This window comes from Sorex fumeus, unplaced genomic scaffold, assembly GCF_029834395.1.
Source record: "Sorex fumeus unplaced genomic scaffold, SorFum_2.1 ptg000024l, whole genome shotgun sequence".
Taxonomy (NCBI): Eukaryota; Metazoa; Chordata; class Mammalia; order Eulipotyphla; family Soricidae; genus Sorex; species Sorex fumeus.
Window position 1 is genome coordinate 23,241,142 of NW_026606081.1, and position 122,548 is coordinate 23,363,689.

The following is a 122,548-nucleotide window of genomic DNA, read 5'->3' on the forward strand; positions in this document are numbered from 1 at the left end:
GAGGCAGGAGCCGGGGCACAGACGGCAGCACGCCGATCATCACTGCACTTCACAGCCAAAGCCGAGCTTCACTTAGGACGGCCCCGTCATGAAGGTCATGACAACCCACCAGGTGATTTTCCACGTGAATACCCATATCAAGAAATGAAAACCCACGGATCGCAGTCATGAAGATAAACCGAGCCCAATGTTTTTTTGAGGGGTGGGGGCACACCTAGTGGTTCTGAGGTGCTTTGGGGACCACATGGGATGTCAGGGATCGCACCTGGGCTGGCTGCCGCCCCACTGCGCGTGCTAAAGGTTAGCATGGAACCATGGGAATGCCCTGGATTTAGTACAAAGCAACTGTATTAGCTCCATCATGGAACCCAATGACCGAGTCCTTAGGGAGGACCGAGTCTCCAGAGCTGGGTATCCGCAGACCCCGGGAGCCGGCCCCACACTTGGCAGCCCACTGTGACCCCCGTTTTCGTTCACTGAGCAGCAGCAACTGCGAGTGCTGTTTTTCCACCTCCTGGAGACAGCGAGGCCGCATGAAAACCACGATCGGTAAGCAGTACCCCTCGGGGCCACGCGCTGGGTCCAACAGACTGAGAACGTGGGGGGAGCCGCGACTCAAGTCTGTCTTGCTGGGAAGATGGAGGAAGGTCCGACCGTGATCTGGACGGGAGCGGTGGAAGCACAGGGCAGCGGCAAAACAAGCTCAGCGGCGTAGTGTGTCGCTATGTTCAGACTGAAAGGGCACTTACAGAATGTCAGGTTGGCTCCAGGTCAGTGGCTTGAGAGAGCCAAGAGTTAGTTACCCAGTGACACGGTTTAACACCAGGAGGGCAAAAAGAAAAGTCACACAGCACACACACACACACACATCTCCCATGTAAAACATTGCTTTAAGTTTTAATGTTTATTTCCCCAAGACAGCCTAGCCTGCACTCTACTTGGATAAATTTACAAGCTAGTTTTCTGCTGCTTCTAGTTTTAAACTTTAACCATGTTTTTGATGACAAGGAATGCTGCAAAAATACTCTAGTTCAACAAAGAGTTATGATCACAAAATAATCTTTATCCATTCTACAGTGTTTCAGAATTACCAGTTGATTTTTCAACACAAAGTAGATCTAGATGCTAATGGTGGCTAACCTGGGATGTTTCTGATAGCAAACTGCTGTCCATGCAACGCTTGTGCTCCAAGGGGAAGGCACAGGGTCTCCTACAGTGAGCCACCTTATAAAGAGTTCTTTTGTACAAATCCATTTATGTCACATTGAATTTAGTGTGCATGACCTCGAAACTAAGGTATTATTCCAATTTATAAAAACCACTTGCATAACTCCTATGCAAGTTTTAAAAATACAAAGTTTTCTCCCTAAAGTGGCTCAAAATAGATTGTTCATGGCTGCCTATATCTAAGGTAAAAAGAGTCTAAAACAATTGAACAGATTAGGCATATTATTGAAGGTGTTCAAACCATTACTTGATTTGTACATCTACTCAACCCTCTTCATCGGTCTTTTATTCAGCAGTACATATGCACCAAATTCCATTTTAGAAGTTTCCATATCATTTTCATAGAAAACAAAGTTTGAAAACAAGTAACATTTAAACACAGCACGGTATTCTACCACAACTGAAACTTTTCTTCTTCTTTACGGGACTCAACAGAATCTAAAAATGAACTATGCTGGAGGTTTACCTCATGCAACGGGCTGTCTGTTCTCTGTGAAAATGAAAAGGATGCTTTGTAAAGCACGTTTTACTGTTTTCTACTATTATGGCAACTTGTGTACTGCAACACAGTCTATCTGGAGGGAAATTTATGATTTTTTTCATGCAAAAATCTACACAAATTAGTTCTGATGATATGGAAAGCTTTTCATAGCATCAAACATTCATCTGGTGCAAATGCACAGGGAACCCTTCCTGAAAAGTTTTCTGACTTGAGAAGCAACTAAAAAGCCATACTAGGTAAAGTAAATAAAAACTAAAATGAAAAAAGGAAAAAAAAAAAAGAAAAAAAAAACAAAAGAAACCAAAACCACAAAGGAACTTGGAGGGCGGGAAGGGCGGCGGAGAGGAAAGCCCAGGCTGCAGAGAAACCGATGTCTGCTGCTGAAGCGGCCTTGGTACTCGTGTCCAGTGTCCAGAACACTCGCCATCTCACTCGGATGATCTAGCAGGTCTGTCGCCAGCCCCGAAGGCCAGTCAAGCTCGCACGCGCTCACATACAGCACCACACCCACACGCGCCGCCGCTCACTCCAGGGCCAGAGTCGGCTTCTCGGGGAAGCGCCCGTCGGGGCGAGCCGGCTTGGCGGCGCTGCCGGACATTCACTCAGCGTCGTCACTCACACACTGCTTCCCAGCAAGGCGCGGCCTCGCCCTGCTCGCCGTGGTGGGCCCCTGTCCTCTCATGCTCCCAAGGCTTGAAGATGACAGCACTGCATAGTGCTCAGGCACGGGAGAGCCGTGGCCTGCAGCCCTTTCTGGACTCGGAACAGCCTAAACAAGCATTCACGTAAAGGTTTCATGACATTCTGCCACTCACTCTCACTCGCACCCACTCGCCATCGTGACCTCATTTGGGCATTTTCTGTGATTCCAAATGAAATCTTCACATTTTCTTTCCCGATTTAATGCAGCAGCAGACCCCATGAGCCACGCCGGATGGATCAAACCTCTCTATTCGCGTATATATATGTGTATCTCAGTGCTGCATTGGACCTGACTCCACAACATCGCTCTAAAACTGGAACCCTTCCGTCGGTACGTTGGCAGATGAATTGAAACCGAATGTTCCACCTTGTATTGTCTCTGGAACAAGGCTAGGATCTTCATCGATCTGAGGGGAAAAACAGAGAGAGGATTAGCTTTGAGGTGAGTACCCAGTGCAGCAGGGCAACCACCCAACCCCCTAGCACAGAGCCGGAGAGGGACAAAGGGGACCAGCCCTGTTGAACAATCTCCTTAGAAAGCTGGAGAACTTTCTTTTTTATTTTTTTAAAGGAATGGCACAAAGAGAGGAACGCTAAGGGAGAATGCAAGACGCAGATAACCAAAGAATGGACCGAAGAGGACCCAGGAGAGCAGAGGGGACTCAGCCATGTCCCCGCAACTCGGCAAATACACAAAGTTGATGCCACTGAAAAATGGACACCGCCTTGGACAGCAGGGACCCACTTTCACTAATGGTTTAAACAGCAGCAGCCATTTGCAGACGAATGACACTGGGGCTTAAATAGTCACTTAAGTGCCAGGGAGATGGTATGGCACGCAGGGTGCTTGTCATGCACATGGCTGGCCCGGGTTTGATCCCTGGCCTCCCTCTGCTGTCCTGAGCCCTGACAACCGTGATCCCTGAGCACTGACAGATTTGGCCCAGAAGCAACACAAAGACGTCAAACAAGAGCCCTCCTAATGGATTTAAAGGGCGCTCTTTCTCAGAAGGCTTGTTTTGGCGCCAGAGTCCCTATGACTGCACATAGGAGCTGCGAGCTGGAGGCCAGGAGGCACAGGCTTCTGTGCGGACTAGCTGCAAATGATGAAATCCTGTACAATTGAAACTATTTTTAAGAAAATGCTTTCTGTGCTCGCTTCAGCAGCACATATACTAAACCTGGAACGATACAGAGACGATTAGCAGAGTCCCTGCACAAGGATGACATGCAAATTTGTAAAGCGGTTCATATTTTTAAAAAGAAAGAAAAAAAGAATATGCTTTCTCTGAATTTTACTTGTGTGCCTTTGACTGGCATTATACTCGAAACAGGACTAGGAGTGATAAATTTATATTAAAAAAAAAAACCCTTCTATCTCCTTTAAAGAAGAATTTTGAATCATCTTTGTTAGAGACTGTTCCAGCTATACTTGTGTGTATGACAGGCCAAGAGATGACACCAGGACGTTCCACACCCACCACATGCACTTCCCGGCCCAGCCCCAATGCCTGGAGCAAACCCTAATGTTTAATGAAGTGCTTAAAACGCTTCAATACATATACATATACATATGTATCTTGGTGGAGGCTCGGGTGAGGAATTGGGGCTGGGCTATCTCTGTGGTGCTTGGAGGGCCACCGCATGCAGTGGTCAGTAGGCAGGGAAAAGGGCCTTGCGTTTCAGCCGACTGGGCCAGCAATGCTACGCGCGCCTCCCAATGTCAGGGACATCACGGTCACTCCAGCAGTGCTCAGGGGCCCTTCGGGCCACACTCAGCGGTGCCTGGCGCCCCCTGTGATGCAATAGACAGACTGAGTGGACTGCGTGCAAGGGACTGCCTGACCCTCAACCCTCTCTCTGCTCCCAGTCCTACTATGATGCTCAGAAGCATTTGGAGATACTGAAATGCTTGTGTTTCTGAATAAAGTGAATTACTTTTATACATCTATTATAACTCAACTTCCCCAAATTAACATACAAATCTGAGCTCACTATTACTAATGAAAATATGCTAATACATAAGAAAACTAAAATTAAGTACATCATCTGAAGAGAAGAACTGATCGATGATCTCATAGGCCAATTTGTAGATGTCTTCATTTTCATGATTTTGAAGTTGTTCGATTTTCTCCAGTCCTGCAACAAATTTGATTGAACACTTAAGTAGTAGTGACAAAATACAATAATCTGTAACTACTTCATCTAACTTTGGATTGCAAATTAGTTGAGAATTTACTCTAACGTAAGAGTATATTTATCTCAAAAGATGAATTACCAGAGTGTTTTCTTTGCATATTAATCTTTAAGCAATAAGACATATATTCAGAATAACCAATGCTTCTAAGGAGTAATGAAATTATTTTGGGTTGTTAAAGGTTAAAAGCATATGCTTTCTACTTTCCAGAATCTGGCAAATTTTTTTTTAGTGAACACTTGTAAAAAAAATGTAATACTTGAAACAAGCAAATATGAATAGTAAGATATCTAAAAATGGATAATGGAAAATTGTCAAGGTCAACTACAGTATCCCAGGCTTTCACTACAAACATGGATTTGTTTCATAAACCATAGGCAGACACATTAAAAAAGGAACACAAACTGATTTGCAAAAATGAGTCTTATTTTACTGTTAAGGAGTGATAGTTTTAGTGAGATTTCAATCAAGTGAAGTATTTTTTTTCTCCATTTATTCCTTAAGTAGAGAAAATTGTTTTGTGCATATTTCTCACTGGACACATAATTCCCTTCTGTTAAAAAAGTTAATAGGGGCTGGAGCCATAGTACAGTGAGAAGGGTCTTTGCCTTGCACGTGGCCAACCCAGGTTCGATCCCTGGTATCCCATATGGTCCCTGGAGCACCACCAGGAGTAATTCCCGAGTGCAGAACCAGGAGTAACCCCTGAGCATTGCTGGGTGTGACTCCAAAAAAGCAAATTTACTTGCTACATAGACAGGGTCAAGGGCTACTTCATTTCTTATTTTTATTTTTTGGTTTTTGGGTCATACCTGCCAATGCTCAGGGGCTGGTCCTGGCTCTACGCTCAGGAATTACACCTGGTGCTCAGAGGAATGGAATCCAGTTCGGCTGTGTGCAAACACAAACATCCTACCCGTGATACTGTCACTCTGGCCCCTCACTTCATTTCTTTTCTGAGATTCAGATATATCAACTGTAAATGCCTATACAACCTGACATAATTTCTCAGTTTCCATGAAACGGTACCAAATGCTCATGTCTTTCTGTGTCTGTACTTGGTGACTATCAGTGAGTGGCTAGAGCGGAGAGAAAGTAGGTTCCTCTTCCGCCACCACAGCCGTCTCTCCCCCTCCTCACCTTGCTGCCCCCGTGCTGTCCTCCCCTCACCCTCAGTGGCCAACTCTTCTCTCAGCTCCTGACTCCGGCCTCCTGCTCTCACCGCCCGGGCCGCGAGAGCCACATTCCCTGCCCCTGGCAATCCCTTAAGGGAAAAATTCCAATGCTTGTGGAGTTCTGCCTTATTGTAGAATCCAGCAGGAAGATTGTAAGATACAAATTCTGAGTCTCAGCTCCAGTAAGAACAATGCTCAAGGTCTTAATTTAATATGTAAAAATAAGATTTCACTAAATAATGTTTGCACAGTAAAATTAAATAGTGAACAATGAAGTGCTTGCCTTGCAAGCGGCTGACCAGGTTCCACCCTACACAGTCCCCGACACCCTGCCAGGAGTGATCCCTGAGCACAGAGCTAGGAATAAGCCGAGGACTGCTGGGTGCAGACACACACACACACACACACACACACACACACACGCTGGGTGCAGACACACACACACACACACACACACACACACACACACACACACACACACACACACACACACACGCTTCACATTTTCTGCTAGTTACTTCCTCTTTTGTCCCTAACACTATTCCCCATCTCTTGTTTGCTCATTATCATGTTATTTCTGCTGCTGTGTTTGCCACTTGCAACTAGTCATCAAAACCCCGAATCTTCAAGCTTCTGAGCCTTTCCAGCAGCAGCAGGTGAAACACCTGTCCCTCGGCTCTTTGTTCCTTCTCAGTCTGTCGCCAATACCCACGACTCCCCACCCGGCTAACCGACGCCTGCTCCCCAGATCCGGGCAGCACTGACACGTGGCCTCTCTGGGCAGAGCGTGCCCTGGTCCTGGCCTCCAGGCCTGCGGACTGCAGGCACTCGTCAGTGATACTGTCTCCGGCCTCGGCTTCCGGCAGCTTCTACCCCACACTCAGTGGCTGGTTCAGCAACACTGAACTGCTGAGAGTTTGCTGAATGCTACTTTTCTTTCCTTCTTCCAGTTTTTTTTTTTAACTGGACCACAGTGAGATACAGTTATAAGGTTGTTCATGACTGGGTTTGAGCTATACAATGTTTCAATACCCTTCCAGTTCACCAGCATCCATTTCCTACCACCCACGTGGATTTCCCTCCTGCTCCTTTTCAGCCCAGATTCTGTCCATGGTGCTATCTGTGCCCGGAGCCCCCTCACCCCATTATTAATCCTTCATCTCTCAAGATCGATCCTGCTTCACCATCACATTCCGCTGCTTTCAGGTAGGAGCAGGTGTTGCATTCTGTTGCACACTTCTTTTAGGGGAATTAGCACATTCAATCAGCTAATACTTACCTCCCTTATCTTTCAGAAAAGAACCATAAGGAATTCTGAAACGTGACACCGCTTATGAAGAACTTACCTCCACACTCTTCTATAAGATTGGCTATGGTTTCCGCCTCATCTTCAGCCATTTTTAATATATTACTTAGACCATCAAGTACTACTTGGACAACTTGTGCATCTTTTACAGTAAGCAAATTGCAAAACGGTGGGATAACACTTTGTTGGATTAGGTAAGCCACCTAAGGGATGAAAACAACCAAACGTAAGTGATCTTCATTTGAGTGATATTCTCAGAGGAATGGTGAATTCTGAGTACGGGAACATATTAACGTAATATTCTATTCTTTTCTTCTGGAGTCATACTGGGGGTGCTCTGGGGACCCTGAGTCTCAGGATCAAACTTGGGGCTCCTACAGGCAAAGCATGCGCCCCATCCCTTTGCACTAAACTTCCTAAGCCCGCTTTATTTTTATTTACTTATTTTGGGTCACACCCGGCGATGTTCAGGGGTCACTCCTGGCTCTGTACTCAGGAATTACCCCTGGCAGTGCGCAGGGGACCCTATGAGATGCTGGGAATCAAACCTGGGTCAGCCGCATGCAAGGCAAGCGCCTTACCTGCTGTGCTATCGCTCCAGTCAAGCCCCCTTTATTTTTAAGGTAGTAAATTCACTTTCCTTGAAGTTACAAAAAGAGGGAAAACTAAGGCATCACTCAACCTCACAGGAAACGTTTCTTCCCCAACAAGCACTTTCCCTTCAAATCCTGAGAGGAGTTAAGAGGCCGTGTGATATGTTCAATTCTGTGCCATATCTGAAGTCATTTTCTTTTGCCAGTTGGCACAATGGTAAGCCCTGGGGCCTGCACAACTTGGGGTCGAAGTGCCTCTTTGAATTCCAAACTCCAGGGACTGTGAAGTCCCCATCTTAGTTTTTCTGTTGTTGCAATTCATTTGCAGAGAGACTCTATGAGAAGTAGACTCATTCTATCCTATTATTTTAAAAAGTCCCTTTAAAAAAATTTATATCTAGATATATCTATGGTTGAACACACACCACCCGCACCCAGTCCTGTTTGTAACCATGAATAATTAATTCTCATAGGCCAAGTTATTGGAAAAAGAACATTTTTTTTTGTCTATAGATTGAGAGATTGCATAGTCCCCAAACCAGAAACCTCTTTTGCTATTATCTTCAGTTATAACCAAGAGTGAAAATGACCTGAACTGTTGTAAAAGTTATAAAGAATAAGAGCTGAACTTACTTGATCTTTCCTTCCACTAATCGTTAGGTTACTAATGGCCCAAGCAGCTTCTTTCTGAGTGCCAAAATCCCCCTGTAAAAGTAAAGTAAGGTCACAAACCAATAAAAAGTCAACCAAAAGAATGTTTACTGAAGTAAGTTTTAACTCAGTATTTTCCAGGTTTTCTTCTAGCTTTCCCACATCCAGAACTTTTTCTAATCTATTAAAACAAGCCTTTCCACTCTGAAGTGTGTGAATTCTCCTGGCAACCATGTGACAACACATTACTGTTCAATGACACAAGATTAGATGAAATGATTGGTCAAGAGAAATATGGGAATGCACACAACGACTTTACTCAAAGTCAAGTAAAAATATTTCACAAGTTTGAAAAACTGGCAGGGGCTAGAGAGAGAGCACAGCAAGTACGACACCATTTATCTGGTCTTCTGGGTGTGATCCCCAAACCCATTAATGTTAATCAAATAATAATAATGATAATGTCTAACATTAATCGACTACAGTTGCCCTTATCTATCATCCTTTGAAGACAAAAACTATTTTAAGTCATTTAACTATGCATGATTATATGATTTAGCAATATCACTTTTGAGAATCTACTAAGAAAATAATTTCAAGCCAAGTAATACTGTGTATCTTTTAAAGGCTGTCATTCCCCCCGGTGGGAAGGCAGGGTCCCTTCTGGGGGTGCTGGCATTCATGCAGCAGCCTGGTGACTGTCCTCTCCACAAACCGTCAGCAGAGCACAGCGGTGCCAAGTCAGGCAACAGGTTGCTGTGGCCACCGGAAATAGCAGGGAGTCAGGAGCCCGGGCAGTGCTTGCAGGGGACAGACACGACAGAGCCCCCTTCACAGGTTGGGAATCGTACATCACCCGGAAAACAAATGCCAGCTCTTCTTAAAGAGCGACCGAGCACATCCAACAGCACGCAGCGACCGTGACTCCGCTGAACAAAAGAACACCTTCACAGTGCAGTGCAAAGGCCCTGGGACAGCAGCCCCGAGGGCCACAGCGAAACAAAGGCAAAACCAACCCAAGCCAGGGGGCGGTGTGCAAGACATAAGCCTTCGCCTTCATCTCTGTGCATCTCCCCCTCTGACCATTCATTGCCAGCTCACAGAATTACAGTGCTTGGGATCACTCCTGGGAGTTCTGGGGGAGCCCATACGCCATATGGGATGTTGAGCATTCCAACTGGGTCTACTACATACTAGCGCTCTGACCACAACTATAAGATCTTAATATTAAATTTGAATACTCACAACACATAGTAGGTTCAAATTAAGTAGGAAAGTATACATTCCTGGGGTGTGTTTGGTGTAAGCCCTTTCCTCTGGCACTAGGCTGAACACAGGGCGGTTTCCTTACCTTATCCAGAAGGTGTATGATCATGGGCACAAGATTGGCGTCGATCACGGCCTGGACCTGCTGCTGATTCCCGGCAGTGATGTTGGAGAGGAACCACACGGCCTCCTGCAAACAGAGTCGTGTCACAGTCTGTCAGGACAGACCCTGCATCTTGACTCACTCACTCCAGGGCCCAACACTTTATTAGGAATGGTTCCACAATATAAACACAAATCCTAAAACTATTAATAAATGAGATTCAGCACCCCCCAAAAAGTGTTTCTTTATACTGATCAAGAGTGCTGTCAAAGTAGGTAAATCTTGAACCCCCACAATAGTGGGCTGTTTTAGTATACTCTTCTGTAAAGGAAATTCTTAAAAACTAAAGCAGAATGCGCTAGCTGATTGATTTATTTTTTTAATTTTAATTTCTTTGGTTTTGAGGCCACGACTAGCTTGTACTCCTGGCTTACTCCTGGCTCTGTGCTCAGGGATCACTCCTGCTGGGCTCGAGGACCACATGGGGTGGCAGGATTGAACCCGGGTTGGCCACATGCATGGCCAACACTCCCTGTCATCCTCTCTCTCGGGCCCCTGGGCTGCTTTCCGGAACTCCTCAGGCCTTCTTGTGACAGCTGCTCTTGACAGGGCAAAGGGAGTGTTTTTCAATGGCAACGAGACAAAGTGTTTAAGATCCAGGTTTAAGTGTTTAAGTGCCAGGGGAAAGGGCTTACACCTAACAAACAAAGTGTTTAAGTGTTTAAGAGTATCTAGCACTAATAAGCGATGTAAGATAATTGTGCATCTAATCGACTTAATTGATAAAATGCATTAATATGCTACAGGAAAACACTTTCTAGAGTTAAAACAAGACAGAAAAGGACTAGAACTACTGAGTGGCAGGCTCTCTCGGATCAGATCACAGGACCATGCTGAAGGAACCTGTTAGAGATTTTAGGGTGTGAGGCTACTTAGGTGAGCTGTTTTTTGGGTTCTAATCATCGGCAGTGTTGGTTTACAACAGCCTCAGATGCACTCCAATATCAGCAGCACCGGTCAGTGCCCCCTTTCTGCAGCCTCCGCCCCCCCCCCCCGCCCCGTACACACACATACACACACTCCCTTCATACACTCTAATATTTATAAATCATTAAACTTACATACTAAAAACTTTCAATCACACAACATTCAACACCCAATCTCCATTTCATCATTTCCGAAAGAGCCAGATTAAGACTATTTACTTCTTTTGTTTTATATACGAAAAATTTACTAGTCCACATTATAGATCCCTTTACCTCTGCTGAGATCTAAAACACTCTTGAAAACATCACGGAGAGTTCCCAGGGCTGGTATTTTAAGTATAACCCAGCCACTCTCCCCCGTCCACTGGAAGCACTTACTTTGTTAATCTTCTCCTTGGGGTGCGTCAGGAGCGCCGGGAAGTGCGCGAGCGCATCACAGTTCAGCACAACTTGTGTCTGCTCATCGGTCCCCGTCACAATGTTGCCCACAGCTCGGAGAGCAGCCGTCTGGAACACAAAGGCCGCATCGAAAGCCGCCCCCCCCAAGGGGACGAGGCAGGCCCTAAAGACACATTCACCCCTCATGCCAACCGTCCTTTCCAGCAAGCTGTGCCAGACACAGGGCTTAGGAACCAAGAAGTAGCCCGACAAGACACACTCCCAGCTCTCAGGGTGCTGACACCACCGCACAGACAGCTGACAGAGTAAGAATGTCAGACAAGAGCTGTGGTATTGAAACAAAGACAATATACTTTAGGTATAGTGCTTCAATAAATTAAAAAAAAATTCTTTCTCAACAAAGAAGGGAAGCTGCTTAGCATGATATTTCAACTATGATATTTCACTATAATATGAACCCAAATCAATATTTCAGAGAGTTTCATTAGGTCCTTTTTATCACGTTAATTCTTTTGGTTGCTGTTCAATCCTGGCAGGCTCAGGGGACAGGATGGAGTGCCAGGAATTGAACTTGGGTCAGCCATATGCAAAGCAAGTGCCCTGTCCACTCTACTACTCATCTCTCTAGTTCTTGTCAAGTTAAATCTTCTGGCCAATTTCTTTTTAGGGGACAAATGGCCCAGTTTTATTTTTTCCCAAATTGATTTTTTTTTAAATAAGCATTTGCTTCAGTTTATGCCCCTGACGAGTTTTATTTATTTCTTTTCTTTTTGGGCCACACCTGGTGATATTCAGGGATTACTGCAGGCTCTGCACTCAGGAATTACTCCTGGCAGTGCTTGGGGAACCATACGGGATGCCGGGAATTGAACGAGATGCTGGGAATTGAACGTGATTCGGCTGCATGCAAAGCAAACACCCTTCCTGCTGTCTTATCATTTGGCCCCAAACTGATAAAATTTACATGTCATGAAATTCACCCTCACAAAGCACCCAATTCAGCGGCCATGACCACGAAACCACCAAGTGTCAAACAACAGACCGGCAGGCCGAGAGACTGGCAGATACCGCGGAGTGTTGCCCTGCACGCAGCTGAGCCTAGTCCGGCCCCGGCACCACGGCTGGTCCCCCAGCCTGCCAGGAGCAAGTCCTGAGCGCAGAGCCGGGTGCTGCGGGAAGCTGCCGAGAGCACAGCGGGCCGACGCTGGCCTTGCACGCAGCCAAACTGGGCTCAGTCCTGGGTGCCCCACCCCCACCCCCAGCAGTGCCAGACACCACCCGGGACCCCAAACCAGCGCTGTAGGAGTTCATCCCCACTGCACAGGCAGAAATAGTCCGAGAGCACTTTCCTTCTAAGCATCACACTAGGTTTCTCTCCTGCCACTCCTGCTTGGTCAAGGCTCACTCTCCCGTGATCGCTGCCTACCCCAACCGCCCCTCCTCTTGTCCCTCAGGACACAGATTCACACGGAAGGACCACAAATGACAATAGGCGAGCAACAGCACGGGGGGGTGGGGGGGGCGTGCTCTGATCACAGGAGACTCAGGTGTGAGCACCGGCGCCCCAAACGGACAGTCAGGCACCACTAAGAGTGATCCCCAAGTACAGAGCCAGGAGAATCCCCTAGAATTGCTGGGTATGCACCTCCCCTCCAAATACAAAAAAAAAAAAAAACTCCCTAAAAACTAAAGGGAAAAAAATTTCTTTTTTGTATGACTGTAATTAAAACCCAAGCCCCTTTAGGAAGTCTGTGAGCAGCACATTCTAGAACAAAGTGCTCTGGTGCAGGACAGTCACCAAGGACAGCAGACAGAGGGCGGTGGGACGGGGGTGGGAGGAATGGAAGAAGAAAAGGGGAAAAATGACCAGAACAGGGAACCCAAACTCACCTGGACCTTAACTTCCTGGTGGCTGAGCAGCGGAACCAGGTGCGGGACAATCCCCGAGTCGATGACCATCTGGATCTGCTCGTTGCCGGCGTCTGTGAGGTAGGACAGCGCCCAGACCGTATCTACCAGGATCTGGGGAGAAAGCACGGTTCAGAGTGGCTGGGAGCATTTTCTCACCTGCTGAAACTCAGCTCAGTCACTGCTCTAATACCGATAAATGCCACCGTCCTTTATCCTGGATGTATGTGAGACTGCCCGTACCAGTACGTGCATCTTTCTCCCACAGCCCCGTGGCAAATGCCCAGACAGCTCGGAAAGACCATCTGGTCCATACGAAACCCAGAGCACATGGCTCATCAGAGCACCTTTATTTCCATCACCAAGTCCAGGGAAGTGTGGAAAAAGAATGTAGCTTGATGTTAAAGTTAAAGCTGTTGTATTTTTTCCTTTAAAAAACTTTGTTGGTTGGGGATGGAGCAATAGCACAGCGGGTAGGGCATTTGCCTTGCACGCGGACGACCCAGGTTCGATTCCCAGCATCCCATATGGTCCCCCGAGCACTGCCAGGAGTCATTCCTGAGTGCATGAACCAGGAGTAACTCCTGTGCATCGCCGGGTGTGACCCAAAATAGCAAAAAAAAAAAAAAAATATGTTGGGCCACACCTGGCTTTTTGCTCAGGGCACCATATGAAATCAAACCCAGGTCGGCCACAGGAAGGCAAGAGCCCCACCCACTGTGCTGGCTCTGGCCCACCCCAGGTAACTCACACCAGGAAAGTCACCTACACGTATGAATGCATTTAAGAATAGCAGGTCACTGTGCTTCATCTTTCTTTGATATTCTTCATCAGAATTTATAGTCAAAATGAAATAACTATTTTACTGCTACAAAACAGTACAATTGCACAGAAAAATATACAACAGTCTGTTACTTTTATTATTTCAAGGCATTTCTAAAATACAGCCTGTCAGATAAGCCAGAGGTTTGAAACCTTTTAACTGTTACATTTTTTTCTGTGGAGTTTGGAACTGAGCCCAGGACTCTGTATATGCAAGGCAAGGGATAAGTTCTTTTCTTTTGGGTTTCCCCAGCACCACACATGGCTGGGCCTGGGAGGGAAACCTTCTGTGGAACAACTCCACGTATGTGGAGGTAGAACTGGTGCTGGCCGTGTGCAAGACAAGCACCTTCACCCTGTACCAGCTCTCTGGGCCGCAGCGGTCACACCTTTATCTAATGAATAGTATGTATCCTGTTTGTGTTTGATATAGTACATTTCCAGAGTACAAAGGCTTTGCATTAGAAACTGTAAATAAATAAAACAGCTGATCAAGCTTTGGTCTTGACATCAAATCATCTGTTAACAAACCAGAAATTTCCTACTGCTCTAAGCATTTTATCAACGCAGTTTCCTCTCCCAGTATGGAAGGTTTTCTATTTCTAATACAAGGGCGGATGGTCTGAGATACAGAAAAAAGATGTTCTCTACCTCAACCATACTTCCTCCTGAGTTGCCTTTTCCTTTGCATTTGTGTTGGCACTAGCCTATACTTCCGTTTTTGGGCCATAGACCTGGTGGTGCTCAGGTCAGGGCTTCCTCCTGGCTCTTGCGTTCAGGGGACCTTGTGGGGTGCAGGGACCTGAATCTGGGCTGGCCTTAGGCAAAGCAAGTGCTGTAATGCTCTGGGCCCTCCTGCCCCTGGTATCATCCTGTGAGACACTATGTGGCCATTCCAGGACCCTCCTGCGTAGCCAGAGAGCTCGCAGAGGAGCGGAGGCCCAGACTGATTTACTCACATTTACATCTGTGTGATGAATTAAAACACAAAGAGCTGGAAGGATCTGAAAAGAAAAACAAATTAAAAAATATAGATAAAAATCCATACCTCATGATATCATTGAGTCCAACAAACAAAACACTCATTTACCTCCTGAATCGTTTCCATAGGGGGTGGTGGGTCTTTGTGGCGACATAAGTTGACCATAACCCAAGTGACATTTCGTAAGAAAGTTATAGGAATAGATGGACTTATGAAAGAAAGTAAAGGTTTCACGACGCCAAGACTTATGACATAATCTCTACACTGTGGCCCATCACCTGTAGGAAAGATCAATTCAATAAAATAATTAGTGAAACATCAAGCACTGGATTCAACATGCTGCCTCCCGTAGCTTATAAACTGTTTCCATTTCCAAAAATTCTGCAGATAGTAATACTTAAGGGCCATGCAAGCTCTCTGAGCAAAGAGCAACAAGGTCTGATGCTATTTTTGTTCATTTACACATTCATGCATATAAGCTTGCCACCTATAAAATGCTTAGGCCATCTGAATCTGAGAAGCCTAAGGTCCCATCCAGTGATACTCAGGGGTTACTCCTGGTGGTGCTCGGGGGACCAAATGGGATGTGGGGACCGACCCCGGGTTGGTGCTGTGCAAGGCCTCCCGCTATCTGTCACTCTGGCCCCGCTAGGTTCTTCGTGAGCAGAGCATCACTGCCTTTACCTTCCCTCTCAGCAGAACTTTCACATTAACAATTTTCAAGCACTGCAAAACATCTCAGAATACTACGAGCAACCAGAATTTCTAGTGCTGATTATCAGCTCACCAAGGTACTCCTGGGCCCACTTGTACAGCCTGGTTACCTGGCTCTGCACGCTCCGAAACCATGTCCAGGAATTGGCGTGGCCCCGAAAGCATGGTGACCAGTGGGCTGGAGCCTTATCCCAGATCCACTGGGTCAGAAACCGCAGGACGGGGGTGGAGAGCTTCAGCAGTCAAAATAAGCTGCTCCTGGGTGAAGCCCTGGGTCGGACAGTCTCCCCGCAAGGGAACCACTGCCTTAGAGAACTGCCAACTGGAATTTCTGTTTCTAGAACGCCACTGTAACTCCTAGCATGAAAACCATGCTGGAATGATACATTCTATAACAAAGACACTTTCCCTTGCACTATGACCTTTTGAGAGAATGCTGCTCTTTTCGGGGTCCGCGGTGGTCCCTGGCATGGCAGTGCAAATGCATCCTCTAACACAGGACTGGCTGTGTTAGTTGGCCGAGCTGCCAACTAACTGCTGGCAGCCGCCTGGTGCCCAGAGCCCACCCAAGAGGGCCCCAACCAACCAAACAACTAAGAACTGCTCACTCTTTTAGCGTTGCTGAGTATTCTTTTTGTTGTGGTTTTAATTTTGGGTCACACCTAGTATGCTCAGGGCTCACTCCTGGCATGCTCGGGGGACCACACAGGGTCCCATACCTGAGTTGGCCATGTGAAAGGCAAATGCCCATTTCTTCAGCCCCACTGCCAGAGTATTCTAATCACTTATGTGAAAACATGTTTTTTTTTTTTAAGATATTAAAAGTTGAGTATCTGGAGTTGCGGAGACGACGGCGTCAAGCGCCAGCGTGCATGCTTTGCACACGGGAACTCAGGGCTCAATCACTGGCACTACATGGTCCCAAGAAGTGCCCCCAAACACTGCCAGATATTACCCAGAAAAGAGAAACAAAGCTGAAATATAATAGCTCTGAATCTAAAATATGGCTTAAATAAGGGGGCGGAGGCCCAGAGCGACAGTACAGCAGGTATGGTCACGCCGACTTGGACTCCATTCCTGGATGGGCCATATGTGGTCTCTTGAGCCCCGCCAAGAAAGACTCTTGAGCGGAGAGCCAGGAGTAGGCCCCGAGCACTGCTGGGGGTGGCCCCCAAACCCAAAATAAATACATGAGTTTTAAAATAGTTTCACAATTTTTTTTTTAAATGTAAACTTTTCCTTTCATATTAGCTGTCATCCTTGTTACTCAGTCTATGCTCGCAATACTCGGGCTAGTTTCCGAGTCAGATACAAACCTATGATGTTTCCCAAGGCCCACACTGCTTGCTCGCAGACGTTTTGATGGGGTGAATGGAGAAGCCTCAGGAAAAGTGGCACAGCATCTGGAGGAGGAAACCAGTCATCAGCGAAAGCTGACGATTGTGTTGCAACTTGATCTCAATGGAAAAAAGACTGAAGATACTATACTATCAAAAGCCAGCCTTGGTTTACATAGGAAAAAACCTACCAAAAGTGAATTCGCATCAAACATTTTCATCAGAATAATAGTAGTGAACATTTTTTGACTGGCAGATGACTTATTCAGCATCAAAGTTTTTAATATATAGTGTTTTAACATTTAATTTTACCAGTCAAATTAAACGAGTAAAAATTCACTCATACCAGGACTTAATTTCAATTTTTAGAATAATTTCTTATACATTATAAAAGAAAAAAAAGGGTTTTCTTCTAATGGGGGGGAGGGTTCTATTAAAAAAAAAAAACGACTTAGAAATCTAGAAACAGAAGCTTGGGCCAGGGCGTGTGCCTTGTGCGTGGCCAGCCCAGGAGAGATTCCTGAGAGCAGAGCCTAGGCTGACCGCTCCCCTGGCTGAGCTCAGCCGACACATGTGGTACGGGGATCGCACAGAGCAGGGTCAATTAGCTCTCCCGCTCAACAGCTGCCTTTCTTTAGAGGGAAGAAAATCAGTTCACTCTTCACAACTTCCTTCGGAAGGGCAACATCCATCCGTGAGTCGCGACTTACTGGACTGGACGACTGCTTGCGTTTGCTCAGAGGTCCCGGATGCGATGTTCGTCAGGGCCCAGGCGGCTTCGAACTGTAAAGAAGGACTGCAAGACACAGCCTTTAAGAATACAGGCCGACTCCATAGCCAGCCCCGCCCCCCACCCCGGGCATGTCAAAGCCTCAAACACTGTTTCACTGAGAGGACGCACCAGCACTTTAAGCATCTTTCCAGTATAAATACTATATTTTCTCCTCACACGTCCACATGTATATATATGTAAACAAAACATTTTAAACCTTCTCTGAGCCCATGGTTTCAAAGTTGTTCACAACACAACTGTTTCAGGTGTTCAGAGTCCCAACTCCACGCCTCCCTCATGTCTCCAGTCCTGCCTGCTCTCCTCCTATGTCTGCTCCAACATGGGATCTCCTGGCGTTAGGAAGCCGTGGGGGCGGGGAGGTGCCAGCTGGGCCTTCTGTGTCACTGTTTTCACTCCCTGAGCTTCATGCCACTTTCCCCTCTGACGACTGTGCCTCTGCCAGGCTCTTGGTACTGTGGAGTCTGGTGTCCATGCTTCAGTCACAGCCACTCATCCTTTGGTGCCACCCTGGCCTCCTGCTGCCTCAGGGGCTGCTTGAGGTGGCTCTCGGGGGCCAGGAGGTGCCAGAGCCAAGCCAGCTCTTTACGCTAAGAACTCTTTCACCTTACTACCTCATTTTATAATTACCCGGCAACTTAGCTTCTGAAGCTTAAAAAATTAAACTCACCACCATATAAGTTCCTCTTCGACCTATATAGCCTCACCTTTTGGTGTAAAAATACCTAATAGTGTTTTCCTAACTACTAATATTGTATTCTGCAAAATAAATATCCCATTATTTAATAAAAGTAATGTACTTACTTATCATCTCTTTCAAGACAATGGACTAAAATAGGCAATATTCCAGATTTTATTAAGTCATCAATTGGTGGATTTCGATCACTGGATAAGAGTTTCCTATGAGAGAGAGAGGAGGGGAGAGACATACCCTTTGTGATGTTTAATGATCATTAAATTCAAAATCATATTAGACACATTAACAGAAATCTGAATACTCGTCACTAGTATCTCCCTGAAAGGTGCTTCTTAAATGTAAGATGCATTTCTCTCATAAAGATTAACATTTATAGAGACTGGTAATAACCAAGGAAAACTGTACACACTAACCACTTTGGCTACCTCATTATTCTCTTCCGAAGACCTGAAAATTCCTTATAGGAAAGACAACCCAATGTTGTACATGGCGTTATCTTCGGATTTAATTTTGAGGTCAGAGAAAAAGTGGGTAGGTTCTTTCCATATGGCTTTTACTATGCTAAGGAGTGAAGATGTCAGGAAAACATCCCTGTCACATCAAAATCAAAGGTCATGAAAGTCTAACAGCATTTTCATGCCAATGAGGAAAAGGCAATGAGGGGACGCTGTAGAGGCTGACGTGGAGAGGCGGAGGTGGACAGGATGAACACCTCTTCTGACATACATGTGGCCCTGTGGAGGGGTTGTCGTGTTTGGTTTTGGATCACACTGGGCAATGCTCAGGGATTGTTCCTGGTGGTGCTCAGCGGGCCGTGTGGTGCCAGTGCATGCCCAGCCCAGAGTTCCCTCTCCGGGCCCCAGTCCTTAACCAAGCCTGAGAAAAATTTGCCTCGTGTGAATTCTCTGCACACTAGGGCAGATCAGACCCTTCTCCTGCATAAGCCGAGTGCCGAGCTCGGTCAGGGCACAGGCCTGCTCGGCTCATCAACTCTCAGATTGGTATGTGTGGTGCCAGGGGTCAATTGGGCCCTTCCCTATGCCACGAGTATCACTGGGCATCACCTCTGGCACGCTGACCAGGCTGTAGGCCAACTCGGCAAGAATCTGGCTTTGCCACCTGAACCCGCTGCACTTTCCGGCTGGTCTACTTCCATCTTCTTCCAAGACCCTTCCCTCCTATTTCCGCACTAGGAGTGGCGACCTCGGTCTACTGAAAGTCCATTTCAAGTTCTCTGTTTTCACAAAACCATCTCTGAATTCTACAACATTTATACAGTATAGATTTGCTGTATTCATTTCTAACCTTCTTTAAAAGCAGGAATTACATCACTTGCTTTTCGACAGCTCACAGTACAATGTCCAGCACAAAGTAATAACCTGGTCTTTTAAACTCAGCCTTACTTTTTGTTTTCCTTTTTGGGTCACACCCAGCAATGCTCAGGGGTTCCTCCTGGCTCTGCACTCAGGAGTTACTCCTGGCGGTGCTCGGGGGACCATATGGGATGTGGGAATCGAACCTGGGTCGGCCATGTTGGCTGCGTGCAAGGCAAACGCCCTACCCACTGTGCTATCACTCCAGTCCCAAACTCTGTCTTTCTTGAGGGTACGATTAAATAATTTTTTCCTGTACTTCATTAAATTGCCAGAGAGCTACTGTGCACCCCCCCATAACAGTGCCTTACAGTGTCTATTATCTGTTGTTGCTCGAGTGGGCAGCACTGGTAATGTCTGCACTGTGAGACTTGATGTTACTGCTTTTGGCATATTGAATACGCCATGGGGAGCTTGGCAGGCTCTGCTGTGTGGGCGGGATGCTCTCAATAGCTTGCCGGGCTCTCAGAGAGGGAGGAAGGTATCGAACTCGGGTCGGCCATGTGCAAGGCAAACGCCCTACCTGCTGTGCTATCGGGCAGTATCTACAAAAAAAGTTAGTCTGGGGGCTGGAGCGATAGCACAGGGGGTAGGTTATTTGCCTTGCACGCGGCCAACCCAGGTTCAATTCCCAGCATCCCATATGGTCTCCCAAGCACCGCCAGGAGTGATTCTTGAGTGCAAAGCCAGGAGTATCCCCCGAGCATTGCCAGGTGTGACCCGAAAAACAACGCCCCCACCCCCCCAGAAAAAACAACAAGTTAGTCTGAAGCCACTCTTTTGATCTGTGCCCAGACCAGCGATTCTACCCATCACTGCTCTGCAACATCAATGTTCACTCAAAGGGGGAAAGAAACACGTGTCTTCCAACGAGCTCTGTGCGACTGACTTCGGTCTTGTGTGCCCTCGACTCTCCACCCCTTCCTTGGGGCTGAGCCCGTCTCATGAAACCCAGCTGAAAAGAGCTACTTCTAGCCACCAGTGCTGGCCAGGGCGACCGTTCTTGGTACAGACATTAATTTGCCATTATGAGGTGAGCATCTCTATTCTCCTGCGGTTTTTCTCGAATTTCTCTCAAATCTCTAAGAGGTTTTATTTAAAAAAAAAAATCTGCAGCAGATACCACTGTAATTACAACCACTTCACTACCTGTTGCAGGTTGAAATGAATATATAAGATAGGAAAAACTAACAGAAAAATGGGATTCATGCGCCGAATAAGATGCTAGGTGGCCGACAGAGATATTCACTTTGAAATTCTGTAAGAGTGAGTTCTGGCTTATGTGTTGCTTTTTATTAAAAATCACAATAGAGGCTGTGATTCTCGAATTAATAAACAGGTAAAGCAACCAGTATGCTGTACATACAATCACAATATTGTAGATACAAATATCCCAGGAATACGTTTTTCTTGTTCTTTTCCTTAAAAATGTGTGCAGAGGCTTCACCATAGAATTAGGAAACCCCGCCTCCCCGAACCGTCCTCCTCCTCACTCCAAAAAGAGTAAGTATCTCTAGCTAGAAAGAGACTAAGAGGGCCATACCCTGTAGTGCTCAGGGATTATTCTTAGCAAGCTCATGGGGCGCTGGGTCTCAAACCCGGATACTGTGTGCAAGGCCCTACCCAGTCTACTCTCTTCAGCCTCAGGGCTAAGAGTTTTTTGCAGCAGTAAGATCTGAATGTCTACTTGCCTGTACACTGTTAAGGTAAGCCCGGAACTCACAATCTCCGTTCCAGAGAAGTGTGAGAAGTGGCTACTTGGGCGGAGTAAAGAATCTGACTGTTTATACAATTAAAACTACTCTGTAAAAATCAAAGCTCTATAAATAATGTGTTTCTATCAGCCTATGCCAGAACCCATCAAACTCTTACCTAGCATCTGAGCCTACTATGCATTCAGATTCAACATATTTGTGAATTTGGAAAACTACCACTCTCAATATGTGAAATCAGAATGTCATTTAAAAATTAACTTAGCTGTTCCTGTTTTTGGGGGGCCACACCGAGCAGTCCTCGCTGACCACTCCTGGGGGCTGAGGGGCCAGATGTTGTACCAGGGATTGATCCCGCCTCAGCCGTGTGCACGGTAAGTACCCGATCTGCTATACTATTTCTCTGGCCCTATTACTTATTTTTTTTTGCTTCTCACTGAAGTCTGAATGACAGCATTACTGTGGATTAAAAATGTAAAACAAATTAGAACACATCCTCAAATTTTAACTTACCTAGCAGCTTGAACTGCACTTAACTGAATTCCTTGGTTGTCACTTGAAGCATTCTGTATGCAAAAAAAACAATTTTTGATGTAGAGATACATTAGTTGTAAGGTCCAAGATGTACAAAGAAAGAGAGAGAGAGAAAAGAAACTCAACTTACTTGAACAATAGCTTCTAGAGAGGTATTTTGCTGGGGAAAAAGTTAAAAAGAAAATTAAGTATACAAAACACCTTAAAATTCACTACTTCAGTAAGATTTTCCACTTTTAGTGTCAAGTGATGAGAACAGCAGCAACTCACCGCTCTATAATCCCCATCTATATCGGAGTATTCGTAGATCTCATCATGTGGCACATTCCTTCTCTTTAAGAGATGCTCGTCTCTTTTATTCTTAAAAAATTAAAAGACTGTCAATTAAACCTTAAGAGGCTAAATCTTTTCATACAAAGATCTGAATTACAACATGCCTTTTACAAAGCTAAGCATTTGTGTACCCCCAACCAGAGTTTGGTCCCTGAGCACTGCCAGGTGTGGCCCCCAAATCAACCCAAACAAGTCAAATGATCACATACATTATCTCTGAGAGCTTTTCTTTATCACGTAAAACCACAGAGTACAAGCTGGGCACTTCAAACCCTGACAAAAATAACAATGCCTTAAGAAATCAGGAACCTGCTTTTACTTAAAAATAACCGAGACAAATTTTATTTATTTTTTTAATGTAGGAGTACTGCTATTTATTCAGCCACTGATAAGTTGACTGAGTTGGGCATGAACTGCACAAGACAAATTTTAAAATGTATTCCCAATTAAAATCTATGACAATAAAAAAGATAAAATTTATAGCTACAAATTCTTTCCAAGGTAAATTTTTCAAGTAGCAGAACTCAGCTATGACTGATAATATATAAAACATAAAAAATTACAGGATAAATCCATCGGGGTTAATTATTCATATTTTGGGACAGCAGACAAACTATGTATCTCACTAACTTCAACAGCTTGTCAAAGTTGGTTTTCAAACGAAGAAATGCATTTCTTAAAATTAGCATACTAGCTGAAAAGTACCTTATATTAAAACCAGACTCACCTTCCTTAATTCAACGACAACTTCATTTCGTTGTCTTCTCATAGTCTATTAGAAAATACAGAAAAAGAATTTAAAAACATTTAACAAAATTATCTCAGATTCCGTCACCCTGGAAAAGAGACACAGTAAACTTTAACTTACATATATATATGAAAAATCAGATAATTTTTTTTACATTCTCAAATATTGAAAATTTCTTTAAAAGACTAACTGTAATAATGAAAATACCGTAAGTTTAGAAATCATGAGGCTTGCATAAAAGTTAAAGTGAGGTTATAAAAAAAAAATCGAAAGAATTCATAAGGTCTTTCAAAATACAACTAGGTTTAAAAAGGAAGGGGTGGGGGCACACTGAGTGATGCTTTGGGGCTCTCCTGACTCTGCACTCAGAAATCTCCCCTGGCAATGCTCAGGGACTATGGAATACCAGGATCCAAATTAAGGCTGGCTGCGTGCAAGGCCAGCTCCATACACACTGTCCTATCCTCTGGCCCCAGCTCTTTTCTTTCAAAGGCAAAAATTGCTTTAATTGCCTGCTTCTGACATACTGAGTTTCTCTTCTCGGCAGTTCTGTCTGCTCTTCACTGGCAGAAACTTCCGAAGGGGTCTCTTCCTATCTAACGCTCACATAATGATTAGATGTCTTAGTTTTTGTGAAGACAGTTTTTTGTTGAAACTTACTTAGAAAGATGTGAGGAGAGAGGAGGCTAAGTATATTTTCAAGGGAAAACACGGGCTTCTCCAGAGCTTTTTTGAACAAGCAGAGACAAGGACACAAGCAGGTGAGACACATGTTCCAGGGAGAGCATGAGCCTGAAGAGCTCATTCGGAAGTCAGAGACTTGAAGAACGAGCTACTCTCCTCGTTCTAAAGTCACCAAAATGTGTGGCTATATGCTCACCAAAGAACATTCAAATACTTAAGAATGCAAGTTCACGGTCCATGTGTATTTTCCCGAACTGCATTTGCCAAGATATATGAGCTAGGTATATTAAGTCACAAAATTACAGAAGTCTAAGAAAAAACTCAAACATACTCAAAACTGAACTTCTGATCTTTAAAGGAACAGGTAGCTCTTCCGTCTCATATGGAGTGAGAATATGGCTTCTTTTAGTCTTTGTTCCTTTGTATCCTTATAATCTTCATGTTAATGTTTTAAATGTTTTATGACATCCAATATTATAGCTGCATTAATATTTGCAGTGAGGTTTTCAGCAAATGGCAAGTGTCCCCAGAGGCCACCCTTCCTTCTGCAACCACGATGTCAATTCATTCATCCTGTCGGCACGCCCAGTTGGTCCAACCTTCGACTTGGCTGAGCTGGACTGGAGGCGGCCCCTCCTGGCCATCACCCCTCTCTTCTGTTTCTGATCTGGGCCAGGAGCTTCCTCCTGGTGCAGGGACCACTCAGGGATCACTATGTGGTGCCGAGTATCGAGCACAGGCAAAAGCCGCACAAACTGTCGTTCTCACTCATTCTGTCCCCACAGCCTGCCTGCCTGAGGCCAGCTCTGGTCCTTCACTTGCTCTGCTGACCTCCGCCACTGGACCCCTTCCTCCGCGGCCCTGGGATCACTAGCTCTGCTCCACAGATGACCTGCTTTGGTGGTTTCCAGTCACACTGCTGACTCCATGCCTCAGTTTCCTCACTTCTCCAGCAGGAGTGGAAAGACCTGTTCTACAGGATTCCTGCAGAGCAGGCAGGTCTGTGCAGGGAAGGTGCAGGGAGGCATGTGTGTCAGCAGTGCTGAAGGCTGAGCTCTCGTCTCTCCTCCCCTATGCAGCAGGGCTCCCCCGCCCAACAAGCACACCACCTAACGCCCTCTCACCCTTGACCACTTCATGGGGTGGCACGTCCCTTACTGTTTCTCTGTCTTCTTTTCTCCATATCACTTATCATGTCCCAGTGCAACCTAATTGGCTTGCTGGTCCCTCCCAGAAGAATAAAATTTCTCTATAGAATGGGCCGGAACGATGGTACTGTGGGTAGGGTACTTGCCTTGCACATGGCTGGCCCAGGTTCAATCCCTGGCACCCCACAGGGTTCCCTGAATACTGACTGAAGTGACTCCTGAGGACAAAGCCAGGAGTTACCCCTGAGCACTGCTGGGTGTGGCCCCCAAACAAAACAAACAACCCACCAAAACTCAATATTAGAAAGTTACAAATAGCAGGCAAGCAGTACAAGAAATGTTTCAATATTCACGATCACAATCACAAAGTGGGCTGAAGTAAAAAAGAGAGCACTTCTTTTTACAAATAAGGAAACAGAGGCAAGAGAAATTAAAACTTATTCACCAAAGCCACAAGGCTAACTGCAGGACAAAGAGGATCAGGAGTTTTTGGGGGAGGGGCGGCACACCTGACAGTGATCAGGGATTATTTCTGGCTCTGAGCTCAGGGATTACTCCTGGTGGAGCTTGGGAGACCATGTAGGGTGCTGAGGCTTGAACTCACGTCTGCCAGTACAAGGCAAATGCCCTACCTCCTGTATGATCACTCCAGCTAAAGAATATTAGAATTTAAAAAGCCTCCTACAGTCTCCTACTAAGCCAATTAACCACCACTAAGCCATACACTTTCCCCAGAAGTTTCAAATGCCAGGTCAAGCTAATTTTAGATGCTATGGTTTATACTAAAGCAAACATATTATAATCAAGAAAATGACTTTGCATTATATCCCAGTACTGTCGCACTGTAGCACTCTCCTCCCATTTATCGATATGCTCAAGTGGGCCCAGTAACGTCTCCATTGTGAGACTTCTTGTTACTGTGTTTGGCATATTGAATACCTCACGGGTAGCTTGCCAGGCTTTGCCACGCAGGCCAGATACTCTCGGTTGCTTGCCGGGCTCTCCGAGCGGGGCAGAGGAATCGAACTCGGGTCGGCCAGGTTGGTCGCATGCAAGGCAAATGCTATACCTGCTCTGCTACTGCTCCAGCCCAACAACAAACACTGCCCTCCCGCTGTTCGTTGATTTGCTGGAGCAGGCCCAGTAACGTCTCCATCATGAGACTTGCTTGTTACTGTGTTTGGCATATCAAATACGTCACAGGTAGCTTGCCGGGCTCTCCGAGAGGGGCGGAGGAATCGAACTCGGGTCGGCCATGTTGGCCGCTTGTAAGGCAAACGCCCTACCGCTGTGCTATCGCTCCAGTCCAAAATAAATAATAATAATAAAATCTCAAAGAAATTGGAAAATAAAAGAAAGTGTGTACTTCTATTCCCAGCACTCCATATAGTCCCACGAGCACCCCGGGGGCAGTCCCTGAGTATACAGCCAGGGTTAAGTCCTGAGCACAGTTGAGCGTCACCCCAGACAGAAAGCTTTGCAGTACAGTGGATTGTTAAATCTGAAGTTTCTAATAATTTGCATCTGAAGAATTTGTTAAAGCAATTTAATACAATATTGTGCAAAAGAGGTGTGTAAGTCTAGGATTATTATTAGAAACTTATTTGCAAATAGATTTCAAGATCTTTATTAGAATGCAAAACTCCCTTTCTTTAGATAAAAAAAAAACCCTATTACCTTCCAAGTAAAGACCAGCTGAGTAAGTACAAAGACAGCCTGGCACTATTTGTTCTTTTTTTTTTTTATGTAAAAAATAAATGCCTTAAAATGTAGTATTAGGTAAAGAGAAGTTTTCATGCCCTAACTACACACCAAATTTGTTTCTCTGGGGTTCCATGAAGGAGTATGTGAAAAAAAAATTTTTTTTTGGCTTTTTGGATCACACCCAGCGATGTTCAGAGGTTACTGGCTCTGCATCCAGGAATTACTCCTAGCAGTGCTTGGGGGACAATATGGGACATAGGAGATCAAACCCGGGTCAGCCGTTTTCAAGGCAAATGCACTCCTGGCTGTACTATGGCTCCAGTCCCCATAAGAAATTCCTCTTTCTAAACTTTATCTTAAAGAACAGAATTTTAATATTCTAATCTAATAGTTGTGAGTTCACATGACTTACACTAATGCAGTAAGCTATGAATTAGAATTCCAAAAGATTACCAAACTCGTCAAATGCTTTGTTTAGAGGCCAAAGAGTGACCTAACAGACAAAAGCTATAAATAAATGGGTGAGGGGTGGGGAGCTGGGGGTGTCCTAAAAGACAGAAAAGGTACTGGATAGAAAGCAGAGCTCAGGAAGATCATCCAGCACTTTTATCTTTTTATTTGCAACATGGTTACAAAATCCTAAATTCAGGCAAAGTAATAAGTAATAGTCCAAGAAAATCAAACAAGTAAATCTTTTTCTCTTTATGGCTTTTTGGGTCACACCCAGCAATGCACAGGGGTTACTCCTGGCTCTGCACTCAGGAAGTACTCCTGGCAGTGCTCAGGGGACCATGTGGGATGCTGAGAATCAAACCCGGGTTGGCCACGTGCAAGGCAAACGCCTTACCCACTGTGCTATGGCTCTAGCCCCAAACAAATAAATCTTATAGAACAAAGAATGCTATATGTCTATCTAAAAGGAATGCAGTTCATGCAGGTCCTTAAATGAAAGATTAGACTTTTGTGTCCACCACTATGATAGGTTCTAAAGATTAAATGCTTTTTCTACTTCAGTGGGTAAAATATTTTAGTACTTTCTTTCCAATTAAGAGCAACTTAATTTCTTATCACTGGAAACTTAATTTCTTCAAAACTCTAAAAGCTACAAACACACACACACACACACACACACACACACACACACACACACACACGAGCTGTCTTTCCAGTTCCACAAAATCAAAAACTGATTAAGAGATAATAGTAACAGCACAGAATTAGTCCATTTCTTTTGGCATGTCTAACTTCCTGGAGTAAAATGTGTTTAGATTAGTAGGACCTCAATCTCAGGGAAAAAACCCAAAATGTTCTTCCTAAAGAATGTGGACTGGGGCTGGAGTGATAACACAGGGGGTAGGACATTTGCCATGCATGAGGTTCGACTTCCAGCATCCCATATGGTCCCCTGAGCACAGTCAGGAGTGATTCCTGAATGCAAAGCCAGGAGTAACCCCTGTGCATTGCCGGGTGTCACGCAAAAAGCAAAAAGCAAAAAAAAAAAAAAAAAAAAAAAAAAAAAAAAAAGAATGTGGACTCTGGCCAAAATCACAGAACATTTACAAAGGGTGACTGTCCAGATGATCCTACAGCAGGAGGGCACCTGTCTCGCATTGGCTGACCTGGGTTTGAACCTCAGAACTACATACTATCCCCCGAGCCCTGCCAGTAGTGACCCTGAGCACAGAGGTGGGGTTAAGCAGCGAGCCCAGTGGCCTGTCCAGGGCCAGCGGCAGGCAGCTTGCCTGGCCCGTCCCCAAGGCCCTTTCGATTACGGGCTTGTTAAACTACATCAAGACACTCCTATTCCCCAAAGAACGAATGAACATAAAGATTTGAAGCTTTCCAAATGGAAACGTCCCATATACAACAATGTAGAGAAAATACTAGGATGCCCAATATATTAATATCTGTCACTATTTCGTCCTGTTTCATGTTACTGTTTTTTTGGCAATACCCAGCCTGGTCGGCCATGTGCAGGGCAAATGCCCTACCTGCTGGACTACTGTTTCACTAAGAAAAAATAATAATTCGGGCGGGGGGGGAGGCTGTAGCAATAGTACAGTGGGCACAGTGGGCAGGGTGCTGCCTTTCATGTGCCAACCTGGGTTCCATTCCTGACACCACAAAGGGTCCCCTAAGCCCCCCCAAAGTGTGATCTCTGAGCACAGGGCCAGGAGTAGGCACTGAGCACCACTGGGCATGGACTGAACATTCCCACTTATTTTCAGTGAAGCAAAACAGTTTTTATTGAAAAAATTTAGAGATGGGGTAGGAGTGGGGTGGAGGAAGGGAGAGAAGAAGGGAGGGTGGGAGGGAAAGAAAAGTGAGCTTTTGTTTTGTTGGCCACACCTGGCAGTGCTCAGCTATCACTCATGGAGGGACTCGGTGACTGTAAGGGGTACCAGGGATCAAACCCAGGTCGTCTGTCTATGCAAGGCAAGTGTTCCCTCCTGGACTATCTTTCTGGCCTGGGACCATTCAATGAATGAACAAATGAACATGAAGCTTTTTTTTTTCTTTTTGGTTCACACCCGGCAATGCTCACGGGTTACTCCTGGCTCTGCACTCAGGAATCACTCCTGGCAGTGGTCCAGGGACCATATGGGATGCTGGAAATTGAACCCGAGTCAGCCACGTGCAAGGTAAATGCTCTACCCGCTGTGCTATTGCTCCAGCCTTGGGACCATTTACTTTTGTTTTTTTAATTTTTTGTATTTATTTGTTTGTTTTTGCTTTTTGGGTCACACCTGGCGATGCTCAGGGGACCCTATGGGATGCTGGGAATCGAACCCGGGTCGGTCGCATGCAAGGCAAACGCCCTACCCGCTGTGCTATCGCCCCAGGTCCGGATTCACTTTTTAAAGAAATAAAAAATTTAAGTATTAGGGTAGTAAAGTTCAATGGTATTTACCATTCGCCCTTTTCCTCCCTATAAATAATCACTTATCTGAATTTAGTTTTCATGCCTAGTTTTAGTGTTACAGTGTTATCAAAACAGCTTTTTTTTAAAAAACCACCACGCCTTATTTTCAGAGCAGTCTTACAGAAAGCCACGTTTCCATGCATTCCCTGCCCCTTACCACCATCAGCATCACTGCATCCGTGAGAGGTAGCGAACCAACACCCAGAATGTGAAGACCTCACTATACACTGTGTTCACTCTGGGTGATAATGTGTGGAATGCCGTGCATTGTGAGTAACATACAGAGTTGTGTTACCACCATAAAATCCTTGTGCTCTACTTAAATCCATGGAAAACACTTTTCTGCTGTGTCTGTACTTTTTGCCTTTTAGAGAATGACTCGATATGGGAATAACAAACACTTAGTTCTTCTTTTTCTTTTTCTGGCTGGGAGAGACTGGTCACACACGGCAGGCTCAGGGGTGATCCTGGGCGGGCTATACATAAGGCAAGCGCCTTCACCTTTCTTCTGCCTCTCCGGCCCCTCACGATGTCTTTTTTATGGCTTGACGTTTGGTTCATAATGAAAATAAAGCAACTAATATTTTAGTTCTGAAAAATAGACCAGTTTGAACAAACCAGTTTATTCATCTACAGAACTCCTTAATTGCTTTCAAGATTTGGTGACCGAGTCAAGTAGCTCTGTGTGTACATCAATTTTTGATTTATCTGCATAAACACCAAAGAACACTAATTATAGACTGCATGGTATGAGTATGTTCAGTTTTATAAGAAATCACCAAACTGTCTCTCAAAGTTGTCAAACAAACTCCCAGCAGAGTCCCAGCTGCTGCCCATCTTCACCTGCACTCAGGACTGTCAGTTCTCTTACTTAACCTTGATAAACCGATAGCATGCACATAAATAATAAAACTCGGCTGGAGCGAAAGCACAGCAGGGAGGGTGTTTGCCTGGTATGTGGACAAACCAGGTTTGATTCTCACATCCCATCCAGTCCCCCGAGTACCACTAGGAGTAATTCCTGAGAGCAAAGCCAGGAGTAAGCTCTGAGCATCGCTAAATGTGGCTCCCAAACAACCCTTACTATCTAAGTCTTTTTTTTTTTTTGGCTTATGGGCAACAACCCGGGGTGCTCTGGGACGGGTGCTTGAGGCTCACAAATGTACGTGTGCTCATCCCTACCAGAGCCATCTCTCAGCCTCACAGTAACCCTTTTAAAAACTGATACCCCCTGAAATGTACAATTTCTCATCTGAACCTTTTGAAGTGCAGACTCTAGTAATGGGAAGCCCTTCACATTCTGTGCTTCTCATCACTCCAATTCTTCCTCAAGCTGAGATTCTGGACCTCAGCTGCCCGTGTCCACCTTCCTCCTGCAGCCTGGTGGTGACTTTGTTTCTAGGACACTGGCTACTGGAGGACCCCAACCTAGCAGAGTCAGCAGCACTTGCTTTGCTGGGACGAAACACGCTGATCTTCAAGGTTCAAGCATGTCAAAGATGCCAGGGTACTTGGAACGCTTTTGCCTTCTGGCTACTGTGCATCAAGCTGCTGCGAGCACAGATGTCTGCACGCTATTTCGGAGTCCCTTTCAACTCTGCTGCGTAAGTTCCTGAAATGGAACTGCTGGGTCACACAGCAGTAAGTTTAAAATGTCTTGAGGGACCACTGGGCCATTTTCCATTCTTTCCAACAGGCACACAGTGTCTGATTTCTCCACATTTACCTACACTTGTTATTTTCTAGGGGTTTTGTGTGTGCTATTTTTAAGGAGTCACCCTAATGAATGGTATCTCAATATAATTTTTCGGGAGGGAGGGGAACTGGGGCTGAGCCACACCCAGTAGTGCTTTGGAGTGAGCCCTGGTGGTGCTCAAGGGACTTCCCGTGGTGCCAGGGGTTTGAACCAGGGTGGCAGCCACGCAGCCATCGCAGGGGAAGTGATCTGGCTTGGGTGCTATCTCTTCGTCCCCTCTCAAAGTGACGCTGACCTAAATTTCCCTAATGAGTAATTGTTTGGAGCAGTCTTCCTAGGTCTGCTGGTAGATCTCTGGAGAAACTCCTACTGGAAACCTGTTTTCAAATAAGGCTGCTTCCTGAAGCATGCTTTCCTTTGCAGTGCCAGGGAGCAAACTTAGGGGCTCACATGTGCTAAGTGCTCTGACACGGAGTTTTATCCCCGGCCCTCAGGGTTTTTATGTGTACTGGATGTTAATCACTATATATATATATATATGATGCTGGGAATTGAACCCAGGTCTCCCACATGCAAGGCAAACGCCCTACCTGCTGTGCTATGGCTCCAGCCCCACAAATCTTATTTTTTAAATACCTTCTTCCATTCCTTTGGTTGCCATTCACTAGGTGCACTGTGTGTGCTCTGATGCACAAAATCTTTAACCTTTAATATACTACTGTTTATCTACTACTGCTCAGATTGCAGATGTTTTTGGTGTCACGCTCCAGATAACACTGATAATCAACTCAAGCTTTTATCTTATGCTAACTACTAAGGATTTTATTGCTTTAGGTCTTATAGTTAGGGCTGATCCACTTTGGAGTTAGTATATGTACATGCTTTTAAGGTAAGCCAACGGCCTTTTTTTTGTGCATATAAAAATTACTCAGCACCACTGCTGAATGGTGAATGGTTCGCTTCCCACTGAATGGTCTCAGCACCCAGTAATCCAACTGTATATTCAAGAGTTTATTTCTGGGCTCTATGTTCTATTCCTCTGGTCTCTATATCTGACTTGATGAATATACCAGTTTTACACAAAGCAGCTTTCTAGTAAGTTTTGAAATCAGGAAGAATGAGACCTCCAACTGGACTATTTGGAGTTCCTTGCAATTTCAAGTTAATCTTCTATTTCTGCATATAATACCACTGAATTTTGATAGGTCTACAGAGAATCTATTGATCCCGTTGGGTATTGTTGGCACTTACTTAACAGAAAATCTTTTAAGCCATAAACATGGAACATCATAATTTGAGTTCTCTTTAATTTCAGCAAGATTTTACCATTTTCAATGCTAATGACTTTTCCCTTTACTAAGTTTATTCCTAAGTATTGTATCTCTCTCATTTACACCCTTAATGCCTGCTGACAGAAACAAAATTTTCACTTCACTTGCACCTGTCTCACGAGTACAACAGGGTTAAGTGGGTGGTTTGTTTTTATCCCAGTACGGGAGACTGAACCCAGGGCTTCACACTGCCATGCAAGTGTGCTAGAACTGCACACCTTTGAACAAAGGGGCTTGCTTCTTAAAGTCCTTTTCAGACTGTTAGTGGTTTCATATCCTGCAATCTGAATTATTTATTCAAATATTTTTTGGTGGGGATCCCATGCCACCTACAAAGAAAGATGATTTTGCTTCCTCCTTCCTAATGTGGCTGCTTTTCTCTTTTGCTCAGGCAAAGGCCTTCACTACTATGTGCAACTGATGTTGAGTGACTCAATTGAAAGCAGGCATCTTCGTTTTGTTCCTGATCTTACGAAAAAGCTTCTGGGCTTCCGCTGCGGATGACGTGTGCTGGGACTTTTCAGAGAGGGTGTCTACAGTGTTGAGATCATTACCTCAGAAGGTAATTTCCTTCTAAACTCCCCACCCCCCTTTTTGGGGGGATGGGAGGTAGTTTGGGCCATGGTTCTGCTCAGGTATCAGTTCTGGTAGGACTTGGAGACCATATGTGGTGCCAGATTGAACCCAGGCCAGCACAAGCGCCTTACCACTATATTCTCTCAAGGCCTCCTATTTTTGGTGTTCTTTTTCACAGGAAAGGGCATGACATTTTGTAAAACGCTTTTTTATACTGCAATGGAAATCATCATGTGGTTTGTCATTTTTCTTCTCTTTCTTTTTTCTGGTCTTGAGGCTACACCTGGCAGTGCTCTGGGCTTACTCCTGTCAGGGCTAGGGGGACCACATGTGGTGCCACATGCACGACAAGCTCCCTAACTGCTGTCCTATCACTCTGGCCCCTGGTTTTTCATTCCTGTTAATGTGATACATTGTACTGACTTTGTTTGAATTTTGGGAACAAATTCCATTCAATCATGGTCTACAATACTTTAAATGCTACTGAATTCAGTTTGCTATCATCTTGTAGATTTTTTTTTTTTTGCTTTTTGGGTCACACCTGGCGATGCTCAGGGGTCACTCCTGGCTCTGCACTCAGGAATTATTCCTGGCAGTGCTCAGGGAATCATATGAGATGCTAGGAATTGAACCCGGGTCAGCCGCGTGCAAGGCAAACACCCTACCCGCTGTGCTCTGGCTCCAGCCCCTCGTCTTGTAGATTTTTGAAACACCACTCGCTATAGATACTAAACTGTAGATTTCTTGTATTTTTTTTCTCCACCCCCCCCCCCCCCCGCCCCCCGTGATGCTCAGCGGTTACTCCTGGCTCTGCACTCAAAAATCACTCCAGGCAGTGCTTGGGTGACCACATGGGATGCTAGGGATTGACCCTAGCTCTGCCGTGTGCAAAGCAAACGCCCTCTCTGCTGGACTATTACTCCATCCCCTCTTGCAGTATTTTTGCCTGGCTTTGGTATCAGGGTAATGCTGGCCTCACAAAATGAATTTGTGGGGCTGAAGCAATAGCATAGCAGGTAGTACAGCATGCAAGGCAAGTGCCCAACCCAGGTTCGATCTCAGGCACCATATCATGGTCCTCCAAGCAGCCAGGAGCGATTCCAGAGTGCAGAGCCAGGAATAGTCCTTGAGCATTGCCTGGTGTGGCCCCAAAACCAAAAAACCATAAACAAACAAACAAACAAAAATTTAGGACGGGGAGAGATTTCTGATTACCAATTTAATCTCTACCATTTACAGATTATTTAGACTATTTCTTTGCGTTCATTCAGTCTTGGAGAAATGGTTTTGTGATTCTAGAAATGTCTCCATTTGGTCCAGATGATCTGATTTGTTGGTATATCAAGTCATGTAAGATCAGCCTGAATATTAACATATGGAAAAAGGGAAGCTAGGAGGCGTTTCCAGTGGTGGGCCTGAGAGGAGCAACACAGAAAAGCAGAAGTGCACGTTAGGGGGTGGCGGGTGCACCTGACTGGGTGCAAGTAGAGTCTGGGACAAAGTGGATGGAAATTTACTAGGGATTAAAGAGACAATAATCTGGTTAGATACTTTAGCATTCATTTTTTTCCCCACTAGCATTTATGCCACACTGAGTCTGAACTAGATAGTTCATAAGACAAAACAAACTTTCCTACAGACGAGCGGAATCACTGAAAGCATCTGTGACCAGGAGAGATGTGCTGTGACGTTAACTGCCCCCCAGCCCCCAGCCGTTCTCATCAATGACAATTTGCCACTTGGCAATTTGGCAATTTCCAGAGACAATTCTGGTTGTTTACAATTGGGGGTAAGAGTTTTCCTGGCACACAATGGACACGGGATGTCACTAAGCACCCTGTAAGACTGTTCCTGGTAACTGGTCAATGGTTGGAAGTTTGCCACCGAGTGTCTTGGGGGTGAAGGGTATTTGGGAAAGAGAAGGGACCAATATAAAAATGATAGTTGGAAATAATCATTTTGGACAGGAACTGAGAGTTGAAAGTAGGTAAAGGGATATACCTGACAACCTTTCAGTGTCTGTATTGCAAACCATAAGGCTCCGAGAGAGAGAGAGAGAGAGAGAGAGAGAGAGAGAGAGAGAGAGAGAGGTGCCTGTCAGAGGCAAGTGGAGTGGGGAGGGGTGTGGTGGGGGTGGGAAACGGGGGTTACTGGTGGTAGGAAACGCACATTGGTGAAGGAATGGTAGTTGGATTGTATGACTGAAATCCAACCATGAACAACTTTGTAACTGTGTATCTCACTGATTTGATTAAAAAAAAAAAAGGACAGTTCCTGGTAATGTCAATAATGCCAGCTGAATGGCTGTATTCTAATGATTTACTCTCATGAGAACCCAAATTAAACTACATATGAAAAATTATACACAAGAAAAAGTTCCTCATGATTAACTGTAGTCAGATTATAGAGGGTTATTTTATTTACAAAAGTTATGTGCCGTTTTGAAGAAAAAAAGTAAGTATGACTTAAAAACTTAAAGCCAACAAACTTGAATCACCGGTCTAATCAGTACAGTATTCTTTGTTTTAAAGTTCCAATAGTTTCCCTCAAGTTACTTAAGGGCACTTATCACAATAGGGTCTGTGATGAGAATAGTAGGCCCTTAGGATGGTACAGATGGGGGGAGGGGGGCCACTTGCGGTGCACACAATTGACCTGGGTTTGATCCCCGGCACCCCATTCGGTGGGTCCCCAGAAACCCACTAGGAGTGATCCTCGAGCCAGCTGGGAGTGACCCAAACCCCTGGCCACCAAAAGAAGAGAGCCGGAAGGAAGTGGATAGGCCACCCTCAAGGGAGTTCCAGTCTCTGCGGAGAAGCAGGGCGCCGCTCACTGCAGCAGGAGCACAGGAATGCTGGCAGGGAGCTTAGCCGAAGTCGGAAACTCAGGAAGCCGCCAGGCGGGTGAAGGAAGGCGAAAGTAAGTCCCCACAGCCTCTGTGCACCAGGGAGCAGCTGCCGGGAGATGTGCTCCACTCTGGACCGGGGATGGCCCTGAAGGTCTCACAAAGCGCGTGGAAGCTAAAAGCAGTGGGAAGCTGGAAACGCAAAGGAAGGGGAGAACTTTCTACAAGAACCATGCTAGCTACTGACGAACTGGAGAAGAGCAATAGCAGAAACAATGTTGTAAAGATGCTACGCCCTGGATTTTAACAAGTAGACAGCGAAGAGAAAAGCACATGAACTAAATGTCATACTTCTCTCTACCAGGGACCCTGCAGAAGCACGTGACACTCTTTCCCACACCACCACTGACTGGGGGGTGGGGAAGTGGGCAGGAGATGACAAAAACGGGATGTGACCGAGCGCAGCGGGTAAGGAGAACAACTCTGGAGAGCGAGCGCTTTCAAACTCTGGGAAGTCAGTGGACAGCGCGTCAGCTGTCGCTTGGGCAGGATTCCACAGACCTTGAACACAAAGTTACCGAGAGGCTCTGGCAGTACCAGGGAAAAGCAACACTTGGTGAGTCAGTGGAGACCCGGGGCTCCTGGTCCCCTGCCCTGCAGTCAGCCTGGAGCTCCCTCCCACCGGCCCCGCCCACCACACAGGCCTGCTCCTGACTCTCCTGGAAACAGAGCGAAAGCAAAGGCAAACGCCCACCTAAGTGGGATTCTAACCTTAACCTTACTGAGGCTGAAATGGTAAGAAGGAGCCTAGGGGCGAGGCGGCAGAACAGAGGTTCAGACAGGGCCTGGCGTGTGGCTAGCCACAATCTGCTCTCAGGCATCACAGGGTCCGAGGAGCACTGTGCCCTTAGGTCCTGGCGCTGACCCACTGTCCTCTGGAGCACTGCTTAGGTACAGCCCCACCACAATCGACCCTCAATCGCATGACGCACAGGCAAAGGGATGAAATCCGGTCTCTGCATTCTGACCATCAAGCGTTCCCACAAACCTCTCTGGTTATGAGCCACACAGAGCCGGTTCAGGGCAGGGATGTGACAGAGGCAACCTCACGCTTACAAGTCTCTCCGAATCAATCGGTCCAGACAAGGGTACACAGCAAGGGAAAAGAGGCTCTCATCGCTCGGCTGCAACCCTGACAGGGAGAAAGCTGTCCCACCCCACTTCATACGCTGCTTAACGAGACAAGTCACATCCCATACAAACACCCGCCAAAGTGCCCAGCACTGCCGAGACAGGAGTTGCACCCATACAAGCACCCAACAAAGCACCCAACGAGTGTCCAGTTCAGAAGCCAAAAGTCTAGCTTGAATAGCAAGGGCAAGCCTTGCACATGAACGGCCTAGAGGGAGATGCCCAGTTTTCAGAGTCGCCACACCCCCCAGTACTAAGGGCTGCCCCCGTGGCAACACAAGTGTACAACTTCACTGGGTTTTAGCCAGTTCACAAAACTGTATATCGAGTACCACCCCTAATTCTAAACCATTTCATTTGCGCAGAATGAAAAGCCCATCCGAACTCCTGAGCAGTCCTTCCTCCTCGTCCCCCTCCTGCCGGGCCCTGGACACCACTGACGGTGTCTCTGTGGATTGACTGTGCTGAAAATTTCACTGACACAGAACAAGAGAAAACGTGATCTTTGGGACTTGTTCTTTTCAGGAGCATGTCTTCAAGGTGGTTCCACCGAGTAGCATGTAATGGTACGTGATTCTTTTTTGGGGGCAGAATAAGTCTCACTTATACCCCAATTTATTTATCCAGCGATCAGCTCAAAGATATTTAGGCTGTTTCTAGGTTTTGGCTATTATGGAGAATGTGAATACTTGCATCCAAATTTTTGTAAAGACATTTGTTTTTAGTTCTCTTGGGCTAATACCCAGGCATGAACTGCTGTGTCACATGCTAACTGATTAACTTTTCTGAGGCACTGCTGAACTGCATTCCAAAGTGACTGCACCATTCTACATTCCCATCAACCATATATTACCATGCATGTGATAGCCACATCTTCACTCCCAGTTATTACTCAAGTCTTTTGTCTATTAACATCTGCTAAGCATGAAGTGGTATCTCACTACGGTTACTGTGGCTGGGGCTAGGTTACTGTTTTTCTGTCCTGCTTTGTTGTGTAGGGTCAGGGAACTGAACCATGTCCCTCACATATGTGGATTAGTACCTCTATCTCTAAGCGACAGCTCTAGCATCTAGTATGTTTTCATCTGTATTTTCCTACTGATATGTTTTCATTTCATTTCATCATCCTGTTAATCGTCGATTGCCTCGAGCAGGCCCCAGTAACGTCTCTTTCATCCTAGCCCTGAGATTATATTCAGGGCTCTTTAGGAGAATGAGACCCATCATTGTTACTGGTATTTGGCATATTTGGTAGGCCACGGGGAGTTTGCCAGACTCTGCCCTGTGGGCAGGCTACATTCGACAGCCTGCAAGTTTGTCCAAAGTAGGAATGAGATAGTAAGATGTCGCGCGGCCGCAAATGCGGCCGCGCGGTTCCGGGATCTGGATTTTTATACTGATATGTACTAATCGTATATATTTTTTGTCTTTTAATGAAAGTAATTTTTATGGGGGGAGGGGGGCTAGAGCGATAGTGCAGCGGGTAGGGCATTTGCCTTGCATGCGGCTGACCCAGGTTCGATTCCTCCGCCCCTCTCAGAGAGCCTGGCAAGGTGCTGTGATGTATTTGATATGCCAAAAACAGTAACAAGTCTCACAATTTGTTGTGATACGTTACTGGTGCCTGCCTGAGCAAACTGATGAACAAACAGAGGACAGTGCGACAGTGCCTTTTTTTTTTTTGGATCATTTAAAGACAATGCTGGTAATATTACAAACCTGGAGAATGAATGGAAACTAGGACAAATCATTGAAAACATTAAAAGAAAAGACAGGAACAGGGTTGGAGCGATAGTACAGATAGCAAAAGTGTGGGAGGGATAGTACATTGGGTAGGGCAATCGCTTTGCATGCAGTTGACCCGGGTTCGAGCCCTGGCATCTCATGTGGTCCCCTGAGCAGTCAGGAGTAGCTCCAGAGTGCAGAGCTAGTAGTAACCCCAGAGCTAGTAGCATCGCCCTGTATGACCCAAAAAGCAAAAAACAAAAAGAAACAAAACTCAAAAAAGGACAAGACACAAACACTATTGTAAGTTGTATGAGAACAAGTGCCCAACAATAAATTTAATTCACACATGACTGAAACACAACCAACACCCCCTAAGATGATGAGAGGGCGATAAGGAACCATTCTGCATCTGCCGGGGTTCACCTGGCCTGGTAGGCTTTCATCTTTTCTTCTGATCCTACCAGACTCCTCGTTTCATGTAAGTGCGGTACCAACACCGTTGCACCCCATGCCCTGTGCAGGGGACAACAGCACAGTCTGTCTCTGGCGTCCAGAGGAACTGGTCGGAGACCTCTGAGGCTTTTACCACAACTCTCGCAGTGAATGTCAGCCGTGCTCTTGGGCTTACCAGGCTGAGTGATACATTTCCCCATTCCCCAATTAGTTTCAGTTTACGCTTAAACTAACTTCAGCTGAGTTTCTGTTCCCTGAAACAAAACTACAGATTATAAAAATTAGTCCTTTCAGTCTAAAGCTGTCAGACCTAACGTTCCTTTATTAACATTAAGGAAAAATAAATCATGGTATCAGTACTGGCCCTGTCCCTGGGGCCCTAAGCAGGGGCTGGGAGGCTCTGCCCTACTCATTAATTTTTTTTGTCTGTTTCTGGACCACACCCAGTGGTTTTCAAGGATCATTCCTAGCAGGGATTGAGGATCAACCATCTGTGGTGCTGGGGACCAACCCTGCATCAGCATGTTCAAGACAAGCACCCTATCGCTGCACTACTGTTCCCTTCCCACCTTCACAAGGCTTTTTTTTTTTGGGTCACACGGGGCGATGCTCAGAGTTACTCCTGGCTCTGTACTAACCAATCACTCCTGGTGGTGCTCGAGGGACCATATGGGATGCCGGGAATCAACCCCCAACCCCCCCCCCCCCAAGTAAGTGTTCTAAAAAGCGCCAGAAAATCCTGGGTTTGATTTGAAGGCCAAAACTTGCAGTGCTCAGGGCTCACTCCTGGAGCTGTTAGGGAACCAAACAGGAAGTGAAAGATAGAACCTGGGTCAGTCCCAGGGCCAGCAAGTGTCTCCTCGCTTGTGCTAACTCGCGGGCTCCCTAATTTAGCACGTTATGCACTCAAACTAGCTTTTATTGCCAGCAAGTGTTTTATGACCTAAAATGATTTTTTTGCTCTGGATACTAAATAGTCTGAACGAGAGGTATTTTCTAGTTAAATTTATCATCTTGTGTACATTTGCGAACCTACTTAGAGTGCAGGATTAGAGAAACGCTGTCAGAAATCAGTCATTTCCTGACAATTTTAAACAAGAAAAAGTAGGCTTTTGCGTGAGTGCTCACTAGGTGGGAATGGAACTCTTCCACAATCTGTAAGCTGTGATTTGGATTATTGTGCACAAAAAGAACAGCAAACAAAATGTTATTCTGACAGGAGACATGAGGTTTGGATGTAATGTTTGATGAAAAAAGGTGACAGACTCATTTGTGGAATATAAAGTAACAGAATGGGAGACTAACTCCCAAGGATGGTAGAGATAAGGGCCAGGAAGATCACTCCACTGCCTGGAAGCCGGACTCACGTGCTGGGGGAAAAGGCAGCTGGGATAGAGAAGGGACCACCAAGTGGATGATGCTTGGAGGGCTCACTCGAGATGGGAGATGCGTGCTGAATGTCAACTATGGACCAAACATGTCGGCCGCTTAGTACCTGTATTGCAAACCATTAACACCCAAAAGGAGAGAGAGAGAGAGTAAAAGGGAATGTGCCTGCCACAGAGGCGGGGGTGGGGTGGGGGAAGGGGTAGGATGGCAGAAGGGATACTGGGAACATTGGTGGTGGAGAATGGGCACTGGTAGAGAGATGGGTACTCGATCACTGTATAACTGAAACGTAATCATAAAAGTTTAAGTCTGTAACTATCTCACGGTGATTCATTAAAAAATATATATATAAAAAAGAAAAAGGGTGATAGAAATAAAGAGCCTTCATTCAGTCTTCACATACATATATGGCAGGCACTGTTAAACATTTAATTTTAATAAAGTTGTTTGTGATGATTATATTTAATATTTCAACACCAATCCCACCACCATTGCATCTTCCCATCACTGCTATTTCCAATTTTCCTAACCACCACTGAATCCTGCTCCAACAGCAGGCCCTAAATAATTTATTTTATATTACTTACTATGAATAATTTGCTAAAAATGATCAAAAGAGGTTTTCTTACAAGTGTGTGAAAATTATTATATCTTACCTTGGAGTCATTAAGCTCCTGTATACTACTAACTAAACATTTACTTTAAATTAACTGATTTTGGGGGCCCCATCCAGCAGTGCTCAGGGGACCAGATGGGGTGCCAGGGATCAAACCCGGGTCAGCTGTGTGCAAGTAGGTAAGTCCCTTACCCACTGTAATACAGAGCTGGCCCAAAGCATTTAAATAGGGAAAGTAGGGTTAAAGTCCAGCTTCAAACATCACAGTCTTTAACCATGACATAAAGCCTTTATTAATGAAAAGTGAGTTAAAAGAGAAGCAATAATACAAGTCAAAGACAAGGCTTGCCTTGCACACAACCCACCTGGGTTTAATCCCTGGCATCCCATATGGTCCCGAGCACTGCCGGGAATAATTCCTGAGTGCAGAGCCAGGAGTAACCCCTTAGCACCACCAGGTGTGGCCCAAATCCACCTCCATCAAAACAAAAACAAAAACAAAAACAAAAACAAAAAACAAAAAAAAAACAACAGTGGGTTTCAAAGGGTGGTTTTCATAATGACCCTCTCAATACAGTGTTAATACTGTGTAGTAGCATGAACAAAGGCAATATATCCAAGTTATATTAATCCTCACTGTATTTCAGTAAAAGAAAAAAAAATCAGCTCACTTAAGAATGTCCTGATAAAACAGCACAAAATCATTACTTTCATTAAAAACAGGACTTTTCTTTCTCAAATGTGGTAATCAGGGATTACACACAAAGCATGTGTGAAGCAATCCATGTTTTTAGCCAGATGACTATCTCAGGGAAAAAGCCGCTTGTGTCACTCAGCCACGGACAGAATCATCCACTTTGTGTCCCCAGAACATCATTTTACCTGTAACAGTGAGTGACAGATTATGGTTATTCAGGCAGTGTCTGACAAATGTTTTCACAAAAGATGATACAAGTAAGCTATGGCTTCATGGGAAACAACTCAGAGTATTTGCTGCTAATGAATCCGAACTTTCAAGTGAAAACCAGCTCTTTGAAAAATGTGTTCTCAGATTCTCAATTCTTTAGAATTTTCCCACAAGGAATATGGTGATACTACTAATAATCTTACATATTTTCATTGTAAAATAAAATGTGTCAGCATTTTAAAATCTATGTAACTCAGTGAGCTAATACTTTCCAAATTATCAATACATAATGTTATAAAATCAAAGGCATGTAAAAATTCCAAGACAGGGACTGGAGAGATAGCACAGCGGGGAGGGAGTCTGCCTTGCACGCGGCCGACCCGGGTTCAATTCCCAGCATCCTATATGGTCCCCTGAGCACTGCCTGGGTGCAGATCCAGGAGTAACCCCTGTGCATTGCCAGGTGTGACCCAAAAACAAAAACAAAACAAAACAAAACAAATCCAGGACAGACCTAAGAACATTGAGGGCACACCCAGCGGGGCCCCCCAGCTCTGCACTCAAAGATCACACCTGGCAGGTTTGGGGCAACATATGGAGGAAGGGGCTCGAACTCGGGACAGCGGTGTGCAAGTCAAACATAAATGCCCTACTCCTACTTCCACTGTACCGCCTGTGCTATTTCTCAGCTCCCAGACCAAAGGATATTAATTTAAAAAAAATTCACCAATATGCTTCAGATTCCACATCCAACTAAGTCTTCAGAAACTTATTTGTGGAGTTATAATATAAAATGATAATTTCCACAATGGTCTAAAAAGGCTACTGAAATACCCGTTCCTTTCAATCGCCTGTGAAGTTGGCTACGGTTCACGTAGGTCAACCTAACAAGGCATATCTCTAGAGGTAATTCAGAAATAGACACGAGAAGTCAATAATGTTGAGTCAAATATTAAAGAACCTACAAAAGAAAAAAAAGAGGAAGAAACGTGGCCATTCTAAAAAGGTTACGCTTCAAAAGGTTTATATAAAATAGCTTTATTATTAGCTAATATCTTTTAAACCTTAGTTTTAATTTCTAACGTAGTAAATTTAATGTATAGAAACCCACAAAAGAAAGCTCCTGGGGACCGGATCCATAGTACAGTGGGTAGGGCGCTTGCCTTGCATGTGGCTGATCTGGGTTCAATCTCTGGCATCCCAGACGACCTCCTGAGCACTGCTACAACTCCTGAGTGCAGAGTAGTCCCCATCAATGTTTAACAATAAAAACAGGTCTTGAGCCCCAAAGCTTATAAGAAACTACAATCATTATGTATGTTGTGCTGCAGTAATAGCAGTTATTAGTGATCAAAGTTTAAAAGTGCGTGAAACAAAATAGAAAGTGTCTACACATTTCTTCTAAGGTAGTTTCCTTTTTTAAAAGCTCACTCATTCTTACAACTCTTCCCAATATGCATCGTACATTCAACTGAAATACAAGGGGCTATTAAAATAGATATCTTATCTCTCAGAAAATTATCAATGGAGTAATCTTAAGTGAATTGCCTTGTAAAGCAGGAAAGCTGGCAGGAAACACAAAAACAATTATTTAATTCCCAACAAGATTTCAATCAGATATTTTGTATGATCACATGCTCAGACTTTATATGAAAAATTAGACAGCAGTTATTTTAAGTACAGTAAATAGGTTCCAAGATTCATAATGAGAGAGGTCAGTCGCTAAAAGCTACCAATGCCTTTCACCCTACAGTTGAACAGATCACCAAGGCCGTTTCTAAACAACAAATAGTCCATTTAACTTGCCAACCCAGGAACTACTCTTTTTAAAGTTCAAGCTTATTTTCTATGTGGATAACCAGTTTCCAGCTATGAAGTATTTAAATATTCTTTTGCAGTGGTAGGGTAATTCTGTCTTAAAAATAATTTAAAAAGTAGGTGTTTGGAACACAGCTCTATTTGGGTATAGACACTCATGATCTCTAATAGTTATGCAGGTTTATCAGAAAATCTACATAACGATAATTCTTCCTACACTTTGTTAATTCTTCCTACAATTTGTTTATTCAGACAGTGTTTGATTTTGAGGCTTGATCCCTGGCGTTTCTTGTGTTGCCTGGTACAGACTCTACGATTACTCTTCTCAAACTAATAATGGTGATCCTCTAGCACGGCACCTCGGCAGCCAAGCCCTGAGTATCATCTGACAGTTTCCTGACCCACCGCTTTCCTGATGCCTTTGTTCCTCAACAAGTCAGCATGACCACATTTTGGAGGAGCCAGAATGGTAACATGAGAGAAATGTGAATATCATGTTGAAAGCCATGAATCGGTTTCAACTCCAAGTTGAAGGGCCACTAATTCACTGAGCCCACACTGCCTATCAATGAGAAACTACTTAAAAAACTTTCACCATTTAATTGTAAACGCAATACAAGTCATATCTGCACACAGAAAAAAATCAAAAAGGCGATTGCAAGTAAGGGCAAATCAGTTATAGGGAATTCTATTTAAGCCCCTCTCCTCCCCCAAACAGCTCCAAACAGTAAAGCCAACAGTACTAAAATGCTCTGGGGACTGACTGCCAGGCACTCCTAACGGTAATATATCCATCTTCACAATGCTCAAGGAGTCCAGAGGTTCGATGCCTCAGTTTTTACAGGCCTTTACGACTGATGCTCCCAAGGTCACAAAATTAAGCTCTAGAACTCTGCACTATTCATAATTCTGAATCAAAAGATGGAAGAACAGGAAAGTGCTATAAAGATCTCGCTAAATGCTATCCTGTGTTGTCCAGCAAGATAGTCACCGGCTAAAAGTGGCTATTAAGCACCTAAAATGGAGCCAGTCCAAAAGCAGTTATGCTGGAAGGGTAAAATACAAACTGCAGCTGGAAGACAAAGTAGGGAAAGAAAAATGGAAAATGTTAGAAACCAAAAAGTAGAGTTTCTTAGGATCTGCTGTAGCACACAGCTATCACCTTTAGATGGAGGAAAGGGGTGTAAGTTCTGAAGGACCCAGACATTACTGTACTCAGTAAACAAACACAACAGGCCACTCCAGTGTTGTCTGACATAACAAAAGATGCTTTGCCTCATTATAGTCATGTATGACTTTGCGTCTAGGTGAGGACAATACAGGGAACCTTTCGTTAGCATCATGATTTTTTTTCCTATTGAAAAGTGAAAAGTACTGTTAAATGCTCAGAGGGTTTTCCAAGCCAAAGGGAGTGACCCATAAGCATTATGAAGTCCAAAATATTCGCCTCAGGTGTTTTTTGTAGTTAATTTTAAAAATGATGTACCACCAGTATTGTACTGGAACAGAGGCACCACTTAAATCTATGGAAAGTGAAAAAAGAGCTCTATATGCAGAAAAGGAAAAGGTCAATCAAAAAAATAAGGACCCCTTCAGGAAAGTTTGGCAATCCCCAGAAAGGTTACACAGGAAGCTATCATATGACCTAGTAATTCCGCTCCTGAGACGTTAGAGAGAAAAAGAGAATAAACACACGTGCACACAAAGTTCCTGCGGCCCCGGGCAGTCATCAGAAAGCCACAGGGACCAACACAACGTGGTGCGGGCTAGTCCTGGGGAGGGGGGGGAGCGACCCCTTCCCATTACAATAGGGGCTCCGGGAAGCGGCCAGTCCGAGCCCAACACCGTTCAAGTGCCATCGCGACTACGAAGCCGAACCCGAGAGGGGCTGCTGCAGGGTTCGGAGTTCGCCGAAAAATGCCCCGAGGCTGATTGTGGCGAAAACACCCAAAGACACTTTTAAACAGATAAACTGCGTGACGCGTGAGTTACATCTCATGAAGCTGTTAAAAAAAAAGGCATCCAGAAATTGGGGGGTGGGGGTGGGGAGACTGCTATTTTGGAAAAAAAATGCAAATTTCTAAGCATTCCGGCTCCTGTCATTCCCATTCTTCGCCTCACATTCCTCACAGAACCCCCGCCTCTCCCGTCGGTCCGCGTGTCGGATCGGCACAACTTCCGAGCGAGCGAACGCCCGGGACGAGTTTCGGCGCGACCCCGAGGGCAGGGAAGAACCGCTCCGGCTTTGGGGCAGGGAGGCCGGTCCTCTTGGCCGGACCAGGACCAGGACCAGGACCAGGACCAGGACCAGGACCGGCCCGGCTCCGCTCCCGGCCCGGCGTAGTGAGCCGGAGGCTGCGGGTCCGCAGGAAGCCCACCCGGGTCGGTAGAGGTCAGCGCGGGGCAGCGCAACACTCACACACACAGATTCACTCGGACACACATAGGCACACACCGCGCCCTGGGCCCCTGCCCCGCAGCGCCACTTCGGGTTCCGCGGCAGCCCCGTGCGTGGGACAGCGCAGAAGGCGCCCCGACACACGCGTGCACACGCCGAGACACAGACAGGAACACACATGGACACACAGAAACACACAGACAGACACACACACAGAAACAGACACCCAGAAACGGTGACACGAACACACAGAGAAACGAACACACAGAGAAACAGACGCACACAGAAACACACAAGAAACAGACACACAGACACACAGAAACACACAAGAAACAGACACACAGACACAGAAACAGACACACACGAAACAGACACACACACAGACACACACACATAGAAGCAGACACACGCAGAAACACAGAAACACACAGACAAGAGAGACACACACTCACACAGAGACACAGACAAACAGACACACGCAGAAACACCCAAGAAACAGACACATAGAAACAGTCACACAGAAACACCCACAAGAAAGAGACCCACACTCACACCGTCGCGCGCGCACACACTCTCACTCTCTCTCTCTCGCCCGCCCGCCCGCCCGGGGCCTCCGACGCTCCGAGCCCCCCGGAGGCCGGTCGCCGCCGCGGCCCCTCGCCCCAGTGGCGGCGGCGCGGCTGCCCGGCTCCCCGCTCCGGCTCCTCGGCCCGCCCCGCCCGCGCTGACAGCCGCGCCGGGCACGCCGGCCTAGGCCGCACCGGCCGCGCCGCGGGCCCGCTCCCCGATCCCCGCCCGCCCGCCCGCCCGGGCTTCCCGCCCGCGCCCCGGCCCGCCGCCGCCGCCTACCTCCAGGTCGCGGCCTTTGTTCTTGAAATTCTTGAGCCGTTGGTTGTCCAGCTTCTCGCTGTCCGCCATGGCCGGGCCGGCGCCGCCCGCCCCGCCCGGGCCCGGGATCCGCCCCGACCGCCCCGCCGCGCCGCGCCGCGCCGACACGCCCGGAACCGGGCCGCCGCCCGCGCCCGCCGGCGCCCGCCGCCCCCGCTCGCCCGCGCCCCCCGCCCGCCTGCCCGCTGCGCCCGCCCCGCGCCCTGCCCCGGCGCGACGGCGGCTCCGGCCGAGACCCGCGGCCCGGGCGGCGGCAACGGCGGCGGAATGTGCTCCGGCCGAGGGCGGCAGCCTCGCTCTGGGCCCGGCCGCGCCACGCCCACCGCGCCAGCGCCGCCCGTCCATTGGCCGCCCGTCCGCCGGCGCCCGCGGCCAATCGGGAGGCGCGCCGGGCGGCGGGGGCGGAAGCGCGCACGGGAAGAAGGGGCGCGGGCGCTGCCGGGAGGCCGGAAGGGGCGGGCCCGGAAGCGCGGAGGGAGGGCGGGCGGGCTCGGGGGCGGCCGGCGCGGCCGCGTGCGGGCCGGGCGGGGGGCGGGGGTCCGGGCTGGCGCGGAGCACGGCCGGATGCGGAGCGGCCGCGGCCTCGAGGGCCCCCGCTGCGTGGGAGGCTCGGGAGGCGGCTGCGAGGACGGGCCGGGGTCGGGTCCCCCGACGGAGACGGGGCGAGGGTCCCGCCTCAGAGTACTGGGTCGGTGGGTCGGGTCCCCAAAACGGAGACGGGGCGAGGGTCCCACCCAGGACCCTGGGCCGGGTCCCCCGACGGAGACGGGCCGGGGTCCCACCTCAGAATACTGGGTCGGGTCCCCCGACGGAGATGTGGGGGGTCGCTCCCCTGAGGGCAGAGGGGCCGCACTCTGGGGGGCGGGGTGGGAGCCGCAGGCGGCCGCGGCAGGTGGGCGCAGGGGGGTTCCCGGCTGGCTGGGCGGGGGCGGGGGGGGGAGGGTGCGGTTTGGAAAGTGAAAGTGGCGATTGGGCCGCGCCCAGGGGGCGGGGCCGGCGGGCGCGAGTCGGAGACTGTAGCCGAGCGGAGCCGCTGCCGCCACGCTCCCGGAGGGGCGATCCTGGCTGCCCCCGGGCCGCGTTCGCGGGTTCCCGAGGGCCCTGAGCGGTTCCGGCTCTCTAGGGCGGTTCCCCGACCGCCGGCGGGTGTGGTCCCAAAGCATAAAAGGCCAAAAGGCCGGAGGAAGTGGCTTTTAATCGGGGGATAATGCCCGGAAAGTGCGGGGATGTGGAGTCGCTGGACTCGGGCGGTTTGGTGCGGACCCAGCGAGCAGGAGCCGGGTCCGGGACCGGAGCTTGCCGGGGACCTTGTCCGACTCGGCTCCCAGGGGGAGAGTCCGCGCGCGGGGAAGGGTGGAAAGAAACAAGCATTTCTAAGGAGTCGGTGCCTTGAAATACTTTGTATCACCCCCTTCCCCCCTTTCCCCCCTCCCCCCCCCCCCCCCCCCCCCACACACACACACAAGCACAGCACTTAGGCCGCCTGACAAACAAGCTGTGCCTGGGAACTGTTCACTCCGGAAAGTTAATGTAAACGTCAATTAGCGCCAGTTCGACATAAAGTTCATTAGAAATCTTTATTCTCCGGAGAATAAGTTGATCGAAGTAACAATGCACGCTGGAGCATTGGTGTTTTCTAAGAAAACTCAGGGTCTGGAGCCGTAGCAACACGGCCGACCAAGGTTCGAGCCCCAGCATTTCATATGGAGTACTGAGTCAGGACTGGGTACCGCCAGATGTGGCACTAAAAGAAAAAATTCAGTCAAGGCTCCAGAGTGAAAGTGCAGCGGTAGGGCATTTACCTAACGCGGACATCCCATATGGTCCGCCAAGCCCAGGAACGAACCCTGAGCTCAAAGCCAGGAACAAGCTCTGATCACTGCCCCGTGTGGCCCAAAATCAAAGCGAAAAAATTTTGTTTTCGTTTGAAAGGCTAGGCTATGTGTTTCCTACCATCAGATTTTTGTGTTGTCACCATGAGTCAAATGGTCCTCACCCCGTGGTTAGAAGTTATCTTGTCAAGATGCATGTGTGAACAATTTTTTAAATTTTTAGTTATGGGTTACATCCTGCTCAAGGGGTCTCCTCTGGAACTGTTCCAGGGAATAGGCTGGATAGAGTCTGGTGCCCTCCACACAAAGCCTGCCTTTCAGCCCTCAGCCATTTCCCCATACCTCAGCATTTTGCACTACTGTCTCTAAGCTACCTCTGTCTAAAACCACTTGAGGTTGTCTGTTGAGATGCAATACAAAAAGGAAAGAAATTGTGATTTAGGTGTTTTACATGTACTTAGTGTTTTTAAAGTCCTGTCACCCTCTCTATGTCAGGGCTTCTCTCTCTCTCTCTCTCTCTCTCTCTCTCTCTCTCTCTCTCTCTCACTATTTTCTTTTTTAATTGTGTATCTGCCTTTGTATCTATCTTTAAATCCAGGTACTATGATCTACAAAGTTGTTGACTAGAGTTGGAGGCATACAATGTTCCACTCATCCTATTTTTGGTCAGCATCCCTCATGAATGACCCCAGGTTTCCTCTTACACCCAATCTGTCTCCCTGACATTCCCTTTTTTTTTGGCGGGGGGGGAGACTGGGCCATACCTGGTAGTTTGTAAGACTTATAGGGATCATAATTTCAAGTGCCCAGAGAACCATGTGATGTGCCTGGAATAGAATCCATGGTGGTCATATGCACACAAGTGCCCTACCCACCGTATTATGTCTCCAGCCCCAGGCACATTTTTTTGGTTTAGTTTGTGTCCCGTGCTTACAATTGCTCTGGCTCACTCTAGTGGGTTAGATTTGTACAGGTACCTTGTCACTACCCAAGCCTGTACAGGTACCTTGTCACAGCCCAAGCCCTGGCCCTTGACCCTATTACTGAATTCCATTCCATCTTGCCTTGCTTTCCCTTCCATTTCTCTTTCCCTGGCGGTTTCATTGCAGTAGTACAGGATGAATGGTTTGCCTACCTTTGATACCTTTCATTCCCTTGGCATGTTATTCTATATACCACAGATTAGTGAGCACTCTGTAGGCTGGAGATTTTTTTTTTTTTTGGGTCACACCCGGCGATGCTCAGGGGTTACTACTGGCTCATGCACTCAGGAATCACTCCTGGCGGTGCTCGGGGGACCATATGGGATGCTGGGAATCGAACCTGTGTTGGCCATGTTGACTGCGTGCAAGGCAAACGCCCTACCCGCTGTGCTATCGCTCTAGCCCCAAGGCTGGAGATTTTTAAACATTTCTCATCTATGACCCCCTTTGCCTGAGAAATGCAACACAGGCCAATGCTTGCAGAAACACCCCGTAGTCGTTACACAGTTGATTTGATTGAATTTTTGGTTGATGCTGTTGATAGATTTTTTTACAACCCTCACCCCCACATTCAGTTATACACTCCACACTTGAAGAAGCTAATCTCTAATAAATTCTCTGAAGTCAAAAATTAAATGAAAAACTCATATTTGAGGGTAAGAAAGGGAGCTCAAGGGGCTGAAACTTTAGCATGCTTTGCAGACAGAGGCCCAGCATCCATGTCCTGCTTTGGGAACTGCTGGGAGCGACCCCTGAACACTGAGCTGGCAGAAACCCCTGAGCATGGCTAGGTGTGGCCCAATACCCCCACCCCCAAATACAGGTTTGTCCTCATTACCAGTTGGTATTTGGCACATAGCACCTGCTCAGTGACATTTGCCAAATGCAGGACTCCATCACAACTTCTCAGAGTATTTGTCGCCTAGTCAAAAAGATAACACTTTAAAATGCGAGGTGGGTGGTTAATGCTTCTAATTTATACTAGGTTTGGTCTAAAAGTTCATAATTTGGAATTATGCTCATTCTAGAGTTAAAGTTTAAGGAGTAGATCAAAGGTTTTAGGGCACCTCCCCACACAGGTTTAAAAGTAGCTATGACATACTTTGCAAGATAGTTATCCATAATTACAGTGTAAGTATTCTGTTTGTCATGCTAAATTCTTCTCTTTGAATGATCTCTATCTGTTTGTCATCTCCTTTATATGTTTATGCTTCCATTTTTTTCTTGACTGTAGAGACATAACTTTATCAAGGGGATAAAGACATTCTTCTAAGAGTTGATAATAGATCTAGATGAAGATTGGCAATCACCTGGTAAGATTTGGTAAATTCAACTGTGGATAAGAGGTTTCAGGGATTTAATTTTCTTAGCTAAGAGCCAAAGACAGCCATAAAACATGACATTCTGTTTTTGCTAATGTCCCAATTACCACTTTAGTATATGAAAAGTCTATAGCAGTATTTCCTGTGGGTCATGAAATTCTTTTCACAGAATAGATTTCTGAATTAGAACATTTCTGTTTCCCAGCAGAGATTGTAAAGCCTCGTACTGGGTTTTAGTTGATGACAATTTGAACAGGAATTATAATTTATAATTATTTCGATTAAGTATTTTGAAGTATTCTTATTAAATATATTAAATTGCAGAGTTAGTAATTTGTCATATGGTTCTTAAAGTTTCTGTTACTCTTAGGGGATTTAGAAAAATTATATATGATTTCTTTCACAAAGTCAAGTGGTGTTTGCTGAAACTAGAAGCCCTGTAAGAGGCCAGAGCAGTCGAACAGCGGGAAGGGCACTTGCTTTGCATGTGAGCCAACTGTAGTTCAATCCCAGACATCCCATTTGGCACCCTGAGCCCTGCCAGTAGTGATCCCTGAACATAGAGCTGTGAGAGTTAGCCCTGAGCATGGCTGGGTGTGACCTCAAAACAAAACAAGCATAAAAAAAAGTTTTATTTGGGGGTAAATCTTAACTAAAAATATGTTTGTTTTTTTTTGTTTTTTGTTTTGTTTTTGATTTTTTTGCTTTTTGGGTCACACCCAAAAATGCACAGGGGTTACTCCTGGTTCATGCACTCAGGAATTACCCCTGGCGGTGCCCGGGGGACCATATGGGATGCTGGGAATCAAAGCCAGGTCGGCTGCATACAAGGCAAACGCCCTACCAGCTGTGCTATCACTCCAGCCCCTAAAAATATGTTTTTTTTTTTTAAATTGAACTGTTTATTTCTAGGTCTTTAATCCATTTTTATGACTGTTGTGCATGACATTACAAAGGGTTTGAATTTATCTTTTTTTTTCTTTTGCATGTGGCCAACCAGTTTTTCCAGCACCACTTGTTGAAGAGGTTTTTCTTGCTGCATTTCATAATTTTTGTTCCTTTATCAAAGATTAACTTATCATATACCTGAGCATCTGTCTCTGGATCTTCAGTTCTGTTCCACTGATCTGAGAGTCTGTTCTTTTCCCAGCACCATGCTGTTTTAATTACTACTGCATAGTAGTATACTTTGAAGTTTGGAAAGCAATGTCTCCCATTTTCTTTTTACCAAGGATTGCTTTAGCCATTGGGGAGGGGGGAGATGTATTGTTATGTATTAATTTAGGAAGTGTTTGAATTATATCTTTGAAAAGTTGTCATAGGCCTCCTTATAGGGAATGCATTGAATTTGTATAATATTTGGGGAGTATTGCTTTTTTGATGATGTTAAACCTTTTTTTTTTTTTAATCTTCAGCCAAGATTTATTGTGCACACGTTACATTCAGCCAGTCAAGAACAGAAATAGTCCAGGATGTTAGGTCCGGGACAAAGGGCCGAAAGGGGACTAAATTGGAGCGCCCCTCAAAGGTGGTGGCGGAGATCAGATGTTTCAGATCCAGTGAGATGAATTCCGAGAGAGCACGGTGTTACTAGATTCTACCAATGTCCCAGGCCTCGTCATTCTTTGCTTCTGCTCCTGCGGCCTTTATTTGTTGGAGTATTGATATTTATTCAGCCATTGATTAGGCTGGTTGAATTGGGCATGAACTCCACCTTTACTTTTTTTTTTTTTTTTTGCTTTTTGGGTCACACCCAGCGATGCACAGGGGTTATTCCTGGTTCATGCACTCAGGAATTACTCCTGGCCATGCTTGGGGGACCATATGGGATGCTGGGAATCGAACCCGGGTTGGCCGCGTGCAAGGCAAACGCCCTACCCGCTGTGCTGTCACTCCAGCCCCCACCTTTACTTCCCCCCCCTTTTTTTTAATAATTTTATTTATTGAATCATCATGAGAGCAGTTACAAAGCTTTCGGGTTTAAGTCTCGGTCATACAATGAAACACCCATTCCTTCACCAATGCCCATTTTCCACCACCAAAAACCCCAGTATACCCCCCATCCCACATCCTCCCCCTACCTGTGGGGCAGATGATTTCCACATTAATCTCTCTCTACTTTGGTTACATTCAATATTTCTACACCAGACCCACCATTATTACTTGGGATTTTACCCTAACACTCAGATATACCAAAAAGGCAACAGTAGACAGTTTTTTTCTTTTTCTTTTTTCTTTCTTTTTTGGGTCACACCCAGCAATGCTCAGGGGTTACTCCTGGCTTTGCACTCAGGAATTACTCCTGGCAGTGCTCAGGGGACCATATGGGATGCCAGGGATCGAACCTGGGTTGGCCGCGTGTGAGGCAAACGCCCTACCCACTGTGCTATCGCTCTGGCCCCCAACAGTTTGTTTTCTATTGCTGGTTATGAATAACATATGATGTCGCTCAGCTGCAGTAGTGGCCGCACAATTTTGGAATTCCAAAATTTTAACAATTAAATCTGCAGGGATTTCTACCAAAACCTACTGGGTTCCGAGATTTGTTCCTGAGTCTCTGGGATTATGGCCATTAAGCAGCTTGATCAGGAGCCTGAGAGGCTGTTCATGGGTGGCGAATCAGGGTCTCGTTGGGGTAGGGAGGAAAGGGACGGCTCCACCCCATCCCGTGAGGCCCTGCGTGTCTCATCACTGTGGGCCCAAACCTGACTGTCCAATGGCCTCTGGAGGATGGCGGCCACCAAGCCACCAGGGAGAACAGGCCAAGACATGAAACCTATTCCCACCTGGGGTGGCCTGTCACCAGTAACCAATTGCAGGGACCGGATGCATTTCTGCCAAAAGCTGCTGGGTTCCAAGATTTGTTTCTAAGTCTCTGGGATCATGGCTGTTAAGCAGCCTGATCAGGAGCCTGAGAGGCCATTCATGGGCGGCAACTTGGGGTCTCATTGGGGCGGGGAGGAAAGGGCCAGCTCCACCCCCATTCTGTGAGCCCCCACATGTCTCATCATTGCCCAGTTGTGATACTTGTTACTGTGTTTGGCATATCGAATATGTCCCAGGTAGCTTGCCAGGCTTTGCCATGCGGGTGAGATACTCTTTGGTAGGAAGATTTATTTTCTTAGTAAAATTAGTTAATCATGTACTAGGAGGGGTTTGGGGACAGCTTAATTTATTCCTCTTTATTGCTGAGACTTTTCTGACATACCTGGAGAGACATGGAAAAAATAACTTTATAAAATTTTTTGAGTGGATAGTATAAAAGACTAGCTGTGAATTCATTTTTATTCATAATATTATTCATAATATCAGGAGGTAAGCCACTCCATTTTTCTTGAATTTTAAGTCCGCTTTTGTACAAATAGTCGGAACATTTATTAATGTACAAATCATTGATGATTACTTAGTATCTATTTGTACTAGAAACTAAGCTAACATAGATTTTCTAAAGTTTTGTTTTAAATAAACCTAAAATATTAAAAACAAAAGGATATATATTCTTTGTTTTTAATTGGGCCTGGGAGGGCAGAGTTGGGCCATACTTGGTGGTGCCCAGGGCCCACTCCAGGCTCTGTGCTCATGAATCACTCCTGACAGTGCTTGCGAGCTATCTGGGGTGCTGGGGTTCAAACCCACACCGGCTACCTGCAAGGCAAGTACCTTACCTGCTGTACTATCTCTGTGGCCCCTCTGGGTCTTTGTCTAAGTCATAAAAATCATGTCTGCAGAAGGAGTCACATATGAAGTTAAGCAGTCAAGGAGATAGATCAATCACATGAACTTAGAGCAGCGCAAACAACCCTTTTTTTGGTGCATAATTTTAGAAATTTTGGGGTGGTAGTGCATGAGAGTGGCAACTTTGAGACCGTGTTAAAGCAGAACATTGGAATTGGTGTGCAGGGAAAATGGAATAAACATTCCAGTCTCAGAGTGGGACTGGAATGGGGCACTCAGCTCACTTTATTTGCATTGCACAGATAATTTATTTTATTTTATTTAACAGCGGTAGGGCATTTGCCTTGCACGCAGCAACATGGCCGACCCGAGTTCAATTCCTCCGCCCCTCTTGGAGAGCCCGGCAAGCTACCAAGAGGATCTCGCCCGCACGGCAGAGTCTGGCAAGCTCCCCGTGACGTATTCGATATGCCAAACACAGTAACAAGAAGTCTCAAGATGGAGACGTTACTGGTCCCGCTCGAGCAAATCGATGATCAACGGGAGGGCCTTTACCTTTACCTTTACCTTTACCTTTACCTTTACCTTTTATTTAACAAAAGGAAGGTTAAGTAAGTCTAGTAGCTGTTAAGTCTAGTAGCACCTTTCCTAACAGCATGTGCTCATTTTGTGTCTGTTATATTTTGGTAATTTCAATGTTTCAAGTTTATTATTATTAAATCTACGAATAGGGTGGAAATTGTGAGAGAACTCGAATGGGGAGTAAAGCCTGAAGATGTGCGACATTGCTGCAGACTGCAGCAGAATCAACAGGCGGGGAGCAGCTTCTTACATCTGAGTGAGAAGAGTGGTTTCTTGCAATGGAGCCACTGGTGCGGCTCCCAGGGGCACTGCAGAAATCACGATCACAACCACGACCATCCTGTTGTTCATTGATTGCCTCGAGCAGGCCCCAGTAACGTCTCCTTCATCCTAGCCCTGAGATTTTTTAAAAAAGTGCCATATTCAAGGCTCTTCCAGGGTTAGGAGAATGAGACCCATCATTGTTACTGGTATTTGGCATATTGGGTACGCCACAGGGAGTTTGCCAGACTCTGCCATGTAGGCAGGTTATATTCGGTAGCCTGCCAGTTTGTCCAAAGTAGGAATGAGATGATAAGATGTTTTCCGGGAGCTGGGTTTTATAGTCTCTGGGTCTTGGCTGTTGATGGGATTACATGGTGCCAGGAGGCCAGTTGGTGGGTGTGACCCCTGCCTACTGGAATTTGGAGGATCTGGGTGGGCGATGCTCAGCCCCAATCTGAGCAGGCTTGGAGATCTCAGCCCCGGGACCTGCATGCCTTTGTTCCTCTGCCGGTACCTTCATGCGTGCGGAGAGTGGTCTCAGCATGGTGGTGGCTGGTTCTGGAGCATCCTCTACCCAGATCCTCCAAATTCCAGTAGGCAGGGGTCACACCCACCAACTGGCCCCCTGGTGCTGTGTAATCCCATCAACGGCAAGACCCAGAGACTATAAAACCCAGCTCCCGGAAGAGAACAGCGTTGAGTCTCCTGCCCCCTGCGCCTGGCTGTCCTCACCGGGGTCCCTTGGAGGGGAGTGGGTTGAATTTCCCTCCCCACCCCAACAAGGGCTCCGGCAACCGAAGACCTCCAGAACCAGCCACCACCACGCTGAGACCACACTCCACACGCATGAAGGTACCGGCAGAAGAACAAAGGCATGCGGGTCCCAGGACTGAGATCTCCAAGCCTGCTCAGATTGAGGCTGAGCATCCTCCACCCAGATCCTCCAAATTCCAGTAGGCAAGGGCCATACCCACCAACTGGCCCCCTGGCGCCGTGTAATTCCATCAACGGCCAAGACCCAGAGACTGCAGAAATGACAACCAAGAATTTAGGGCGGTGTGCAGACTTAGTGATGGCGCAGCAGTGAAGGTCGGGAGTATTGACCCCAATTTTGAGGTATGTTCAATTGCAGGTAAAATAAAACAGTCTCCTGTGACAGAGGAATCTCTCTTGAAAGTGTAAGTTAATACGTCTGACTTCACTAGTGTCTTTCTTTTAAGAAATTGCCACAGACACTCCAGCCTTCAGCCACTGCCGCTTCCTCAACATCAAGAAAAGACCTTCCACTAGCAAAGAGATTCTGACTTCCTGATGGCTCTGATGATGGTTAGCATTTATCAAGAGACTTTTTCTCCCTTCTCATTAAGGAATTTTTTGGTACAATATTTGCACATAGTCATAGCATAAACACAACATTTTAGATACAAGAAACCCAGGATAGGGGCTGGAAGGATAGCATAGCGGGGAGAGCATTTGCCTTGCATGCAGCAGACCCGGGTTCGATCCCCAGCATCCCATACCGTCCTCTGAGCACCGCCAGGAGTAATTCCTGTGCATCACCGGGTGTGACCCCTCCCCCCCCCGCCAAAAAAAAAAAAGAAGAAGGAAAAAGAAACTCAGGATATTTGTGTGACTTCCTTTTATGTGTATATTTGCTTGGTGCCATGGTCTGGAACCAAATGCCCTATCTCCAAGCCATGCTTGCAGCTGAAAACTTCAACAAACCTAGAAAAATCACTGTCCCCTCAATGAAAAATTGTATGTTGGGCTGGAGAGAGAGCTCAAAGGGGTGGGGTGCATGCTTTGTGTTCCAGGGGCCCCTGGGTCTCATTCCCGGCACCCAGAACCCCCAGAGCACACACGGAGCCGCGTGACCCCAAAACAAAAAAGCAAGCAAGCAAGCCAGCAGGAAAGCAAATTCTATCCTGGTGACATCAGACAGCCAGAGTGATCTGCAAATGGAGGCATTTCGAAAGTCTGTTTGCATATTCGTTCTTTGAAATACGTGCCCGAGGTAGTGACTCAGTTAGCTATGTATTCAGGTTAACCCACATGCCTACTGACTCCCTAGAGAGGAATGAGTGTCAGGGCATTCGCCATAGCATGTGGCAGCATTTCAGCAAGAAAATCATTTGATTTTACAGCTTTGTGGAGGAGGACATGCCTGGTCTTTGCAGGGTGCCCAGGAGTTGTAGAAGGCAATATAGTTACAGAGCATGCAGTGCTCCTTACAGTTCCATGGACCAGACCTTTTCTTTTCTTTTTTTTTGGGGGGGGGGGGTCACACCTGGCAGTGCACAGGGGTTCCTCCTGGCTCTGCACTCAGGAATTACCCTGGCGGTGCTCAGGGGACCACATGGAACGCTGGGAATTGAACCTGGGTCGACTGCGTGCAAGGCAAATGCCCTACTCACTGTACTATTGCTCCAGCCCCAGACCAGACATTTTCAAAATTTATTCCTCATCTGTTGTTATCAGAACTTGACAGCTCTGGCTCTCATCTGTTAAGCTGTCATGGTTTCTGGTAGCCCAAACTGGTAAAGGAAAGGGGATGGTCTTAGGGACTGGGAAGTAAGGAACGGAGGAAATGGTATATGGAACCGAGTAGAGAGTAAATGGTACTTCTGTGTACTTCCCCCACCCATTCCTGAGAATCGCTAATTGTTAAAAAACTTTAAAAGGGGTAAGAAGTTTCTCTGAATCCTCACTTCAGCTAAGCTCCTTCCCTATTCTTTGAAAACATTTTTTGTCTTTAAATCTTTCTGACTCAGGAATTGCTAAGAAAACATACAAGGAAGTCTTACATACATCCCCTGTGTGCAGCCTCCCCACGCATATTCTTATATTTATGTCTAAGGGTGGCTACAGGACACGATCTAATATAGTGTATAAAGCCCAGGAAATTGATATTTATTTAGGCAATGGTGGAAGACATTATGTATGAATATAGGAAATATATAAGAGTGTCCAGGATATCTCTATATCAAAAGCATATCCCTTGGGTTTTTATAATGACGGCAACAATAATTGCTATCAAATATCGCAAACCAAAAAAAAATTGAAAACGTATCATATTCTAAATTGAGGTATTTAATCTATATGCAATATTTTATTATTTTATTTGTATACAATTATTGAATAATTATTGCAGGAAGTCATAGCAATTGATGTATAATGTATATATACATATAAACTCATTGAATCATCAACCCTATGAAGCAAGAAAATTAGACTCACTTTATATAAGAGAAAATTAAAACAAAGAGTGGCTTACTGATCTGCCCAAGATGACACAGTGAATGGAAAGGCTATCATTTGAACTATGTCAATATCCCTGATTACAATATAGCCATGTAAGCTTCAGTGCAGTAAACTTTTAAGATCAATATTATGATTCCCATCTTTTTGGTTTTGTTTTGGGGTCACAGCTGGAAGTGCTCAAGCTTATTCTTGCCTTTGTGCTCAGGGATCACTTTCTGGCAGGCTTAGGGGACTAAGTGGGGTGCCAGGGATTGAACGCAGGTTACCCACATGCAACGTAAGCAGCTTATTTGTTGTACTGGCTCTCCCCCAACCTCACCCCCCATTCTTATATGGGGAGCCTGAGGTTTAGGAAATCTAAGCACTTGCTTAAGAGTCCATGCACTGAACAAGTGCTGGAGTTTTATCCCAGGCCTCACTGCAGCGACGCCCCAACCATTTCTGCCTCATCAACGATTTGGACTAAATCTTTGGGTTCCCTCAGTTTCAGGTATTTCTATCCCATTCCCAGTGATGGTGTTTGGAGGTGGAGCCTGCTAGGTCATAAGGTCACGAGGGCAGACCCCTAGTGAACTGGTCGTGTGCCCCCAGCTCTCATTCCTTCCCTGGATGAAGTTGGTTCAGGTTCCAGTGATAAGACGGTGGTCTCTGAGGGGGTATCTTCACACCACATATTCAGGGGGCTATTACTTTGGTCTTGGGCTTGCCCATCTGTGAATAATACATTTCTGTTGTTTATCACACCCAACCTGTGAATTCGTTTTATTTTGTTTTTGGACCACACCCAGCAGTACTGCAGGGTTACTCCTGACTCTGCACTCAGGAATCATTCCTGGCAGGGCTCGTGGCACCCTATGGGATGCCCAGGATGGAACCTGGGTCAGCCGCATGCAAGTGCCCTACCCTCTATGTCATGGCTCTTGTCACACCCAATCTATGTTTTTTTTTTTCTTTTTGGGTGACACATGGCGATGCACAGGGTTACTCCTGGCTCTGCACTCAGGAATTACTCCTGGCAGTGCTCAGGGAACCATATGGGATGCTGGGAATTGAACTCGAGTCAGCCGCGTGCAAGGCAAATGCCCTACCCTCTGTGCTATCACTCCAGCAACGTATGTTGTTTTTTTCTGTTGTTGTTGTTATAGCAAATGAAAAGGACAAAACAATTCTGGATTTGGGGCCTCTAACAGGAATCTGTTACAGTACGGTGCACAGCGAGAGTGAAAATGGACCACAGAGCTGGAGGAGGAAGTACATAGTAGCCCTCTCCGGCTGACCCACAGGCTGTTGCTTACAGCAGGGTGTGTGCCTAGGAAGTCCGTGCTGAAACAGTCCTGTGAGCTCACATGCATGTGGACACTCAGGTCCTACTGGCCTCTTGTAGGCAGTTGCCGCGCTGCCTCCAGCTCCCTATTGATCTGTCCGTGCAGCCTGGGCGGTCACTGCAGTGACTTCGGGCAGCTGTAGCTCTCAGGCTGAGGCAAGGTCATGCTCTTGGGAGGAAGAGGCCAGTCCCTGGGGCCCAAGTCCTTGTCTTTGATTGCAGAAAAGACTGAGGAGAAGACCAAAGAGAATTTATTACAGCATGGAACGCATTCAAGGGAGAACTCTGGGCTCTCCAGGGAGAGGCGAGCTGTAAAGTAAAAGAAAGATGATGTGTCCTAAGAAAGGGGAAGGTGACTGCAAGCAGAATGCCCATCGTAACTTTAGGAAGCTGCTCCGAATGACCATGGCTTGGGGATCGTTGTGCCAGGGAATTGTCAAGTAGAAGGACTCTAGTTCCTAGGTCTCCGGTTCTCTCTGTGTGCTGGGCAAGGGTTAGTCATCCCTGGAGGAGCGACTGAGCAGGGTGGCCGGGTGACTCTGTTCAGATTAGACTTTGTAGTCTCTCCAAATGTTTCTTGGTTCACAGGCTTCCAGACCTGCACTGCCGGGAGATCTCCTGCAGAATGTCTGTGATGCCAGGGCTTATGTTAAGAAATCGATATTTAGTTTTCCTCCACAGGTCTGGCATATAACTTATAAAACCTTTGCAATCTATGTTACCAAGTTACAGGGGAATCTTCCTTCTCAGGTTCAGAAATAGCTTGGGAGCAATTCGGGCATCTTTTGTTAAGCCCTAACAGGTCTTTTCAAGCATACCTTGAATGCAGGGAGCTTTGAAAAGCCCAGAAGGATGGTGACTTGGTTGGGGGAATAACAGGAACCAACCACGTGACTGGAGGGTTGGTCCTTTCAGCTATTCTTCCAGGTCTCTGAGCAGGATTTAACCAGTCATGTTGGCTCTGTACTCAGGAATTACTCCTGCTCCATGAAGCCTCTATAACCACCCCCAAAGGGGTCAAAGAGATAGTGCAGTGGGGAGGGCAGTTGTCTTGCACCTAGCCAGCCTGGATTTGATCCTTGGCATCCCAAACGGTCCCCTGAGCAACACCAGGAGAAATTCCTGAGCACAGAGCCAGGAGCAACCCCTGAGTGCTGCCAGGAGTGACCTGAAAAAACCAAAAGGATAAAACAACCCAAAGAAGAGGGTAGGTAACCTCTGGACTGATAGACATGTGGGGTCTCCCCGACTTGAGACTCCCTGAGGTTCAATGCATTTTCCTTCCCCACTTTCAGTCTTTGCTTGATCTCCACATTTTCATATTAGATCACAGAGGGAAAGCTGGTGGGAATGGCAGGTGACAGGTCTGGAACGGTCTGGACACTCTGTCCCTTCCCTAGCCTGTGCCCCTCTGTGTTGTTCCCATCTGTTGCGTTTGAGTTACATTCTTTTGCAATAAACTTTTAATTCAGAAGTAAACTATTCTTCAGAGTTTTGTGAACTGTTCCAGCAAATTAATTACACTCAGAGTGGGGGTTTTTGTCACTGTGATTCCTACATATATAGCATATATGTGAACATAGCCCTAAATAGATTCCTCACACATATTTGGTCTTCATCCCCAGTTCCTGGCTCACAGCTGCCCAAGCCCTTGGAATTGCTAAAGTGGTGAGGGCGATAAAGGTATCTCTTAGGATGTGGCTTTTCATAAGCACTGATGGATGAGGTCATGTTTCCAAGCGAGCAAACCCTGTGAACAGAGGATTGGAGCTTCCATTCCCATGGCAGACCATGAGGGACTTCAGATTACTTGATTAATCTGCCTATGGAATGAAACCGCCATAAAATTCCCAAAAGATAGGGCTCAGAGAGCTGGGTTGGGTATGCAAAATGCTTCCACATGCTAATTTACTGGGCCCTAAATTTCACGAGATCAGAAGCTTCTCTGGGGCCTTGCCCTGTGTATCTGTTCCTCTAGCTATTGATTCTTCATAATAAATCAGTATTCCAGTGAGTCAATAGCTTTGCTGAGTTCTATGAGCTGTTCTAGCAAATGGATTCAGCTGAGCTGTGAGTCCTAGCAACGTCTGATTTAGAGCTAGTGGGTTAAGTGCATAGTCCATAGGGCTTTTGATGGACACCTGAAGTCTGAGGTCAGCTGGAGAGGGTTTTGGGAACATCCACCCTATAGTTGGTTGGTCAGAAGCACAGTAAGCTCCTGAGCTTAGAACCAGGGTTCAAAGTAGAGGGTGACTGTGCGAGTCTGAGCCCCTGACTTGAGGAATCTGATGTAAGAATTGAGTTGAATTCTTGGATTCTGTTTGTTTTTGTTTGGGTTACATCCAGCAAAGTTCAGGGATTACTTTTGACTCTGCACTCAGGAATTACTCCTGGTGGTGCTTGGGGGAATCTATGGAATGCTGGGAATCGAACCTTGGTAGGTTGCAGGCAAGGCAAAGGCCCTAACTGCTGTACTATTTCTCAGACCCTGAGTTGCATTCTTGGCTAATCTGCTTGTGTCCAAGGATTTGTTGATGTGGGGAGACTGCTGCACACATGCTGGAATTGTCTAGGAAATCCATTCTCTGAGCTGGCAAAGAACATACCCTTTGTCTTGTCCACACACCCACTTGGTGCTTCAGTTAGTCCTTTACTGTTTTCATCAAAGGCAGCAAGAGAAATGCAATATTGCTGGAATCAGAACCTCTTCAGTCCTAGAGGATAGCTTAGAAAGCTCTCACTGTTAAAATGTATACATGTATTGACTCATTTCAAAGAAGTAGTCAGTGACCTGAGGGATAGGACAGCAGGGAGAGCGCCTGCCTTGCAAGTGGTTCACCTGGGTTTGATCTGCAGTATTTCATATGGTTCCTCATGCACCTCCAGGGATAATTCCTGAGTACAGATCCAGGAGTAACCACTGAATATCACCGGGTGGCCCAAAAAGGGAGGGGGAAGGAATAAACTAAAAGAAGTCATTAATGTCCGAGGTGGATGCTGAGAATGGTGATTGTATTAGTGTTATTGAGGTGAGTCTTTTTTTTTTAATTTTCCAAAATAATGATTTATATTTATATTTTTTTGCTTTTATTTATTTTATTTTTAAATTTAATTTAATTTTAATTTAATTTTATTTATTTTATTTAAAAAATTTTTTTTTGCTTTTTGGGTCACACCCGGCGATGCACAGGGGTTACTCCTGGCTCATGCACTCAGGAATTGCTCCTGGCGGTGCTCGGGGGACCATATGGGATGCTGAGAATCGAACCCGGGTCGGCTGTGTGCAAGGCAAACACCCTACCCGCTGTGCTATGGCTCCAGCCCTGTGATTTATATTTTAGTAGCATTTTTGTTGTTGTTTTGTTTTGTCTTGGGGGCCACACCAGGGATGCTCAGGTCTTCATTCTCAGGGATCACTCCTTGTGAGGCTTTGGAGCTCTTCTGCGGTGCTGGGGATTGAACCCAGGTTGGTTGCATGCAAGGCAAATGTCCCTCCCATTGTTCTATCTCTGCCCATCTGCAGTCATGTCTTACACCTGGACTATGGGTCCTGTTCTGAGATAGCCTGCTGATCAGACTGGTAAAAGTAAATTATTATGACTATGTGTCATTTTAATAACATAAGGATACAACTTATACCCTAAGACAGCTGTCTTGGATAATTATACGTAACTAGGCCTTTAATATTTTTATTAGTTGCTTTTCCTTATTCCTGAGCATAAATTATATGTGACATGGTACCATGTAGTCATATATAATTCTGGAACTTTTTTTTTTTTGCTTTTGGGCCACACCCAGCAATGTTCAGTGATTACTCCTGCTCAGGGGACCGATGGGATGCTGGGGATCAAACCTGGGTCAACAGTGTGCAAGGGAAGTGCCTTACCTGATGCACCAGCTCTCAAGCCCTTGGAAGATGAATTTTAAAATGAAGAAAGATCCAGCTTTTTAAAAAAAATTAGAATTTTTTTATTTTCATAAAATTGTTCACAGTAATTTATTACATTCAATATTTTAACACCAATCCCACCACCATTACACCTTCCTACCACCATTATTTCAAATTTTCCCACTACCACTCAAGCTTGCCCACCACAGGCAGATACTAGATAATTTATTTTGCATTGCTTGTTATGGGCTGGAGCAATAGCACAGCAGTAGGGTGTTTGCCTTGCACACAGCCAACATGGCCGACCCGAGTTTGATTCCTCTGCCCCTCTCAGAGAGCCCGGCAAGCTATCGAGAGTATCTCGCCCGCACAGCAGAGCCTGGCAATCTACCTGTGATGCATTCAATATGCCAAACACAGTAACAACAAAGTCTCCAATGGAGACGTTACTGGGGCTGCTTGAGCAAATCAATGAACAACAGGAGGACAGTGACATTGCTTGTTATGAATAGCATGAGATATCACGCAGCTACGAAAAATTTTAAATAATTGGGATCTGGAGACATCTCTGTGGTGAGCTGCCATCTTCTGGGATTCATTTGTGAGTCTCTAGATCATGGCCGTTAATGCACTTAAATGGCACCTGGATGCAGTTTGTGGGCGTGACAGCCCAGACCCCAGAAGGGCAGGGAGATGGGAAGGGGCGGACCTGGGTTTTTCATTGGGTTCTGGAGGTTCAAGGCTGCTGCGATTCATTTGGGGCATGTGGAGAGACAATGCCTGCTCCTGTCTGAGGCATTCTTGTGAAAGCAGCCTGGCACAAGGTCCAGAGACATCCCTGGATGAGCCACTTGTTTCCGAGATTCTTTTGTGGGTCTCTGGATCATGGTAGTTAATGCACTTAAATGACTGATTTAACATTTTAAAGCACTGAAATGTCTTGAAATATATAATGCCTCATAAGATTGATCACTTTTCTATTGATAGTTCTGTCACCGTTATAAAAAAAGAAAAACCCATGAGTGTTTAATCATTGTATGATTGAAACTCAAACATGAAAGCTTGTAACTTTATCTCATGGTGAGTCAATAAAAAAATTATAAAAACAACGCACAACAAAACAAAAAAAAACTGAATGTTTCTTGGATATCTCTAGATAGTTACGGTGTTTTCCAGATGCTTAAGAATTCAAAGATCTATAGCTCCTGTCCTAGCATTTAGATTAGTTACGATTTCCACATTACTCTTTCTCGACTTTGATCACATTCAATATTTTGACACCAGACCCACCATTATTATTTGAGATTTTACCCCAACACTCAGATCTGCTGAAAAGGCAACAGTAGACAATTTGTTTTCTATTGCTGGTTATGAATAACATATGATTTCACGTGGCTGCAGTAGTGGCTGCGCAATTTTGAAATTCCGAAATTTTAACACAAATCTGGAGGGATTTCTGCCAAAGCCTGCTGGGTTCCAAGATTTGCTTCTGAGTCTCTGGGATCATGGCCGTTAAGCAGCTTGATCAGGAGCCAGAAAGGCCATTTGTGGGCGATGACTTGGGGTCTCGTTGGGGTGGGGAGGACAGGACTGGTTCCACCCCCATCCCGTGAGCCCCAAAATGTCTCGTCACTGCGGGCCCAAACCTGACTGTCCAATGGCCTCTGCAGGATGATGGCCACCGAGCCACCAGGGGGAAGCAGGCGGAGAGACAACACTCTTTCCCCTCTGGGGTGGCCCAGCAACAGTAACCTACTGCGTGGTCCAGACACATTTCTGCCAAAAGCCGCTGGGTTTCGAGATTTGTCTTTGGGATCATGGCCATTAAGCAGGAGCAAGAGAGGCCATTTGTGGGCGATAACTTGGGGTCTCGTGGGGTGGGGAGGCAGAACAATCTTTAACAGACCTCTAAAATTTGTTTTATAGGGCTAAACCCAGCAGTTTGGGGGGTGGGTGGGGTGCTGCAGTTCAGTGTACAAACCTGGGAGAGCTCACTCAGTTGTACTGGGACATGTGGTGCTGGGGATCAAACTCTGGGTCTTGCGTTTCTTGCATCATCTTCCTGGCCCAAGTAATTTAATGTTTTTTGTCACTTCCCCTTCAGATTATTGAGTTGTTGATGTCCTTGTCTTTTCACCTACGTACTTATCAACACTCATTAGAAACTCTTACATTTTTCTCACATAACCAAGGAAGACCAGATGATGGGGCTAGACCACCCTATTTAGATCTGTTAGGATGCTTTGTTCTCTTGACTTATGGCTACAAACCTAAGATCTGCCTGATCAAACCCTGATGTTTTTCACAGCAGAACATAAGCTACCATTCTGATCCCAAATTAGGGTTTCCAGGCTTTTAGTTCTATTTATATACAAGCGTTTGTGGAAATACTTGTAGACAAGATATGACTAGTAATATTATTTGACTAACTCAAGGATATCACAGAACCATTCAGAATAGTAGAAAAACATTCATCAACACTGCAGTAGTCTAGGAAAGCTATTCAGTTAATCCAGAGATCAGAAATTCTGTCTCAAACAGTATAAGAATCCTGTTGAAGGCTGAACTAATAGTATAGGGGTTAAGGAACTTGCCTTGCATGTGGTTGACCCTAGTTCAATCCCCAATACCCACATAGTCCCCTAAACACCACCGGGCACAGAGCTAGTTTAAGTCCCGAGCTCTGCTGGTGTGGTCTCCAAAACACACAAAGTTCTGTTTATACTCTTTGTTCTCATTTTGCCCACTTGCGACATGTCAAGTGTCCGTTTTAGGTCCCACATCCCTTATATTAAATAACTTGGTATTTGCATATAACCTACATCAATCCTTCCATCTACTGTGCGGGGATGGAGAGATAGTATAGCAGGTAAGGCACTTGCTTCGCATGTGGCTGTTCCAGGTTTGATCCCCGGCACACCATATGGTCCCCTAATCTCTCCAGGAGTGATCCCTGACCACAGAGGCAGGAGTAAGCCCTGAGCACCCCCTGGGTGTGGTCCCCAAACAAAAACAACTGACAGAAAAATCAAGACTAGATGCAGGGCAAAGTTGTAAAGCAAAAAGAGTGAGAACTAAACTAACATTTATACAGGTAATAAAAGTGTGCCTATAAAACAAAGCTCCCGACCTCATCTAGTCTAATAGACATTCTCCTTCCCTCTCGGAGAGCCCTGCAAGCGACGGAGAGTATCCTTCCTGTACGGCAGAGACTTGCAAGCTCCCTGTGGCATATTCGATACGCCAAAAACAGTAACAATAACGGGTCTCATTCCTCTGACCTGAAGGAGCCTCCAATAAGGCACCATTGGGAAGGATGAGTAAAGAGAGGCTGCTAAAAATCTCAGGACTGGGATGAATGGAGACATTACTGGCACTCACTTGAGCAAATCGATGAACAACGGGGTGACAGTGTACAGTGAATAAAAGTGTGCCAGAACAGACTCAAAAGGCAGTTGCTGGGGCTGGAGTGCTGTCACCAGGTCAATTGCACCTGCAGGGTGAGTGCATCAGCAGCCTGATGGTGCCTTCAGTCTTTCTGATACCCCAAAATTGCCACTGTGTCTCTGGCTGGACCCCAAAACTCAGGAACAAGTGGCCAAAAGTTAGGTATGTGCAAGCCATGCCTGCAAAACACCTCTGGCTTAGCTATACAAGCTCGTTTATCGGCTTCACTGCAAAGATCAATCAGTAAATTTTGAAAGAGATAAAAAGCTTCCGTTAATCTCAGACCTGTGCAAGGCTGAACTGTATCACTGTCACTGTCACTGTCATCCTATTGTTCATTGATTTCCTTGAGCAGGCACCTGAGATTTTAGCAAGTGCCACGTTGAAGGCTCTTTCAGGGTCAGGGGAATGAGACCCATCATTGTTACTGGGATTTGGCATATCGAATATGCCATGGGGAGCTTGCCAGACTCTGCCGTGCCGGCAGGATACTCTTGGTAGCCTGCCGGGTTCTCTGAGAGCGAGAACTAGACAATAAGCGGTCACTTCCGGGAGCTTGGTTTTATAGTCTCTGGGTCTTGGCCGTTGATGGGATTACATGGCGCTGGGGGAAGTTGGTGGGTGTAATGCCTAACTACTGGAAGATGGGCGCCCCCACGCCTGGCTGTCCTCACTGGGGCCCTTGGAGGGGGGCAGGTTGAGTTTCCCTCTCCGCCCTGAGCAGAGCCCTGGTAGCTGAAGACCTCTGGAACCAGCCATGCTTAAGACCACTGGCCACACGCTTGGACAAGCCTCACACATGAAGGAACTGGCAGAGGAACTTAGGTGTGCGGGACCTGAGGCCGAGATCTCCAAAGCTGCTCGGATTGGGACTGGGCCTCTTCCACCCAGATCCCCCATCTTCCATCTTCCAGTAGCAAGGCTGAACAGATCTGGGTAAATGAGAGTGGAGCAAATTAGCCTGTGCCAGCCTAAGTAGAACCTCCAGCAGCCACTTGCTTCCACAATCCAAAATCACTGCCATGTTCCCAGCTGAACTCCACTATTCTCAGGATGAATCTCACGGAGATATAATCTGCTGAAAATTCGGTATCAGGTTTTGTGACTGAAATCTCCAAGTTTCCTCGGGGTCGGAATGGGCTCCCTCCTCCCCACCTCCCTGTACCTCTGGAAGCCTTGGCAGTCATGTCCACACTCCAAAGCTGCCACCCAATTAAAAAAGCTACTCCAGCTTTACCTTTTTGATAAAAATACTGAACGCCCTGAACAAACATGATGATCTCTTAGCACCTGCATTGCAAACCATAATGCACAAAGGGATAGAGAGAAAGAAGAAAAGTGCCTGCCATAGAGGTGGGGGGTGGTGGTTGGGGGATGGTGGGAGGGAAATGGGGGACATTAGTGATGGGAAATGTACACTGGTGGAGGAATGGGTATGACTGAAACCTAATCATGAACAGCTTTGTAATGGTCAAGCTTATGGATCTTCAATAAAAAAAAATTAAAAATAAATAAATAAAATAAATAAAAATAGTCATGATATTAAAATGTTGATAATCAAAAATAAAAGTGATTTTAAAGCAAAAAAAATCCCAACAAACTCAGGCTGGAGCGATAGTACAGTGGGTAGGCATTGGGTTCAATCCCTGGCATCCCATATAGTTTCCTCAAGCACAGCCAGGAGTAATTCCTCAGTGCAGAACCAGGAGAAATACCTGTGCATCACCAGATGTGACCCACAACCCAAAAAACAGACAAAAAAGCTGAACAACCCCACAATAAAAAATCAAAAGGCAGTTGCAAAATACTTTATTTTATTTTTATTTATTTTTTTATCATTTTTTTTTATTAGTGAAACATCATGAGGTACAGTTATAGACTTATAAATTTTTGTGCTTGGGTTTTGCAAAATACTTTATAAAGAAGACAAAGAAGATTAAGAAAAGAAAGAACAAGATTTAAAAAAAGTCATAGGACTCAAGGATTTACAAGACATTAAGGAAAGAATTAGTGCTAGGGTTTCCACTCTAGAAACTGGGCGTCCTGGTTCTGGGCTGGTGACCCCAGGCCTTCCACCGCACTGCTTTGAGATGCCTCTAGCTTTGTTAATGAAGGGGCTGAATTTCCATGCTTCAAAAAATGGTTTGAAAATAAGGGTTTTTAGTTGGTAGAGCATTTGCCTTACTGTGTGAGGTTCTGGGTGATTCCCAGCACTGCAAAACAGCAACAGTAACAGAAGCAACAGCAAAACAATATGGCCATGGTGTAAAGGTGCTGGCCTTACATGCAGCCGACCCCAGTTTGATCCCCATATTGCCTCTGGTAGACTGAGACCTACCAGGACTGACCCCTGAGGACAAAGCTAGGAATAGCCCCTGAGCAAAATAAACAAAAAGTTTGTTCTCTTTTCAAAGGATTGGGATATGGTTCAAGTGTTAGAGCACATGTCTTGAATATACAAGACCCTGGGTTCAGCCGCCAGTCTAGCAAATTTTAGAATTATTTTTTACCTTTATTTTATTTTATCATTTATTTATTTTTTGTTTTTTGGGTCATACCCGGCTCTGCACTCAGAAATTACTCCTGGCAGTGCTTGGAGGAACCATATGGGATGCTGGGGCTAGAACCTGGGTCGGATGAAAGCAAGGCAAATGCCCTTATCGCTGTACTCTCTCACTCTGGCCCCTACCTTTATTTTAATCAGCTGAAATCAAACATAAAATTGCTTTTAAAGTAATATTGGTTTATAATATAGGTTTCACTGTGCTGTGTCATTATAAATATCATTTCTTTTTTGCAGTAAAAGTTTTATTTAGGAAATATAGGAGCAGTGGGAGTACCATGGAGTATAAAAGGACTTACATGCCCTGAGTTGGGATGTGGGCTATTCTAGAGTGGAATGCACTATAAATAACATTTTTAAATAATAAATAATATTGAGTTATTTTGATGAAAATTATTGTTTTGAATCTGGAAGTTTTATAATATTTGACTGCATCAGTAGAGAATAGTCATTTTAAATCTCTGGTCCTGTAGTTCCATCCTGGACTGTGGTACCTTACTACATTAAGGGCATTTTTGTAGAATGTGACTAAAATTGGTGACGCCTTCAGGGTCAGGGGAATGAGACCCATTGTAATTACTGGTTTTGGCATATCGAATGGTCAGACTTCTTCATCAAGATCATGAACGATCGGTCTGAGGTTCTTCGTGTTCCTAGAACGAACAGATGCCATTGGGCTACACTAGCACGCGACAGGGACAAATGGAGACGTTACTGGCGCCCGCTTGAGCAAATCGACGATTAACGGGAGGTTAAGTGATCAAGTGATCAAGTGATCAAGTGACTAAAATAATTTTGAAAGACAAAACTCTAGGACGTGGCAGCAAATGTCACACTACATTGTGGAGACAGGACCCATATGTACGGACCCACGTCTGGTGTAATGTCCCATTATGTTATCATAAGTTGGGATGCTGCTGCCACCACAGAGGTGAAAGGAGAGTTTCAGAGAAGAGTGCTGCTAGCAGATCTGAATTAAAAATAAAACACTTCTTCTCAGGTGGGACTGTATGGGTCTTCTTCAAACCGTGCATGAAATGTGATTTTCTTTTCCTAGCCCAAACAAGAAACTCAAGCTTGAGAAGCTCTGTTGGGTGGTGGGTCGGTCGTTTCACGGTGAGCAGGCTCTGTCTTTTTTTTTTTTTTTTTTGCTTTTTGGGTGACACCCAGCAATGCACAGGGGTTACTCCTGGCTCTGCACTCAGGAATTACCCCTGGCGATGCTCAGGGGACCATATGGGATGCTGGGAATCGAACCTGGGTTGGCCGCATGCAAGGCAAACTCCCTACCCGCTGTGCTATTGCTCCAGCCCCAGCAGGCTGTCTTTTGACAGGCCCTGACCGTGTGTGCCCGTGTGGTGCCTGTGTGAGCAGGAAGCCGCAGCCTTTCATTCCCAGAGGGCAGCAGTTGTCCCAGAGGCCAGCCCACAGGCCTACTCCGCCCTGCTCTCAAATCACAAGTATGTATGAAATACTCAGGTAAATTGAGAGGGAGTCGGGTGACATGCAAACGTTGTGCAAAACAGTGTAGACCATTGTGGAAAAATTTCCCGTCCTATTCCAATTTCCTATTTTGCACACAAAAAAATAACAGGTTAAATGGATGGTGGAATGTGTAGCATGGTAAGTGTAGTCAACAGTTTGCACTGCAGATTTGAAAGTTGCTCAGACAGTCTAGGGGCCAGAGAGATAGTGCAGTGGGTAGCCCTATTGCCTTGCCCTTGGCTGAGTTGGGTTTGATACCTAGAACTTCATCTGATTCCCAGTTACCACCGGTAGTGATCCCTAAATGCAGAGCCTGGAGTAACCCCTGAACACTGTTGGGTGTGGCCCAACTCTCCTCCACACACACAAAAAGAATGCTTATGTATTTGCTTATCTATATTTGGGATAGGGGCACACCAGACTGTGCTGGGCTTATTCAAGGCTTTGTACTCAGTTATCACACCTGGAGCAGGGAGACCCTATGTGGTGCCAGGGATTGAACCTGGGTCAGCTGCATGCAAGGCCAGTGCCTTGACCTCTGTGTTATCTCTCTGGCCCCGAAGAAAGTCTGTCTTCAAAGTTCTCTCACCTCGCTCTTCAGGCCCGTGTTCTCCCTTGAACACATATTCGCTTGCTTGTCTCTGTTCCTTGCTTGACTATTTCCTCGCTGGAAAAACCCATGTTCTCTCATAAACACCTCCTTCTCTCTTTCTCTCCCCTCACATCTTTCTAAATAAGTTTCAGCAAAACTATCTTGCTTCAAAAAAAGAAAGAAAGAAAGAAAGAAAGAAAGAAAGAAAGAAAGTTCTCATTACGCAAAAATATGACCAATGTTATCAATGCGAAGTACTTACTATGGTATTCACTTCACAATGTATATTATCACCAAATCCTTATGCTGTAGCCTGAAACTAACATATTGTTTTATAAGTCAGCTTCGAAGAAAGAAGAAGAAAGGGACTGGAGAGAGAGCTCAGACTGGAGAGAGGCCTGGGCTTGATACCTACATGGCAGGGTTCCTGAGTGACCCCCATGTGTTAAGCACTGCCAGGAGTGTCCCCCAGATTAAAAAAGGAACAGAATGTTGAAAATTTGAAGGGGCATAAGATAACTTTGCAAGTTAGTTATCTTTTAAAGGTATCCATACCTGGTTCCATGTTTTTGGACTCAAAGAGATAAAGTTGAAGGGGAAACATTTTTTAAACCAGATTTTCACGAACGTGGAATTCTTTGGTTCTGACCCAGACTTTTCTAAAACCAGTGTTGAACCTGGCCTTTGGCAACTGAGGTAGCTGTCTTATCAAGCAAAGGAATGGAGGTGACTGATATCTCTCCGCTGCTCTTAATACTCAGCCAATTTACTGTGAGTCTGTAAGTCACAGATGACCACACATGACATGGCCATCTACCTGTGGCTCATTGTTGGGTGAGTTTGGACCTGGACCCAGAGTGACTTCGCCTGCTCCTTCACCTCTGCGCGGCCAGGCTGATCATTTACAGCCCCGGGGACTCTGCCCATATCAGACATTTTTCAAAAAATGTGAATTTTCGCTGCTCTTGACATTTTCATTGGCATTTGAAGGTTAAACACTGAGATAATAGGACTTATTTCAACTCAGCCTACTTTATTTTTGTTTATTTTCTTTACTTTTAACAATTAAAATATTTTTTAAAAAAATTCTAAGGCATTGTGGTTTATCGTACTGCTAATGGTAGGGGTTCTGCATAAAACATTCCAGCATCACCCCCTTCACAAAAGTAAAAATGAATTGAAGACCTCAAAACTAGATCTGAGTCCATAAGTTATATGGAGGAAAACATAGGTAGAAGACTTCCTGACATTGAATCTAGAGGTACCGTCAATGATTCAGTGCCATTAGGCAAGCTAACGAAAGTCAAGATAAGCAAGTGGGACTATACCAAACTGAAAAGCATCTGCGGTGCAAAAGGAACAATGGCCAGGGGGCTGGAGCAATAGTACAGCGAGTAGGGCATTTGCCTTGCATGTGGCCAACCTGGGTTCGATTCCCAACATCCCATATGGTCCCCCGAGCACTGCCAGGAGTATTTCCTGAGTGCAAAGCCAGGAGTAACCCCTGTGCATTGCTGGGTGTGACCCAAAAAAGCAAAAAAAAAAAAAAAAAAAAAAAAAAGAAAAAAAGAAAGAAAAAGAAAAAGAAACAATGGGCAGAATATTTTAATTTTTAAAAAATTAATTTAGTCTCTTTGGAGGCCAAATCTGCTTGTGCTCAAGTTTTATTCTAGACTTTTCACTCAGGAATAACTACTGAGGTGCTCAGGGATCTGTATGTGATAATGTGGCTAGAAATGGGATCATTCACATCCAAGCCAAGTGTTTTACTACCTCTCCTTGTTTTGCATTCCAGGATCACTCCTGGTGTGGCTTGGGGGACTATTTGGCATGGTCAGGATGGAACTGGGTCGACCGCATGTAAGGCAAGCAACTCATCCTCTATATTGTCTCTCCGGCCCTAGCCCACTTTATTTTGAAACTAAAAGTTGCGGAGGGGCTGGAGCAATAGCACAGCGGGCAGGGCGTTTGCCTTGCATGCGGCCAACCTGGGTTTGATTCCCAGCATCCCCTATGGTCCCCTGAGCACCGCCAGGAATAATTCCTGAGTGCCAAACCAGGAGTAACCTCTGAGCATCACCAGATGTGACCCAAAAAGAAAAAAAATGTTGCTGGATATGGGAGCAGGCATTTGACTTCATGGGGAGCTCAGTATCAGTACCCTGGGGACACATAGAATTAAGCTATTCCTGTATCTATTCACCATGCCAAGGTTCAACTTTGATTTTACAATATATAGCAGAGAATTCATTATTAAGAACATCAGTAAGTTCCACATAAAGTAACAAAATAGGAGACTAACACCCAAGAATATCCAAGATAAGTACCAGGAGGTTTATTCCATGGCTTGGAGGCCAACCGCACATGCTAGGGGAAAAGGCAGCTCAGATAGAAAAGGGAGCACCAAATAAAGGGTGTTGGGAGGATCCTCCTAGGATGGGAGATGCGTCCTGAGAGTAGACAATAGAACGAACATGATTGCCACTCATGCCTCTTTTGCAAACATCAGCAACCAATAGAAGAGAGAGAACAAAAGGGAATGTCTTGCCATAGAGGCATGGTAAGATGAGGGGGATGGGGGATGGGTGGGATACTGGGATCACTGGTGGTGGGCACTGGTGGAGGGATGGGTATTCAATCATTGTATAACTGAAACCCAAGCACAAAAATTTGTAAGTCTACAACTGTACCGAATGGTGTTTCACTAATACAAATTAAAAAAAAAAAAAAAAGAACATCAGTAAGTTCCAGAGAACACTGGGGAAAGTCCTGACTATAGTCAAGGTGAATACTAAACCAGTGTAGGCAGTTTTTTTTTTAAGGGTAATGTCCCCAAGATTGTTGGTGGCGTGGTGCCTTGGTGCCTGTATGGCACAGGCCGGCAGAGCTCGGGCCACTCCCCGCAGAGTGGGGTGTGCTGTGCTGGCATCCAACTCTGGCTTCATATAGGACATGAGCTCCACCCCCTCGAACTATCACCCCAGCCACTCTAGCTCCATGGACTAAGTACATTGTTTTTCTGTAAATCACAGTCATTATAAGATATTGTGCATATGCAGTGAAAATCACAAAGAAAGCAAGAATGGAAAGTAATCCAGTCAAAGATAAATCTTCCTCCTGGATCTCTTCCCCATCTTTAGATTTCCTTCTGATAAAAAAACTTTTGGGTAGTAGGTTGGGAAATCTAATGATTGGGAAATAAAGAAACTTTTTGTTATCAGAGGGAAATCCACAGTGGATGAGCCAGTGGTGAGTCAATCTTAGTCTTCAACATGCTGTGATATAAACTCAGCCCTCCTGGGGCCAGAGGCGTAGTAAGGACGGTAAATGACTTGTCTTTCTCTTGGCCAATCCAGGTTTGATCCCTGGCACTGCCAAGGAGTGATCCCTGAGCGCAGAAGCAGGAATAAGCCCTGAGCACCAGCAGGTACAGCCCAAACCATTCCTCCGGCAACCCCCAAGCCCCCAAATCAGCATTGTTGGAAGGGGCCACACACATTGGTTTCTTGTTTAGACTTTGGGGGCTACACCTAGCAATACTTAGGGGTTACTCCTGGATCAATGCTCAGGAATCACTCCTGGCAGTGCTCAGGGGGATCATAAAGGGATGCTGGGGCATTAGCCTTGTGCCAGGCAAGCATCCTGCCCACTGTGCTATCTTTCTGGCCCTTTTTTGTTTTGTTTTGTTTTGTTTTGGAGCCATACCTAGTGGTACTCAGGGGTTACGCCTGGCTCTGCACACAGTATTCACTCCTGGTGGGCTCAGGAGACCATAGTGGGGCCAGGGATCGAACCTGGGTCTGCTGCATGCAAGGCAAGCACCCTGTCCACTGCACTGTCTCTCCAGCTCTAGCATTGGTTTCCTAACAGTCATCCTTGTCATGACTGCTCTGTGAAGTGGATAAGATCCAAGGTTTAGAAATGATTGCATAATAAAAATTCGAATGCCCCGTTGTGGATCATTGACTAGGCACCGCTCCGGTTACAGTTTAACCGCAAGAAATAATTCAAACTCTGGAAACAAGTGGCAATATGTGGAACATTCATCAGAGATTTGAAACCGTTCTAATTTATGTTTCATAGAGTATTCCTCTTCCCTCAATGTCATGGAGTTTGACCATTTAAAGTTTTTGTTACCTTGGGAAGCGCAGCTTTCCAAGGAGATATGTCTGTTAAGAGGGAAACCTGTCTTCTGTTTGTGCTATCTTAACTGTAAATGTTTGTTTTTCTATTCACCGCTACTGGAAGTTCCCCAAAAAGACAAGAAGTGTCTTGTCTTTCGATGGTCAGTACCTCCTTCTCTTTGATATATGAGTATTTCTAACTTCATGGTGTCTATAAGCTTTCTTATGGTTCATTGTATTTATTATAATTCTAGAGAAACATCGAAGAAATACTTTCTGCTATTTCTGTTCTATATCTTGGGGGTCACACCTGACATTGCTCAGGGTTTACTCCTGACTCTGTGCTCAGGGATCACTCCTGGTGGGACTCATGGGACCACATGGGTGTCAGGGATTGAACTTGTGTTGGCTGCGTGCAAGGCAAGTGCCTTACCCTCTGTACCCTCTGTATCCTCTCCAGCCCCTGTTCTAGACTTTTTCTGGTTGTGTCTTGATAGCTCAAAACCCAGTATATTATTAGATGATTTTTTAAATGCACCAATCATAGCACATTATAGTAACGTATAATTTTCCTGCATTTTAAAGAACCATTTGAAAGAACAATTTATAGTCCATACAATAAGCATTCATTTCTTTGTCCAGGTACTATTACTGTACTCTAAATTGGGTAAAATATAGTGCCATTTTACAATGTTTGACATGAGAGGTCAACTAATAGGGGAAAAAGGCAAAATGAAAACTAAGCAAAATCAATTATAGGAAATGTTAATATAGGTCATCATTCACAATTTGGATACCACAATGATGGTGAAGTACAATAATAATGTCAATAAGCCTTGTTTTGGTAGCTTTACTGATGATGCTATCTTCAGGTAATTGTTTATTTTAGTTTAGTTTATGGGCCACATCTGGCAATGCTCAGGGTTTACTCCTGGCTCTGCACTCAGGAATTACTCTTGGTATGCCAGAATTGAACCAGACTCAGTTTTGTGCGTGACAAGCACCCTACCTGTTGTACTGTCATTCTGTCCCCATAACTGTTTATTAAAAAATTTAAATTTAATTAAAAAATTTTTAATTACAAATTAATTTTTAATTATTTAAAAAATTTTTTTTAAAGTTGGCATTTTTTGGGTCATACCCGGTGATGCACAGGGGTTATTCCTGGCTTTGCACTCAGGAATTACGCCTGGCAGTGCTCAGGGGACCATATGGGATGCTGGGATTCAAACCTGGGTTGGCCGCGTGTGAGGCAAATGCCCTACCCGCTGTACTATCGCTCTAGTCCCAATAATTTTAAATTTTGAATTTTGAATTACAAAGGAGCTCTACCTGCCGTACTATCCCTCTGGGGATTTGTTATTTCACTCATATGTTCGATTATGTCCCACAAATGAGAGAGATCATTCTGTGCCATTCTCTCTCTCTGACTAACTTCACTCAGTGTCATACTCCCCAGAAGCATCCATGTAGTAGTGAACTGCATGATTTTATCTTTTCTTGTGACCGAGTAATATTCCATTGTGTGTATGAATGTACCTTAGTTTCTTAATACAGCCATCTGTTCCTGGACACTTGGGTTGTTTCCAGATTCTGGCTATTGTGGATAGTGCTGCAGGGAACACTTGCACAGAGGTGCAAAGGTTCTTTTCTCTGTGATGGTTTTGGGCCCTTGAGGTAGAAGCCAAGAAGTGGAATTTTGCTGAATCAAATGAAAACTCGATCACTATTTTTTGAGGAATATCCATATTGTTTCCCAGAAAGGCTGGACAAGTCTATATTCTCACCAGCAGTGAATAAGGGTCCCTTTCTCCTGGCATTCATGCCAACACCGTGTGTTCTTGCTCTTTTTTTTGGGGGGGGGGGCGGGGAGGGAGCACACTTGATGCTTAGGGTTTACTCCTGACTCTGCTCAGGGAACATTCTGGAGGGACTCAGGGAACCCTGTGGGACGCCGGAATCAAACCTGGGTCGACCTTGTGCAAGGCAAGTGCCCTCCCCACTCTATGATCATTGCCCAGCTTCCTGGTTCTTTTGGCTGTGAGCCAGTCTCACGGGTGAGGTGATCGCTTGCTGCTTTTACAATTTGCATTTCTCTGAGGAATAGTGACACAGAGCATTTGTCATGTGCCTATTGGCAATTTGTATATCATCTTTGAGGAAATTTCTGTTCATCTCTTCCTTGCATTTTTTGATGCATTTTAAAAAATTTTTTGGGGGGGCGGAGGATATAGTTCATCAGTTCTTTAGGTATTTTGGATATTAATCTTTTCATCATGTGAGTGATGAGCAAATAATTTCTTCCTGTCTGTGGGGTGTCTTTGTATTTTGCTCACTACTTCTTCTTCTTCTTTTTTTTTTTTTAAAATATTTATTTATTTATTGAATCACTGTGGGAAAAAGTTACAAAGCTTTCAGGTTTAAGTCTAGGTCATGCAAATATCAAACACATTTCCTTTTACCAGTACTTATTTTTCACCACGAAGAACCCCAATAAACCTCCCCCTCCCATCCCTCCAATGCCTGTGAGGCAGATGAATTCTACTTAACACTCTGTCTACTTTGATTAGATTCACTGTTTCGACAAAAGATGCACCATTATTATTTAGAGTTTACACCCCCAAATCAGACATGCTGAAAAGGCATTGTGAAATAATTTGTTTTCTACAGCTGGTCACAAGAATCAAATGATGTCGATTTTGGATTTCTGGTATTTTACTTATTAAGCCTCGAAGTATTTCTGCTGAGAGTCAGATAATTATGAGATTGGTTTCTGTGCTCTGGAGTCATGGCCATGCCGGAGAGCCGCTCGTGGGGGGCAACTCCTGCCTCGGTAGGGCGTGAAGGACGAGCCGGGAACGCGCCCCCCTTCCCATGAGGTTTCAGTCGCCCCATCACAACCGGCTCATACCTGGCTTCCCATAAAGCTCTGAAGCCGCTGCCATCTTTCTTTCCAGAGGAAAAAAGGCCTCACTACTTCTTTTGAGATGGAGAAGCTTCTTAATTTAATGCCCCATTTGTTTATCTTTGTGTCTGTTTGCTTGGCTAATGGCATTGATTCCTTTAAGATGCTCTAATTTCAATGTCCTGGAAGGTTCTATGTTTTCCTCAGTGTAACTTACAAATTCAGACCTGACATCAAGGTCATGAATTTATTTTGATTTGACTTTCATGCATGGTGTTAGAAAGGCGTCTGAGGGTTTTTTTTTGTTTGTTTGTTTTTTGTTTTTTTTGCCACATCCAGTGATGCTCAAGGGTTACTCCTAGCTCTGCACTCAGGAATCATTTCTGGCAGTGCTCAGGAGACCATATGGGATGCTGAGGATTGAACCCAGGTTGACCACATGCAAGGCAAACATCCTACCCACTGTACTATCTCTCCAATCCCTGAGTTAATTTATTCTTTTTTCTTTTTGCATGTGGCCAACCATTTTTCCCAGAACCATTAAAGAGACTTTCTTTACACTTCATATTTTTTGTTCCTGTATAAAAAATTAGCTGTCCATTATACATAGCTGCTTCCCAAGGTGGGTGTTCGCAGTCACCACAGCATGTCACTTTCATCGGCTTCTCACCTCAGGGCTGATTTCTGGCTCTGTCCCCAGGGATCATAAGTGGTGCCAGGGAGTCTACAGGGTTGACTCTTGCACTATCTCTCTGGCCCTCTTTGCTTGTTCTTGTTTTTTTTTTTTTTTAATTATATTAGTGAAACACATGAGGTAAAGTTGTAGACTTACAAATTTTTGTGCTTGGGTTTCAGTTATACAATGATAGAATACCCATCCCTCTACCAGTGCCCATTCTCCACCACCACTGATCCCAGTATCCCTCCCACCCCCCATCCCCCCCATCCCATCCTGCCTCTGTTTCAAGGCATTCCCTTTTGTTCTTTCCTTTTGGGTGCTGTGGTTTGCAAAAGAGGCATTGAGTGGCAATCATGTTCAGTCTATATCTACTCTCAGCACGCATAACGTTACACAACTTCACAACATCGCACAAGCTAGAAAGTGATTTCCAGTGTCGAGCTGAGAAATTTTGTTATTTTATTTTTTATCCCCAATGTGTGAACTCAGATGCATTGGGTGCCTTGTGCACCCTCTGGTGCTCATGTCTCTGCGTAGCCTCTCACCTGAGTGCGAGTCTCTCCCGTCAGTAGAATACAGTGAAGGTGATGGCGTGACTTCAGCAGCAAGCCACGGGGGGCAGGGGGCGGGGAATAGCACAGGGTTCCGTACTCCAACCCGCCCCCATGTGTGGCCCCAGCTGATATGAGGATGGATTGAGAATGCACTCTGAATAAATTGGGCTGCTGGTTTTGCTGGTATGAGGCTCTGGATTTTGTTCTTGTACTGCCCCAACAAACAAAAAATGAAAAACTGGGCCAGACAGGAAGATAGCTCCATGGTTGGAAGCCTGCCTCGTGTTGTGCTGGGGGAGAAGGCAGTTGGGATGGAGAAGGGGCCACTACGTCAATGATGGTTGGAGGGATCGCTCTGAATGGGAGGTGTGTGCTGCAAGCAGACTAAGGCCTCTCAGTATCTGTCTTGTAAATCATGTTGCCTAAAATTAGAGAGAGAGAGTAAGAAGGAAGGTGCTTTCCACAGAGGTGGGGGGTGGGTAGGTTGGGGTGGGGGTGGGGAGGGATACTAGGAACATTGGTGGTAGAAAATGCACAGTGGGGAGGGATACTGGGATCCGTGGTGGTGGGAAATGGTCACTGGTGGAGGGATGAGTATTCAAAATCATTTGATCACTTGATCCCCCATTATTCATCAATTTACTCAAGCGGGTGCCAGTAACGTCTCCATTCATCCCTGTTGCGTGCTAGCGTAACCCAATGGCATCTGTTCGTTCTAGGAACATGCAGAGCCTCAAACCGATCATTCAAGGTCTTGACGAAGAAGTCTGACCATCTTGTAGGTGGGCGTCCACGCGATCTTTTGATGTCCTGTGGAATCCAGTCAGTAATGGCTCTAGTCCAGCGGTTGTCTGTAAACCTCATTACGTGTCCAACCCATCTGATTTTTGATGCCTTGGCAAATGAGACAGCGTCCCTGATTCTTGAGTGTTGACAGCGATCAGAACTCCGGATTCTATCCCTCATTTGAGTGAAGCGTGATATTTCAAGCATAGCTCTTTCGATTCCTCTTTGAGAGACCCGAATAGCGTTCTCATCCTGTTTTCGTAGGGCCCAGGTCTCTGAGAGGCATATGTTAATGCAGGAAGAACAGTGGAATCGAAGAGATGTGCTCAGAGCTGGAGGTTCTTTGTCCTCTTAGCTATTTCTTCGACGCTCTTGAAGGCATTTCAAGTCGCTCTCTTCCATCTGTGCAACTCAGGTGCCAGGTCATTCGTCATGTTGATTTCTCGACCTAGGTATATATAACTGTTGCATTTGGAGATGGTGGTTCCGTTGAGAGAGAATGGAGCGTCAGGAACGAGGCTGTTTCTCATAAACATTGTCTTCGTAAGATTCAGCTGTAGTCCGACCTTTCCACACTCACAGTCAAAGTCGGTCAGCATTTGTGCCGCTTGGCTGATGTTTGGTGTTATTAGAACGATGTCATCAGTGAAGCAGAGGTGGTGTAGTTGCCGACCATCTATCTTCACTCCCATTTCTTCCTATTCCAGTCGTCGCATGATGTTCTCGAGGGTGGCACTGAAGAGTTTTGGTGAAATGGTATCACCATGCCAAACCCCTCTCTTGACATGGATGATTACTTCTTTGTAGAATGGTGAGATCCTGGTAGTGAATTCGTAATAGAGCTCATGGAGGATCCTGATGTATTGAGTTTGTATGCCCTGATTGGCTAGGGCTTCTATGACCACTTCTGTCTCAACAGAATCAAAGGCCTTCTTTAAATCAATGAACCTTAGACAGAGCGGCATCTTGAACTCCTGAGAAACCTCAATGAGCTTAGTAATCGTGTGGATATGGTCAATGGTACTGAATCCTTTTCGGAACACGGCTTGTTCACATGGTTGTCCTTCATCTAGTGTTCTGTTAATCCTATTCAGGATGACTCGAGTGAACAGTTTGTAGATGACAGACAATAGGCAGATTGGGCGATAGTTGCCAATGTCGTGGATGTCTCCCTTCTTGTATAGTAATAATCTTGCTGGTTTTCCACTGGGATGGAACCTTGCATTCAGACAGGTAGTGTGTGAAGAGCCGAGCTAGTGTATTGATGAGTACTGACGGCAGGTTCTTCAGGTGTTCAGGTCTGATCTTGTCTGGGCCAGGCGCTCTTTGTTTCTTTACCGATGAGATGGCGTGTTGAATTTCGGAAGGGAGAACATTGGGAATGATATATCCATCTTGTGGAATGTGGTATGTGAGCAAGTGGACATGGCTATTAAAGATATCTGAGTAGAAGTCATGAATAATCTTCTCCATTGCCCTTCTGGAAGATGTGATAGATCCATCAGGATGTCGGAGGGCAGTCATCTTGGTATTGTAGTTGGTTAAGGACAGGCGGGCATTATGAATGCTTTTCCCGGCTTCTGCCTCATCTACCAGCACCGCTGCTCTCCTGTCTTTGAGGTCATCCTTGATGGCTTCTCTGCATTGTTTTGCCAGCTCGGACGTTCGCTTGCGGTTGCCTGAGGCATGTGCCAAGCCACATTGGCGAATAAGTTCAAGAGTGTTCTAAGAAAGGCAGTTTTTTGTGGTTATCTCTCTCTTGGCATTCCTCACACAATCATGGAGGTGCTGAATCATTCGATTGTATTCCTCATCAATGTTGTCAATGATGGCATCTTCCCATGTTGCCCCAACAGAGCCAAAGAGCTCCCAGTTGATGGTCGTTCTGGGAGTTCTCTTCTAAAACTTTGCATTCTTTTCTACTTTGAGGTAGAGTTTTGCATGAAGGAGACGGTGGTCCGATCCCGTTTGGAATTTTGGAACAACAGCAACGTCGGTTAGGCAAAACCACCGATTGAATATGATGTGGTCTATTTCACTGTGGAACTGTCCACCTGGAGACTCCCATGTCTAACGTTTAGGTTCAGCCTTTTGGAACTGTGAGTTACCATGGAAGGTCTTGGTTGACATGATGAACTCAGACAGTCTGTCACCCTGTCCGTTCCATTCTAGGCCATGGATCCCGATGTGGAGTTCATCGGCTGATCTTCTTGGTCCTATCTTGGCATTAAAATTACCGACAATGATCTTGTAGAAGGTGTGATCTTCTTTATAGAACTTCTCCAGCTCCATGTAGAACTTCTCAATTTCTCTTTCACCATAATTGGATGTTGGTGCATAGACAACAAAGATAGAAACTGCTGGCAGTGAGCCACATCTATTCAAGTGTAATCATCCGATTCGGGTTGTTAGGCATACAAATGAATCAATGCTCATGGCTAAGTTTGTGTTGACAAGGATACCGACACCACCGATGCCTCTATTGTCACATGTTCCAAGGAACAGTTCTTCTCCAGTGTCGAAAACGGTGTGATGTGATTGATGTCTTCTCGTTTCGGTCAGACCAATGATGTCGTATCTGATCTTTTGCGCTTGTACCATCAGGTCCTTGATGGATGCATCAGATGCCAGCATACGTGCATTGAAAGTACAGACAATCATTTTTGTCTTTCTTCGTTTTGGCAGCCTATTTCTGCCTTGGGATTTTATCAGCCTCTCCTTTCACATCCTTCTCGACTCTGCCGTATTCAGGGTCAGGGGAATGAGATCCATTTTTAAAACTGGATTTGGCATATCGAATAGACCACATATAGCTTGCCAGGCTCTGCCGTTTGGGTGGGATATTTAAGGTACCCTGAAAAATTAAATAAATATAAATAAAAAGTCCCGCGGCCGTGAATGCTTGGTGTGATAATCTCTGGATCCTGGCCGTTGTTGGGGTTACACGGCAGTTGGTGGATGTAACTGTCTAGCTACTGGCAGGTCCAGTCCCAAACCGTGCAGGCTTGGAGATCTCAGCCCCGGGTCCCACACACCTGGGTTCCTCTGCCAGTTCTTTTATGTGTGAGGCTCATCCAAGTGTGTGGAGAGTGGTCCCAGCATGGCCTTGGCTGGGTCCCAGAGGTCTTCAGTTGTTGGGCCCTGGTGAAGACAGTCAGGCACAGGGTAGGAGACTCTGCCTTGTTCTCTCCTGGGAGCTTGGTGTGATAATCTCTGTATCCTGGACGTTGTTGGGGTTACATGGTATTCAAAATAAATAAATTAATTAATAAAAATGAAAAAATTTAAAAAATTTTAAAAAATAAAGTTACAATAGGAAAAAAATACTGGGTAGTAAAAAGAAAAAAAAAGAAAATGCACAGTGGTGGAGGGATGGGTGTTCAATCACTGTGTGACTGAAACTCAAATCTGAAAGCTTTGTAACTGTATCTCATAGTGATTCATAAAAAATATATATATATGGTAATAAAAAACTGGGCCAGAGATATAACATCCGTGAAGGCACTTGCCCTGCATACAACCGATCTGGGTTCCATCCCCAGCACCCCAGATGACGTGCCAAGCCCCACCAGGACTTCTCCCTGAGCACAGACCCCGGAATAAACCCTGAGCACCTTCGGGTGTGGCCCCAAGCAAAACCAAACAGAAAGCCGAGAAGCAGTGCCTTAGACTGCCCTGGATTAGAGTAAGAAGGGACTTGCTCACAAGAGCAGCTTTATTGGCCGGAGGAGGGGCAGTCAGGCTTTTGTGCCAGGGACACAGGCATGCCTTCTTAATGCACTCGGACATGTGGCGGCCAGGGCCAGGGGCAATAACTGACAGGAGAAAGGAGGCGACACAATCTATTCAGCAAATTCCATATTGCACAGTCTGAATATATGAATGGGGAGGGGTTCTGTGAGGATTATTTGTTAAAGACAGAGGATTGGTTTTCTAACACTGCGCAGCTGTCTCACTGAAAACTTACAGCACTGTAGCACTGTCCTCCCGTTGTTCATCGATTTGCTCGAGCGGGCACCAGTGACATCGCCATTGTGAGACTTGTTGTTACTGGTTTTGACATATCGAATACACCACGAGGAGCTTGCCAGGCTCTGCCGTGTGGGCGAGATACTCTTGATAGCTTGCCAAGCTCCCTAAGAGGGATGGAGCACTCGAACTCGGGTTGGCCACGTGCCAGGCAAACGCCCTACCCACTGTGCTATCGCTCCAATCCCACTGAAAATTTAGTGATTAAAAAAAAAACAAACCCTAGGGCTGGAGAGATAATACGGAGGGGAGGGTGATTGCCTTGTACACGACCAATCCAGGTTCAAGCCCCAACACTCCAGGCACCTCCAGGAGTAATTCCTGAGTGCAGAGCTGGGAGTCAGTCCTGAGAAATGGCCGGGGGTGTGGCCCCAAACCAAAACTAAAACAATTCTCCCCCCCACCTCCAAACTCTACATGGTTATGGCTCATTCTTTATCCTAGAGGTCACCTGAGATGTGACCTCTTGGTTTTTCCCCTGAGGAGAAACTCATGTCCTTTCTTCAACCCGTCTCTCTCTCTCTACCCCCGCCATACCACTCTAAATATAACTCTCATACTGGGAAAAAGGAAAAAAAAAAAAACCCTACATTTTCATCAGCTTAGTTCTGGTGGGTACAGCTGACTGCAACCCGGGTGGGGCCCGGAGCTGGCTTCTCTCCTGCACTGGCAGGGACAGCCTGCTGCCCACTCACGTGCTGGCCATGGCATCCGCTTCCTCTCAGGAAGTCCTGCCACGCCCTCGGTTTCCTGCTAGCTGCTGCCTGGAGGTGCCCACGGTTCCCTGCTCAACCTGCCTCTCCTCAACTTGCCCACAACAAACACAGCGGCTGCCACACGATTTATTTACTTCCCTGTTTGAGGGCCCACCCAGAGATGCTCGGGGGCTGCTCCCAGTGCACACCTGGTGGGGCTCAGGGTTACTCCTGGTGGCGCTTGGGGACCACACCAGCAAAGCCAGTACCTGAATTTGTTTTTAGTGTTCTGTTTATTTTTTTCTTGCTTGTTAGATCACACCCAGTGATGCACAGGGGTTCCTTCTGGCTCTGCACTCAGGAATTACTCCTGGCAGTGCTGGGGGACCATATGGGATGCCAGAGATCAAACCCGGGTTGGCTGCATGTGAGGCAAACGCCTTCCCCACTATGCTATCGCTCCAGTTCCCAGTACTCTAATTTTTTAAAATTTATTTATTGAATCACTGTGGGAAAGGTTACAAAGCTTTCAGGTTTAGGTCTCAGTCATGCAAATATCAAACACATTTCCCTTTACCAATACTTATTTTTTATCATGAAGAACCCCAATAAAACCCCACCCCCCACCCCTCCCAGTCCCTGTGAGGCAGATGAATTCTAGTTAACACTCTATCTGCTTTGATTAGATTCATTGTTTCAATAAAAGATTCACCACTATTATTTAGAGTTTACCCCCCCCCCCAAATCAGACATGCTGAAAAAGCATTGTGCAGTGATTTGCTTTCTACAGCTGGGTTCAAGAATTAAATGTTGGTTTTGGATTTCTGCTATTTTACTTATTGACCCTGGAAGTATTTCTACTGAAAGTCAGATAGTTAAGAAATTGGTTTCTGTGCTCTGGAGTCGTGGCCATGCTGGAGAGCCGCTCGTGGGGGGCAACTGGTGGCCTCGGTAGGGCGTGAAGGACGGACCGAAATGCCCCCTTCCCATGAGGTTTTAGTCGCCCCCACACCCCCGGCTCATATCTGCTGTCCACAAGGCTCCCATGCGGCCGCCATCTTTCTTTCCAGAGAGGAGAGGGCGAATGGGGCAACACCCTTTCCCCTCCGGGCAGACATGATGGCCTGGATTAATGCATAGTCCATTCACTTTTCTGCTCCAAGCTGCTGGGTTCTGCATTAAGTCCTTGTGCTTCTGGGGCTGTGGCCGTGCTGGAGAGCCGCTCGTGTGGGGCTAATTTGTTAAGACTATATCCTCGAGCTATTTCTCCGGGAAAATGTTGTCTGATGTTTGGGTACGTGTCCTGCATAGCAGACTAGTAATATCTGTCTGACTTGGAACATGTCTGATCCTAGAAGCTACCTTATATGTAAGGAAAGCTCAAGGCTAGCGTTTCCCACAGAGATAGGAGGCAAGTTACACAGTTCGTTTGAATTTTTGAAGAGGTTCTGTTTGAAAGTGAAAAAAAGAAGATACTAATAACATATTGTATTTCACCTAAGGCGTCCAGAATAGTGTGATTTTTTTTTCTTTTTGGGTCACACCTGGCGATGCACAAGGGTTACTCCTGGCTCTGCACTCAGGAATCAGCCCTGGCAGTGCTCAGGGGACCATATGGGATGCTGGGAATTGAACCTGGGTTGGCTGTGTGCAAGGCAAACGCCCTCCCCGCTGTGCTATTGCTCCAGCCCCAGAATAGTGTAATTTTAACATGCAATCAGTGGAATGCAGTTGACAGACACTTGCCTTTCTCAATAACTCTCTTTGATATTCCCCCTTCTTTCCACACACCACATATTTTGGTTCTGGCTAGCACCGCTTCCCTAAGCGGCCATGGCTTGTGTATTAGACAGTTATGTGAGCATGTTAAAACACAGTCCCAAGGACCAGAGCAAGAGTACAGCAGGGAGGGCTATCCCAGGCACCCCAGATGGTCTCCCAAGCCCAACAGGAGGGGTCTCTGAGTGCCAGGAGGAATCCTTGAATGGCTCCCAAACAAAAACAAACAACAACAACAACAACACACAGATAAAAGACTCCACATAAAGTTCTTGAGGCAGCTGGATCTTATGTCCTGTCGGCAGATGTAAACACAGTCACCTGAGTAGGTGGGGGTGGAGCGTGTGGGCCGGAAAGAGGGTCCTGTGGGTGCTGTTTGGTACCTGTCCAAAGGAAACCTGGCAAGTGCAGACTTGCTTCGTGTCCTAGTTCCTTCCCAGGAGCGTCTTGCTAAGTCTCTGTGGATTGAATTTGCACCTTTGGGGCCTTGGATGTGAGATGGTCTAGCTGCCTGTCTCAGCACTCAGGCAGGCATCAAGGTTTACTGGGACCTCCGAGGAGCCACTTTGCTTTTGTCCCTTGTGTTTGTGGCGTTTTATGGAGGACCCTGCCAGCTTTGTGGGCTGGGATCACAGATGGGGTCACCTCCTCGCTCAGACGGAATCGTTCGTGTGTGATTTGGGCACAGTCCCGAGGGAAGGCCTGTGTGGTGACACTCAGGAATCACTTCAAACAGTGCTCAGGTGACCGCATGGACGCCAGGGATTGAATGCAGGTCGCTGTTGTGTGAGGCAAACACCCTCCCCGCTGTGTTATTGCTTCAGCTCACATGTCATCAATCTTTTAATTGTTGAGCTATAAGAATTCTTTTCTTTAGGGGGGGGGTCACACCCGGCAATGTTCAGGGGTTACTCCTGGTTTTGCACTCAGGAATTACTCCTGGCGGTGCTCAGGGAACCATATGGGATGCTGGGAATTGAACCTGGGTCGGCTGCGTGCAAGGCAAACGCCCTCCCCGCTGTGCTATCACTGCAGCCCTGAGCTATAAGAGTTCTTAATATAGTTATATATACATATATGCACACACTTATATTCAGGTACCAGATATAACATTTATAAGAACTTAGTCCTGTTTTATGAATTGCCCTTAAACCTGATATAATTTTCCTGGTGTGAGGGGACATTTGGAAGAAATATATATATATATATATATATTTTTATTTCGAGAAGGTGTAATCGTGTTAAAATTTACGATAGTACTAAACACACCCCCTCCCGGCCCACCACTCCCGGGGTACCCAGGATGCTCCAGCACTGTCTCCCTGCCCCGCCCCGCCCTGCCCTGCTCTGTCCGGTCATTGCTTCGGTGTCCCAGGACCATGGTCTGGTTGTGCCGTCTGGTCCCTGGTTCTTTTTTGTTCCACAGTTGACTGGAGCATGGCGCGTTTGTCCTTCTCCCTCCGACTTACTTCTTTAGCCACGATACCTTCCCGTTTCATCAACTGGCAGCAAACTGCACAGTGTTCCTTCTCTCGTAGCGGCTCAGTGTTCTGGGGTAGGCACAGGTCACCTCCACCTGTAGATGGACAATGGGTTGTTTCTGTCCTGTGGCAGTGTGCCGAGAGTGCAGTGAACATGGGCGTGCAGCCTGCACATCCCGAGGGCCGCCATGAGTTTCGGAGGCAGATGCAAGGAATGGAATTTCCTCCTCGGGCGGGAGTTCAGTTCTCACATGTCGGTAACCTCACTGCTGCTTCCCCTGGAGGCTGTGAGGGGACCTTCGGGGCCGTTGGCGGTCGCCGGCCACGCGAAAGGGGGCGATTCCCGGCTCTGTTCTCAGGAAGGAGCCTGGTGGCACCGTGGACTTTGGAGGAAGTCTCACAGAAGAGAAGGCCAGTCCATTAATACTCCCCTGCTGGGAGTGGACATGGTTGAGGAAAGCGAAGCTGCTCTTTTCACGGCCCCAAGTCCCGGGCCTCAGCCCTCCGGCCCCAGCAGGGACATTTCCTGGGAAAACCAGGGAAGAATGGGAGGGTTCTCCTCGTCAGGCTGGCTCGAGGGACGAAGGAAGGAGAACAAAAAAAGAAAAGTAAAGCACACAAGAGGATCAGCAGGAAAGAGTCAACTATTCTTGGGGCTGGAGGGATAGCACAGCGGGTAGGGCATCTGCCTTGCACGTAGCCGACCTGGGTTCGATTCCCAGCATCCCATATGGTCCCCTGAGCACTGCCAGGAGTAATTCCTGACTGCATGAGCCAGGAGTAACCCCTGTGCATCGCCGGGTGTGACCCAAAAAAAGAAAAAGAAAAAAGAATTACTCCTGGGGCTGGAGAGATAGCACAGCAGGTAGGGCGTTTGCCTTGCATGCAGCTGACCCAGGGTCGATCCCCAGCATCCCATATGGTCCCCTGAGCACCGCCAGGAGTAACTCCTGAGTACAGAACCAGGAGTAACCCCTGTGCATTGCTGGGTGTAACCCCCAAAAAAGCAAAAAAAAAAAGTCAACTATTCTTTCTCTTTTTTTGACTTTTTGGCTCATACCCAGAGATGCACAGGGATTTCTCCTGGCTCTGAACTCAGGAATCACTCCTGGCGGTGCTTGGGGGACCATATGGGATGCTGGGGATCGAACCCGGGTCAGCCGCGTGCAAGGTAAATGCCCTACCCGCTGTGCTATCGCTCCAGCCCCAAGAGTCAACTTTTCTGAGGAAACGCTCGTCTATTAGAGAGGATAGACAGGGCTGGGGGCTGATGAACAGCAGTTTGATTTCTCTTAGTCCTGGAAGCTGGGGATTCCCTGAGGCAGGAGTCACGTGTCTGGTGTCTGGTGAGACGTGGAGATGCATCTTCACACCAGCACCTCACAGGGTGGCAGGTGCCAGGGGCCCTCTAGAAGCACTTGACCTTCACGGGGCTTCTGTCCTTCGTGGACTGTCTTCTCCAAGACCCCCTACCACCAGGTTCAGTGACATCCGGTGTGAGGAGCCAGTGCATGGGCTGGGGGAGGCCTCTCAGTCCGGGGTTAGTTCCTGTGGAGACGGAGTTTCCTTTGGATGCTTGAGGACCGGGCCGGGCATGACCCCAGGCACAGGATGTGCTCTGGGCTCCAGTTGTCCAGAAGAGGGTACTGGAAAAGGCAAAGTGGGGTGGGTCAGCTTTGAGGAGCTTTGGGTAGTGACTGGGTCAATTCAACAGCAGAAGCTGTAGTGCAGAGACGAGGGCAATCGCCTTCCATGTGACCGACACTGCTTCCATCTCAGGCACTGTAGAGTGTCCTCCAAGGAGCACCAGGAATGAGCCCTGAGGGTGCAGATAGAGTGCCAGGGATTGAACTTGGGTCGACTGTGTGCAAGGCAAGTGTTCTGCCACCGTCCTGTCACTCTGGCCTGGAAATAAAACTTTTTTTGGGGGGTGGGTATGGTTTGGGTCACACCCAGTGATGTTCAGGGTTTCTCCTGGTAATGCATTCGGGAATCACTCCCGGCAGGCGCAGAGCACCCTCTGGGATGCTGGGGATGGCACGGGGCTGGCCGCCTGCAAGGCAAGCCTCTACCTGCTGTACTGTCTCTCTGGCCCAGAAGTTCCATGTGTAACTTTCGTTTCCTCTCAGGAAAAGTCCATTACGGAAAGCTGTTAATATTCAATTTTGGGGACTTTGTGGGTGGCATTTTAAATTGCCCAATCTTTGGCAGACTACACTGGAGAGTGTAACTAGACTTGGTTTGGTATGGGAAATAGAACAAAGAATTTCTAGCCTTGGTTGCTGGTTTAGGAATTAATAAACGTGTTTCTCTGACTCACGTTAGAGCCTCCAGGAGTTAAAAATACAACACTGCCCACCAGCATCCCAGAAGAGCCATGGCTGGGGGGTGGGGTGGGCAGGAAGGGGGAACAAAGCTTACGGTGAGGGCAGAATCCACTGGTTATGGTTAGCCTGGTCTTCCAGACACTGCTTTAGCTCAACGGCCAGAGAGCAAAAATCAGGGCCATGCAGGAGGAGGGGAAATCTTGGTTCTGTGAATGTTTTGGCCTTCCTGGTCTGTTCTTCGTCTGACTTCCTTGTCCCAGAATGAGTTAGATGGCCCGTCCACAGAAGGGGTTCCAGGCGGTGCCACTCGATCTGCGCTGCGCTGGCCCCTGGGAGCATCTTGGGAGCACAACCCCCGCCAGAAGGGGACAGAGACTTGCTGGTGCGAGCAGACAGCTCTCCTGAGAGGGGAGTAGGGGCCTCCCTGGGGAGAAGAGAACCCGTAGAAGCACAATGTGGGTGCAGGCGGCGAGGCACGGAGCCCACCAGGGTTGGCAGATGGCAGCACTGGTGCCTAAGCCTGGCTCTATCCCCCAGGACGGGCTTCCCTTCCACATTCCCAGGCGCGCTGGAGGCCCCCAGAGAGACCAAGGGAAGTCAGGGGAGCTCTGCTAGGCGGACCCCTAGCAGGAGCAGGCCAGCCTGGTCTGTGTTGGTGGACAGAGTCCAGCTTCCTTAGCCCTCCTGGACAGAGGGCCAGGCCTCCTCCGCCTCCTTCCAGGGTTTCCATTCTACCTGGCCGGCCAATCCTCCTTCCTCAGCGGCAGTTTCTCCTGCTTCCTGCCTCTCTGCTCCAGGGAGACCTTTCGTGCTACAGGTGAAACCAGCTCTGTTAAGGGGTCTCGTGAGTCTTCAGGACAGAGCTGGAGCCTCAGGGAGGGCACGGACTGTGCACGGGGCCCACCCCGCTCCAATGCTCAGTGCTCTGCTGGGTCCCTAGAGCCGTGCCCGCAACAAGCACTGAGGTGCATCCAGGGCCGGTACTTGAAGCTGAGTTTCCTCCGTCCCTTCCCTTGGTTGCTGCTGTACTGACTCAGAGTCCTGGGTGCTCGGCTTTGCGCTTGGGTACTCGGCTTGGGTGCTCCGGCACATCCTGGCAGTGCTCACCAGGGGGCGCTGTGGTGCGCACACAGCCTCTCGCTCTGGAGGTGGTACTTGTGGGCTCCAGCTGGCAAAGCCCTGCAGGGCCTTTAGCCAGAGACATCCCTAGGTTCCCATTGCAGGTGTGCTAACGCATATTTCTTTATTGTGAGCTTTCTGCACCCATATCTTATACTTTGGTGCGGTAAGCCAAGTTCCACCACACTGTGGTAGCGAGTTAAGCCCAAACCTTGGGGCTTCACTCAAGCTTCACATCCAGCTCACGTTCATGGACTGTCCTGTTCAGCTCAGCGTGTGGGGGGATGGGGTCTTGGGGGTCTCTCTTGCTGCAGTCTCAAGTTCCTGGGCTGATGGGGAAAACTCCCATCCTTTTTTTTTTTTTTTTTTTTTTTTAGTGAAACACCATAAGGTACAGTAGTTGTAGACTTACAAATTTTTGTGCTTGGGTTTCGATTATACAATGATCAAACACCCATCCCTCCACCAGTGCCCATTCTCCACCACCACGGATCCCAGCTTCTCTCCCACCCCCCCCATCCCACCCTGCCTCTGTGGCAGGGCATTCCCTTTTGGAAAACCCCCAGCTTATAGGGGCACCCCCAGTGGATCTTGAGACCCAGTGACTGCCCTGTCCCTGGGTCCCTGGGTGAATTCCAGTTTTGCCTTTTCTTTTTTTTTTTTTTTGCTCTTTTGGGTCATACCCGGCGATTGATGCACCGGGGTTCCTCCTGGCTCTGCACTCAGGAATTACTGGTAGTACTCAGGGGGACCATATGGGATGCTGGGAATCAAACCTGGCTCAGCCGCATGCCAGGCAAATGCCCTACCTGCTGTGCTATCGCTCCAGCCCCCAGTTTTACCTTTTCTAGCTGTTTAACATACCTAGGAGTTATGTAGATGAGAGAATCCACCTCAGGTCATTTAAATGAACAGGGACTTCCTGGTTTTTTGTTTGTTTTGAGTTCTGAGCTTGGGGGGCTGCTCCTGGTGGTGCCCGGGGCCACACAGCACCAGGGACAGAAGCCGGGCCTCCCACTGTGCCCTCCAACTGCTGACCAGCCTCTCTGACCTTGAAGGTGCTTTCTAAGCTAGACAGTGATGCAAGTGAGGTGGAAGTGGCAGCTGAGGGGCTCCGTGTTGGTTCACGATTCCCGGGTTCTTCAACAGTTTCAAGAATGAAACTATGGAATAATAAAGATGCTCAGACTCAGAATTGGAAAGCAGAAAGTTGGTTGCGAAGTGGAAAAGGAAAGAAAAGGAGCTCCCCCAGTGGAGAGGAACCGGGTGCAGGACTAAGTGGTGGCTCTTTGTGTGAGATTTTTGTAGAAAAACTAGGTCTCTCTGTGACAGGGAATGCCGGGGCTCTGCAGGGTGGCCGGGCTGGTTTGAGTCTCTCTGGGCACCTGCCACTGGTATTGCCCATCATCTCAGCTCCCTGTGAGCCTAAGCGCTGGGGCAGAATCCATCCCGTGATGAACACTTGTGATCTCCTATTTATCAGGAAAAGTCCAGGAATTTGCAAGGAGTAAAAAAAATGTAGGACGGGGCAGCCAACAGAGGGACTGCTCACAGCAGCTGGCCAGGGTAAACTGAGGCCTCTTCTTTCAGCAGGAAGCCCACATAGTAGGGCTGGAGTGCCAGGCTCTGGGCTGAGTTCCCTGTCCCAAGGGGACAAGGGGCTGGGGAGGGACTCTCTCCCGCTGTCCCAGAATCAGGACATTGATGCCCCCTGAGTGAACTTGTGGGACCTCAGCCCTTGACCTGGAGGTGTCCCTGGCTGCGGGGGTCCTTGAGGGAGGGGCTGAGTACACTGGGGATGGGTGTGGTGCTGGAATTCTATGTCCAGGAAGCCACCAAGAGCAGATTTGTGAACCACAGAACTTAAATCAATACAAGTTTTAGAAGATAATAAAAGCCAGAGCTTACTCTGGGGAAAAGGATTTACAGCCTGGGGAGCTCAGGACTCGTGGTCAGGCATCGTGTGAGGCTCGGAGTGGCCGTCTCTGCGCTTCAAGCCATGAACTCTCTCCCGAAGCAGCCGCCGTCAGGGTCTTGATTCATTTCCCGTTGGCCCTTTTTTCTGGGCAGAATTCTTGCCTGTGAAACTATATGACAATGAGGGTTCAAGGTTGTGTCCCTGTCCGGGTGCCAGTTGTCTGTATCACTATCCCAAGGTGACGTTCGCAGCCCAGGGATGATTCCCGGTTGATAGGATGAGCAACCGACTGCAGAGTGATCACCATGATGTAGGCAGATAGATAGGGAAAGGCTCTCTGCAATGAAACAAAGTCTCATAGAAGAAGAATTCTAGGACCGACCCAGCCCCAAGGAGATTCCAGGACATTCCAAGTCAGATGATTCTCAAACCCCCTTTCAATCCGGTTGACTCCAGCGACCAAGCCCCAAGGAGATTCCAGAACATTCCGAGTCAGAAGGATCTATAAGAACCAGCTCGAGAGCCCACTTGGTGCTCTCTCCACCCTCGGAGAAGCCCGCGTTCCCTCTGGACGCGTTACTCTCTCTCTCTCTCTTTCTCTCTCTCTCTCTCTCTCTCTCTCTCTCTCTCTCTCTCGCTTATCTGCTTATCCCTTTCTCTCCCTCTCCAAAAGCCTCCAAATAAAATCTGTTACTTCACTGCTCATCTACTCCTGAAATTCTTTTCTGCGAGCGAGACAAGAACCCCAGAAACCTCGGGTAAGGCTTGGGACTGGTCTCTCCTTTCCTGCAAAGAGCAAATTCTCGCCCCAGCTTGAGTCCGTGGCTCCCCGAGCAATCGGGTGGCGGGGATTAACTCCCGTGCCGAGAAGATCAAGCGGACTTCAGGTGTGGCTTGACGGCCACCTCGTGGGGCTGGCGGGGCTCAGGCCCGTGCCGAGCAGGTGCTCGCTGCAGACTTTACTGGTCCTAGCCTACCCAGGGTTCCGGGTGGCAGAGGAGGGTGGGGAGAAAGTGGCCGTCTTTCTCCTCCCCACTTCACATAAGTCACCCGTGGGGTCCACCGACATCAACCAGACAATCACCAACCTTTATTCCCAGCTCTGCAGACTGGACGCAGAGGGGAGAAACGGCTGGAGAGAGATGGGAAACCACATAGGGGAAGTGTAGCCCAGGAGTGGTTAAGGAGAAGTTAAGCCCAGGCAGTGGTTTGCCAGCCAGGTCTGCCTCCCCCCCCCCCCCCCCCCCCGCCCCCACCACGCAAAGCCCACAGCCCTCCCCCGGGGCCCCTGGCAGAGAGAACTCCCAGCTCTCAGCTTAATTAACATTGCTATTGCTCTTATTACAAACATCGTATCTTATCTGAGCCAGCTTCTCATTTCCTGATGTGACCAGAGTCCCATGAAATCACGTAGGGAAGACAGGCAGAGTCCAAATAAAGGGTTAAGCCCAGGCTTAGTATTTTGCAAATGTATATTCATGCACAGGGACCAGCATTGGTGGTGGTGGTGGGGGTCTTGGGTCGTAGCCAGCGGTGCTCAGGGGCTATCCTGGCTCTGTGCTCTGGAGAGAGCCCTGGCAGAGCGCAGGGGACCATGTGTGGTGCTGGGGACTCAGAGCCTTTGGCCAGCACTATCTCTCTAGCCCAAGAGCATCTATTTTTAAGGCATAAATGTTTTCCTTTTCCTTCGTTCTTTGCCACGTGTTTTTCTAAATCGAGGCTAAAAAGGGCCTCCTCCATCCCTAGCTGCTCAAGAGCGCTTGAGTCTGTTTCTTGAGTCCCGGGGTTGAGTCCGCGGACCCTAAAAGCTGTGTTTTCCTCCTGAGTTTCTTCGGAAGAACACTCCGTTTGTGATCATTATGGTGGCTGAGCAGCTTGTACCCAGACTTGTGAAGCCTTTTTCAGTTTTGGGCTGATAAATCCATCCATTGGCTCCTGACACCAACAACTCACAGAAAAGCAAAAGGAGATGAAGAGGGATCAATTTACTTGGGAATATGAAGACGGGACTTTCCACAGAACCATGGAGAGAGGGTGAGAGGGTGAAGTGGCCCAGGAACATCAGGCAAGATTTTTGCCCTGGCAGAGAATGGGCAGCCTCACTCTGAGGCCTGCACTGCTGGCAGCTGCCCACTCCCCTTGGCCGCGTGGTCAAAGATAGACATGAAAGGGAAAACCACGAAGCTTCCCTCTTCATGCCCCAGTTACTTTGCAGGTGTTTATTCTTTTTTTTTTTTTTTTAATGTAGGACTACTACTATTTATTCAGCCACTGATTAGCACTAGCACTTTCCTCCCGTTGTTCATCGATTTGCTCGAGCAGGCCCAGTAATGTCTCCATTTTGAGACTTGTTGTTACTGTGTTTGGCATATTGAATACGTCACGGGTAGCTTGCCAGGCTTTGCCGTGCGGGCAAGTTACTCTCAGCAGCTTGCTGGGCTCTCTGAGAGGGGCAGAGGAATTGAATTCGGGTCAGCCAGGTTGGCCGCGTGCAAGGCAAATGCCCTACCGCTGTGCTATCACTCCACCTTACTTTTTTTTTTTTTTCATAATTTTATTTATTTATTTTGTCTTCTTATTTTATTTATTGAGTCACTGTGGGAAAAGTTACTAAGCTTTCAGGTTTAAGTCTCGGTCATACAATGATCAAACACCTTTTCCTCCACCAGTACTCATTTTTCATGACCAAGAACCCCAATATACCCCCGTCCCACCCCTCCCAATGCCTGTGAGGCAGATGATTTCTACTTGACTCTTCTCTACATTGATTACATTCATTATTTCGACAAAAGATGCACCATTATTGTTTAGAATCCCCCCCCCCCCAACAATCAGAATTGCTGAAAAGGCATTGTGAAATACTTTGTTTTCTATAGCTGGTTATGAGAATCATATAATGTCACACGACCACAATTTTGGATTTCTACAAAGAGTCAGATAATTACGAGATTGGTTTCTGTGTGTCTGGTGTTATGGCCATGCCGGAGAGCCGTTCATGGGGGGCAACTTGTGACCTCGGTAGGCCGTGAAGGACAAGCCGGTACCACCCCCCTTCCCATGAGACTGCAGTTGCCCCGTCACCACCGGCTCATACCTGGCTTTCCTATAAGCTCTGAGGGGGCGGCCATCTTGCTGCCGGGGGGGAGGGCGGGGGGGGAGGCGGAAGGGACAGACACCCTTTCCCTCCTGGGGAGGCATGGAGTCGTAGTTTAACACATGGTCCATTCACTTTTCTGCCGCAAGCTGCCGGGCTCTGGATTAAGTCCTTTTGCCTCTGGAGCCATAGCCATGCCGGAGAGCCGCTCGTGGGGGGCAACTCATGACCTTGGTAGGGTGTGAAGGACGAGGTGGTACTGCCCCCCTTCCCATGAGACTGCAGTTGCCCCATCACCACCGGCTCATACCTGGCTTTCTGATAAGCTCTGAGCCGGCAGCCACTTGTATGCGGTCCAGATGCATTTCTGCCAAAAGCTGCTGGGTTTTGAGATTTGTTTCTGAGTCTCCAGGATCATGGCCACTAATCAGCTTGATCAGGAGCCAGAGAGGCCATTTGTAGGTGGCGACTCGGGGTCTCGCTGGGATGGGGAGGAAAGGGCCAGTTCCACCCCCATCTGGTGAGGCCCTACGTGTCTCATCACTGCAGGCCCAAACCTGACTGTCCAGTGGACTCTGGGGGATCACGGTCACTGGGCCACCAGGAGGAACAGGCCAAGGCACGAAACCTATTCCCACCTGGAGTGGCCCAGCGCCAGTAACCTACTGCAGGAACAGGACACATTTCTGCCAAAAGCCTTTGGGTTCTGAGATTCGTTTCTGAGTCTCTGGGATCATGGCTGTTAAGCAGTTCGAACAGGAACTAGAGAAGCCATGCCTCCAATTATATAGCTGAGCCGGAGGTGGTTTGTGGGTGTGTCTCCCACATACCTAACTTTTGGCCGTTTACTTTCTTGGTAAACTTTGCCCCAAGTTTTTGGGGTCTGGCCAAAGGCACAGCAGCAATTTTGGGGTATCTGGAAGTCTGAAGGCACCATCAGGCTGCTGATGCACTCACCTCACAGGTACAGATTGACCTGCTGGTGGCACCATACCCCCTGCAGGTGTTTATTTTTGAGTTTAATGATAAAAGGCTGCTTGGTGCTTCAATATTCTTCCTTCCTTCCTTCCTTCCTTCCTTCCTTCCTTCCTTCCTTCCTTCCTTTCTTTCTTTCTTCCTTCCTTTGCATTTTGGGCCATGCCTGGCTTTGTTCAGGGCTTTCTTCTGGCTCTCTGCTCAGGTATCTCTCCTGGTGGGCCTGGGGGACCATACGTGGTGCTGGGAACTGAATCAGGGATCAGGGTTGATTGCATGCAAAGTACCTTACCTGCTGTATAGTTTCTCTGGCCGTAGTTCACTCTTTGTTTTTGGGGCCTCCCAAATTGTGCCCAGGAGCCACAGGGACCAGCAACTTCCAGTCCCAACTAGGCCAGTGGTTCAAGGCAATGGCCTTGTGTGCAAAACTGCTTGAGCCCTGGGCTACCAGGTACTGTCTGGGCCACCTGCGTTGTGTTCCTGAGATCTTCAGGGCGCACCTGTGATGCTTGGGGGACCGTATGGTGGCGGGGATTGAACCCAGGTGAGACACATACTAGGTTACCCTACAGACAGCCCCTTTATTCTTTCATTTCTGTGCTCATTTCAAAATGAGAAGACACAAAACTAGTTTACCTGGTACAGGCTTCCTTGCCTCCATTCTCTCTTGCTCTTGAACTTCCTGCTCCAGTGTCACCAGTCAGCTTGCAGATACAGGAAGTGAGAGGACTCGAGGAATAGACTTACAGCCAGACCCACGGGGACCTGGGTCCCTTGACTCAATCAATATTTTCTGATTCATTTTACTGTTCGCTCTTGGCAGAAGGAGCTTCCGTGCCCTTACAAAAAAATGCCATTAAAAAAAAGGAACCCTTTCTGCTGACTCAGCTGAATATCTGCATGAAAAAGCATGCAGTTATAAAGAGGCAGTAGATCTTGGCTATATGGTTTATGAATAAGACCATAGAACCAAGAACATTTGGTTTCATGACATTATGATTTAAAGTGAATAAGCAGAATCTTTGTCCTCATATATTAAAAGGAATGGCAACTATTTAAAACTTTATATTAGACTGTATGATAATTTGATAATAATTTGGATAGCTACAAAGAAAACAAGACATGTCAAGAGTTTATTTAAGGAGCTGTGTCATCCTGTACGTTTTGAATCAGAAAAGTGAAGATGCTAATGACAGAAGCACTAGAATGGTTTATAGGTAAAATCAGAACAATAATCTCTAGGTGAATGAGTTGATTATGCTACAAAATAGGCATTCATTATGCTTTTCTGGTATGACTTATGCATTTTCAAAGTCAGACAATTACATCACTTGACAAATGTTGACAGCCCTCTGTTGAATTTTTTTGAAGTGAACATAGGAATATTTTCTTAAGATTAATTGTGATGATATTTTGTTTTATTACTTTTATTAATATTTGTATTTTATTTAATATTTGGAATGAAATCACAGCTTTAAAATAGTTAAAGGTTTCTTTGAAACATAGAATCACTGAAAACAAACAAATGCAGCTGAGAAAATTTTTCCATCTAAAATGTTTCTCGATGTGGTCAGACATTTCTGTCTGATGGCTCTAGGGTGATGTACTTTAGTTTTTGAAGAATTTACTGGGGAGAAACTGTGTTAGTAAAATGATGCTTTGACTTCCAATTAGTTTAATGGGCTCATGTTATTGGCATGGCGCCATCTGCCAGAGAGGTCCCTGGACACAGACCCAGAGAAACAGAATCTAAATCTGGTCCTGTCCACAGTGACTCACTCACCAAGGTATGTTCCGGGACCCTCAGCCTTACGATGCTGTAACAGGGGGCTGGAGAGAGAGAGTCCAGCGTTGTAGGGTGCTTGCCTTGCACGTGGCCATCCCAAGTTTGATCCTCAGTGCCCCAGAGGGTCCCCTGAGCCCCACCAGGGGTGATCCCTGAGCTCAGAGCCAGAAAAAAGCCCTCGGCACAGAGCCCAGCGATGTCTGCCTGTGCTTTCACTGGGCAAAAATGAGCCAGAAAATCACCCACATAAATACAATGTCCATGTGAAGCTTCTCCTGGGACTGCAGCACCAAGAGCTCAGAGAAGAGCATAGCGTGACGGGAGGGCACTTCCTTGAAGGCTGTGGACGTAGGTTCGAGCCCTGGCACCCCATATGGTTCCTGGAGCACTGCCTGGAGTCATTCCTGAGTGCACAGCCAGGAATAACCCTGAGCATCACCTGGTATAGTCCCTCAAGAAACAAATCAGTTACCTCTAGTTAATTCTAGTTAAGCCTTCTTTTTTTTTTTAATATAAGCACACTATTATACTTTGATGGGTCAATTCAGATTTTCCAGTTAAGATGTCCTTAATTCTCTTCACTCTTTTTTTTTTTTTTTGCTTTTTGGGTCACACCTGGTGATGCACAGTGGTTACTCTTGGTTCTGCACTCAGGAATCACCCCTGGCGGTGCTCAGGAGACCATAGGGGATGCTGGGAATTGAACCTGGGTCAGCCGCGTGCAAGGCCAATGCCCTGCCCGCTGTGCTATTGCTGGAGCCCCAATTCTCTTCACTCTTACTTAAATTTTATCTTTGTACAGTTTGCCTCCTTCTTGTAAATTTTAAACTGTATCAGGGCAGAATTATTTTTAATAATAATTTTTAAAATTGTAATACCTTGAAGAAAGAAAGATACATTTTTTAAAAGTTTTGCTTTATCCATTTATTGTTGATTTATAATTCTGGGGAATCCCATATTATTTCTGTCATCTTATGTGTTTAGGTGTCACCACATGGGGGGCCGAGTATCAGGGGTGCAAGGAAGGAGATCCCTCTCATATGTGAGATAACGAAGAAGCACAGTAAGAGAACAGTGAATAGTCAAAATCATCGAACTGGAGATTTTGTCTGAACTTCCCTGGGAGGGTTCCGGAAGAGGCCCTGGGTACCTGATGGCGGGAAGTGGCTCTCTGGTGTGGGGTGGTGTTGGGGTGATGGACCCCGGGAAAGGATGAGCACAAATAGTACTAGAAATCTCGGTGCCTTAATATAAAAATTAAAATCTTTTCTGGTAAGCGTTCTGAATGCCCTCCATTCCCTGGGGTGGCCGCGGAGGGGTGCAATGTCGCCCCTCCAGCCGGGCCCCTGCCCGGTACTTTCTCCTTCCCGCCTGCCCGTGTTGGCCGAGTTTCCCTTTGTCCAGTTTTGTCTCATTTCCTGGTTCTGAGAGTTTGTGTCTTCGTTCCTGTTTGTTTAGAGACTCATTTCATTTCTTTGATTTCTATCTCAGCCGTGGCTTGTTCGCAATAGGCTATTTAGTCTCCAAATGTTTGCATTTTCCCCGACTTTCTTCCTCAAGTTCATTTCTACCTTCCTAGCTGTGAGTGGAGAAGATACTGGATGTGATTTCTCTCTTGGTGATGTTGTACTGTTGCTCTGTGCACCCGATTTGTCCTAGAAAATGTGCTTGAGAGAACCGTGCCTCTGGCTCTGGGGGCCGTGGAGCAGGCCTCCCTATGTCTGAAAGGCAAAGTCCTTCCAAGTCCTCTTTGGGACCTATTGTTTCCTTGCTGAGTTTTGTCTGGGGATGCGGCTGCCTGGCGAACAGGGTGTTCAAGCTCCCACGCTCTTCCCTCAGATCTTGCCCTGCTTGCTTTGTGCATTCTGATGATCCATCAATTTGCTGCATATGTCAGTGCCGACCATTTTTTGGGTAGTATTTGACATCTGATTGCCCTCAAAACTCTTTATTTTTCTTTTTGTGTCACGCCCAGTGATGCATAGGGTTTACGCCTGGCTCTGCACTCAGGAATTCCTCCTGGCAGTGCTCGGGGGACCACATAGGATGCTGGGAATCAAACCCAGGTTTTCAGCGTGCAAGGCAAATGCCCCACCTGCTGTGCTATCGCTCCAGCCCCACCCTCAAAACTCTTTCTGCTGTCTCCTAGAGTTCAGAGTGATGGAGTCCTCACACACTGATGGACAGATTGATTCATCCATTCCTGGAGATTTAATAGGACGAAAAGCATGTCTTTTCTAGCCACCATGTCAAAATATCCCAAAATAATATATTAAAAATTTTAGTGGCAAAAATACCTACCAAGAAGCCTGTGTTGGTTGGCACTCCCAGTCACAGTGAAAGTGTCAAAGATTTTTCTTTTTCTTCTGAATTGCCACGAATGGGTTAAACATGATTTCTCATCGAAGTAGGCAGATAAATGGGGTTGCGAGGGCTGGTTATTGGTTCTCCACAAGAAATAAAGCCTAGATGTGATAGAAAGAATTTGCTTCATCATTTGCCTTGCACACGGCCGACCAGGGTTCAATTCCTCTGTCCCTCTTGGAGAGCCCGGCAAGCTACCGAGAGTATCCCTCCCGCATGGCAGCCTGACAAGTTCCCCGTGGCGTATTTGATATGCCAAAAACAGTAACAACAAGTCTCACAATGGAGACGTTACAGGTGCCCGCCGCAAATCGATGAACGACAGGAGGACAGTGCTACAGTGCTACTAAGCTTAAAGTAGTTGTAGGCATGAAGGTTGGGTCCACTCTGGGTATGCAGGAACTGAGGATGATAAGACACTGACTGGTGCCAACAGCAGCCCAGAGAAATTTCTGGAGAGAAGCTCCAGCAGAAACAAAGGGTTGTGAGAAGAACACAGAGGTGGATCACCATAAGTTTGACACTCTTGCCCTTAACAACACCCTCACAATGGATTCTCATCTTCGTTGGAAACCCCATGCTTCCTATGGAGATGTCTGTTTGGGGGGGAAGTCGAGAAAACCAACTCTGCAAAGGGGAGCAGGACACCCCCAATCTGAGGACTGAGGGTTTCCTCTTTTCAGTTACAATGAGAACTGCTGATACGCAGACTCAGGGCACAGAATGCATGGCTGGCAGAAGGACTCTACACCTTGACACATCAGAGTGAATGGTTAGAAAATAAAGAAGGAAGGAGGTGTTATTCGAGCATTGAGGGAGCAAACAGCGTGACTGTACCGGGCCCTTGTTCAATGGACAGGAGACCCCATGGCCCTGAAGGAGGAAGCAAGACGCCAGCGGGATGTCTGTACGTAACGTGCGCAGAGAACATGTCAAACTACTAGTTCATGCAGATTTCAGACATTGCCTTCTTTGCTGTTTAGAAAGAAAACTGGGAAATTGTGTGTAAGTAGGAGGACGTGGCCCAGAATGCCGTCGTCATGGGTGAACCAAAGGCTGCCTTCCCAACAAAGCCTCAGGCTTACACTCACTCAACACAACACAACAACACAACCATTCTGTTATTCGTCGATTGCCTTGAGCAGGCCCCAGTAACGTCTCCTTCGTCCTAGCCCTGAGACTTTTAAGAAAAGTGCCATATTCAAGGTTCTTTCAGGGTGAGGAGAATGAGACCCTTCATTGTTACTGGTATTTGGCATATTGGGTACGCCACGGGGAGTTTGCCAGACTCTGCCGTGTGGGCAGATTACATTCGGTAGCCTGCCAGGTTGTCCAAGTAAGAATGAGATAATAAGATGTCGCTTCCGGGAGCTGGGTTTTATGGTCTCTGAGTCTTGGCCCTTGATGGGATTACATGGCGCCAGGGGGTCAGTTGGTGGGTGTGACCCCCGCCTACTGGAATTTGGAGGATCTGGGTGGAGGATGCTCAGCCCCGATCCGACCAGGCTTGGAGATCTCAGCCCCGGGACCCACGTGCCTTTGTTCCTCTGCCGGTACCTTCATGTGTGCGGAGAGTGGTCTTAGCATGGTGGTGGCTGGTTCTGGAGGTCTTCGGCTGCCGGAGCCCTGGTCGGGGCGGGGAGGAAAACTCAACCTGCTCTCCTCCAAGGGGCCCCGGCGAGGACAGCCAGGCGCAGGGGCAGGAGACTCTGTGCTGTTCTCTTCCGGGAGCTGGGTTTTGTAGTCTCACTCAGAAAATCAAAAAGTCAAGCAAACTGTTTTGTTTTCTTTTGTTTTTATATCCCATTAATGGGCTGGAGTGATAGCATGGTGGGTAGGGTGTTTGCCTTGCAAGCGGCCAATATGGCCGAGCTGGGTTCGATTCTTCCACCCCTCTCAGGGAGCCCGGCAAGCTACTGAGAGTATCTCACCCGCACGGCAAAGCCTGGCAAGCTACCCATGACGTATTCGATATGCCAAAAACAGTAACAACAAGTCTCAAAAATTGGAGACGTTACTGGGCCCGCTTGAGCAAATCGATGAACAACAGGAGGACAGTGACAGTGATCCCACTAATATCCAATGCCAGGGAAAGTGGGCCAGGAGGACTAGTCAATGGCTGGTCAATGGTGTGGTAGACAGAGGGTAGTTAAGACAGAGGAGGGGCCAGTATGACAATATTAGCTGGAAATGATCACTCTGAACAGGAACTGAGTGTTGAAAGTAGATAAAGGGATATACATGATAACCTTTCAGCATCTGTATCACAAACCATAATGCCTAAAATGAGAGAGAGAAAGAGAGAGAAAAAGAGAAAGAGAAAGAGGGAGGGAGAAAGAGAAAGAGTGTGTGTGTGTGTGTGTGTGAGAGAGAGAGAGAGAGAGAGAGAGAAGGGAGGTGCCTGCCATAGAGGCAGGCTGGGGTGGGAGGGAAACTGGGGACACTGGTACTGGAAAATTACAGTGGTGGAGGGATGGGTGCTGGAACATTGTCTGACTGATATGCAATCAAGAACAATTTTGTAATGCTCTATCTCATGGTGATTCAATTAAAAAAATAAAATAAAAAACAAAACAAAAGTCAAGCAAGCTCCATCTGCAAAGAGCCTGGGTCGGCAGAGCCGGGCAGAGGGCGCTGAGAGTTCTCTCAAGATCCTCGAATGTTCCTGAAAGTGGGAAACTCTCATTTCTGAAGTTGTATCTTCAGATACGATGCGCTGACCTTTCTAGAGGAAGCTCTTTTCCTATTGCTTCAAGCTTCACGAACGACCCCAGATCCACTAGCTGACAATCTTGTGGTTTCCAGGTCACGGTTCCCCTGGTCACGAGTCCAAGTGACACTGAGCTGAGCCTCGGGTCTCTGGCCGCAGTCATGGGGCCTGGCCACTCTGAGGCGTTCACTGTCCTTCCCAGGCTTCAGACCAGCTGACTCATCGTCAAGTGCTCTGGAGATATGACTGCAGATTGATGTTGATAGGGACTGAAATGATCTTACAGACTAAGTTGAGTCATCTGGCATTTTTGCAATGCTTCTCTCGCTCCCTTTATTCAGCTATTATTTATGTTTTGAGACCCGCAATAGAGACGCTAGTTTATTAGATGCTATTCTGTTTGGAATTGCTATCTGTCTCAGGTGGACTGAATTTTCTCCCTTCAGTAGGCAGTGACTCATTTGGTCTCTGGAAATTTCCCTTCGTGTGGAGCTGTTTGGTTTCCAAGTCTCTGTGTTCCTGTGGTTAGCGTTGGCTTGGCCCTTATCTCCCCATCTTTCCGTGTCCATACCGTGAGGTGCGCCTCTTGTTAGTAGCGCAGAGTTGAAACCTCCACCAGGCAGCCCACCTCCCTCCCTTGTTTTCTGAGGGTTCCCCCCGACCCCCCATCCCTGCTCTGTCCTCGGAAACTCTTTGGCTCTTGCTGTTCCCTTACTGTCTTTCGTATACCCCACATATGATAGATGTCATTCTGCGCTTGTCCCTCTGACTATAGTTCCTTAAAATTGTGGTTGTAATATATTTTCACTTGTTTTATTTCCCATCTTCTATTTATTTGTTTGTTTGTTTGTTTGTTTTTGCTTTTTGGGTCACACCTGGCGAAGCACAGGAGTTACTCCTGGCTCTGCACTCAGGAATTACTCCTGGAGGTGCTCAGGGGACCATATAGGTTGCTGGGAATCGAACCCAGGTCAGCCGCGTGCAAGGCAATCACCTTACCCGCTGTGCTATCTCCAGCCTCCCCCCCTTTCTGTTCATATAATAGGTAATTCATAAACACACATCTGATCATCTGATCAATACATGTCTTTTTTTTCTTAAATTTTTTATTAGTGAAACACCATGAGGTACAGTTGTAGACTTACAAATTTTTGTGCTTGGGTTTCAGTTATACAATGCTCGAATACCCATCTCTCCACCAGTGCCCATTCTCCACCACCACCAGTCCTGGTATCCCTCCCACCCCCCTTCCCCCCATCCCACCCTACCTCTGTGGAAGGGCATTCCCTTTTGTTATCTCTCTCCTTTTGAGTGCTGTAGTTTGCGAAAGAGATATTGAGTGGCAATCTGTACTATAGTCTACTCTCATCATGCATTTCCCATCCTGAGAGGAACCTCCCAACACCCTCTATTTGGTTGGTGCTCCCTTCTCTATCTGAGCTGCCTTTTCCCCTAGCGTGTGTGGCTGTCCTCAAAGCCATGGAGTAATCCTCCTGGTACTGATCTCGGCTATTCTTGGGTGTTAGGCTCCTATTTCGTTACTTTATGTTTCCCAGATGAATGCAATCTTTCTATGTCTATCCCTCTCTTTCTGACTCATTTCGCTTAGCATGATACTTTCCATGTAGTGCCACTTGTATGTAAATTTCATGACTTCATCCTTTCTGACAGTTACATAGTGATCAATACATATCTTTGCTATGAATACAATTGTGAACTGTAGACTCCAATGAATGGGATGTTAATGAATGCAAGTCAGCTTCCTGAGTTAGGAAGTTGGTTAAAAATGTTACAGCATGTTACATCCGTGCTACATCATGCATAAATGAAAAGATAAAAGACACAAATCAGATGACCTCCTCACCTGTGGCTGGTAAAGAAACAGAACAAGGGAACAGACTGTCTCAACCCTGGCCTTGGATTACAGCCCCCAGATTACCAAGCGGGTGATGTGAAGGGGAGCAAGAGATTAGAATAACCCAGGGATGCAGTGTGCAGTGTCTGGGCCGCACCTTTGTCCGGCAGGACCTAAACGTTAGCATGATTGAGCCCAGGCCACCTGAACTGAAGTACATTTAGTTTTGGCTTTTATGAAAAATTCACATAATTCTGTCATAATTTTTTGGGAGGGTCTTTGGGCCACAGCCGGTGGCGCTCAGGGCTTACTCGTGGACCTACACTCAGGTATCACTCCTGGCAGGGTTTGGGGGATCACACGAGTGCCAGGGTCGGCAGCCGGAAAGGCAAGAGCCCTCCCCTATAGTAATTGTTGAACTCAGAATCACCTAATTTTGTTGTCATTGACTCTTGGGCTGCAGACAGCGATGCTCAAGGACTGCTCCCAGCCCTGTGCTCAGAAGTGACCCCCCCCTTTCCGGTTATGCCCAGGAGCCTGTTTGTTGTCCTAAAGGCTTTAACCTGGGTTAAAGGCCAACACAACCACATTTCCAGTCTTTCGCCCCTCCCCCCACCGAGGTTGTTTTGGGGGCCACCCTCGGTGGTTCTCGGGACTTGCTGCTGGCTCTTGTGCTCAGGGATCACTCCTGGCTGTGCTTGGGGTACCCCGTGGGTGCTGGGGTCAGACCTGGCTTTGCTGCGGGCAAGGCAAGAGCCTGAACACCTGGACACCTCCCCCCTCCTCGGCCCGCCCCGCCCCCACACAGCGCCTGCCCTCTCCTCTCCTGCCCAGCCTGCGTGCGGGCTCGGGGCTCCCCTTGCAGGTGCGCCCGCGCTGTCCCCGGGCAAAGCGGAGACCGGCGGACCTGCCGCACCCCTGACCCACCGCGCCCAGCTCCGGGTCCTGCCCTGCGCTCCGGCCCCTCCCGAGCCACTCAGGGCCCTGGAATGTCCCGGGTGTCCAGGGCCCGGCGCTGACTCATGCCCGGGGCCGGCTGCGATTGGGCGCCAAGGCCGATAAGCGGCCCCATAAACGCGCGCGCCAGGCCGCCGCGGGCTCCTGGCCCGCCGGTCCAGCTGGCGCCGCCGGGCCCTGTCCCTCCCCGCCCCGGGCCATGGGTCCCCGCAGCTCCAAGGGCCCCGAGGCGCGCCAGGCGCGGGTGCTGCTGCTGGGGCTGGACCTGGCGGGCAAGTCGGCGCTGCTGTACCGGCTGGCGCGGGCGCAGTGCGCGGCCACGCTGCCCACCGTGGGCTTCAACGTGGAGACGCTGGCGTGGGCCGGCGGGCTGCAGCTGACCCTGTGGGACGTGGGCGGCCAGGAGAAGATGCGGCGCGCCTGGGACTGCTTCTGCGAGGGCACCGACGGGCTGCTCTACGTGGTGGACAGCGCCGACCCGCAGCGCCTCGAAGCGTCGCGGCGCGCCCTGGAGCAAGTCCTGCAGAGCGAGCACCTGCGCCACGTGCCCCTGGTGCTGCTGGCCAACAAGCAGGACGTGCTGGGCGCGCTGGGAGCCGAGGACATCTCCCGCCGGTTCCGGGTGCACAAGCTGTGCGCCGACCGCAGCTGGTACGTGCAGCCCTGCAGCGCGGTCACCGGCGACGGGCTGGCCCAGGGCCTGCAGAAGCTGGTGGCATTCGTGAAGAGCCGCCGGAAGGCCAGGGACGCGCGCGCCTTCTTCAGGTTCACCTGAGGCGTCCGCCTGCCGAGACCCCGGGGCGACCGGCGCCCAGCTCCCCGCGGGGTTGTCGCATCGAGATCCGGCGCGGCCAGGTCGCCGGACGCTTCATTCTGGGGCAGGCGCTCAGCGCGCAACGTGGACACGACTCGGGTTGTACACTGGCCCCCGGGGGCGAGGCTCGGGATTCTGCTGAGCCGTCTCTGCGACCCCGTGGACCACCGCCGCCGTTTGAATGATGATCAGTTGCTGCTGCTGTCCAGGCACTCCGGGCAGAGCCCAGCGCCGGCTCCTGGCTCCGGGCGCAGGCGTCAGGGGACTCAGAGGGTGACCCTGTGGGGTTCCGGGCAGGGAAACCCGGGTGGGCGGCGTTCCAGGCGAGCACCCAGCGGCCGGCTTCCTCCTGCGTCCTGCCTCTACAAAATGTGCTCTGACCCCAGCACAAACTTGTCCTGGGACGCAGGCGGGCTGCTGGCACAGAGGGGAGACTCTTCCAGGCGCTTCCATTTGGCGTTCTCCCACGCACCTCGGCCGGCTTCAAGGTGTGAGAAAGGCGCTTTAATGGGGGGGGGGGGGGGGGAAGAAGGTTTGCGTGTCATATTTTGGAAATCCTCAAATAAGGTTTTTCTTTTGGATTTCACCCAGCTTTTTAATAATAAAATAATAAAAATCTTCTGCCCCGCTGAGTCAGATCGTGGACTCTGGCCTTTGCTACCCAGCGCGAATTGCCTTCGCACTCCTTATGGGAGGTAGAAGGTCTGGAGTCTCTGAGGAGCTGGGAGATTAGTTTAAGATAACCGAGACCCAAGCACAACAATTTGTAAGTCTACAACTGTACCTCATGGTGTTTCGCTAATAAAAATTTAAAAAATAAATTTAAAAAACCCCCACAATCATTTCTTTTTGGTTCAGGGCCATGCCCGGTGGTTTGCTCAGGGTGGGGACTGAACTTCCATTGTCTGAGCAGGTCCCAGGCCCCGGGGGAGAATTTTAATCCAATTGTAGCTGCTCTTCGATTCAACGGAACAGTGGTGCACGGGGCGCGGATGGGAAAGGGTCTGTCCCAGGAACTAGATGGCAAACCCCCATGGGCCAGTGGGAGCTGTCCCGGGACAGCCTGGCTCTGGGAAGCGGGGTGCTGTCTGCAGGAGGTGACATCCCAGAGCTCCCCCCATGCCTGGGGACCCACGAAGGAGAAGGTTGGTCCCTGGGGTTTCCTGTCACTGAGGCTCTGCAGAAACCATGGGGTGTGGGGAGGAGGAGGAAACAGGATAGGGTGGAATGAGTCGAGGGGGTTCTCCTGACACTCGGGACTCCCCAGGACTCCCCGAGGCCTGATTCTTGAATATAACACCCCCCCAGGCCCCCACCTAGCGAAACTCATCTAGCGTGGGCACCACCCCTGCAGCTCCTGGGAGGCCATTCTCAGGGGCACGGAGTCCCCTAGGGAACAGCCGCCAAGGACATACTTCTCTCACTGCAGTTCAGCCAGCAGAGGACTGAGGATTACTTCCAGAAGTCAAAGTGGGGACACAGTTTTGTTTGTTTTGGGGCCACACCTGGTGTGGTCAGGGCTTTGCCTGGCTCTGTGCTCAGGGAGCACTCCTGGGTGCTGGAAAGGGAGATGGACCCCAGGTGGTTACGCAGGAGCAAATGCCCCATCCTGCCTCTCCCACTCCACGGTGGAGAGCCAAAGTGGGCCCTGCTGTTAACGGTCGCCCCTGAGTGAGGCTTGTGCTCAGTGTTTTCGTCCTCGGTGAAGTTCATTTAACGTTTCCAACTGTCCTAGGAAGAAAGATGGAGTTATCTCAATTTTGAGTAAACAAAAATGACAACTATTAGAAAAAATCGTTGGTTCCTTTTTGTTTGTGGTACGGGGTATTGGAGCCTGGGCTCCTGTTGCGGGGGGCATGCGCCTGACCCCCAAGACCCTGCCCAGCCCGCTCTTCGGGACTGAAGCCAAGATACAGAGCCAAGAGTCTGGTTCCTGTCGGCCTGTGAAGTCAGCTTCTGAGTGAGTGAGAATGGTCTCCTCTTTTTTTAAAAAATTTTTTATTTATTTATTTTTTTTTGGGGTCACACCCAGGAATGCTCAGGGGTTCCTCCTGGCTTTGCACTCGGGAATCACTCCTGACAGTGCTCAGGGGACCATATGGGATGCTGGGAATCGAACCCGGGTCGGCTGCGTGCAAGGCAAACGCCCTACCCGCTGTGCTATGGCTCCAGCCCCTGGTCTCCTCTTTAATGAGCCGCAACACAATAAGTTAGGGCCATTGTGGAAACAGAACCCCACCACATGACCCAGAAACCTTATTTCTGGGTCAATGTTCAAAGGAAAAGAGGTTCCTGTTTCCCAGTGATACCTACATCCCACGTTCACTGCAGCCTGACTCACAAAGGCCGAGACATGGGACCAAGCTGGCTGAGTCTGGACTCACGAACAACATGAACGCACGCATTTGGGCAGTGGAAAACTGACAACCAAGAGCAAGAGACGCTGCTGTTACGGGGAACCCAGAGGATATTCAGCTAAGTGAAAAAGCCCGAGAAAGACAAACACTATAGGCGCTTGCTTGTATGTGGAATCTAAAAATTTCAGACAGGAGGTAGACCAGTGGTTGCCAGGGTGCAGGAGATGGGGAGAGATTGGTAAAAGACCACCAAGTTATGTTTATAGTGCTTCTGAGTATGGGTAATAGCACTGTTTGGTAGAGAAAAATTTAATAAGGAAATAATTAAAAAATCTGTTCAGGGACTGGAGCAATAGCACAGCAGGTAGGGTGTTTGCCTTGCGTGTGGCCAACCCAGCTTCGATTCCCAGCATCCCATATGGTCCCCTGAGCATTGCCAGGGGTGATTCCTGAGTGCAGAGTCAGGAGTAACCCCTGAGCATCGCTGGGTGTGACCCAAAAAGCAAAAAAAAAAAATGTTCAATTCTTGGTGGCGGGGGGGGGGGGGGGCGGTTGGGACATGCCCAGTAGTGCTCAGTGATCACTTCGGACAGTGCTTGGGGAACCATACTGGGTACCAGGGGTCAAACGTGCCAGGCACATGCCTTAACCCATATGCCATCTCCCCAGTCCATTAGGGGAACAATATCCAGCATTTCCGGCAAGGAAGAAAACTTAAAAAAAAAAGTGAGGTGATAAAGTTTATTGATTCTTGTGGGCATTCTTGCACAAAGTGCACGCAGAGCAAATTGTCACTATGTACACAGGGACGAACTATGCCGGTGATGGACAGAGTCACAGTCACTTTGTCAATTATTACCCAATAAAGCTAGGGCCAAAAAGAATGTGCTCAGGTCAAACCCCGTTACTTTTGATGTCGGTAGACGGGCCGCGGGGGCATGTCCTGGGAACTGATAAAACGCAAGAAATTGCAGAGCCCTGAAGAAGCCCCAAGGCATGAAGAGCACAGCTCTGGCCTCTGCCTGTGCAGGGACCTTGGGGAGGAGCAGGAAAGGGGACGCTGAGCTGGGACACCGGAGCTGCAGTGACCCGGAGGCGCCAACCCACTCGCAGCTTCAAAGGTACGGGGGCAAGAGCAGCCTTGTGGGACGAAGGGCAAAAAGATCATCGAACCCTTCATTTTCCCTCACCTGAAGAGCCTTTCCCTGCTGCCTCCCGGGTCACCCCCAGAAGGAACCTCTGACCTTGGAGGGCTCACGTGTCTTTGCCTCCGTGACTGATGCGCTTTTTCTTCTCCCCTTACGAGCAGGGACTTGATCGATTTCTTTTTGTTTTGGGGGCCACACCTGGCTGTGCTCTGGGCTAACTCCTGGCCCTGCAACTCAGAGATCACTCCCGCTGGGGCTTGGGGGCCATACGGGCCACGCGGGGTTGAACTCCAGGTCAGCTAGATACAAGACAAGCACCCCACCCATGGTCCTGTCACTTTGGCCCTGGAACTTGGTGTTTCTTGTTGGCTGCTGTGCCCTGGGGCAGGAGAGTCACTTGCAGGGTATGTGCGGGAAGAATGCATGAACTGAAGCACTAAATGATGCCCCCTTGGGAGGGATCTGGCGAGGGCCCCAGAGCCCAAGAAAGGTGGACATAGACCCCTGTCCAGATCCATCGAGTGTGTCCACTGGGCGTCAGCTGGGACCGCAAGGAGCAGGATTTGGGGCCACAATTGGGGTGGGGGGGGGAATCTGGCAGCACACTAGTTTGGCCCTCTGGGTTCCAGTTTTATTTAGGAACTGAGACTTCCCAATAAGTACATGCTCATTATTCTACCAAGGAGGCCTGGAGTGGTTGCAGAAGGCACAGTTCACTTTCCCTCCTCAGCGGGGATGCTGCTCTCTGCATCTCTATCCTGCCCGGAACCTCTCCTGTCCCACCCTCTGCCCCGTTAGGACCCTCGCTCCAAAGGAGGGAGAGAAAGCTGACTTAACCGCATCCTTCAGGAAAAGTGAAGGAAGACTGGAATAAACACTACTGTACTTTTCACTTAAATCTACCAATCGAAACCAATTTATCATATGTTAGCCCCCCCTTCTCCTCCTCCTCCCTCCCCCTTCCTCTCCTCCCCTCTTGCTCTTTCTCACCTACAACCATCCTGATACTGACACTCCCCACCTACCAGCACTTGATCGTCTCTCTCCTTAGGGTAAATGTTCAATCATAGTCATTAAATGTCATCGAATATTCCATAATCAAGTTTCTCTCCAAAATCGAATTTGGGATTTACTTGAGTCAAGATCTATTACATTTGGTTATGTCACATTTTTTAAAAATTCTTCTCCCCCTCTTTGCACTGTCTTTTTTCCTCCCTCCCTCTCTCCCTCCCTCCCTCCCTCCCTCCCTCCCTCCCTCCCTCCCTTCCTTCCTTCCTTTTCTTTCTCCTTCCCTTGTTTCCTTCCTTTTTTAATTTCCTTTCTTGCTTCCTTGCTCCCTTCCTTTCTTCTTTTTTTTTTTCAGGGATGAGGTGTTTTTAGAGAGTCCAGACCAGGTGATTTTAAAGAAGCCCCACAGTCTGGATCTGTTGGGTTGTGTCTGACTGATCAGATAGATGTAGTCATGCCTTTATGGTGAGAACATTTCACAGGGGTGCATGTCCCAAAGCATCCACTAAGAGGCGCTGTGTGCCCGCGCTGCGTAGACAATGCTGACTTGCTCAGGCTGTTAGCACAGAGGCTCGATTTCCCCGCGGTAAAAGTAAAACCTCTTTGCTCTCAGTAATTTGACATGATGAATATGCAGTCTTGAGGCTGTGTGAATACTGTGTCTCACAAGTCTTTCTCTGAAGTGTGTATGAGGAGCCTTTCTTAAATCAGCTCTTTACCCAAAACTGCAGAAGCCAGAGTCTTTGCGTTTTTTATGTACTTATTAGCTGTCATGTGGGGCTGGAGTGGTAGCACAGTGGGAAGGGCGTTTGCCTTGTACGTGACCGACCCAGGTTCAATTCCCGGCATCCCATATAGTCCCCCGAGCACCGCCAGGAGTGATTCCTGAGTGCAGAGCCAGGAGTAACTGGTAAGCATCGCCATATGTGACCCAAAAAGCAACAAAACAAAACAAAAAAAACCTTACGAGCTCTCATTCTTTTACAATGAACTTTCTCCTTTGTCCTCTTTCTCCTGCGCCTCCCTCGGCTGTCCCTGTAGACTGGCCCCTGAATTCAGTGCTTTATTTCCTAGAGCCCTCGCCCTGAGATCCCTCCAGCTTGTTTCTTTTTTAGGATTTCAAGTTTCTCAGACCCCCGCTCAGACTAATTCTCCCAAGTACTTGGGTGAGGAACAAAGGAAATTGTGTAATTTGCGTGATTACTGACTGTAAACACCCACTGCTGTCATCGTTTCCCCGCCCCCCCGCCCCTTTTTGGGTCTCACCCGGTGATGCACAGGTGTTACTCCTGGCTTTGCACTCAGGAATTACTCCTGGTGGTGCTTGGGGGACCATATGGGATGCTGGGAATCGAACCCGGGTTAGCTGCGTGCAGGGTAAACGTCCTGCCTGCTGTACTATCGCTCCAGTCCCAGTCCTACTCCTTTTTTTAAATTTAATTTAATTTAATTAATTAATTTATTGAATAACTGTGGGAAAACTTACAAAGCTTTCAGGTTTAAGTCTCGGTCACGCAAATATTTCCCTTTACATATTTCCCTTTACCAATACTTATTTTTCACCATGAAGAACCCCAATAACCGCCCCCCAATGCCTGTGAGGCAGATGAATTCTAGTTAACACTCTACCTACTTTGACTAGATTCACTGTTTCGACAAAAGATGCACCATTATTATTTAGAGTTTACACCCCCAAATCATACATGCTGAAAAGGCATTGTGAAGTAATTTGTTTTCTACAGCTGGTCACAAGAATCAAATGATGTTGATTTTGGATTTCTGGTATTTTACTTATTAAGCCTGGAAGTATTTCTGCTGAGAGTCAGATAATTATGAGATTGGTTTCTGTGCTCTGGAGTCATGGCCATGCCGGAGAGCCGCTCGTGGGGGGCAACTCCTGCCTCGGTAGGGCGTGAAGGACGAGCCGGGAACGCGCCCCCCTTCCCATGAGGTTTCAGTCGCCCCATCACAACCGGCTCATACCTGGCTTTCCACAAAGCTCCGAAGCGGCTGCCATCTTTCTTTCCAGAGCCCTACTCCTTTTTGATGCCGAAATTGCCCCCACGTTTGCTCAGGAGCACTCCTCATGCCAGCTACTGTGTCCGCAGCTGCTGTCCATGCAGAGCCCTGGTTCTCTGAGCACTTTTGGGGGGAACGGAGTACCTTGCACGGGCACTACTTGGGCGCCCTGGACTGAATGAAGCATTTCTTTATCAAGCCCCAGTTTCTGTCACTGCGGGGAGAGAAATGCAACCAAGAAGGCAGGCAAGGCTCCGAGGAGCATGTGGCACTGCTGATGCTACTTAGTCTAAATAGCAAGGAAATAGACATATTTTTTTCTTTTTGGGTCACACCCAGCGATGCTCAGGGGTTACTCCTGGCTCATGCACTCAGGAATCGCTCCTGGAAGTGCTCGGGGGACCATATGGGATGCTGGGAATCGAACCGGTGTCGGCCATGTTGGCTGCATGCAAGGCAAATGCCCTATCCGCTATGCTATCGCTCCAGCCCCGGAAATAGACACATTTTAACACAGAGCTGATACCTCCAAATTAAGGCCCTCAGGCTTTTAATTTCCCTTCTGCAATCTTTATTTGAACCTTCTCCTATACATCTACCCAATGGAGTACTATGCAGCTGTTAGAAAAGATGGAAGTCATGAAATTTACATACAAGTGGAACTACATGGAAAGTATCATGCTAAGTGTGAGAGTCAGAAAGAGAGGGACAGACATAGAAAGATTGCATTCATCTGGGGAATATAAAGTAACAAAATAGGAGACTAACTCCTAAGAATAGCTGAGATAAGTACCAGGAGGTTCACTCCATGGCTTGGAGGCCAGCCACACATGCTAGGGGAAAAGGCAGCTCAGATAGGGAAGGGAGCACCAAATAAAGGGTGTTGGGAGGATCCTCCCCCGATGGGAGAAGCATGCTGAAAGTAGACTGTGGACCGAACATGATTGCCACTCAGTGCCTCTTTTGCAAACCAGAACACCCAAAAGGAGAGAGAGAACAAAAAGGAATGCCCTGCCACAGGGGTGGGATGGGAGGATGGGGGGTGGGAGGGATACTGGGAGCATTGGAGGTGGAGAATCTGCACTGGTGGAGGAATGGGTACTCAATCATTGTATAACTGAAACCCAAGCACAAAAATTTGTACATCTACAACTGTACCTCATGGTGTTTCACTAATAAAAATTAAAAAAAATAAAACAGTTCCAGAAAGCATACAATATATTTACTCTCTTGTGCAGTGCTGTGACTAAGCAAATGCTCTCAGAATCTCGGTACCAATGGCAACCTCTCTAATAAGTGCTCCCTCTCTTCTCTTAGAGAGGTAACTGTGGCCTTGGAGATGGAGTTTCTCTGGCCAAAAGCCAGAGAACACCAGCAGCCTCTAGTGGGGAGAAAAAGCAAGGAAACAGGTTCACTAGGTAGTTTCCCACGCTGGGTGGGTACCGCCTCCCCCGAACCAGGGAGTGAAGAGTGAGGGAAAGCAAAGGATGGGGAACCGGCTGGGAACTGTGAGGAAGCAGTTGACACAGAGCACTGAGGACCCCCAACTGTCTCCCTCACCTGCTAGTTAAGAACTCTGTGAGCACTGGAGGTTTACACGTGACTTCTCACTCAGGACTCCATCCCCCACGCATGCATGCAGGAGTAAACTCATTTTCTCCGTCCACTCACACTTCACTGCCTGCTGGAGCGCCCAGGAGGGATTCAGCTGACAGGTGGTCACTGATTTCGCATTGGTAAACGCCAGCTGAAGGCACGGGTCCGTCCGAGGAGCGATCACAGGGCGTTTGGTGAGGATGTGGCCGTGGGTGTAGAGAGACAGGAGGGCCGGAAGCAGAAGGCCGCAGCATGGGCCGGACAGGGCCTGCCCAGCCAGCCGGGTGCAGGAAGGGGCTGCCAATTCGGACCCAGGTGAAATCTGGGTGTGCCCCGGGGGCGGGGCAGGGTGGAGGGGGGCGCTGGACACACCGACACGTTGCAGGGGCATCCGCCACGGAGGGGTCGGGCCTTTTGCTCAATACACGGTTCCCCGTTGAACCCAGGCGCCGGTGCCGCGGTGGACAGGAGCCGGGTGGGGGCGTCACCCATAGGACGCCTGGCGCCTCTAGCAAGGCCGCCCGGCACATTCCCAGCGGCCTGGGTCATCCCGGGCCCTGCCCCTTCCGTCCACCGCACAGGGGGAGTCGTGCGGGTTGCGGGGGCGGCAGGGGCCTCGGGGGACTCGTGCGTGGCTTGGCGGGTGGCGACGCGGACAGGGAGGGGGCAGGGGCGTCCAGGCGGACACGTAGCTGGAGGCAGGCGCGTGCACCTTCGGGCGGGTGCTACAAGGCAGAGGCAGTTACGACTGTTAGTCCAGGAGCCACGCAGCCAGATGGCTTCACGGCCCCATGCACACACGCGGTTGTGCCGTCGGATGACGCCATTGGCCCACACACACTCCAGCTGCATACCCGGATGACGTCACGGCTCCCCCCTTTGCACAGCCAGACGATGACGTCACGGCTTCACCCCTCTGAACAGTCAGACGACGTCATGGCCCCGCCCATCTGCAGTCAGATGACGTCACGACCCCCCACACCATCTCCGTGGACAGATGAAGTCACGTGCTTCCCAAGCCCATCTCCCACCTGCCAGGACGGGAAAGCAGGCCCGAGCTTAGATAAGCCCAGCGCAGCCCCTGAGTGCTGACCCCTGGCTCCCCGCGCCGGCCCCAGCTTCTGGGGAGGAGGGACAGGGCATCTGTTGGGCTCGTGGGGTCTGGGCCGGCGCCTCCAGGTTTCCCTTCGCTGGCGGCCTTGATAAGCGCTCACTTTTTTGTTTATTTTTGCTTTTTGGGTCACACCCTGCGATGCACAGGGGTTCCTCCTGGCTCTGCACTCAGGTGTCACTCCTGGCGGTGCTCAGGGGACCATATGGGATGCTGGGAATCGAACCCAGGTCGGCCGTGTGCAAGGCAAACGCCCTACTTGCTGTGCTGTCACTCCAGCCCCCTCTTCTTTTTTTTTTTTAACCTTTGGATTTACTTTCTTCATATTTACTTTTTTTTTTTTTTTTGCTTTTTGGGTCACACCTGGTGATGCACAGGGGCCACTCCTGGTTCTGCACTCAAGAATCAACCCTGGTGGTGCTCAGGGGACTATATGGGATGCTGGGAATCGCACCCGGGTCGGGCGCCTGCCAGGCAAACCCGCTACCCGCTGTGCTCTCTCTCCAGCCCCGATGATAAGCGCTCACTTTTGATTTGAATATCTGCGTGCAGAGTCCCGCTGTGGCTCTGCGTTTCTCTGGCCCCTCGGGTGCTCGGGACTCACCCCTGCCGGGGTCAGCCGCAGGCAAGGTGCGTGCCTGTCCCCTGCGCCGCAGGACTCGGCCCCGAAAGGAGGCAGCGGGCGCCCAGGTCTGCGCAGCTGCGCTGGGACGCCAGTTCCTGGGGGCACCTGGGGGCAGGCAGCCCTGTCCCGGGGCACTGGGGGCCCCAAGGCGGGTGCGGACCGCCCACACACCACCAGAACATCCCTCGGAGGCGGCTCTGGGCAGCCCCGCAGCGCCGTTTTGACAACACACGAGCTGCCAACGCCAACGCATCCCTGGCCGTGCCCGCCCGCGCCCCCCAGGAACGAGCGCCAGGAGCTGCCAACCGTGACGTCAGCGAGCGTCACCAACCATGAGCAGATGAACGTTACTGGACGTCCCGGCGGGAGCAGCTGCCCCGGCTCTGGCCCGAAATGGCCCAGCAGTCCCGGGTCCCTGAGCTCCTCAGCACCTGGGGGACCAGCGTCCCGGGCCGGGCCTTAGGGTAGGGGCCGCCGGTGCGGGGCCAGCCAGGGACGGCATCCCTGGTTCCCGCCCTTAGGGGACAAGTTGTGTTCCCGCAAAGTTGGGGTGTGGATGGAGGCGAGAACAGCATCCCGTTTAGGACCCCCATGGGTGGCCAGGGCTGCAGCTTGCGGGAAACAGGAACAGCAGGACCCGAGAACAGGGCTAGGGGGAAGGGACTGGCAGGTAGCACAGGGGGCTTTCAGGATGCGAGATGGGGGAGATGCCATCTGAACCTGTGGGGGGAAAGGGCTGCGTGCCCCTCACCCGGTGGACCCACCTGCCCCAGGATACCATCTTCCAGATGCGCCAGTGGTTCTGAGGTGGGGTAGGCACGGTTGCCCTCCGGGCTCAGGCCAGAGTGATTCAGAAGCCAAGATTCTCTCCTCAGGCAGGGCTGGGCTTTGAGTCCTTGGCCTGTGTGCGGGGTGATGGCTCCCTGCTGTCTCTACCCATCTGCTGGACAGTCAGAGGGTCCCATGGAGAAGGCCGGGCTATGAGAGACTGGAGCTGAGTTGGAGGGGGGACCCACTCTCTGCCTCTCTGGGTGACACCATACTTCTGTGAACCCTTCTGAGGGCCTTCTGAGGACGGGGCAGGTTCTGGAGTCCAGGGCGTGGCCTGGGCAGTGACGGACGGGTCATCGCCCTGTGTCTCCTGGGGGACCCGTGAGAAGTTCTGGCACCCCGGGAGACAAAGCCTGGAAGATCTACCTCCCGGAAGCCCAGACCTGGGCCACTGCCCATGGTGGGCGTTCAGAGACAGCGCCCCGCCCCCCTCCTCCCTCCAGATGCTGTGACCGGGGCTCCCTCTCGGGCCTCCCTAGGTTGGAAGTTCTTTTACCATGGCCAGCAAGAGGAGAACACCAAGCGCGTTTTGATTACAATATGGTGATTGGTGTCAGAGCTCCTGTCTGCCTGGGACATTCTTGCCCTCCGAAAGAGGAGAGAAACAAGCCTATTTTCAGGACCGTGAGGTGACAGGGCCTGCCTGCTGCCGTCAGGGTTGGGGGGGTCCTGGGAACAACAGGGGGGTGGGGTTAAGGACCGTTGCAGGGCTGCTGCAGGCCCAGATGTGAGGCAGTGGGGGGGGGGGTGGACCCCATTCTCACCCTGTCCATCCTCACCCTGTGTCCTTTGCAGGTCGCTGGACAGCGTCAGGGTAGCGTCTGCTGCCAGCGTCACCATGTGGCAGGCCCTGGGCAGTGGTGCTCAGGAGCCGCTGACTTCGCCCCTGCTGGTCACAGAAGGCCAAGGTGCCTTTTTCTCTGCCCCGTCCTCCTCCCCGCTCCTCACCCCTCCCCATCCCCATCCCCACCCACCTCCTTCGGCATCTCTCCTTCCAGGTCTGTTGGCTCTCTCGGGTCTGGAAGTATCTGTGACCTCTATCCCAGCCCCACACTGGCCTTGGGTCCCCGGACGCCGGGCTGGGAGCGGATCCTGTTTTCCAACCAGAGGAATCTTTGTCTCTGAAACCCTCTTCTCGGTTGACCCCACTTTTTTCCAAGATGTCAACCCCTTACCAAATTTGCTGCCTTTACTCTTTCATGTCTTTCAATTTTTCAGTCTTGTTCTGTTGAGAGTGCTCACACAGACAGCCCTGGTATGTTGGTGATAATGTCAACCGTGAGGGCAGGGGCCACGCCTGTCCGGTGGCTCCTGGTGGCAGCCAGCCTCCTGCTGAAAATGCCTCCCCTTACTCCTTGCCACCATGGATGACAGCCAAGAGTTCCTTTCCCTCTGTTTTGGGGGAGAAGACCCCATCCAGCCTACTCACACCTCCTTATCTGCCCCGACTTCCTGATACTCCTGGACAGAACATCCCAATGGAATAGAAACTTCGGCACGTGTAAAGAATTTTTTTTTTTTAATTTTCCCCTTCCAAGAGCGTAGTGCAGACTGTGAACTAAATTTAGCAGGGAAAGTTCGTGTGCATTCCTGACCCCTTTGGGCCAGCCCTCTCCTGTCGGGCTGGGCGAAGCAGGGGCGAGGCTGCCAGAAGCTCCTGTACTAGCCGACGATGCAAGAACAGCCCTGGCTCATCTTATAGTCAGCCCGAGGGGGGGGGGGGGGCGCTGTTGCTGCTCTTTGGTGGCCCCCTGTCTCGTCAGTAGGATCCCAAATGAATCCACAGGCCAAGAATCCCCAAGACTTCCTGTCCCCAAGCCCTGTCCTTGCCCTGACCCCCAGCCCCATCTCGGGACCTGTTCTGCCCTTTCACTGAGGCTCAAGCCCGGAACATAGCAGCTGCCCCTGCTGGCCCTGTCCCTGCTGGGCTCTGCAGAGAGTGCTTCCACGTAGTGCAGGAGCGGCGTCGCTTCCTCTGGTGGGCAGCAGAGTCCCGTGGACGTGGCTTCTTGGAACCCCGCAGGGCTGGACCAGATGGCCTTCCTGCTCCGGGCTCGACTCTCCTGCCTTGCTGGACAGCTCAGGGATGTCCACGGGAAACAAGGCGGCCGCTGTTGACCCCCTCCGACACCAGTGGGCTGTGCCGGCAGAAGCTGAATGTGTCGCCGGACGACGATGCCTTGAAGTTCTCAGGGCGGTGTAAGTGTGGCAATGAGCTGGCCCTGGCATGCGAGGGGCCCCGGGGACACTCCAGTCCGGGGACATGGGGCAGGGTCATAGAAGCACCAAGAGGCAGGAGCAAAGGACCCTCGTGCTGTGACTGGAGAATTC

The 122,548-nt window shown here is 47.8% G+C and overlaps 2 protein-coding genes and 2 non-coding genes across 4 annotated transcripts; 2 read left to right on the plus strand and 2 right to left on the minus strand.

Annotated features, from left to right (window-relative positions):
- Nucleotides 1–871: 871 nt before the first annotated feature.
- On the minus strand, nt 872–47,477 carry KPNA4 (karyopherin subunit alpha 4). Its single transcript, XM_056113923.1, has 17 exons — nt 47,314–47,477; nt 23,037–23,081; nt 22,247–22,336; nt 22,107–22,136; nt 21,956–22,008; nt 18,465–18,560; nt 17,581–17,666; nt 16,850–16,936; nt 14,928–15,097; nt 14,797–14,841; nt 12,998–13,129; nt 11,087–11,215; nt 9,705–9,809; nt 8,336–8,407; nt 7,150–7,312; nt 4,476–4,570; nt 872–2,838 (listed from the first exon to the last, which is right to left on the minus strand). Exons 1-17 carry the CDS (start codon nt 47,380–47,382, stop codon nt 2,740–2,742), a joined length of 1,566 nt encoding a protein of 521 aa, XP_055969898.1. The 5' UTR covers nt 47,383–47,477; the 3' UTR covers nt 872–2,739.
- On the plus strand, nt 3,583–3,689 carry LOC130023860 (U6 spliceosomal RNA). The gene has a single exon (XR_008792522.1). It is a non-coding gene; the product is annotated as a U6 spliceosomal RNA (small nuclear RNA).
- LOC130023837 (small Cajal body-specific RNA 7) lies at nt 10,593–10,902 on the minus strand. The gene has a single exon (XR_008792505.1). It is a non-coding gene; the product is annotated as a small Cajal body-specific RNA 7 (non-coding RNA).
- Nucleotides 47,478–108,907: 61,430 nt separating the features above from the next.
- ARL14 (ADP ribosylation factor like GTPase 14) lies at nt 108,908–109,483 on the plus strand. The gene has a single exon (XM_056114325.1). It carries the CDS (start codon nt 108,908–108,910, stop codon nt 109,481–109,483), a length of 576 nt encoding a protein of 191 aa, XP_055970300.1.
- The last annotated feature ends 13,065 nt before the right edge of the window (nt 109,484–122,548 follow it).

Coding starts and splice junctions, on each gene's coding strand:
- ARL14 (XM_056114325.1), top strand. CDS start 108,908: ATGGGTCCCCGCAGCTCCAAGGGCCCCGAGGCGCGCCAGGCGCGGGTG.
- KPNA4 (XM_056113923.1), bottom strand. CDS start 47,382: ATGGCGGACAGCGAGAAGCTGGACAACCAACGGCTCAAGAATTTCAAG. Junction 15,098..16,849: donor GGCCTTGGGAAACATCATAG/GTTTGTATCTGA, acceptor TCTTTCCTACAG/GTGATGGGCCACAGTGTAGA. Junction 9,810..11,086: donor CCAAGGAGAAGATTAACAAA/GTAAGTGCTTCC, acceptor CTCTGTTTGCAG/GAGGCCGTGTGGTTCCTCTC.